General features: G+C 40.2%; 2 protein-coding genes and 1 long non-coding RNA gene across 8 annotated transcripts; 2 read left to right on the top strand and 1 right to left on the bottom strand.

Moving 5' to 3' along the window:
• The first annotated feature begins 16,427 nt into the window (after positions 1 to 16,427).
• Positions 16,428 to 25,743, top strand: MLANA (melan-A). Its single transcript, XM_044446743.1, has 5 exons — positions 16,428 to 16,463; positions 18,746 to 18,840; positions 22,053 to 22,149; positions 22,901 to 23,005; positions 25,443 to 25,743. Exons 2-5 carry the CDS (start codon positions 18,767 to 18,769, stop codon positions 25,509 to 25,511), a joined length of 345 nt encoding a protein of 114 aa, XP_044302678.1. The 5' UTR covers positions 16,428 to 16,463; positions 18,746 to 18,766; the 3' UTR covers positions 25,512 to 25,743.
• Positions 25,744 to 29,302: 3,559 nt separating this feature from the next.
• KIAA2026 (KIAA2026 ortholog) lies at positions 29,303 to 81,270 on the bottom strand. 6 transcript variants are annotated; one of them, XM_044446198.1, is made up of 9 exons: positions 79,965 to 81,269; positions 56,525 to 56,725; positions 46,656 to 48,055; positions 41,285 to 41,361; positions 39,335 to 39,424; positions 36,085 to 36,200; positions 35,763 to 35,941; positions 33,156 to 34,597; positions 29,303 to 31,544 (listed from the first exon to the last, which is right to left on the bottom strand). In XM_044446198.1, exons 1-9 carry the CDS (start codon positions 80,573 to 80,575, stop codon positions 30,939 to 30,941), a joined length of 4,722 nt encoding a protein of 1,573 aa, XP_044302133.1. In that variant the 5' UTR covers positions 80,576 to 81,269; the 3' UTR covers positions 29,303 to 30,938. The 6 variants fall into 6 exon arrangements, with proteins under 6 accessions (XP_044302133.1, XP_044302129.1, XP_044302130.1 ...); XM_044446199.1 differs by lacking the exon at positions 29,303 to 31,544 and adding an exon at positions 32,109 to 32,260 and having other exon boundaries at positions 79,965 to 81,270; XM_044446194.1 differs by having other exon boundaries at positions 29,303 to 34,597; positions 79,965 to 81,268.
• On the top strand, positions 80,740 to 88,185 carry LOC123031341. The gene is made up of 2 exons (XR_006416274.1): positions 80,740 to 80,831; positions 87,916 to 88,185. It is a non-coding gene; the product is annotated as an uncharacterized LOC123031341 (long non-coding RNA).
• Positions 88,186 to 111,296: the final 23,111 nt, after the last annotated feature.

Raw genomic sequence — 111,296 nt, forward strand, 5'->3', positions numbered from 1 at the left:
GTAGGTCGTCTACCAAGGCTACCACAGCTGTTTCCATCCCTTTACCAGGTCTAAAGCCAGACTGAACTGGATTGCCATGCTCCAACTCATTCTGGTATCCCTGGAGCTGGAGCCCACCACATTTAATACCTTGCCCAAAAACAGAATATTGGAGACTGACTGATAATTATCCAATATAGACAGGTTTCAGGGAGGGCCTTTCTAGCGTGGGTCTCACCACTGCCACACACCACAGTCTCCCTCTGGCTGCTTTTATGAACCAAGAAAGACAAGGATCCAAAACACATGTTGCAGCTCTCACCTGCTTAACAATCCTGCCCACATCCTAAAGCTGTACCAATTGAAAAGTATCCAATAACACTGGACAAGCCAGAGCCAAAGTTCTGCCCACTGGGACTGCAGCAACTAGAGCATCTCTTTTGAGTCAATGTATAGAAGGTTCCTGACCACCCAAAACATTATTAGAGAAGAAGGCCAAAAGACAATTCCTGTAGCAAAAAAATAAAAAATAGTCTAGATGGATGACAGAAGAAACATGATTGCTAAGAACGTGGCAAGCAAAAGAGTACAGAAATAGGGAAAGAATTTCCCTATTACCAACTTTTCAGTGACTATCATGTATAGACAAAAGATTTATTACAATGACCAGAGCAAAAAATAGAAGTGAAAAACAAGAGGGGGAAAAACAAGATCTTTTTCAGAAGATCCAAAACCTGTAATATTAGAAGGTGAAGTGAAAGCTGCTCTGAAACCACTTTAAAGGAACAAGTATAATTAAGTAAAGTTAAACTATAGAATTCACTGCCATAGGAAGTGGTGATAGCCACCAATCTGGGTGGCTTTAAAAACGGATTGGGCAGATTCATGAGGGAGGAAGCTTGCTCTGGGCAAACTTCTTGCAAGCATTATAGAATCAGGAAGCACACAGAGGGACAAGCCCTGCTGAAAAAGAATTAACATGGTTTCTTCAAGGGGAAGTCCTGTCTCACTAACTTATTAGAGGTTTTGTGGAGTGTCAATATGCGTATGGACAGGGGCAATCCAGTAGATATTATTTACTTGGACTTCCAAAAGATCTTTGACAAAGTCCCTCACCAAAGACTCTTGAGCAAACTTAACAGTCATGGGAGAAGGTGGGGGGGGGGTCCTCTTACAGATTACTAACTGGTTAATGAACAGAAAACAGTGGAAATAAATGGCAATTTCTCCTAATACAAGGATGCAACTCGCAAAGTCTCACAGGTTCTGTATTAGGACCAATGCCTTTCAACCCATTCATAAATGACCTAGAATTAGGAAAAACCAGTGAAGTGGCCAAGGTTGCGGATGACTCTCTAGGGAGTTTAAAACCAAAAGAAATTGGGAGAGCTCCAAAGGGATCTTCCAAGCTGGGAAAATTGGTGTCAAAATGGCAAATGCACTTCAGTGTAAGCAAGAGTCAAGTAATGCATATGGGGGTGAAAAGTCCCAACTTTAAAGGCAGATGGGATCTGAACTAGCAGTAACTGAGTAAGAAAGGGATCTTGGGACAGCTTGATGAAAATGTTGGCCCAGTGCACAGCTACTGTGAAAAAGGCAGACTCCATGCTGGACACAAGTAGAAATGGAATAGAAAATAGAACTGCCAAGATTGTACTCCCCTTATGGTACGATGGCACTTACAGTATTGTGTACAGTTCTGGTTACCCTACCTGAAAAAGGACATTATTGAGTTGAAAAAGGTAACAGAAGGGCAACAAAAATGATAAGGGCTGGAGCAGCTCCCGTATGAGGAATGGCTACAACAACTGGGACTGTTGAGTTAAGTAGAGGCAAGATAGAGGTGTTTAAAATAATACATGGAGTGGAGAATGTGGAGTGGAAGACATTTTTCTCCCTCTCTCATAACACTCAAACCCAGAATCATCCTGTAAAGCTGATTAGTGGGAGGTTTAGGGCTGATGAAAGGAAGTGCTTCTTCACACAATATATAATTAAACTATAGAATTCACTGTCATATTAAGTGGTGATGGCCACTAATCTGGGTGGCTTTAAAAGGGGATGGGACAGATTCATGAGGAAGGAAGGTATCGGTGGTTACGAGCCTTGCTAGCTATGTGCTGTCTCCTTTACCAGAGGTGGCCTGTCTGCATATACCAGTTGCTGAGTAGCTTGGGCAGGTCGAGTCTTGCGCCCATTCTCCTTGAGGGATCCTATGGGAAGCTGGTTTGGCACCATGTGAACAAAGTGCTGAGTTGGATGAAGCATTGGCAATGCACCTTGGGATTGAATGTCAGACATAGTAGCTGATGTGCAACAGGGAGGAGTAAAAGGGGAAGATGGGAACCACATTAATGTGGAAAACACATGATCATCTGTTGGGTAGATCATGGTAAAAAACCACAAATCATGGTAGCTGATGTGAGGTGTCAGCTCACAGTTGTAAATGACCCACACTTATGCAGGCAATAAAACTAAAGTCTTTTACTGCTACTTTTGTACAAGATTTACGATGCTACGAATAAGCTCTCCTGCAATCACCTTTACAAGTTAGTTGCTATCTTCTCAGTGACGTCCCTCAGGGAACTCATGTGGGATTAGCTTTCTTTGTCCCACCTTTCCCCCCTGAGGTGGGACAAAGCCTCCTTTTGTTCCAGTCGGGGTAAGGTACGTCTAAGAGTCGCGCAAGACAAATCTATCCCGCCTCCTGCATCTTCTGTATCTTGTTCAGGAGACTCAGCGTCAGGAGGAAGGGGGGTATCCTGCCCACGCTCTTCAGGGGCAGAGCTTGTAGTGTCTTTTCCCTCGGAGCCCTCGTGGTCAGACAGAGGCTTGGCTGTTTGCCCAAGGGGTAAAGGGTCAGGATGAGGGATGGCTATCTGTTCAGCTACTCCCAAGCCAGGTTGTGGAAGGGTCACTTGGCCACAGGGCCTCAAGTATAAGTGCTCCTGTTCTGCTGTCTGATTCTCTCTTTGGGCGTTTGACTGTTCCTCATGAGGTGCCGCCTCTGTTGAGGCGTCAGGCGCCACAGTAACCCTTTAGGATTGCTTGTTATGCTGTGGTGTATTGATAAAGAGTGCAGGATTGGGACTCGAGGGATCTTAGCCAACTGGATGACTTTGGGCAGTCACAGACTCTCAGTCCAACCTGCCTCACAGAGGAGAATGGTGTAAGCTGCTTTGAGTTCTTGGTAAGAAAAAAGTGGGATAGAAATATAATAATAAATGTTATGGATGGACTCTTGGTGTGATCAGCATGGCTCTTCTTGCATTCTTAGAGAACCAAGGGGCTGCAGAGGGTCTACGTCAACAACCTGCCATGTGTGAGTAAAGCTTGATGGGATTGCCAGCTCTGGCAACTGAAAATTCCCCCAGGAAATTCATCGTTCCATAAGGATTACATAGAGCATCAGATTCCATATTTTTCCGGAATTGCAATCCTGTACACTCCTGTGAATTCTATTGAACTCAATAGCAGTGAATTATTGTTCTGATATTTTGTATAACTTTTTTTAAGCAATAGTCAATTGATGGGAAATATGGACAGGTTGAATTGGAACTGGTAAAGCAAACCATGCCGTGTGGTTATGAAATCCTTTTTCCCACACAGGTGCCTTACTATAAAAACCGAAAGACTGCAGGCCATGTAATTATCCCATGAAATCTTTCACCTTCACGCCTTGATTTAAATATCTTTTGCGAAACAACTTATATTTCTTAATTTCAGTGTGTTCATGGATAAGTGTATTGAAACAGGTTTGAACAGATATTATGCCAGGTGCAAGCTTCTTATACTACAAGTTGAACAAGCTGAAATTCTCAGTCCAGTGTTGGGCAGGCTGCTGGTATGGGGGTCCTAAGAGACACTTTGCCCCCTGATGTTGTGTTCCATCATTTTAAGATGTCCAATCTATTAGTGGTATTAGTAATGCATTTATACACCTTTTTCATTTTGCAAGGAATCCAAGGCAGCCTACATGTCCTCCACCTCTCTTTTTTTCCCTTTGTAACAACCATTTCTTTCCATGATACTATAATAACCCTGGGATATCTCGGGTTCTAAATAGGTGAGTGTTTTCAAAGTTAAACTTGTGGGCTTTGGCTAATACTCTGATGAATATCATATTTCAGATTAGTTACATTTTAAATGAGATTTCTTCCTGGCAAATATTTTCAAAAAAGTTTGGTCCTTTCCATTTAGATTAGATTTTCCAGCATGGTCACTTTGGGAATGTTCTGCTCCAGACTGTATGATCAAGTGGACAGCAGTAAGCTCCCGGCATATTAATACTACAAGGGGTTCCTCCTATTGATAGCGTTGCTTGAGATGCAAGACAGACAATATCAGGTCAATTACAGTTTCATCCAATGTCACCTGCTAGAATCAACTTTAGACAGGAGACAACTACAAACTGCTAGAAATTGGTGTGAATGAGAAGGGAGTTTTCAGCTTCCCGTTTTCCATTCATCTGTGCTACATACTCAATTTCCCGTTCTTCCCTTAAATGGTTTGGTGTGGGTCACATCTACTTGCACTCTGAAACAGGTCCGGATGTGGTTGGTGGTAGGATGTGGCCTGAAAGCTGAACAAATACATTAATCTGAATCAAAATGAAAATCTTCTGAATGAGATGTAAGGAAAACTAGATCCAAGAAATAGAAAGGAATTATGATCATTATTATGAAGATAGCAATTGCTACATTAACATGTACTTTCAAACTCCAAGCAGATCAGTTCAGAATCATATTTCAACACGGGAAACACAGAGAAGTTCAGGAAGCAAAGCCTGAGAATGAACAAGGAAAGAACATGCAATGTATCAGCTACGTTTACATATGAATCTTTCACCTATGAGGGACCACCAGCAATACCTCTTCAGGTGACCTCAGTAAAGAGGCAGGAAATAAGGAAGATGTGATCAAGTATCATATGGGCTAGCTGTAGACCTCCAACCAATCCAGGGAAAACTACAGAGGACTTGACTATTCAGAGGCATCTCGTTAACTACTGTGCAAAAACAGGATGCTTAGACCAGAAAAATATTTATTCTGAACCAGCAGGGTTTCTCTTATGTTATTAATTTCTAATAAGAATAGTGTGAGTCTCTAAACTGCCAAGTTCAAATACTGCACTGGCATGTAGGATTTATACGCAGAGGTATGTGTGGGAACACCATGGTCTCATGCATTCTTCTGCTACAACTTCAGCATGAACTGCACTTATGTACATAAATGTTTAACAAAAGTAGGCTTTCATGCAATTCTTCCTACATGAAAAAGGTTGATGGACAGTAAGTATAGACCCCAATGATATTTAGGCTCCTTGACTGGGGCTACAACTGAAGTTTCTACCCAAGGATGTGAGATGAGCTTGATGGGTAACTTCAGGTCCTTACAACATATAGAAGCTGTGTCTTGGCAAACAATTTAATAAGGCTGCCAACTTTTCTTTCCCTAACAGAAGCTTCTGGCTTTTAGGCACTCCTTCACCACTGGAAACTGCAGACTGACATGAAATCCCTTGTGACCAACACATGAGAAAAATGTTGGAAGAACAGTTGTGCAGTGGTGGCAGCTTTCATGATGCTGTTGTTCACCTGTTATTCTGATGGTCAAAGGCAAAAGCAGAGCCAGTCTATTAACTTCAGGACATTTACTCAGAGGTTCAGTTTTTCAGGTTCAACCACCCACTCCTGCAGCACTGTAAACCTGGCATAAGCCTCTGTTCTAACCATGACAAATGAAAAGAGAACACTAATACGTGTTGAGAAGCCTTCAACATGTTGAAAGACTGGCCCACCCCTTAAACCTGTCAGGATGGATGATTTAAGTAGCATTTCCTAGTGACTCAGTGCAAGCTTTGAGAAATCGCAGTAATAGAAGATTAAATAGTTGATTTTTCTCAGTCCAAGATTTAATTTCAGGTGAGAAAGAATTTGAAGCAAGACATTGCATTCTGATTGTGGATTTAGTTAGGGATGCAAGGGTTGTAGCTTCCTTGCATTTCTGTTATCCATAGTTATGTTATGGCTGTCATCATATACTCACCTACTTGAGAGTAAGCCCAACTGAGCATTGTGAAACAAACTTCCAAGTGAATATATGCAAGATTGCATGTATATGTTGTGTAGGTGGATTTCTAGGTGTTTCGCCCTAGTTTTGACTTCTGCTGTGGGTATGTGTACAGATGACTCAATTCTCCCATGCACACACCTTTCTTTAAAAAAAGAAAAAGAAAAAAAGTAGGATTTGTGCAAGGCTGTGATGGTGGGAACTTGCAAACATCAGGAATGTATAGTATTGCGCCATCCAATTTTTAAAAAATAAGGAATAATTTAGGCAAGCTAAGGAAAATCATGGGACAGCTGCAGGACCATAAGGAGATCACACGGACAGCTGTTCATAAAAAGAGGCTGTTTTAAAAGGGCATATCAATGATTGTAAAACAGACTGTAAAAGCAGCTGTCAAGATGGCTTTCACAACCTCTGGGGCAAAAACAAGGGACGGGGGAAAGCCACAGCTAAGCCAAAATGGCTTGTAGTCAAGGTGAGGAGTGAAGGAAGCCAGTGCCAATTGTCCCAAAATGCCACTTGGACACTTTGCAAGCTGCTGGCCCTGATGATTGCCCAGGAGTTACTTAATTAGAGCAGCAAGGATGTTCTTCCACTCTTGCCAAGTGGCTCTGCAGTGGATTCCCTGGAGCCATGGTAAAGTCAGGACGATACAGTCTAGGTAGAAAGCTCGATAATGTTCCGCTCAGGCTGGGTCACCCAGGTTTGGACAACATGACAAACCTGGTCCTGCAAAGTGAGCAGAGCCAAGAGGAAGTCCACAAATGCTTGTGGACCACCAGCTGCGTAACCAGCAAGCTTCCCCACAAGGGGCGCTGTGAGCAGGCGTGCCAGGTGCTGTTCCCAGCGAGCCCTTCTTTCCTGCCCACTGCTGGCAGGGTGAGTGTGGAAGAGGGGCAGTACTTGCACAGCATATGGGGCTAAGTTCCTGGTGAATGCCCTGCAAGCACTGGATATGCTCACCAGGAACTTGGACTCAGGGCTGCTGACTGAAGTCCAAGGAGCCAAGCCCAGGGAGCCTGACTGATTCCCATTCCCAGATTCCTTGCATGTCCCGGGATGATCCTTGCATGTTTCCTCTTTCAGCAACACTAGTGGAGCTGCACCAGACAAGACAATTCCAGGGCCGTCAGCAGGAGTTTCTGTACTACCCACGCAAAGTTGTTAAGTCTCCTGCAGTTGTTCTGTGTTATCCCATGTTTCCCCACCCACACTTCTCACATATTTTCTCACACTATGAAAAATCCATTCATTATTTTCTAGTATGGCATGATTCCACCCCTCCCCCCCCACACAAATGAATAGGGCAAGGGCAGGGCAGGGCTGCCTGATTTGAGATTCTGCAGTGTTTTGTGTGTGCCTGTGGGGGGGGGGGGGGGGATGTTGTTGCTGCTGTTGTTGGGGGTAGCTTTTCATGGCTTGAGGCTGACCAAACAGCCCCATTGCTCCTTTGCCCCCAAAGCTGATCACATCTCCCTCCATGGCTGCTGCTTTTTCCTTCTTCCCTCCACAACACATGCAATGAACTCATGCTTTAGCAACAGGATGATGTGTCTGAGGCAACTCATAGTATTTATACAAGGGGGCAGGGTGTCATTTGCTTTTGTGTGGTTCTGTCAGGCCAAAATTTATTGCTGCAGTTCTGCCTCCACCTACTGGTCTCAGCAATCTTCCCTGACAGTACATGGATTTTTGCGGCCTTTGGCACTGTGCAGAAATTCTGCTTATACGCTGCAACAGTTGTCCCATGTTTGCTGGTGCTAGGAGGACCCCATCTAGAGGAGACCTAAACATGCAGATTGCCTGACTGCTTTTGCATCTGGTCACCTTAGTTGTCAAAAACAGTAAGAAGGAACTCTGTGCTACAGCGGAGGCCCCCATTGCCAAAAGCATTAGCAGAGGTTACGTTTTCAGAGCCAGTTTGGCATAATGGTTAGGGTATTGGACTCAACTCTGGCAATCTAGGTTCTAGCTCCGACTAACCATGAAATTCACTTGGGTGACTTTGGGCCAGTCACAGACTTTCAGCCAAATCTACCTCGCAGGGTTGTTGTGGGGAGGAGAAACTTGTAATCACTTGGGGTTCCTCACAAAAGGAAGAAAGCCAAGGTATCAGTGTACTAAAAAAGCAATAACATCTCAGGAGCCTGAGCTCAGCTGTTGGCACTAATTCACACTGTTGAACTTTTGTCTCTGGCCAGAACCACTCAGATGGTAGGTGGAGTCCCACATATCTGAATATGCCAGCATAGCTAAAATCATTCTTCCTGGCATCCAGCAATTTATTTGGAGGGATTTTTCCCCTGTACAAAGTAAAAAGTAGGTCCTCTGTCACTCCTAGCATATGGAACCAACGAAAGCTGTCCAGTCCCCCCCTTCTTAGAAAGCCAAATGGTTCTGTTAAGGGGGAAATGGCTTTTGAAAAGCCATCCCAGCCCTATGAATATTTCTTGGTAAATTGCTTTGTTTACTTGTCTAGGTTTGAGTGCGGATCTGGCAACCGCTTATAGCACAGGCATTTATATGGCAGGGTTTGCTCTGACGCTCGGTATTCCATTGCTCGTTGCTATAGATCGCTTTCAGTGGGGAAAGCAGTGAGCAGAATAAAGCAGGCTCGCAATGGTTGCCTGTGAGTTATTTGCCAGTTGCTTGTGCCAAGTAAGAAATGCTTCTAGATACATAAATGGAAAAATATGTACTTAAAGAGGCAGAGAAGCTTTTCAACACAGAAAGAGGTGGTTTCCGTCCTCTCCCCAGTCTTATATTCTGAATCCAGAATCCGCCTTTCCAAGTGGAAGGCCTCTGCTTGCGGACAATCTGTCCTCTTGATTTTTAGGGATTCCACACGCTGCCCCCTGCACTGCAGCTTACCGGGCTCCTGCTTCTGTGTGTAGCCGTTTGAGGAGCTTCCTTGGGCAGGATGGGGCCAAGAAGCCCAGTTCCCTCAGTGCAGTTAGACCCAGCATAAATTGGGATCCAACCTTGTATTGCACTAGATTAAGCCAGCTTTCTCACAAAGTGGTTGTTAGATACGAGGCTGGTGGCACTGCAAGTACTGTTCCGAAGTGGAAAATGAGACACAGGTATGGCCCTCAAGCTCCAGAGGCACACCGGGAGGGGATGATAGAGAAGGGAGTATGTTTGGCAAGGCCAAGAATGAAACTGTGAGTTATAATCAGGCATCTCTAGTTATTAAAAAAATAAAATTAATTCATTTGCAAAATTAATTTATTTGCAGATGATACATGGTTAACATTTCAAGATCCAATAAATACTATAGAGAGAATGTATTCACATTTAAAGGAATTTGGGAAGTATAATGGGTTACAAGTAAATTGGGAAAAATCAGAAATGATGTTGTATAATCACAATAGTGAAGAATTGGATTTATTAAAAGAAAAATATAAATTAAAAATAGACAGTATAAGATACTTAGGAATTGATATTCCAAAAAATAGTCAAGAATTAAAAATGAAAAATTATGAGAAGTTAAAGAAGGATATAAAAATAAAATTGGAAGATATGAAAAGTAAAATTATCATGGTTTGGAAGAATAGCAGTAATAAAAATGAAAATTTTGCCAAAGATTAATTTTTTGTTCTGGATGATTCCAATTAAGTTTTATGATCAAGAATTAAAGGAAATACAGAAGTTATTGGAGGTATATTGTACTGGAGGGAAGAAATCAAGAATAAGTAAAGTACTATGGAATGAATCACAAAAAAGGAAGGCTAGGTATTCCAGATGTTAAAAATATTGGGTTGCTAATCAATTAAAGATAGTTCCAGACATTATAGCCCAAAGCCAAAAACTAATATGGAGTGATATTGAATTAAAGGAATTAAGGGAAATAGATCATCACTTAGAGAGATACTGATTTAAAAGGGATATAAAAAGTTTATTAATTCAAAATCCCTTTCTAAATATATGATGGAAGTATGGGAAAAATGGAGACAGCAATTAATGCCAGGAACTTCTCCATTAACACCAGTGGTTGAAATGGAGAAAATCCCAAAAATACAATCTAAGGATTTGATTAATACACTAAAAAATAATCAAATATATAAATGGGAAGATTGGAAAAATAGGATAAAAATATAGCACAAGGAGTGGATTGTCAGAAGCTAAATTAAATTGGTTAAATTTAATACAATTAGAAAAAAGGATAAAGATGGAGGGAAAATTTAAAGAGGAAGAAAGACAGTTAACAAAATTTGAAGTGATTGTGAAAGAATGTTAGATTAAGGAAGAATATACAGGTAAAGGAAGAATTGCCAAAATTTATAAAATATTAATAGAATTAGGGGGACAGACAAAAAGTTTGAAATCAATTTGGGAAATGGATGTTGGTGAAATAAAATATGAGGACTGGAAGAATATTTGGCATAGAAGAGTATACAAGCATACGTCGGTTAGAATTAAAGAACATGGATATAAAGTGATATGGAGATGTATTTAACACCGGTTAAGTTAAACCAAATTGATGATAAATATTCTAGTATTTGTTGGAGATGTGGAAAAGAGATTGGAACTTATAAACATACGTGGTGGATTTGTTTATACAATATACAAAAGATATGGATTATAGAGTTTAATGAAATTAGAGAAATTTTAGATATAAATCTAAAAATGTCACCAGGAATTGTGTTATTGCTGCTGATTGAAAAACAAGATATAGATGAAGTTAAGAAAGAATTGATCCTAAATCTGATAATGGCAGCTAGGTTAGTAATGGGTAAATACTGGAAACAGAATTGAGTTATACAAAGGAATGAATGATATAATGAAATATGGAACATGATTGTTAATGATAAATTGACAACAGAAATAAAAATTTAAAAAGGGGCAATAAAAGTAAATAAATATAATGAAATATGGGAATATTTTGTAAAAGCAGTACTGATGGAAGGGAAAGGCTGTAAGCCTAATTAAGAATATATAAATTTTTGGAGGGATATGGGTATAAGGTATATTACATATTGTTATTTAATATTAAAGTATATTATATATTGTTAATTGCTACATTATATGAAGTAAAATGGAGATATAAACTGGTCTCCTGGGGAGCGGGCACACAATGTTTTTTTGTGTTGTGTTTTTTTTAGTTATCAGTTGGGTTGTAGATGTTATTATTGATATATTTTGATATGTATTGTATCTCAACTGTTTGTATTTATGTTCTGTTCTGTTAAAAAAGTGGGGAGGCACTCTATTTATTGATATGATTTTGGCCTGCTTGGTGATCTACAGACTAATAGGCAAAGGAAAACAAATCAAAACATTGGTACACATACCGTCATAGCACTAAAAAAAAAAAAAAAAAAAAGTGAAGGATTAAGACTAGAGCCCCCCCCCCCGCCCCCTCTTGGATGCACAGCTTCATATGGCGAGGGTTAAAAATAAAGACCATGCGTAACATGTCAGGCTGTAGCTGGGCGGGTTTTTCGGACGCGCAGAGGAAGCGCAGAAGAACAGCCCTGCTGGATCAGACCCAAGGCCTCTCCAGTCTCTGCACTGGCCAATCTTAGAGTGCACATGTCGACTGCTTTACAGAGGAAGGTCCTGTATCTGAAAGGCTGTCCGAGGGCAGTCCTGTTTTTGAAGGTATCCTTGGTTTGCAGGGCCGCTCAGTCCAAGTCTGGTTTAGCAATAAAGGCCCATAAAAACGGGGAGATCACGGGCTGTAAAGTTGCACATCAACAGTTAGCACTTGGACACAGACTGAGCAGGCTATGCTCTTCCCCACTAGAGTGAGGTGTATGGTACTTTTATTCACATTGTATTGATTATTTCTAAATGTGTTCCTATGGTAAGGAATTCATATATGCAAATGAGAGCCAGTGTGGTGTAGTGGCTAAGAGTGTGGGACTGGGACTCAGGCAACCTGGGTTCCAATCCCTGCTCAGCCGTGGGTCCAACTGGGTGAGTTAGGGCCAGTAACAGACTCTCAGCCCAACCTACCTCACAGGATTGTTGTTCTGGGGATAAGATTGAGAGCAGGAGGAGAATGAGGAAAGCTGCTTTGAGTTCTTTGTAAGAAAAAAGTGGGATAAAAATCTAATAAATAATAAATAAATGCAATGGAAATAGGTATCTTTTCAGTGATGATGCATTTCTTCTTTGTGGATGATGTACAATGGCCTCATTGAGCCAGATGCGCACAGACAAGCACATAGGAGCACCCAGCAAGTGGTAATTAAAGTCATGCTGCCTCAGCTGCTGGAGATCACAGCCTTGGATAGCTTTTCCCTCCATGAACATAAGACCCATAGATATCAGTATGTTTACTTCTGGGTGAGCAAACTATTAGTCTATCAGTCATTATGTCTCGTTATGGACTCATGCACACCCTCACACGTCACTGCATCTCGGAATAGTCTGAAAATTAGATTCACCCTGGAATGCTGGAAGAATCGGATGCCGACAACACAACATTTGGACGTATTTTTTTTAAGTCTGAAATACACCTATAGGCAGAGGAGAACTTCCAGTTGCCCAAGAATTCGAAATGGCTTAAATATTGGTAGAGAGCACTGGGACTCCTCAATCATGTATGCTAGCATAACTGAGGTAAGGACCAAGTTCGTGCTTCAACTTATGTACGGCTTAGTTCTTAATATTACTTTCCTGCAGTAATCTGCTCTGAAGGACATTCTTAATACTGACTCTGATTTCTTCACCATTCAGAATAACGGCGTTTTGACATGTGAACTCTTTATGAATGTGAAATCAGCCCGTGGCGAATTAGCCATGTGCTGGCATTATCATCACATGGGCTATTTGTGACAGAGGAACTGCTGACTCTAACAAAGAGCTCCTTGATGAGGCATCCCTTTGCCAGCGGCAATGATGAATTCTTTTTGGAGAAGGAAGAAAATATACCTGAATACAAAAAAGCTGCCTACTGAATGTGGATCCTTGCCCTCTTTTTTTTTTTTCTTTCAATGAATATAGTTCTTGATAATAGAAGGATCACTGTACCGCTCTTCCTTGCCTTGCAATCTATGCATTGTTTTCAATGTGTGCTTTTTTACATGAAGTAGCAGGCAATTATATGCTAAATGAACCTCCTACAAGAACCTGTGCAACTCTTGACATGAACTTCAGAGTTCTATCCAGTCAGAAGTAAGTCCCATTTAGTTTAATGAGTATTACTCCTAGATAATTGTATATAGTACGCTTCAGATGTTTCAGAGCACAACTCCTGGCATCACCAACCCTTGACCATGCTGGCGTAGGGTGGCCATGTGTCCTCTTTTACAAAAATCCCTGTTTGAAGGGTTGTCAAACAGGGGACTACCCTCTCTTCTGAAGGTACCCTCTGTTTGAAGAGCTGCCAAGTTTAAACTCAACCGAAAGAAGGAAGAGTTAGGCCTTGAAGTTGCCCATCACCAGCAACAGGAAAGCAGATTGAAGCTGATGGGTGACAGTCTTCCATAGTTTTGTATTACATACAGCCCCTTCTAACCATATAGGCAGTGATAAACCAACACAATTTTCATGTATTTGCTGGTTGCATATTTTACTGCTCTCCCTATCCCACACTCATGTACTTTCTACTAGTTGTTGTTATGTGTACAAAAGATTTGTAAGCCATCTTTTAGGGCAAGCCTTTCTGAGGTTACATACAACAGAATTTCAAAATAAAAAAGCATAAAGAAGAAGAAAACCATTGTAAAAAACAGAAAATCAAAGTTAACAGTTAAAAACGTGTATCTGTATATATAATATTTGTTACAGAAATCATTCATTTTAAAAACTCTTTCATCCCACTTTTAGTTAACAAGAATCTGTAGGCTGAGCCCTTTGTCAGCTTGCAATGGCAGGTGTGTGTGTGTGCGGGGGGGGGGGGGGCTAACCCAGGTGGACCACCTAAGGGTCCAGGTGGCACAGCTCACCCGTTCGTAGTTCTCTGCTACCCTCACACTCACCGAAGGAGCAGCAGGACTGGATCCTCCAGCAGCCTACTTACACCAGAAAAATGCTCACGTCTTGACAAGCAAAGATGGATGGGCAGCAGATGGTGTCATCTCCAGCATGGAAGTCAGCTAAGAGGGATGCCACACCTGCTCCTTTTTTCCTTTGTCATGAAGCTGCCAGGGGCGCAGAAGCCCTGTTGGAGCTTGGCGGCTGAAGACTTCCATCAAGACCGCAGATGTTATTCAGGAAACACCATCTCCATGGCACATGTGTGGTTGCTGTGCTTGGAAGGGGCCGCTACACAGGTAGGGATACTTTCCCCATACCTGCAGGCAAGGCAAGGCAAGCCAGAGGGGCAGGTGGGCAGGGAGGAGAACTCTTTCCTAGCAGCTTCCTGTCGTTCAACCTGGACATGAGTTAGAAGGCAGCCCCCCTTGCCAAGCAGACCGAGGCACCCATCCAAGGGGAAATGCCACCAGTGACCTACCCTGGTCTACCTCAAGGGGACAGAAGCGAAGACAAGCCACTGGTGTGGAGGGAGCCACAGATGCAGAAGGTGCTGGAAAATGCTGAAACTGTCCTTTGTCAAATCAGGATTAACCACCAGTGGGGATAGGCAAATGGAGGGAGGGATGATGGGAAGAAGAAGGGCAGAGGGGAAGGGACCTGCCGCAAGGCATGGGACCTCCCTGACTTGTGCAGCCGGGATGGCCAGCTGTGCTGCCTCCTGCCCTGTCTGCAGGCAGATGGCCATAGGCTGGAGCTCGTCAAAGCACAGCCGCGTTCCTTCTAGGTGTGTGCTCTGCAGTCGTGCGTGTCCCCGAGATGCTGGTGTCCCTGCACCTGTGGACCCAAAGTGTCCCACAGGAGCCCCCAAGGCAGCAAAACAACACCCAGCCTCCAAGGCAGCAGTCATGGTGTGTGCTGAGGGGGGGAGTGGAGGTGGGTTGGGACGCCCCCCTGTGGCTGCATAGTGAGTGGTGCTGCTCCCTGGAGAGGGAAGCCCAGTGGCTGCAGATGTTACAGAAGCTGTGGGGGAAATGGGAAGAAGTCCGTGAACGGGCGCTGGGGTGGAACGCAGCGGCAGGGCCCATCTCTTGCCCCACACACACCATGCTTGTCGCAGCCACCTGGTTGTAGGGCACAGTGTCTCCCATTGCGGGGCTGCATGTCCTGGGAGCCTGCTCAGCCTCAGAATGCAAATTGAATCGACCGGTTTGGAGCCCAATGCGCTGCTTTCCCAACACTGTCTGCGCAGCATAGGAGTTTTCAGAGCCTGAGCACCGGGGACTGGCAACCTTGGACTCCAGAGGCCGAGCCCCCACCCTGCCCCCTTGAGGGTGATGTGGAAAGAGGGTGACATGCCAACTGCTCCCCTCCTGAAGTCACAACTGGGCCTTGATGGAGGAAAAGGGGGGCATGTCGGGGTGCAAGGAGGCTGTGATCACGGAGTTGTGATGCTTCCAATCGACACCCTGACCTCCATCTTGGCCTGAAAACACACTGGAGAGCCACAGCAGTGACAGAGGTTGCCAAGGCCACACCTCACATTTTGCATTGGAAGCTCACAAGCCTCTGTGCCTGCAAGTTTATATGCTGCTGCCATGAGGCAGAATTACACCCTTTCAAAATGGTGCCCCAAATGGCATGAACATGGCAGGGAGGAGAGGTTCTGTGGTTCGTCAGTAGTGATTCGATAGCCAATAGGACTTAATGAGTCCTAATAATGATGGCAGCCAGCCACATCAAGCTCATGGTTCCCACACAGGCGCTAATTTGGGGGTGCAACTTTCATTTTCCCAGTAGCAGCAATTTATGACAAGGCATTTATATTTTATTGGAGCGTTGTATTAACCGCTTAACAGGTCTTCCAACTGTCTATGACAATTTGTAATTTATGTAAGTTATTGTAGCTTTTAAAAATTTGGGTTTACATTTGTATTCTGTATTGTATTTTTTTTAAAGTTTAAAAAAGTTTTTATTGTCATTGTATTTTGTATTGGATTTTATTCCGTTTTATATATTATTGTGAACTGCTGCCAGAGGGGCAGAACAGAAATAACAACAACAATATTCAAGAATGTTGCCCTTCAAAACAACTGAATAAGAACTCTGGTGCTTTAGATAGAAAGTGTTTGTATTGCACAAAATAGTGGAACGACTACTCTGACTCATTCGCATAACTATGTGGCAGAGCCCCCAAGTTGTTTAGTCCGTATGTGGGCCTAGATACTTGGCACTCTGTTGCTCAAGCTACTTGGGAGAGGTTAGGGGTGGAAATAATGGAATCTGAAACAGCAGAAGCCATTCTTTGGCTTGAATCCTTCACGCTAATTAGACTGATCAAAGGCTGCACTGCCAGGAACTCAAACTCGTGATCATCATGAGAGCTAACTAGTTCTAAGAAGGACATTTGTAAAAGTAAAAAAAGAGAGAGATAAAAAAGTCCAGTTATGTGTTTTGTACTCAGGCATAGTCTGGGTTGGCAGAAAGGTATGTGTCTCTTTCTTTCTTTCTTTCTTTCTTTCTTTCTTTCTTTCTTTCTTTCTTTCTTTCTTTCTTTCTTTCTTTCGATTTTCACAGTTTTAAGTTTCAGCTGAAAACTTTCCTTATTTCTGAAAAATGTAATTGATAAAGAAATACGTTCCTTGAATTGTGCTGAAAGTCTGTCTGTCCTTTTAGTTCACAGCAGAATTTACTGTTCTGCTGCTTTGCTGAATCCAAAGGGTGTAAGCCTGCATACTCTTTGGCGCTTTAAATACTATTGCATTGAATTAGACTTGAACTGAGTAACTGTGAATAAAACTGTAGCCAAAATATTTATCTGTGTGCTTTTCTAAGGGTGAAACCGTATAAATTAGATTAAACCATTCAGTTTCTTTGATATGGAAAATTAAGTTTCCTTGGCTATTCATACAAATGACCAGACGAATCAATCAGAGAGTTTTGCTAATGACATTAGGAAAAGCAAGAACACATACAGGGCAGCAGGAACTCAAATCATGCATATTATATTGCATGTTGATTTGGCTCGTTTACAAAGCTATATTCATAACGAAGCCTAAAAATCTCTTAAGCCAAAGAAAAAGGCAAAAGAAAATGCTCTCTGAAAACTGCACGATTGTGCTTGTCATGTATTAAGATTCTTGTTTTTATAATTACAGCCAGTCTTTCACAGGCATAGGAATGCACACTTAAGGGTGTCTGATGTGTGTAGTCTTACCTTGTCAATGGTTGTATGAGTTTTGGCCGTCAAAGGGAGGTGCAAAGCGGAGGAGGTAACATACAAGGAAACTGGCAAGACTACGTGTAGGTTAATTTGTTCACGGTTGCCACTTGTGAATTTGATAGCTGTCAACTGAAAATTAAAGGGCACCAAAAGGGGTAGCAACCAAGTGACAATGCCAGCAATGCAATCTGCCTTTGCTTTTTAAGTATTGCACTGGTTGTTCTCAGTGCCCTTCACCTTCAAATGCACCTGAGCGAGCGCCTCTCTCCATATCTTCCTACCTAACCACTTAGATCCTCTTCGGAAGTCCTCTGGTCACCCTCTCCTAGTAGGGTCAAAGAGGAAAGGGCCAAGAGGGGGGGATTCTCAGCAGTAGCGCCTAAACTCTGGAATTCAGTCCCCAGGGTATTATGACTGTCACCAACTCTTCTTTCTTTTAGGCACCAGGTGAAAATTTTTTTATGTAAACAGGTTTTTGCTTAATTTAATTTGATTTGATACTTTTATATTTTGCTATGGATTACTTATTTTAATTTAATTTTGGTTAATTTTTTGGCTGCATTTATTATGGTACAAATGGCTATATTTTATCATGAGATGTTATCTATTCTTGTTTTATCTATTTTATCTGATTATTAATTGTTTTATTGCATCATATCTATTTTATGCTGTTTTAGTATTTGTGAGATGTCCAGAGAACCTTTAGATTATGGGGCAGCATAGAAATGGAATGAAATAAACAATTAATAAATAATAATGCAAGGATTTTATAAATATCATTAAATAAATCCATAAATACTATATTGGAACCACTTAGTTTTGAGATAGTGGCTCTTAGCTGGAAAATGTGTTTGCATATGCATATTATTTTGCTGTATAAACATTGAGTGATCAGATTTCATCAAAAATAGTGCCATCTAATAAAAGCACCCTAAGCATATAACCTGCTTCCAAACAAAGGGGGTTTTTAGTGTACAATTACCTGGTCTCAGAGTTTTAAGAGGGTGCAGGTTCTAACACCTCCCGTGTTTTTTCCATGTCTTCTTCGATCTTGTATCTTACCACAAAAAATCAGTTAAGGAAGAGATGATGGAGCTGACATGATGCCTTTTGTTCAGAAGTGTTTTTCAGGGAGCCCTTAGAATGCATGCCAGTGGATGGCTTAGCCAACGCATTACCGTCTATTCAAAATCAAAAGATTAAAAATCTGGATTCTACTTATTATAACTTGGTGGGGGCATCTTCTTCTTCATAAATGGAAGTATGGGTTTCACCCTTCATAACCAATAGCTGTGCACATCATTAGCTGACTCTTTGACATACAACATGGCATTGTATTGGCAGGTTAGAATAGTTGTCCTGCTAGAACTAGCCTAGTAGCATTTCAGGCTCCCCAGGACTTTTTTTTTAAATGGCAATACCAGGAACTGAACCTGGCTTCTTTTGTATCCAAACCATGTGACCTACCAATAATAAATAAATAAATTCTGCAGCTCATCCTAAATAAGGGGCCAAAGTAAGGTGCATTACTTTGTTCATTTTGTAGGTGTGACCCGAATCAACCAAGATGCCCAGGGGACAGCATTACTTTGATGACAACTTTGGTCAAGGGAAAGGATACACCTCTCTTTCCGCAGAAGAGTAAGCAGAGAATCACATTCCAGTTCAAACATATTTTTACTTGTGAAAGAAACAGCAGAAGTGATTTTGCCTGCCTTCTCCATGGTTCATGCAGTAGCCCTGGGGAACAGCAGAGCTGATATCTGAATGACACATTCTCAATGGGGTGGTGTAGAGTGAGGGAAACTTACAACTATTATACAAAACATACAAATATTGCTGAAATAAGAAGGTGCCAGATCCCCTTTGGATATGTTTCAGATTGACTGTTCAGGGTTCAGGAAAGTCTATGGCTGTAATCTCATGTAGGGACTGCAGGTGGCACAGTGGTTTAAACCGCTTCGCTGCTGGGCTGGCTGATCGAAAGGTTGCTGGTCCGAATCTGCACAACGGGGTGACAGCGTTCCGTGCACTTCGGAGTTTAGTCATGCCAGCCACATGACCACGGAGACTGTCTGCAGACAAACGCTGGCTCCCTCGGCTAGGAAATGGAGATGAGCACCACCCCCTAGAGTCAGGCATGACTGGACTTAATGTCAAGGAGAAACCTTTACCTTTTTATTCTCATGTAACACTAACCCGTGGTTTGTGCCCAACTCAGGATTTGTCTGGCAGGTGATCAGACAAACTGCAGCTTACTTTCTCAATCTCTGGGCTGATTGTTTCCTTCTTCCTTCCCCTGTTCCTTCTCCACACCATAAATGCTTCTGTGGTGCTACACACTACTGGAAGATAAAGTGGCTTCTTTGTTTGTCTTTGCCGCTCTGACCCATGGCCTGGTGAAGCAGCTCATGCATAGTTCTAGTTCCATATGGAACAATAATCCATATTTCATGAAGCAAAAACAAACTATGGGTTCTCTTTTTGGATTGTTTGTAATCGAGAAACAAGTATTTATTTGTGCATCTGTGTTTGCACAACACTGCTCAGAATTCAGATGCCCTTACCATGGGCTAACATAATCATCATTATCACATTACATTATCATGTTACATTATTCACTGCGGTCAATCAGACATACAAATAAAATTGCATAAAATGACTCCTTCTTGGTGCAAATCCCATCACAGTTGGGATATTAAACAAACAAACGTATCTTCTCAAAGTATTTTTATAGGACAGGCTAGATAGATTCCATCACTGTTAGTATGATTGTCACAGGCATTATAAATAGCAGTCTGCCCTAATTTGGTATCCTCCAGCTGTTTGGGAGAAAAACTGAAAGATCCCTATCATTAGGCATCCTGGATAGCACTGATAGGAACTGAAGTCCCAAACATTTGGAGGGTACCAGGTTGAGGAAGCCTGGGCTGTGCCATTGTGGGCATCACTTAAAAGTCACTTTTCGGGCAACTTTTTCAGTATCAATTTCTGGAACGCAGACCCCAAAGGGGATGATTGGTGCTGCTCCTGTGATATTTTCAGACCCAAGTCAAAACATTTTTATTTTCCCTGATATTCTAGAGTCAGTCTGTTTGACATTTAATATGTTAAGGTCTATTAATTGTTTGATGTTCTTTTATTGTTTTCTCCTGTAATCTGTTTTGTGTGGCTAGTTTCGGTCATGTTCTTGTGCACTGACCTGGTGTCTACAAGGAAGAATGATGGGTTTGAAACATTTCAAGAAGCAAATAAAACTCATGGAAAGAGTTTGTTAAAAATATTTAATTTTCAGCTATCAGTTGTATTGCAGATGGAATGTGTATGCCTATCTGCAAATCACCCACAAAGTTCTGGATTTGGACTACCTTGTTGGGTTTACTAATCTTGTGGAGCGCAAAAGCAAGGGTGGTTCTCAAACAAACCAACCTGACAACCTGTGGGTTCCTCTAGGGGTTATGGTACCTGCAATGAGTTGTCATGTTATCCAGACCCATCCAGATCTATACCCCCATCTATACACCCATTTTCATGTCCCAAATCCCTTTAAAGGAGGTGGGATATGGTTGTACTCTTCTGAGTAGTTAGGATCCCAGAAAAAAAGTGCCAAATCTGTATTGCCCTGAGAAAGAGAAAAAAAAGGGGTATATAAATCTCACCATCCTCTTTTTGCAAGTGAAGATTGCTTATGCCTTTGCTTTCCTTTGACAGTTTTCCATTTGACAGCTGTCAAAAGCAAAAGAAAGGCAAGTCCTATTGGGATCCTGGGTTAGGACAATGTCCATGGTTGGTACTTCCATAGCAGGTACCTCTCATAATGTTGATCCAGATGAGGCTTCAATGTTTCACACACATCAACTGTGCAAGTATGGCTAAATTTAGGAAAAAATAGAATGAACGTATTTGTTCACATTGTGAGTTCTAAAAAAGAAAAAAAGTGGTTTGTCAGCTTCTTACAACCTTTCCAATCTGCTGTTTGGGCACATTAAGAGACTGCTAGTGGCTGTCAAAATCGGAATCACAAAATTTGACTGTCTGGCTGGTTTTCATGATTTAAAAGAAGGAGAGTTAAAGACCAAAAAAGCTGCTCTAAGCCAAAAATGGCTCACGAGTCAGTTTCCCTACAGAGAGATACCTGTAGGAATATCTGGGATACCTGCAGGTGGACTGAAGAGAAGGAGAGAGTGTGGGCAAACAAGTCACAGTGAGCCTGATCATCCGTCAGGCACAGTGTGAGTTGTTCACAGCTTATTGCCAGGTTGGGTTGGCAATGACATATGAACGCCAGTTTGCATGTCATATTAAGCCACGATGGGTTAATTAACCAAACCCCTGGGCAGTTTAAGGGTTGTGGGAGATTTGTGAACCACACCAACACATGCCCATTGCTGGGTGTGCATGTCACGTTAAGTGATAGTTGCTAGTTAAATATGCGAAAGTTGCCCAGCGCTGTCACGCACCAGAACCCACATGGCTTCAGGAAGCCGCAGAGGGCTGTACAATTATGCAGATCAAGTCAGTGTGTCAGTTTCATTATAAGGAGGATATTATCATACCCATCAACATTCCTGTTATAAATGGAAATTGCATGCAATGTGCCAGTGGTAATCAAAGTCCCATCTCTATACCCTTGTTTCCTGGATGTATGATAAATTTTGTCCTAAATATGCAGAATTCCCCTGAACTGATTGAACATGATTACTGCAGCCCCCTGCATCAGCAACCACTCTTGCTTACATCTTTTTTCTATTTCAAAACAGCTCTTTATATCGAACTTGGTCAAGTTGTCATTTCTTTCCTTATTGCTTTGTGTTCCTTGAACTTGTGAATAGACTAATTTTTCTTTTTCAAAGGGCTGCAGGAATTGGAATTCTTGTTGTGGTTCTTGCAGCTTTACTGATCATTGGCTGTTGGTATTACACAAGACGCAGTGGTTATACAAGCCTTCTGGTAAGGACAAATGGACTCCCTGCTACACTGTTTGGGATAACTTGTATTACTCCATTAGAGCCCAAGGATCTGGATGACGCTTAATTGCTTGAAAAAAATGTGGAGGCTCAGCTCTACCTGGAATCCCCCCTCTCTGATCCTGACCCTTGCCCTTAATCCCGGATGTGCAAGGACATTCTTCACTTGATCAGTGGTGAGGCAAATACACTCTGCAGATTCTCAGAGGCACCTTTGCATGTGCTTCCTTCACATGAACCAGGGTTAAACCTGGACATAGGAAGCAGGTGCTGGGGCTGAAGACTAGCACAAATTCAGCCCCTGGACTGAGTGAGGCTGGACAATGCATTTTGCTTGAAGTATTTTGCCTGAAGAAGTACACCACCAAAAACAGCTTATTTATTTGTACATTTGTAATCTGCCTTACTTCTGTTGTGGACCTCAAGGTGGTTTTCAGGTGCCTCCCCTATGCAGACACCTGTCAGTCCCAAGGGTGTTTCTCCCCAGCTGGTGGCTTTGCAGTGTCACATGACAGAGCAATGGAAAACCCGTCTGTGCTCACATGACAAGCATGAATGTTAATTCAGAAACAGACACTGAGGAAAAGGAACATCTAATGAACATCCTAGCTTATGTCATTTTTATATTGGTATTATAGATGGATCCGTGTAAAACCACTGCCTGGCTTATCTCTCATTTCCAGTTTTTTAAGACCTATCCCCATTTTTCTTGGGATCTTTTGCCCACTTTGCAGAGTAAGAATTTTAGAGTGGCTGGCATGAAGACCTTCGAAGACAAGAGTGCCTTACTGGGCTCCAAAGTGCCCCTGCAGGAGTACAGCACCAATGGTGGCTACATGGTAAAATGATTGCTTTTATTTATTTTGAGTAAAACTTTCCAATTAGGCAGAGAGTACAGTCTTGGTGGAGAATCCATACCGCATTTTTAGAGTTGTGGGAGTCACTTTACAGTTAAGGTGCATGGCCTGTTCCATGATCAAGCTGAAACTTAGATCCATTATTAAATCAAGTCAATTTGTTCTACTTGTAGGAAATTGGGAACACAAAATTCCAGAAAACTCTCATACTAGTTGAGTTATACTATTTCTAAAAGTTTGCACTGAAGGACAGGCATTTATTGAATGTATAGGATATTTAGTTCTTGGGTAGTTCAGAAAATGTCAAAAATTCAAAGGGATATTATAAGAATGTGCCTTTTGAATTGGTGAAAATCAGTTCAGTATTTCCAAAGTTGTGAGATTTCAAGGTTCCTGTCATGCCCTTAAGAGGTACAGAGTGAAAAGCATTATGGACCTTTGCAAATCTATAATTTCATATATTTAATGTAAGTTTACAGATTTCAGAACACAGCTCTGCTGCTAAAACAATTAGTGTAACAAAATCCAAGTTTCTGCATGTTCCATTTTTGACCTCTTTCATCTGGCTTTCATCTTCTTCACTCCACTGTGCTTACCCTACTAAATATTTCTGTAGTAATCAACTACTATATATATGATGGAAAGTAAGGACTCCACATTGAAATCATAAATGTTGATGATGCTGAGGGGCTTCTCCTTTAGATACAGGAAGAATTAGGTCTATTCTTGACATCTTCACTTAAAGAGGAGTTTTGTCTTCCTGTTATTTCTGCTTGGATAACCCAGCGGTGTCTTAAAGGAAACTTGGATAAGCCCAAATTTATGTTCCACTCCCCCAATTCTTTTCATATTCATTGTTTTCTCTGAGAAATTATCTATTTAATTACTCCCTGTGTTCTACATCTTTTTTCTATGAAAACCCCAACATAATGATGAAATAGTAAGAAGGACCCCTAAAAATGAACAGAACTTCAGATTTGATAAACACCATTTTAAATAATGAAAGTTATACTTTTCACACCCCATTGTAATGGTGACATATAAAGCAGAATATACAAAATTACTCCTGCTAGTTCTAATGTGACTTATGTCTAAGAGAAAGTATTCTTAGGGCCACAACATGTCTTTGATTTCTTACTAAACTTGCCTATGTAGCATTGTGCTATGAAGTGTTCCTTCACCACAATTACATGGATACAGCATGATCAAACAGGCCACTTTTAAGAATTAAAAGTGGCCCAAGTTTTGGATTAGTGAAGAAAAGAACATGACTGCCAGTTCCAAGGTCTTGAGGTGGAACAATGAACTGAGTAACACTGCTCATTTCATTATTGTTACTTTAAATTTATTGCCATTCACTGATGATAATTATTATTTATTTTATTTCTATACCACTCAGAGCCAAAACTCTCTGGGCAGTTTACAGCAATAATTCCTCCAATACGCTCCTTAGGCACTCTGAAAGGATCATCAGTGGCTTTCCAAACAGGAATTGTGAAAGCTGGCTCTCCAGCCAAATGGAGACATGTCTGCCAGGCACTATGGGTTGTTCACAGAACAACCAATTCACTGTGGCTTATTGCCAGAGCTGGTTGGCATGACATGCAAATATCCCCACCCACTTTGTCCTCTCAGATTTCTTGTAAGGCCAGACAGGGCTCCTCTCTTTTTAGCATCACGAACATTTACCTTTCTCTGTTGCCTAATATAATATTCTGTACACTGGCTGCCTTCTCCACCATATGCTTTTAATTTCTGGTTTGTGTTCTGTCTCTTTTATTATTTAGTTTGTTCTTCACTTTAATCATGTTTTCCCTCTTGCAACATCTCACTGTCTGTGAATTCTTTTTCAGAATCATTTAACTTACTTATTTGATGAGAATCTTAGCTTTCTTGGTAATTTCATGCCCGTGGAAGTCCTTGACTTGAAACGTTTTACAAACTAATATTAATAATCAGTAATGTTCCTTTTGAGGCATAGTTATCATTCATGCTACAGGTTATTAGCACCAAACACTAGCTTTGATACACAGAAAATGCTTATGGCTTGACTCCAACACTCTGCAAGTTGGCTTCTGCTCACACAAGGGGTCTTCTCCTTGCAGCCACCTGCAAGCTTCCTGTCTAGATTTTTGGGGCATGGGTGACTACAAGAAAGAAGAAAAGTCTGTGTGGAATGCATGTGTGCATGACCACGCTTACAGATCAGCTCTTTCTTAACGCACAGGCATCTAATATAAAACCAAAAATACTGTTTCAACTTAAATAAGTGATTGCTTATTCTTAATGCATATATTTTTGATTAGGAAAAAGATGGGAAATCCTTTCAGGCTCAATTATTTACTAGCATAGGAAATTATAATGTATCCTAAAATTTCTGTGTTTGTGATTAACTCTTCCCTGTGCTTCATCAACACAGGTGCCTGATGCTCCACCAGCCTATGACAAAGTCTCCGCAAGCTCATTGCCTCCACCGTATGTGCCATGAAGCAAGAAAAAAATTAAATGGAGTGCTTGCTTAATTACATGTACTAGCTTTAATTTCTAGCAGTACCTGAAGGAAAAAATGCATGCTATTATGAATAGTTCCAGAGGCCATAGCTGTTTAAAAATATTCAGCAGTTCCCTGTTGCTTGAGTTGCCCAAGATGCTACAGCCTTTTATTTCCTTGCCTGGAGTCACCATCATAATGTGCCATTGAGATTTTTACTTCTGGAGACCTACGAAGCCTAATAAACATTGAAGCGCAACCACCAGACTTATTGAAATACGTGAGATTTTGCGAACACCACCACATAGGGTGTAGTAAACTTTTTGACATTTTACTAAAAATACAATGGTATTGTCTGTTGAAGATCTGTCTGTCTGCAAGTAGCAAGCCTAGAAATGCAGCTCATTAAACTTTTGTGCTTTTGCTCAGCTCTGATGGAAATAGTCATCCTACCTGAAAATTTGCTCATATCTTGCTCAGTATCTGTCGAGTGTGTTGACTGTTATTTCAAGCCTACTAGTGGTTATTCAGTAAGGGGTGTGGGAAGCGTCTTTCCCCTACATTTTGACTTCAGTCCATTGCTTTCTAATTACTTTCCCCCCTCCCACGCTGGGCTTTTTGTGAAGAAAGTACAGCTGGGGAAGAGTAGCTTCAGGGAGAAAAGCCAGGGTGGGAAGAAATAAAATTATTTATTAATATCCTGCTCTTCTGCAATCACAGTGTGATTAAAACAATTGATCACATTAAAAACAAATAAACCACAGGATAGATTGTTATATTAATTCGTTTTATATTTTTAGTGTATTATATTTTAATTGAAGTTTTGTGAGCCGCCCCGAGGCTTCGGCGAATGGGGTGGCATAGAAATTTTCTAAATAAATAAAATAAATAAATAAATAAATAAATAAATAGAACAAGCAACTAAAAAACTGAGGTAGCAGAAAATTAATCAGATGTTAACCAGTAGTGTTTCAGTTTTTGTTAACTTTGAAAATGTGCCAAACACAACTTAGTTGGAAGCACGTGCTGCTCTTGAAATCGATTTCTGTAACTCAGTTGTTCTGACTTTCTCAGATTTGACAATGACTGGATTCTGTCTGGGATCTGAGATTGTCACCTCTAGTTTCACCCTGACCTAATAGCATTGCGCAAGTACATTTCAGTCACCTGTATGGTCCTGTTCTACATGTGATGAGTACAAAGAGGCAGGGAAGGGCAAACTGGGAACATCAAGCAGCCAGTCATCAGAATCCAGTCATCCCCATCCCATTGTTTTATCAGTATTGGCCCAGCAGACCATGAAATCTGTCAGGGGGAATAGATTATGCTAGCACACATGCCTGGCAAGTCCAACTTGAAGTATGACTCTCTACCTCTCTAACTAGGAGTAGCTCCACTGAATTCAACAGGACTTACCTCTGAATAGACTAGTAAATCGTTCCATCAGTTGATTTGACTGCTAGCCTTACTAGAATGTGGAAGATCCTTGCTAACTTATTTAATTGAAAGTTGCCATGGAGAAGTTGGATTGGAGCTATGACACACTGGGGAAGGTTTAAATTCTTCTGATTTAAATCACCCTAAAAATCCATTGGGGATTAAATCAGGGATACTGTTGAGGGAGGAAGGGTAAACTGACCTCCCCCAGTACTGCAGTTCCAACTCAATATAGCCCTGTCATGCCTGCTTTTAAGGAAAGGACATCATAAGATCTGGTTACAAATCTTCTATTTCATGCCTTATTTGGGATCAATTTGTAATACCACAGTATGTTCAGGTTGGGCACAGCTTTATCCCATACCATTGTTTCATAATCTTCAACGTAAGTACCACGCTCGATGCGATGCAAGCACTGGCATAATGTATGTACTTGTTGCAGGGCTGGACATCCCTCTCTCCAAATTGACAAGGAAACTCACTCTGCACACAAAAGAAACTCAATTTATTAATCCTTATTTTGATTTGATGTTTGCGGTTGTGAAACATACTGAAGATGGTTATGAGAAGAATCAGACACAAGAGGAGTTTTCAAAGAAGTCTTGACCAACTGAAGAATTGGATTAAAACATGAGCATGATTGCATTTTGAAGTGCACTATAAAGTTTTGCTGGTACAGCACTTTGTAGCTATCAGGCTGCCTCTGAACAACCTTCATCCATTTTTTGTTGCTGCTGTTTAAGAAAAGATAAGAAGTAAAATGTAGCTCAGCAGACATCATCAGATAGAAAACATTAATCAATCAAGTCACATATATGATATTAATATTGGTGTTACTGAGATGAATTACAGAGGTCAGAGTGGGAAACTTGTAGGGTGGTCACTTGTAGCCCAAAATTACCATTCTCCTTCAACATTGGCTACACTGAAAAGGGCTGATGCAAGTTGTAGATCACAACATATGGAGTATCATGAACTGTCCACTACATTGAATGATTGTATATGCATCCTATTACAGTGATAACAAATATTATCTAGGAAGAAATAATACATAGGCTGAAGTGGAACAAGAGATAATGACTTGATTTGAATAATACGGCACAGCTCATCATGGATTATTTAGCTCACAATGAGATGCTGTATCTGTGGGTACCAAGTAGTATATGCAACACCCACTTGGGGGTTATGTTGTGTAAATCCAGTGAGCATGAGTCACTCAAGAGTTAAACAATCCTCACATAACTCTAGAACAGGCTGAATTGCTTAGCTTGTGCTTGCTGGTTCATACAACACAACCACATACAACAGTGGGTGCATATGAAGCCTAAATATTAAATTATTCTCAGTGGGTTGTTTTGTCAGGCAAACAACCCCTATTTTAACCTCCAGCTTTTAAGCAGTGCCAATTGATTGCCTCAGGAGTTGCCACACTTCTTCAAGACTGGGTAATAGTGGACTTTATTCACCTGTATCATCGTGTGACCAAATCCAATAGCTTGCATGGCACAAGGAAGTCATCATGTACACTATAATGCCCAGGTTGGCATGAGGGGGGGGGCACCAGCAAAAGCATAAAAGCAGCACCAGATAGGGGACCATATAAATCAATGTGAAACACCCCCCTCCAATAGTGTAACACTAGCTAACATATCTTTGGTTAGGGACACCCATCTCTGTGGTAACTGCAGCGTACGTGTGGGAGTTTAATTTCCACATGTGCAGGAAGGCAAAGATGTCTCTGATATCTCTGTAGTGTCATTCTAACAACCTACTTTCCTACTATTGAGGATGTGCTAAAGTTCAAGGCAAAAGAGGAGACACTTCTTCTTCAAAGCCAGAGACTGAACACATTAAGGACAAGTAGAATCTGATGTAAATATAACAGACTCTCTTAGGCTTCAGTTCATGCCCACCTCTGAGTACAGGCTCTACATTTCAGTTCTCTATCTATAAGCAGAATGTTTAAGTGCCTATAATATACTGCTATTTAATTTATATCCCATCTTTCTACCAAAAAAGTGCTTATGGCAGCTGTTCAGAGCCCGACACTATATAATCCCAAACATTCTCTTTAATAATACTCAACAACAATCTGGTAGTCACTGATCACAACATGAGTAAGTCTCCCACCACTAACCAAAAAGGGAATTCTTGGCTATAACTCATTGCCTAGCATAGTGTCTCAGGTAAAAAGAAAACCAGCTAGAGAAAAATCTATTTAGGACAATTTTGTTGACATTTCTGCTTAACCTTTGCTAGAGACAGTCTACTCTTGCAAATATACTAAGTCCAAATTTTAAAATTAAATGAAATATATATGAGCATTAAGCACATTTCTACTTTTCCTAAATTGTTTAAGACTTGCATTTATTGACTCAGATACACAGCTTTAAAGAGCCACAAGTCACAAGCAACTCATGAAGAGAAAGGTTCTTAGTTACCTCACTTCCTTACATTCATTCTTGAATTCAGGCACATTTCCTTCATTCTAAAATGGCTGTCAGACAGTCCAAGTATTTTACTTATCTTCCCTCATGTTACCAAGTGAAGCCCTTCATCAAAGACTTTGACTATTGTGACTTAGAAATAGCATTTTGAACAGTCTCTCTAATTTTTCTACCCTGCAACTATTGTAGTCCATCCTTTCTTATTACTGTATTTGCTAGAAAGCCTCTAAGTCCCAGTGTTTGGGTTTCTCTACCTTTGTACCAAAGACGTAACAATGAAAAGGTCTTGTAATTTGTCCAAAATTACTAAAATACTTGTGCACTATTTTGCCTCCCAAAATGAACAGATTTCAGTAAACATTTTCAAAATATGAAAGTGATTCTTTTCATACCCTGTATAATGTACCAAGTCCTGATAATTACAATTTTATAAACTTGAAGACAGGGTTAGAAATTATTTAGAGAAAAGCTGTAAGAAAAAAATGGAATGGTGGAAAGTCAAAACCATAGCCATGAAAATCCCGCTAGGCTAAGTGTGCTAAGGCTAAGTGTGCTTAGGCCCACAGCATTTGTGTAAACCCCAATATCTTTAATTTCTTAATGCACATACATACATAACCTTGTGCTATCAAGTATCCCTTTTACACAATGACATTGATACAGTATTATCAAGCAGAAATACAGCAACTTTGTTTATTATTACATGCAGATTCTTCTGCATTATTGCTAAACAGTACACTTGTCCAAAATTACTAAAATACTTAAAAAACTATACATTATGTAAACAAAACATAAATAAGACAGAGTAGTTCTTTTTACACAGATTTTAGTACATACTGTTAGGGAATCAGGGATATGTACAATTTTACACCATAGACTGCATTTTAAATGCATAAATATGCTTTTTATTAAAAAAAATTAAGTAAATTTTCCCCAAAGTGTACTACACTATTTATAAACAAGATGGGAAAGTTTCTAAATTGTGAGGAAAAAAACATATCCCTGTAAATGTACTAGTCAAGAGTCAAACATTGCTTCCTACAACATATCTTAACAGATGGACATTTTCCACCTCTTCAATTAAAAAAACCCTTAGAAAGCACAGGTCTTTAAAGTATTTAAAGAGGTGTTTACTCCCCACTTAGGAAAAAAAATTGAAAGTAGCTACAATGCTATGAAGTTTTCTGTAGAAAATCAGCTACAGCCTTATGCACATAAACCCTTGGGCACATGGTAGGTATTTTAAAATTGAGCGCGTATCAGTCCCCAGTTAATGGAAAACTGGGTAGCTGATATGTGCAACATGTGCAGAATGCTGAAACCATTCAACCCATGAGTTTCCAGTGGCACGTAAAAGAGTCCAGTTCTCTACCTGGCAGTTTTTATCTGTTCAAGAGTGGTCATTACATGCCTTGGGTTCATGCACATCAGCCCCATGTATGGTATATTTCAAAAAACAGCATAAGAATTTCTAACAATTATAAATTAATGTCGTACTCAAAAGAATGCCCAACAGTTTAACGGCTCATTTACTTTAAGTTCAAGATGCAGCTGTGTCAGGTACACCTATGCTGGACTTCAGAAAATTTGGGAAGACAACAGCAGGATTTCTGGTTGTAGAAACTATGTCAGGAGTGAAGGAGGTTGACTGAGAGGAAGTTTTAGATGTTGGAGTCTTTATAGCATTCAAAATGGCTCCTTCTGGGCTGACCATAAGTTTTTTGATAGATGTATCCAGATGCAATACAGAGCTACTGCTTTGTAGCTGCGAATTACCAGTCTGAGTAGCATGAACTGTTGTTTTAGCTACAGTAGTAGATGGGGTGCTTGTTACCAGGGATGTAGGCAGTGTTGTTGCAAATGACGGAGTACCTGGTTTTGTAGCAGTGTTTACCATCTGTGGTGTTGCATGGACGATAGGCAGGGCGTTTGCAGTCCCCAGAGAGTTCACAATTTTGGTAGAGCTTTTCAAAGGCTGTTTTGATGGTTGCCAACTTGATGTATTACTTGACACTTGTGTAGTCTTCTGAGCAGTGGAAGCAGCATGGGGCCCACCTTGAAATCCATGGCCATTGCTAACAGCTAAAAGAGGCCCAAGTTTTGGATTTGTAGAGATAAGAAGAACATGACTGCCAGCTCCAAGGCCCTGAGGTGGAACAATGAACCGAGTACCACTGATCATTATCTGAGTTCCAGGTGCCAAAGGGGTACACGTGTTAATAATTATTTTCTGTTGGATACAGGATTCATTCAACTGTCCTCCCAAATTGTTAACAATGGATGGTGAAGCTGGAACAGTTTGAGTGGTAGAGGCACCAGGGGCACAACTGAAAGCAGGAATTGGCTTTACAAAATTAGGAGGCAATAGTTGAGAAGGTAGGGGAAATAAATTATTAAAACTGATTACTTTACTTGTATTTGGTGCATTAGGAGGCAATACAGTTTGTGGTTTCTGAGTACTTCCATTGGTTGGCACTGCCGATGAAATTCCTGGTGGTTGAAATTGGACTAATGGGGACTGTTGACCTTTTGAAAGGGGCATACACTGTGCAGCAGGTGAGGCTGCTGGCAGTTGAGGGACTGTGTGTATCATTTTGGGGGCACCATTCACTGCTCCAGGCAAGGCAACTGTAACTGGTAACTGAAAAGCAGATGATAAACTTGGTTGGGTAGCTGAAATCAGTACAGATGAAGCAAGGTGCCCTGTTTTCACAGTTGATATAGCCATCGTACTTCCAACATTAGAGGTACGCATTTGAGGAGTTAAAACTGGTGTAACTTTTGTCAAAGTATCTACTCCACCATCCAAAACAGTAGGCCGTGTTCCAGTAGTAGCTCCACTCAATGCCACAGAAGCAGAATCTAAACATGAATTAGTTGTTACTGTAGGTATATTCAATACACTTGCTGAATCAGTCAGAGACTCTCTGACAGGTGTAATACTCTGACATGGAGGATCAGGGCATACAGGAACCAAACCACTGCTTGTTGAAAATGGCAAGATAACACCCTGGCTATTTTTCTCTTCTGCACCTTTTGGAGCAGTAGACTGCATAACGTGAATTGGTGGAACACTCTGAGCATTACCTGTGCTATTTATAATGGCCTGACCAATGTTAAGTCCAATTTTCACATCTTTTATCTGTGAAACTGTTGGTGCTGCATTTACTTTTATTGATGTTCCCACAGTAGATGGAATCAAAACTAACTGAGGCTGCTCTGTGCTTTTAACATATGTTTTGCCCAGGGAAGGAGGGAAGGTCGGTTTAAATGATTCTGCAGTTAAACTGGCATTTGGATGAATATTGGCAAGTGGAGTATTAATAAAAACCAGTTTCTGTGCTGTAATGCCAGTGGATGTTGGCGCAGGGATTAGACTGACTCCTGCAGTTCCACAAGCGGGAAGAAGGGGGGGATTTGTGACCAACATAAGTTTCTGAATTTGAGCCCCACTCATCATATTTCCATTAGTTATGGGCGTAACCTCAGGCTGTGTAACAGGATATTTTGTATTATTCACACTGACTTGATTAATAAAAGGAGCCTGGGTAGTACATGTGGCATTCTGCCCAATATTTCCTGGAGAAATGCTAACTGCATTAACTGAGCTGTTTGGTGGTGCTGGAATGACAACATTAGACGACATGGGAGACAAAAAGGTCGGGGAAGACGCGTGTACAGTTTTTTGCATTCCATGACATACAGAGCCACTGTTATGAGGCTGCCCAAATGTAAGCATCATGTTTTTCCCCATTACCTGGTTTACAGAAGCAGGAACAGTTGGAATGGAAGCTGAAGTTGTTGGAGAAGATTGGACAGCTGTTGGAAAACTGGGTATGGCAGTTGTTACAGTCTGAAAGGTAGAGGTTGACAACTGTGTGGCTTTTGGCACAAAAAAGGCCTGAAGCTGAGGTGCATATGTGAAAACAGAACTTGGAGATAAGTTATTTGGGGAAATCTGCTCAGAATTTGTCTGCACCTTAACAATACCTGTGTTCCCACCTCGTGTTCTAACAAGGATGGATTGTGAATCTCTGATACATATTGTTTTCAGTTCTTGTTTAGCTTCACCATCGTCAGCGCTTTTTGGAGGGGATGCCAGTCTTGGGGAGGCACCGCTGGTGCAAGCAGAAACACTTGGTGGTAGAGTTGTTGTCAATGCCTGAACTGCTGAGGAAACAGTGGGTGAAGCAACAGGGGATGAGGCAGCTGAAATTATAGTCTTGGTTTTAGTAGTCTCACTTTGGCTCATTTTCACCACTGATGCTAATACATTACTGGTGGAGGTTATAGAGGGCAATGTTGAAAATCGGCTCACAGCATTAGCTCCTTGTGGCAAATGGGTAGTATTCTTTTTAAAATGTGTGGGCAGAAAGGCAGCAGCAGCAGCATTTACAGAAGATGTTGGAAGGACAGATGCTAAAGTAGTGTTGACAGCTGTTGGCTGTGGAAGAGTGAGACAGGACTGCTCAGTAGTCTTTTGCTGCAATGGCTGGATTTCTTTTGCCCCACTTTTAGTTTCTTTGTGATGGATAAGAAAATTTTTAGGCAAAATAAGGACTTGCTGCATGATTTTCTCTCCTGTGGTTTTTTCTCCTGGTTTACAGTCAACCACAGGCTGCATCTGAATCTTCATTGAATTGCTTTGCAAGTCTACTGGCATACAGTGGCCACCAGGCATCTTGTACAGCACCTGTAATGGACTCTTTGAACTGGTCTGGCAGGGCAACACTGGTTTAACCGGGGAAGAACTCATGGTAGACACAATCAGTTTTTCAGAAGTAGAAATGCTTCTACCTGCAGTGGGTGTCAGCTGACTTGTTAAGGTCACTTTGTTCCCAATATTCTTAGCAAGCAAGGCTTGTATAGGCTTGGTCCCTTTTATTAAGTTCGATATTGATGCTGTAGAGTCTGTCATATCCAATGATTCTAAAGATGAGGATTCGATTTGCTGATTTAAACAAGTATCGATTGACAGATCGTTGTCTATACCATGAACTGTGGTATCAGTTGTGCTTAATTTGAACCTTTTCCTTGGTAAAAACTCATTTGTGCTCTCATCTAGGTAACAGTTTTGCTTGGACTGGCGTTTAAAAGATTTAGGCACTGCCTTTTGTATTTCTCGGTAAGTCAGGTCTTTTTTTAGTGGCTTGGATTTTCCTGCAGCAAGATCCATCTCTGATGGTTTCAAGTTTTCTGCAGAGGAAAAAAAAGCAAAGAAATAGTGTTTTAAAAAGCAAAAATCAAACTTTTAATCAATTTACTAGTGCTTTGAAATAACAAAAAGCTTACACTGCCATACCACCCAATAAACAAGAGGTTTCAAAATACTAGCAATGATTTAATCCTAACAGATGCTAATTACATAGGTTCTATAAACAGTAACTTAATCTATATCCAGTTTAATTTAACTTCATTAAGAATCAAAATTATAGGTTTGCCAAGGCGTGAAGTCAATGCATATGGACATTTGTCAGAAAAAGTTTCTACAGTACAAATTACATCCATATATGCCCAGCCGCCCCTTGAGATCGGCGGGAGAGGCCCTTCTCCGGGAGCCCTCCGTGAAAGAAATTAGGAGGGTGGCTACTCGGAGGAGGGCTTTCTCAGCGGTGGCGCCTAAGTTATGGAATGTGCTCCCCAGAGAGGTCCGCCTGGCGCCGTCGTTATTTGTTTTTCGGCACCAGGCGAAGACCTTTTTATTTAAGCGGCATTTTAACTGTTAATATTATTGGATTTTATCTGGCCAGGGTGGCTTATTTTATATTGTATTTTTGTATTTTTAACCTAATGTTTATATTTTTTTAATTTAAGATTATAATTATTTTAATTTATTGTTGTAAGCCGCCCCGAGGCTTCGGCGAATGGGGTGGCATAAAAATGTTTTAATAAATAAATAAATTACTTTAGTCGGTGAATCTTTTAAGTAACTAGAGTAGTAATGTACAAACGAGAAGGCCAACCTTTTGCAAGTGTTCCAAACACATCCTTATAAAACACTGGAATGTTCTCACAACGCACCTACCTCCCAACTGCTGCTGGGACTACTTTCTCCTTACCTCTAAATCCAAGAGTTGGAGGAGGAGGCAGCAGGTGTTGGCTAAGCTTATTTTTTTTCTAAAGGGCCTGGAATTTCCCTTGCCCAGAGAGAAAGGAATAGCACCTTTAAGAGGACTGAGCAGGCTGTGTTCACCTTAAAATCCTGCTCAGTTCTTCACAATATCCCTGAACCAGAGTAACTATATACTTTTTTTTGCTTTTATAAAAAGGGAAATAAGTTTAATGTTGGTAAAAAGTCTAGTTTCCCAAATATGAACTGCTTTAATATATCTAGGCATTCACAATAACTAGTGAAAACACCTACCTGCATCTGTATAATCACTTCTCAGAGACTTGGTATGCTCTGAAGACTCACTGGTTAATGCAATGGAAATGTCTTTGCAAGCATTCACTTCACTATCCTCATTAGTCCACTGTTCTCTAGTAAATTTATCATGATCTGGCTGCCTTTTGAAGTCATCATAGTCCTTTTTTAATCGAGACCTTCAAAGAACATCAGAGGTAAGCATTAATATCCACAATTCTGAATAATTCTTACTAGGAAAATAAGAGATCTGGCTACACATTTACACATTTCCTGTGTAAAGTTGGAGACAAGGTTTTTGTCAAAAGATCCAGCTAATTACCTGTTTCTTTGAAAAGCCTTCATTAGTTTTGGTTCCCATGGTAACAATTCATTTAGCAGTCGTATCAGAGTACAATGTAATTCCTTTACAGCTTGTTTTCGCTGATACCACCTGCCCTGTAAATATGAAAATACTGTATTTATTATAGTACATTTATCCATTATAAAGTTGGGGATTTACAGCAGGACAAAAGGAACATGAAGATGAGGGTCATCCATGTTCATAGGATATGGGTAGCCATACTGGCACTGCCAATGAAGTGTCAGTTCTAAATATCTTTAAAAAAATAATGAGAACTCCTGGAGACTTAGAATTGGTGTTTGAAAATAGTGTTTTGTGAAAATAGAGATAAGAGATCTAAATTCAAAGCAATGAAGAAAAACATGGTCTGAAGCTTAGATAAAGATTTGGAATGACAAACAGTCATATATAGCTATTGTAGGTGAATATTTAACTAGATGGAGCCTGCTTGAAGTTTATAGCATCTTGCAAACAAAAAACAGGCAGCAGCTGTTTGTAGAGATTCCAAAGTGCTTAGAAAAGAAGGATATTATGCTTGTGGACTGAAATAGAATACTTACACTGAACTCAATGGGCCCTACTTCTGAATAAACCTGCATAAAACTAGTGTGCTAATCTGTATTTTAACAGAATTCAAAAATATGAAAAATATAGAAATCAATACCTGTGATTTGCCAATCTTACGTCATATGTTATTTCTACCACTAGTTCTTGAATGGAATGAGATCCATTTTCCATTTCAGCTTCTAGTTCTTTCCCATGAAAGTGCATAACATATATTCAAGACCATTATATACAGCACAGAATTAAGATAGCAAACTAATTTGGGCAGCAATTGCACTGCAAATATATTCTTTTATTCCATACAACAAATCTATTCAATTTAAACTCTAAAGCAGCAGTTTAGTTACAGCTTCAGATTCTTTCTGAAGCTGTAACTATTTTAAAAAGTTCAGGAGGCTGCAGCAGGACAGATAAAAGGTAGATCACCAGATGTTTTGGACTTCAATTCCCATTAGTTCCTGCCAGCATAACCAATGGTCAGAAATGCTGGGAACTTGAGTCCCAAACGCCTGGAGGTCTACTTTCTGTCCACCCCTTGGCTACATGAATAGCATGCTTTGCAGCAATAAAAGGTATTTACTGTGGTGAATAATTTTTCTTCCTCTGATCACTCTAACAATATTTCCAAATTCTTCTAGTTCAAGAGGATGCTATCCTGAGCAGTTATTCTAATATTAGTTGTGTAGGATCCTGTCTCCTATCTATCTATTGATTGATTAATTGCATTTATATACCATCCCAATAGCCCAGAGGGCTCTCTGGGTGGTTTATTTACTAGTTTATTCCCCCCTATGACAGGGATAGGGAATGTGTGGCCCTCCAGATATTGTTAGGTTGCAACCTCCATCAAGTCTCACCACTGCCTATGCTGATAGAACTGATAGGTTATGTATCCCAATAATATCTGGAGAGCCACACATTCCCCAGCTTTGTCCTAAGACATCAGCAGATCCATGATAAATGATGCAGTTAACTTTTATTTCATTATAATGCCAGATGAAATAATGATTACCAGAACTAACCTTTAGGGAATCTCTGATCCCCTTAGGTTCAGAGGGAGAAGCAAAACTGTAATGTCTGTAGAGTACCAGCAGTGTGCTAGGCAGCCTGCAAAAGTTATATGGTCCCTGTCCAGAAAACTTAAAATTTAAATTTCACGAAATAGATAAAACCAGAAAGAAAGGAGAACTCAAAAGACAGAAAGGAAGGTGAGGGAACAAACTGTGCTTGTTTACAGTGCAAGTCACAAGTTTTATTTAACAAAAAAGCCCTAGATAGTAATGTATGAGAAATATGGTTTGGAAGTGGGAATCTGTTGGATTTTCTCAGTTTAGCAACCCGGATGTGACTTATGGGCTTTGCAAACATGCTGCAAATGCTGCACAAGCTGGTTTCATTGCATGCATATCCCAAACCCATTCCCCATGCACTTGTCAAACTCCTGTGATGTCTGGGGCATTACCTAGTGACCAAAAAGAAGACACCTACAGTATAAGTAAGAACTCTGTACAGTATTACATCAGTGCATACATGTACAAGCCTATGCAGATGCCAAGTGGGAGACAGGAGAGACCGACTTTGACCAAATGTCAGGTGCACAGGGGGACTGCACAAGCGCTGTGTTGGTGGGCAGTGCACACACACTGCAAGTGGCAGCAGGGAGTGCCCACGTGCATCTAGCACTGGCTGTGGTTGGTGCACATCGTGCTTGGTGGGTGGAGATTGTATATTTAGCAGGAGAATCATTCAACACAAAGAAGGGGTCTGCTAGTGTTCCTGTTCATGGACTTGACCCATTTTCTAGGTCAAATGCAGGAAAGAAGCCCGGTGAGTCCAAGAGACCTAGATTCTGGGCCAATCTTTGCATCACTAGTCATCAGAAGTAATGCTCAAACACTAATATGAAATTGCTTTTCTTCCTAAGTTAATGACTAAAAACCAGTAAAGAAAAATCATGACATTTTTAACATGCGCCATTATTAATTTAATTACTAAGAAGGTACAAGTAAAATGCCTACAATAGAGGTTTCTTACAAAACATTCTAATATGAGGGGCAACCCCACCCCCAGATGTTATCTTCTGCAGGGTGGACCCCTTGTAGTACAGGCTGCCCCTGCTAGGTGAGTGTTCTAGGAACCCATCTGCATCAGTGTATCCAGCTGGGTTGCTGTGAGAGGCTGTGCTTGGTTTCAGTGAGGGTTTTTTATTTTATTTTATTTTATTTTATTTTTGTGTGGGGGGGCACTCTTTCAATGCATTTGCCTATTTTGTGATGGCTGATTTACACAAACATGTGGTAGGGAAATTTTGTTCAGCTGAATGTTCAGCAGTTTTTGACCAACAATGGCATGACCTTTGTGTCCCACCTTCCCTATTTTTGTTTCCCCAGATGAAAGAAGTCCTCAAAGGGAAAAGCTTTGCCAATGTGGAAAAGGTGAAACAAAAAACGGCAGAAGCACTAAAAGGCATCAAAAACAACAAGTTCAAAATCTGTTTTTGAGAAGTGGAAAAAATATCTTGATAAGTATATTGCATCAAATGGAGAGTACTTTGAAGGTTTGAACATGTAAAAATAAACACATGATTTTTAATAAATAAATTCTGGATTTTCTTGCCCCCCATATGTTATTTTAAACAAAGGCAAAATAAAATTTAAACACATACCGATTTCTTTTTAATATTTTCCACATCTTTGAGTTCACTCTCAATTTTTCTAATTAATTCCCTGAGTTCATCAAGATTAGTGCAAATAAGCTGAAATAAGAAAACAAAAGATAACATTAAAATCAAGCAAAGATTAAAAAAAGGTAACTGTAGCACAATCTTATGCATGTTTTCTCAGCATTAAATACCTTATGAGGTTTGGTTCTGTATTAATTTTGTAGGATTACAGCCTCGCATACCTTTTCACATGTCTTTAATACTTGCAATATATTTACTACAATATTTGTACATTTGGAAAACATTATGCTCCCATCTACAACCCACCCACATCACTAATTCCAGCATATCTCCAAGCATTCTAAACTCAGTACAAGTCAACTGAATACGTTATGTGCTATTGCACTGAGCCAGTAAATAGATTAAAGTGATTGAGAAAAGAAAATCTTCAATTTGCTTTCTTCATTTCAATGGTGAACTTGAAAGTGTTACTTCTTGTACTTTCTTCACTTGAAAATTTGGCTGGAAATTTGAACTGCATTCAATTACTCTTAAACTGTTTCTGATTGTTGCAGAGAAACAGCTTGACCACAAACAAACAAAATTAGCACTTGAAAAGCGAATACATGAAAGACCATCAAAATGTAATGCCTTTTGCAGATCTCATAATGTTTCAGCTCCTAAGGCCTTGTCATTATCATCAGTTCCAATCAAGTCAGTTGGTCAAAGATCATGAATCTTTTATATGCCAATCTTAAACTGTTTTAACCCAGAAATCTAACTAATTTCAAGGAGACTCACTTCCAGCAAAATAATTTTAGGACTGTAGCCTTAGTTTTCCAGACTGCTGATTTTATGCACATTCTAATTTATAAGGAATACTACACAAATTATGAATAGCTTCATTTCCATCCAATTAAATTAAGGGATAAGGCACAACATTTTAAGTAACTAAGATTCCAAGTAATTCTAATTTGAAAGGTGGATGGATGGAAAGATTTTAGGTATGTGATTAATTCAAATGACTTTTTTCCAGCCAAATAGACGGATGCTCACTGAATGGTTCTCTGTAATTTCAGCATGTGACTTACATGATTTGTAAATCACATACAATGATTGCCTGAGTTTCTATTCACAAGTACCTCTGGGAGAGAGCAGGGACCTGTAAAGATTGCACAAAAATGTTTCACTAGTGGCTTCCATTCTATTCTAAATAACATAATTTGATGCATGTGCATAGTATATGAGTTATCAATAATGAAATCAGAAAGATAAAGGCACTGTGTCTATAAGAAGGGCAGAATTTAGGAACAGTATCTTTTTTTCAAAGATTATAAATTTTATTAGCAGAGGCAAGTGGATCCTGCCTCAACATACTGCTATGTGGTATACTCCTGCTCAAGCTCCCAGCCATGCATTTTACGTTAAGATCTTGTTCCATCCCCTGCCATGAGTCAGTCAGCATTCCATTCTTGCTAAGCATGCTCAGTATCCACTGGGCTCTTCTGGGGGCTACTTCCTCTTTTAGGATTGTTTCCCCTAAAAAAATTGTGTACTTCTCTTCCTTCAAGCCTGCTAATATCTCCCTCTTCTGTTGCTACTTTATAATAATGCTTCACACTCTGGGAATGAGTTTGCTATTATTTTACTTGTATGAAGTATTTTAAACTCACTTAATGAGCAATGGCAGCAATTTATAATATAACTCCACATGCATAAAACTGTATGTGCATCTTCAAATTGTAGCTGTTTTTATTCTAGCATGAATCCTGTAATATAGTAAGTACTACCAGAATCAACAGATGACTATGAAGTCAGCTTAAATCTGATCATTCATCCCATGAGAAAACCAGAAAATGCTCTTTATTTTCAGACTACTACTGCATGAGGTAAAAGCTACTAAAATCATTCAAGCAAATTAATTTAAACTGATTAAAACCAACAGAAAATTACCTGAAATTCTGGAACAGGAGGCTTCGTGACAGATTTCCTTTTCTTTGTAATTGCTTTTTTAGATATGGATTTCTTTCCTTGAAGGAAAAAAGAGGGTTATCAAATTATATATGGATTGAAAATTAAACTGTGACAATAATTCATAGCAAGCAACACTGTTTCAGAGTTATAAGTATCTCTCCAGGTGGCTACTTGAATCCATGGAGTATTTGCAGCATTTAAAAAAAAACCACACACACCCTAGACATATCAGTTAATTTAACATTTAAATACATCCTTTCACTCAATTCCATGTTGTGAACCAACATATTATAAAAAGTACTCCATGTATAAACACTTAATATTTGTAAAGTTCCAAAGGTCACACAGGCCAAACTACTGGTGCTGTTAACGCTAAATATGCTTTTAAAAACATTTTAAAGTTTCTAAACATACTACATGCACACGCACGCACACTCACCCCATGCATAGTTGCATTTCACGGTCTCTTTTTGGTCTACCTGTGTTAGACTGAACAGTCTACTTCTCAGAAGTCAACACATAAAAGCTTTACACAAGACAAACATCCCCAGACCTTTGCATTGCACAACTGACAGGAGCTGAAAATCCCCTAACAGCGGTAACTTACTTTGAGTCATCAAAAAGAGCAAATAAGATGTATTCAACAAAAGCAACCAGCCACATAGTGATATACTGGCAACAGGCATCACAAACCGCCCCCACCCTCCTAAGTCCATTTGTATTCAGAAAGAGATCCATTGTAAATGTGCATACAACGGAGTAGCTGCTGGGTGTTTGTGCTTCAGTTCTCTCTGTGAAATGGCATGTACTCTTCCCACAATAAATTTAATAATCCTGTATTAAAGATAATTTTACTCCCTTTATTATTCTACCTCACAACAGCACAGAACAGAGTATTTCTCTCTTATCAACCCCACGGAGAATGAATACCAACCTTAACTACTTAGGGATCATAGAAAACAAACTATCATCAGAGAAGATGCAGCTATTTTTCCAGGGTGCACTACTGCTCAATTAAACAAACAGACAATATGAATGACTGATTAACAAAAGCATCAGGCATCAGACTGAAGATGCAGCATGGGAACAAGGAAGAGAGCAAAATGTGCATGTGTTATAGTAGCCAGTACAGCTGGGAGCCCACTGCAGGAAAGCCATCTGATTTTATGTTTGCATGGATTTCTATACGGAACTTTTGGAGGTTCTGCTGTCAGAACTGAGGAAGGAGCCATATCTGTTGATGCCCTATTAAGCAAGTCCCAAAACAGAAGGCCTTTCAAATTCTATTCCTCAGAACTATTTAGAAGTATTATTGAACATGATACCCACACAAAACACTCATGCACATGAACAGCAAACAGAATTATCTAAATGCTAATCCTTATGTGGCTAAAATGGCTTCATTTATACCCAAGAGTGAGGTATTAACAGGTCTGGGAGAATCACAGGAATTACAGAAGTACAGAGAGGGGGGGAGGGGAGAGGGAAAGGGGAAAAAAACCCTAAAGGGAAAGTGGATCCTGAAGAGCCCAACAAGGACTCAGTATGCTTTGCAGTGAGGAAATGTTTACTAAGTATTGGGAAGAGCGCAAAGCATAAAACTGTGTGAACTGAGAAGCTCTATTCCTGAATAGGATGACTATTCCATACTGCAACTTGTTGTTCTGAGAGCCCTTCTTTATTTTAGTGCCTTTGAATACTAACTTCAACTGCAGAGTTTGGTAGAAAGTCTCTATAATCCTTCATTTGGTGTCTGTCTAATGTCTGCAGAGTCCCGTAAACCTGTCTTTTCAAAGATGTGGAAGGTGAGATGTATAGAAACAAATATCTAAGAGATCAAAAGGGCATGTTTATACCTTTCTCTTAGTTGGTGCATGAAATTGAAACATGACATTAAATACAGAGTCAATACACATTAAAATATTCTAGTATATTAACTGCAATGACCAGTCAAAATATTTCTTTATATTACTACAGCAGGTGAGAATACTGTATTATCCTGTCCCATTTGAGAAATATTCTATGCTATGAGAGGAGAGAAGGTATGTTTGGATCTTCTGGAAGATCAGCAAGGTTTTTCAAATTTCAGTTGTTAAACAGAGAGTTTGGGTTAATCAGAAATCAGCTTTTGTAGGAAAAGAGCTGTGTGCTCCACTGATGTGTTAAAAATATTCCTGCACTCAGCAGCTGCTCAGGCGCTCCATTTACTTTATTACCAAAACAGAAGTAGTAGTAATTTTGAGATTTCTCCCAAGTAGTTTTTTCAGGTGAGGTACATATTATCTCTATTGCTGCCTTAAATTTATTCAGGCTGTCGAAAAATGATTTCTCTATAAATTATGCAAAACAGCCCTCCAGAAAAAAATCAAAACAAAGTACTATAGCAGTGATGGTGAACCTTTTAGAGACCGAGTGCCCAAACTGCAACTCAAAACCCACTTATTTATCGCAAAGTGCCAACACTGCAATAAAACCTGAATACTGAGATTTTAGTTTAGAAAAAAACAACTAAATGTGATGCTGCAGATTCAAATATGCCAGGGGGACAGCACAACATTAAAAGAATCTCAGTCTCTTAATTAGAACATATCTTTGCTAAATCTTATTAAATTTTCATTTTTCATAAGAAAATTCAAAGCTAAAATCTTGCGTTAATAAAAACAAATGTATTAAAACCAACAGCCAGTCCAAACAAATATATATATATATCCTTGGCAGCACACTGACCAGCCATGCAAAAGCTCGGACAAGTCATGGTTAATGAGTCACAGCTCGCGACATCATTGCCCGACGTGCTACTCATGGCCCCTGTGTGCGCTGTTATTCAATGCTCGGCTGCTGGGGTGATGCTGGAGCGACTTGGCTCGCATGCCGACAGTGGCACGCTTGTCATAGGTTCGCCACCACTGTACTATAGGAATCAGTCAAATTTCAGGAAAGCAAAAAGGGATACACTGTAGTTTTCATAGATTTAATTAGTGCAACTAAGATTTCTGAAGAAACTGATTATGAGGATACCTATTGTCTCATATCTCATCACTGTCCTTATTTTAACAAAGAAAATGAAGTAGTCATTGATCCGGAGGTAACTGACTTGCTAACCTATGTCCATTTGTTTGAAAAAAGTTGTATTTTGACAATATGCCTGGATGCTTAAGAATGGGATGTCACTCCTAAACTGACAACAGATATGAAAAATAAAGTACACTGAAAGTAATGAAACTGTTTTAAATAGTATGTTAACAATGTTCTGACTGTTCTAGTCTTGTATACTATACTAATCTTAAAGTAATCTTCTGCATAAATGAATTACAAGTGGACAAGATGAGAACAAATTAAACTTTGAGACAGAGTATGTGCCAAAAAAGTACAATAGAGATCTTCAGTCAAAAGTTAACAGCGTATATTAGGTAAGGAACAGTAGGGAGTAGAGATGAATCAGACAACTGAGTCAGAGACCCAATGAACTACTGACAGAAATCCAGGTAAAGTCTTTGGGGAAGTTAAAGGTTTCTTTAGACTTAAGTTTCAACAGCTCTAGTTTAAGATGGTAATACTAAGAGGTATTAAAGGAGAAACACTAATGATTTCTTGTAATTATTTATACTTTGAATTGTGTATCCTGTGCTGATTCAAATGGTCCCCAGTCTAAGTATGGAATTACTACATTTTGTTGAATAAGAATACTTAGATTGACACTTTGAAACATCTCTGCGTGGAAGCAAAGCTTCAGAACACAGCTGAATACCAGCATTTGTGTTTCCTGCTTGTTTTACCTGAGTGCAATCAGTATTTTAGACAACACTGTCTGCATCAAGTAGACAAGAGTCAGATAAAACTGAAAACTCAAGTAAACACACACTAATATAAAAAAACCCTTACGGTGGAAATTATGTGGATATAACACCCTGGACGGTGCTATAATGATTTGTTAGCATTTTGTGACAACAGTTTAACAATTTAGAAACACCTCCATCTTTCTTGTTGAAATCTGTTAGATTCAGCTATCCAAATTATAAGCCTCTGCCTTGATTGGGGAAAGCTCAGATTTTACAATTTAATTCTTTCACTTCTGTTGCTCTGCCTCTCTACCTCTCCATGGAAGAAATAACTACTGATATTCCACCATTGTGCAAGGAATATAAAATATTCCCTGTTGGGTCATACCAAAAGCCTATCTAGTCCAGCAGTGGCCAACCCCTTGGGAAACCCACAATTAGAACATAAATGCAGTAAGTCCTTTCCAGCACTTGATCCCCAGCAACTGGCATTCAAAGCATCAGAATCAGGAGCTTCCACAATATGAAAACCCACACCAGATTCTAGTTATGGAGCAATATTGTGAATAATTGATCATTGCCTAATTAGTGATTAAAGCTAATAACCCTTGCAAGGAGAGAATGGTAACTTGCACACCATTTGTGACTAGGTTCTTCTGACTCCCGAAACCCATTCTTCTCAATAAGAAGCTACTGTATGCTCTACCATAGCTTGCCTCAACCTGGTGCCTTGCTTTTTGGACTACAACTTTCAACATTTCTGGCCATCTTGGTTAGGGCTGATACAAATCTCAGTCCAACGTATTTAGAGGGCACCAGGTTGGCAAAGACTTCTAACCCTGTAACTTCCAAACAATGTTCAATGGTTGAACGCACACTAAAAGGATTTAGTTTGAATATGAATGTTTTAACCATCATGATGTTTATCTCTCACAGAAATTGCACCAATCTCCCTTTTTGTACTAACAAATCATTGAAGTGTATGCTAAACCACAATGCCATTGCTTAATGCTCACAGAATAGGAGATGCTAGAAGACTCTATTTTGAGCCCACCAAAATGCTTTCTTTTTTTAAAATTAAAACATTACCTAATGGTAAAATGTACCAAGCATTATAGGGGATGGTAACCAGACAAATGAAGAGCACTGGGGGAATGGATGGGATAAATGAATCCCTTCCTCCACAGCAGTTTGCAAGCTAAACTGCTCCTCCAATGTTGATATGTGCCCTGTAGGGAAAGCCATACAAATACTTATAAGTAACACTGTGACACTGTGCAACTTTAAGCTAAAAATTCTTCAATGACATCCAAAAGATGAAGCTATAGTACTTCTTATCAGGTTATCAGTTTTTATTTTTTACTCTAGTTTTTCACTGGCTATGCTACAATATACTATCAGGACTGGACAAACTCACATTCACTGGAATCATATTTCAGAGCCAATATCAAGTGAGGGGTTTTGTTTGTTTTTGTTTATTTTAAATGCAACAGCAACCAACTCTTGTAATTTTTCCAGCTGTGCACAGAAACCTGTATCATGCAAATCATCTTCATAGCATATCATCTTACCAGACTTGTGCTTCTTGTGCTTGGCTTTCTTTTTCATCATGAGTAACTTATTCTGAATTTCAGATTTACAAGATTTAAATGAGTGGAGGTGAATCTCACGTTTCCTCTGAAGGTTTTCATTCAAAATATCTTTCAGCTTCTTTTTCTTCTTCTTCTTCTTCTTTGCTCGCACTTTACTAAACTTCAGTGTTTTGTTTTCTACAGAATCCTCTGCAGTCACTTCTTTAGCAATTTTGTGGCAGTTACTCTCTGGATTGTCACTGTGATTCCCATTCACGTGCACCAGGCAAGTTTTAAGAGTGTTCTCCTTTAAAGGGGTGACCTCTGTTTTCACTACTGATGATTCACCACATCTTTCTCCATTTTCCACAATCCGGATTTCACCTGGGCTCAGAGGTACCCCAAAGCCAACAAACTCGCCTGGATCAATTACCTTATCCCTGTTTTCTTTACAGCAATCTGTTGTAAAGTCACAGTTCTTTTGAATTCTCTCTTCATAGTTGGATTTCATTTCTTTTTCTGGCATGACATTTGGGATGTCCAAATGGATTTTTGTTGAGCAAAGATTTTTTCCTGGTTCTGCTTTTGTCTGAGGCAAAAGTTCTTCTTTAGCACTACGTTTAACTTCACCATTGCTTTTGGTGACATATTCACATTTCACTTTCTCCAGTTTAATCCGTGGTATTCTTTTTACCTTAATGGGAGGAACTGGAAATTCAGGAGCATGAAAAGGCTTCTGTTTGTAAATCCGTACATCTGCTCCACAGAACTGTGGGAAGTGAACATAGGCATGTTCTAAGTAATCGTAACCTAGAATTACCTCCCTGCATTCATGGATAGGCTGACCAAGTACTGCATCTTGTACATCCTTTTGTGTTTCATATACATAGTCACAGAGACCTTTTAACAGCCACACTTTTTGACAAAACGGGAGCTCATGAAATGGTTTTTCCTCCAGAGGATTAACTTCTCCAAGGACTTTAAAAAACTGAGGACAAAGACCAAGTTTTTCTGCACAACTGTCAGGATTGTCAGTTTGCCCCACAGCTGTATACCACTGCTGTACTTTCTGCTTAAGTGCTGCTTCCCAAGTTCTATAAGGAAGAGTTGGCCTTCGATGTAAGGTAGACCTTCGATGAGGAGGACTTAATAAAGAAGTCATTATTTTAGATAAAAAAGCACTACACTGAGGCACCAAAAGGCAGCGTTCTAACTCATAAAAGACTATTTCAGGCAAGTTTAAAATGTGTTGTGCTAAACAAAGGAAGTGGCCAATCGCTGGGATTTCCCACATGTTTTCCATCCGAGAAGGCGCTGCTTGAGATAGAAGGGACTTCTCCCATTCTTCTATTTCCTTTTGACTAGCTTCTTCTGCCTCTTTTCTTTCTTGTTCGCGAAGCCTAATAAAGTAGAACAAAAACAATTTAGGGTTAATCTGTATGCAGAAAGTCCAGTAACCAAAGCACAAATAAAATATGTATCTAAAAGCAAAGTAATGCATATAACTCAGTCATAATGAAATCCATCATCCAATAATAAATGGTGGATTTTGGCTTTTACATTATTCAGTTGCCAAACTGCAGCTATCCATCAACTAGATCAGCAGACAACAACACAGTGCCCACAAATGCCTAAGCAGACAACAACACAGTGCCCACATCTTTGGCACTCACTGATTTCTAACTAAAAGGAAAGACAGTTCTTCACAGTGGCTGGGACTGCAGTCAAGCTAAATGAGAACTCTCAGCTGGCACCATCTTCATTTCAGTATGAAGATGAATTTCATTCGCTGTACAGCACATGAAACTATGCCATTCCAGAAAATACCCCAACTCAGGAGTAGCTTTTCATAAGGAAGAGGGGGCTGCAGAAGAGAAGGGCAGAATATTCTGCAGCATAAACATTTATGTCCCATTTTTTTAAAAAAATCCAAGCTATGATGTGCTGCACTGTAAATATTAGTATAGGTTAAGACTTTATCCATTTAGAAAAATCTCCAGATCAATAAGCTAATAAAAGCATATGAATAAGTATTTCCCACATAAATTAATGGGATTTTAAAATGCTTAATTCTAATTTAGTCTAAATTCCCAACATCTCAACAAATGTTTTCTCAAGTTAAAAATACTCAGCATTAAACCTTCTTCATCTTCTTAGTTAAAAACTTTTAAGATTTGTTTTAATTTCATGTATAACCATCTTTTTCACTATATATTTTCAATATATTTAGTACAATTTCCAATTATGTAGAGACTGTTATAAATGCACTCTGCCCACACCTCTAATTTATTTGCACTTCCCCACACACACATGAACACACATTGAAGCAGAAGAAAATAAATGTTTCCGCCATCAGATCCACCACTAAATAACAAATGTAACAAACTTTACAAACTTGATTTTACCAAAAAACAAAAAAACACAACCCTACAATTCAAGCATGTCACAAAAACTCAAGCTGCATTCGCAAGCAGTGAAACACACTCAAAGCAAACAACTCTCAGAATGCTACAAGACCTCATTCTTTATTTAATACCAGTTTCTGAAGCTACTCCTTCCTGTGAAACCAGGCATGCTTGTCATTGTTAACTGGAGAATACATTTATTTCTACCTAATGGCTAATCACAGTTTAATGAGTGGGAAAACAATCCAGTGGTAGCACTCCGCTAACTGTAGCACTCCAGAAACTGTTCTCTCACCCCATGGAGTCCCCTATGCAGTCTCAAAACCTGCTCCAGAGGTCTGGGAAACATTCCAGAGCAGATTTTCCAGTGAAATGGAGGGCTGCAGTGGTGGTGAGGATATAAAATGTTAATTTAAGATTGAGAGTTCCCTACATTTTTTTCTCAAATTGCTTTCAGAACAATGTCTTAACTTTCTGCTATTACAAGTACCAGGCACATTTTTTAAAACTTATGAATACAAAGGAAGGCAGAAGGCGGATCTTCAGATGATTGGGAATTCAACTTCCAGAAGTCCCTATTCACACTAGGGCAAATTATCAGGAATGCTGGGAGTCCAAAACATCTGGAGATCTATTATCATCACACCTGTATATGGATGGCCCAGTTCATATTTAGCTCCAAGCCATTATTTAGTATTATGAGAATGAACTCCCAGTGCCTCTTCATCACCTAGAATGAGCTAAAGCGGGAGACTGGAAGCATTTAAACTAACTGTATTTTGATGTTTACTCAGTCAGTGGGCTGGTTTACATGATTCACAGTGGTCATGTATTCTAGCATTATGTAAAGGTCATTTAAACCTAATATAACCCATATTCTCCAGGTTTCCACAACAGAGCAATCCACAATCTAGCACTGAATATTCAAGAAGACTACCTACAATGGGCTGTTTTGATCATGCAAATCAGGTCAGTATCTAATTGTGGTTGGTTTAACCGAAGTTTAGTGAAGCAGGCCAATATCAAGCCACTGAATCTGATCCTGAACAGTTTCAATGAATTACATATTAAACTAACTGCTATTGCCAATCCAGATGTAATGACAAAAATAGATGGGATTAGAATAAATGTATACAACTGCCTTTGCGTACCACAGAAATAATAGAAACATTGAATAGTAGAGTTGAAAGGGGCCATGAAGACCATTGGGTCCAACCCACTACTGTTGCAGGACACCAATTTATACAATCCCACTTGGATGGCTGACCAGTTTCTTCTGAATGTCTCTAGTGTGGGAGAGCCCACAACCTCTTTAGGAAACTGGTTCTACTGCCATATTGCTCTGACAGTGAGAAAACTTTTGCTGATATCTAGCCTCAATCTAGGTTGTTGCAACTTAGATCGATTATTCCATATCCTACTCTCTGGTATCAGCAAGAAAAGATCTTGACCTTCCTCTCTGTGACAGCCTTTGAGATACTTATAGAGGGATATCATGTCCCCCCTCAGTCTTCTCTTCTCAAGGCTGAACATGCCCATTTCTCTCAGTCTCTCCTCACAGGGTAGTGTTTCTATACCCTGGATCATTTCTGTTGCCCTCCTCTGGACCTTTCTATTTTTTTCTGAATTTTTCTTAAATCTTGGTGTCCAGAACTGGGTACAATTTCCAGTTGAGGTCTGACTAGTGAGGAGTATAAGGGAACTACTGCATCTCATGATTTGAAGTAATACTTCTATTAATGCATCCCAAAATAGCATTTGCATGCATCCCAAAACAGAAGAGAAAAGAAAGGATATGTGAAAACTTCAGGGAAAAACACGAAAAGTTGGGCAATAGGAGAGATAATGAATTCCCCCACACCAAAAAATTTCCCAAGTTTTTTGCAGGGATTTTTTAAAAATTGAGGAAAAATATAAATTTCTTGGTTTTCTCAAAACCTTCACACTTCGAAGAGGGTGAGTGGTCAGGTCTGACACTTCAGCAGATTCATTCACTTAACAATACATTGTGGCTCTTGATATATATGAACCAGATCACTTGCGCGCGCACACACACACACACACACACACACATAGTTACCATAGAGTATTCATTTAGTTATGTTTATTAAATATGAAAGCCACACTAAATCTGAACCTAATGGATTCAGAGCATAGGAAAGTTTTCCGTATTAGATGTTTTCTAGGAATCTCATTTCATGCCTCTAATCATTTCATTGACGACTGAAGAGCTACAAAACACAATGTGGGCCAAAGTATCTATACATTTCCTTTGGATCATAGCCATTGTTGAGCAAATTTAAGTAGAAAATTGAGTATTATGCTACTATGCACTTGAATAATTCAAATTATGCTGTTACATATGATCAAATAAAAGAACATTGGCTCACATATTCACATCCCATAGCATAATTTTTCTATTCAATTTTGCAGGTTTATCTGACAAAGTACAGTGGTACCTCAGCTCACGAACGCCTCAGTTCATGACCAAATCGGGTCGCGAACAGAAATTTCAGAGAAAAATTGCCTCAGATCATGAACTCCGCATCAGGTGACAATCGCGATCACGTCCCTGAACAAGTGAGAACCCAATTGCACTCCTGTAGGGAAGACAGGTGCGATAGCGGTCGTGCTTGGGGGGAGGAGATGGCTACAAGCTTTGTTGTTCTTTGTTACTTTGTTTTCTTCGTCACTGTTTCAAATTTTTGTGATAAAAAGGTAACAATGGATTAACCTTATTTACATGGCACCTTATGGGGAAATTTGACTTGGCTCACAACCAATTTGGGTCGCAACCAGAGTCGTGGAATGGATTAAGTTTGTGAGCCAAGGTACCACTGTATAATGAGATTTCCAAATAGGTAACCAAACTGTAATGCATTCTAAAACCCTGGGAGAATCTCTCTTTTGGTAACACACATCTCTTCTACTGTCTGATAATAAGTTCTCCTAAACTAAAAGATTCCTGTAAGATTCCAATTTAAACATGTAGTAGTTCTAAACACTTTAAAACCTTAAAAAAAGAAGACTGACATACTGCTGCTAAACAAATTCACTAGGAACAGTTCACCTATATGGAGTAAGAATTGCAGACAAGCATTTTCAGAACTAGAACAGAGTTGTCTCTTTCAGACAATTCCTTGTGTAATTTATAAGGAATATGTTTGCAGGCATAAAAATAAAAAAACCTATACATTAGTAACTTTGTAGATTTCTTATGATTATTGCATTACACTTATGCCCAGCCTTTCTTCTTGCAAGAAAACCAAAGCAACTTAAAAGGTTCCTCCTTTCAATTCTATCCTCATAAGAACTACTCTGTGAGGTGGATTTGGCTGTGAGTTCATGACTGGACTGAAGTCATCCAAATGAGATTCAAGGCTGAGTGGGAACTAGAACTCAGATTTCCCAAGCTCTAGTTCAATATTCTCACCACTATGCCATACTGGCTCTCCTTTGTCAGAATGACAGAATTATGTTCCTTAAAGTACACAAATGGCATCATAAAGGTTAGGATCCATCTGGCTCCATAAGCACAAACGAGCACTTTCACAAACTTGTCAGGACTGCCCTTTGTTACTGCCAGCTGACTGCTGACTGTCAAAGACTGCTTCCAAAAGTCCTTTTTTTTTTTTTTTTTTACGGGGGGGGTTGTTTTTGTTTCAGGAAGATGTAAGGATGAAGCCACAAGGTTGGAATGGGGAGGAGAAAACTTCAAGAAACTTCCTGAAAATTAGCTCCCAGCCTACTTTTCATCCTAATCTATCTTAACTTGAGCCATACAGTGGTCTGCATGATGATCTATAAAAAAAGCTAGCATGCCACTGCTGTGCACACAATCAATATGCATATACAAACTTGCATGCCTGCAAGCACAGAGCAATCATGTCAATGAACCCTTGCTTCAACGTAAGTGAGGAAAAGAAAGAATAATCCTAAGATTTTTTTAGACAGCAATTATGAAAGCACATTGACAATCCTTCAAATGATATTCAATGACAATACTTAGGTTAATCCAGCATCCCTACCCTGGTGCCCTTCAAATGTATTTGACTACAATTTCGACAATCTCAGGATAGTATGACCATGTTTGTAATAAACTAACATATTTGAATGACACCAGGGTGTGAAAAACTATTAGTCACCAAAGACCATATGGACTATTTCCAAGATAAAACATGATTGACATTGGGAGCCAAACACACATATCTCTAGAATGCCCTTTGCAGTAAATGTTCAAACCAACTATAACCCTTTCCAAGATATTACAAGAACATCATTGACAAACACATACCCATCAATCATCAAGGAGGAAAAGTTTAGGCCTCATGACATAGGACTGATACTTCTGAATTCTTTCCCATATAATATAGATAAGGTGACCTATTAATAACACAAAAATGAAAAGGCAAATAGAATAAAGCTGATAAATATTGAACATTAAAACGGCTTTTGCATTTGCTGAAGTTTGAATTTTAATTTCACTTGGTGATTTCAGGAATTACAAATTCTAGACCTGTATTAGAATTTAGTATTTTACATGGCTAACTGACCCATGACCACTTGTACAACCAAAGCTACTTTCTCCAGTACCCTCAGCAGTGCACTATCCAAAAATATGCAATTAAATGAAAATCTTTCAATTCATCATATAGACCTGGTTCACTCACATTAAACTATGATTCAGCAATATGTGGATGCATAGCTACAAGCTCCCACCTTCCCATCTCCTCTCTGTCTCCTGTGCAACGGAAACAAGACACAACTAAAATTCAGTTACTATGATTCCTGACTTATTCCATACAAACCAGGATCTCTGGTTAGGATTAGAATTAAATTCTAGACTGTAATACAAGCCAACTAAACAACCATTGATTTAAAGCTGGCATTTTAAAAATGGACTATATTATTTATAACCTTTTTCCTATGTAATAAGCCACAAATTGTAGAAGATGAAACTTGGTTAAGACTTCTTCCAGGCAGCAGGAGCAAGAATCAACTTGGTGATCTTCGCTGAGGCAAAACAAGAGGAAGGCATTTTTATGCAATAGCAGAAGTGTTTCTGAAAGGCTGCAATGAGAGCCATTGGAGAAAGGTAAGAAAAAAGACAAGATGAAGGTAAAGGTAATGGTAGAAGGGTTTTTAAAATTTTTTATTGAAGAAAAAGGGTAAAAGTTGTATGAAAAATGTGAAGGAAAGTAGGTTAAGTAGTTGGGTAGAGAATTAGGAATTGGAAGGTTTTAAAAATCTGAGGTAAAAATGTAGGTAAAAGAGAAAGAGCTAAGATCTCAAGACACTCAAAACAGCAGTCAGAAAAGAACTGGGGAAAATGACAGGAGTCCGTCCTATTTATACTAGAGGGAGATGGGGTGGGGCTCCCACCAAAACTTAGCTTAGCTAGGAAATCTTCCCAACAAAAGGTACTGCACAGGTGCAGAGCCCATGTGTGTGATGCACAGAGACCTCAAAGAACTGCATTAAAAAGCTCTGTTCCAATATGTGAAATGTTCTGCCCTTGTACAAACTGAATTCTCCCTACACAGCTAAACTTTCAGCCAAATACAGTAGAGAATAACCTGCCTCAAAGATGCTTCACTGTACAGAGTATGGCTACCATTATATTTATGATTCTGAAATAAACTACAAGCACAGGCAAATCCATGCAAGAAATAATTACTTGCATAACTTTTAAGCACACAAATGATGTATCATCCCAGAAGTCATAATCTAGACACCAATGTCGAGATCAGAGTTGGGCAATCTATGTGTCACATGAAGCCCCTGTTGCCAGATTTGGTGCAACAATTCAAAAAGGAAAGAAATGGCATCCATAACTATATAGACCACCAGGAAGGTCCAATTAGCTAGTTTGCAGACTAGCCTGTAACACTTCTTGTTGGCAAACTTACAATTTTTATTTTTTAAAATACATTGGGAGCACTATTCACAGGCAGGAGGTATCCAGGAATCAAAAATGAATCCTAGCTCTTCCACAGTTGCCCATCCCTGGTCTTGATCAACAACAGAAACCAATATAAAGGCTTTTTATTCACTCTCAATATTTGATCAGTTTGACCTCCATTACTCTTTCCAATTCCAACAACATTTAAATTATTTTATTATTATTTATTAGATGTATATCCTGCCTTTTTTCTTACAAAGAACTCAAAGCAGCTTACATCATTCTCCTCCTCCTGCTCTCCATCTTATCCGTACAATACCAACCCTGTGAGGTAGGTTGGGCTGAGAGTCTGTGACTGGCTCCATGGCTGAGTGGGGACCAGAACACTGATCGCCTGAGTCCCAGTTCTGTGCTCTTAACCACTATACCACATTGGATCTCTGTACACAGCCTTTGGAAGTGGGAAGAAAAAAGACAGGAAGAAAGTCTGGGCTGGCAGATTATTTAGCCAGCTATAGGACCTTGTCATTCTGTTAAGTTCCTCACAAGACGCAGGAATTGGTAAGTGGAACAGAAAACTGTTATGCGTAGAGTTCTAATACACTGGTTTTATAACCAAAATTTCTCTAGGTTTTCCCTCCACAGATACTAATCATAAGTGTCAATTTTTAGTGTTATTAAATATAAATGCAAAATAAAAGTTTCCCCAAAAAAGGAAAAAAACCAAAACATTTTCAACATAAATATTGTTGAAGTGGATTTATTCCACTTCTGACAAGTTAACATCTTTAATATTTTCCCATCAGGTCACCAGATCGAAACAACTATAAAGAACTGAATCATATGGGAACTTTTGCATGCTAGCGAAGTCAGATGATCAGATGCCAAAAATGTATATCAGCGTTAGTAGCAAACCCTTCATTAAGTTTAATTTTGTTTAATGGTAGCTTTCCAAAGCAGGTTAGTCAACCCATTCAGTAGCTTTCTCAGTACTTCAGGTTCTCCCATTTCTTCTTCCATTTTCCCCAAGTGGTGGAACTTCTTTTATATATCACCAATATCTTAAACATAATTGGCCAAAAAAATTTAACTGCAGGTTCATATCAAATAATAATGAGGAATAAAAACACTCTCCCAGTAATGTGGTGCTTTGCTATGCAACTGTAATTTTAACTAATTAAATGAAACTTTACAAACATTTACAGAAATGCATGAATGAAATGTGAAGTAAAATATGGATGAGCAGAGAGAGAACAGAAACACCAGATCCTTTTATTGTAGGTTATCAAAGCTAAAACTATTTCCCAAGGCATTACAATTAAAACATGTTTCAAACATTTAACCACTTTAAAAATACATTTTGAATAAAAAATAAATTTGACAACAGACGATACCATTGCATGTATATCAGAATACCTACAACTGTTGTTTAACTAGGTAGAGATCCCAAGCTTGAAAAGTCTATTTTGAGCCAGAGTGATGGGCAAGTGACATTCCAGAGGAGCAAAGTTCAGGGATGGGAAGGTGGAAATAGCTAAAAACAATCCACTTTTGCCTTTTACCTCTTTTCTTCTTTTGCTCTCAGTTGCTCTTCCTGTCTCAGAACCTGAACCATTATGGATTCAAACACGCCTGTGGTCAAGCCTGCTAAACTGCGTGGTGTAGAACGACGCCTTGTTGAAGTACAAGCTGTTCCCTTCTCATCTTCCAGCCCATAGAACCCTTTAGATGTTACTCCTATTGCTGTCTTCTCTCTCAAATGCCTTGAAAGAAAAATCAAATCAATGCACAAGAATATTTTTCCTGGCCAGCAGTAATCCAGTAGCTACACTTACAAAACTTAATAAAAGGGCTAAGTAAAATAAATAAGATTGCTATTCAAATGCTACTATTGCATTTGAAGAAGGTATTCTTCATAAGAGAACATGCTGTTCACCTTTAAAAAAACAGGATTGGGTTTATGCTTTCATTTGATATTTGAAAAACAATTCTTTTTAGAGAATGGACTGATTTTCTTCTGAAGAGACAATTTGGCTTTCTCAAGCAGGTTTCCATTTATGTCTTTTTAACAGTAATAACATAAACTTACTGTAAATGTATGCTTCAAGAAAAACTACCCCAAATAATCTTAAACATAAGAAATATTGCAAACCCAATGCAATACTGCTTAATCACATTTCCCATATTATAGTCTAATTATCAAATGCTAAACTAAAACAAAAAGTAAAACTGCAATCTTATGTTTACTTGAGTATAAATTCCACTGAATTCAATACTTCCAAAGGAACATGCATAGGATTGGGCCTGCCCTGGCTATATTGGGGAACCACCTAGAGCAGATTTGGCAGGGAACTGCAATGAGAAGAGGAAAAGGGAAATTCCCCCTGTGTTAACATGATATTGGAACCCTGTCATTCTTTCCCATCTGCATTTTATATATGACTACAACACTTTGTAGCTCCTGTAGCTTTAAACCTCCTCTCTAGGATTTAAGTTATTTTACAAAAGTAAGAGATTAACTGTTTTGGGATTACAGAGGTTATCAAGCAGTTAGTTAAATCATGTTTTGAAGATATTTATTTCTTCTTTAAAGTGTGCAATTAGACTACTGAATAATTGTGTTCTACAGATCCAGTTTTCTCCCCTTTCAAGTGTGACATAACTAAACCATCGTTTTCATATCACTGTAGTACCAGCTACACACTTTCTACCAAAACAAAGTACAAGTAAAAATCTCAACTAAGAATATTATCTTCCATATACCATCACTAGCTGTCATGCAACAATTTCAGGAAACTTTGGTGTACAAATTAATGACATCTTTGTAAAAGTGTCCCCACTAACATAGAAAAATCTTTTACTCTCCTTCTCCTTTTCTTATTAGTGGATCTAGAAAAGCTCATCCATCCTTTTTCTTGCTTTTGAGGTCCTTTTGTTTCATACCTTGCACTACTTGCTATTGTTATGCCCATTGGACATTCTTCTTTTAACAATATTTATTGCCCTATTTATATTCCAGTATGAATTTTATTAATGTCTGATTTGGACATTGTCTGAAATTATTAAGTATTTAGATCTGAGCTTGAAAGAAAAATACTAATACAGAATATAATAATTATATGAAAAAGAGGATATACAAACTGAGGATATTGTGGATTGCTTCATGTTTATATGTATCACAACCCCATAGCTCATGTAAGACAAGTAATTAGTTAGTGAACATGTTTATTTTTACTTCCCGCTTCTTTTTTGAAAAGGCTAGAATGAAAACATAAAATTTTAGGATACCCTCTAAAATTGTTTACTGGCAAGAATAAACTTAGACCCCAAGTCTGATCTTTACATGTACCATACAATTTATTATACATGGGTCAACATCCATTTAAAGGAAAGGATTTCATGTTCCTAGTCATCCTTCTTCACATCTCTAGACCTGTTCCAAAGGATCTCTCAACCTTACACCACAGATTTGAGGTGCACAGGGGAGGAGGGATTTGTTCTGCAAGCAATGCCTATTCTATGGCAAATGTACACTTATATTTTACAAAATCATTTTTTTGTTTAGTAACTTCCATCCTAAGCTTCAGCTTGTCAGATCAAGATTTACTGTAGTTCACAACCTTTCTTGCCACAGCATCATCAGATTGAATTACATTTACTGACTTACGGATGCTGTGGATTTCAGTACAAGATCCTCTGCTGGATAGATAGATAATATTCAATATATTGTATTATTTGTAAGTCACAGAGCAGCTCAGGATCAGCACTTATCTCAAAGTAACTTTATAATAATCATTTGTATTCCTACACTTTTTCAACATTTTGATAATCTTTCTGTGTAATTATAAGCTTTTCTGTGTTAATTCATTTTTGAGACTACTACATTGCTGTAGTCTTTGGGGGCTACAGCAGATTTCAAGTGACAAACAATCCCTTTTCCTGCTGTTTCAAAATGTACTACACTGTTCTTCCTCTTTTGTCTCCACTGAAATCTTTAAATAGTAAAATGAAAAGATCCCTTCAGTCTATATATTGCTTGTTTCAGAATGTGTGGAAGCAGAAACACCTTACTTATGAAGCCTAGTTACAGAAGAGAGGTCCAGTTTGCATATCACAATAAGTCACACTGAAAACACGCCATTGTGGGTTGGTTAATTGCTTTCTAAGCCACGCTACTGCCAACAAATGATAAGTACTTAGCAGTTTGCCATGGTTTGTTTCACCCTTCAACATCCTTCCCACTCTCAGCATATATCCCCAGGGTCTTGGCAGCACAATAAGTCTATACTCCTGGTGTGATGAGACTGTCACCACCACCACCAGCAGCTTTACAAAGCACTCGTACTAACAGGAATATGCCCTATCTTCAGAGCAGAAGCAAAGAAAATGCATACCCAGAAATAAGTCAGTCACACATAACTGCACTAACTCAGTTCACACGAAAAGTCAGTGGCTGTCAAGGAGTGCTGAGTTCCAGGAAAGAAGATTCGGAAAAGGGGTGGGGGCAAAGGGCACTACAAGCAGAGGTCAGACATTTTACCACTCTTGCAAGGTGGTATTGCAGTTCTTCACAATAATCCTAAGAAAACTACACTGGGTTCAGGCATCATAACAAGCCATCTTGAGTTGCTGTGTTGTGTGAATCAGGTCCAATACCTAAAGTGCTGAATTGCCCTCATTGGCACAGCTTCTCTTGTTGTCCAAATCCAGGAAGAAGGGCTTGATGGTCAGCAAACCACCCAGAACCCATGGGATGCTGTTGGGTTGTGGGGAGAACCTCACCAGATTCAGATGACATAAGAACCTATGATAGTGGGCACTTGCAGAGGAAATTTGCGCCCCACGTGCATGACAACCCATCATGGCTTATTTGACACAGGGGGTCCTGGTGTTCAAGCAAACCAGGCTAGTATGCCCCACCTCATTCAATGAGACTTGCTTAAAAATATATATGCAGATGATTGCAGCCTTTAAAATTTAACTTCAATTATTAACAAAGAAGAATGTGGAAAATATTTTTTGTATCAAATTTGATATATTCCAAGCAGTGATTTCAGAGTTTCAATTCTATACATAAATAATTTTTCTCCTGTCGGGGCCACATCTCATTAATTCCCCAGGATGTGTTTAACAGTGAGGGGATTACTGTCAGGTGGGAGAGTTCCCCTTTAACAAGTACAGGTCAGCAAAGACTTAACATTCAATTCTTAACTGAAATAAACTGAAAACCCAGAGCAACTTTCTGCCTACAGTTCTTGAGGGATGTATTTGATCATGATCACTGGTTTCATCTCATAAACTCATATTTCTAGCTTTCTTGTCCTCTATCACCAAACTGAGACCTAAAGATGGAGGCAAAAGTATTAAATAGGATCCCAGTGTACAAAGTTGAATTGTCAGCTTTAAATGAAGTGAAAGGCTTTAAATGCCAATAAATATGGGGAAAATAAAAACAAAATAAAGACTAAACAATAATAGCATAAATAAGGAAATCTGTACAAGCAAATGTAAGGTTAGCAATACTTCAGAATCAGCACACTTAACAATTTTTGTGGAATTGTTATAGTGTATATAGTGTATATAGTGTACACTATATATTGTACACTGTATATAGTGTACACCAGGAATATAGTGTAATCCAAGGCTAAGGAATAGCAAAAGATTCTTGAATTACCTCAGACTGGCAATACATTTCTGTTGCATTATCTCCTAGCCAATCATAGCTTTTTCAGTATACTACATTCTATTTCCCTCCCACTCCCATCAGTTATTTAGTTCTCCTCAGTACTATTAATTAGCATTCTATGCTCAAAGACTGTGGTTAGACCTCAAGTGATGGGCTTTGGGACACCCTCAAACCCTTAGGGTTTTCCTCCTCACTAAATATGGTGTCGCTTTATTGGGTTTGTTTGGCTGGTTGGTTGTGTTTTTTTGCTTTGTTTTTGTATTTCTGCAAGTGTACAGAATTATAATCAGTGAAAGAATTACCAAAAGGCAAAAAGATATGATGTTGGAAGATGAGTCCCTCAGGTCGGAAGGTGTCCAATATGCTACTGGGGAAGAGCAGAGGGCTAGTACTAGTAGCGCCAGAAAGAATGAAGCAACTGGGTCAAAGCTGAAAGGACACTCAGTTGCCTATGTATCTGGTGGTGAAAGGAAAGTCCGATACTGCAAAAATCTATACTCCATAGGAACCTGGAATGTAAGATCCATGAATCAAGGCAAGCTGGATGTGGTCAAACAAGAGATGACAAGACTGAACATCGACATCTTAGGAATCAGTGAACTAAAATGGACAGGAATGGGGGAATTTAATTCAGATGACCATCAGGTATACTACTGCGGGCAAGAATCCCTCAGAAGAAATGGAGTAACCTTCATAGTCAATAAAAGAGTAGGAAAAGCAGTACTGGGATACAATCTCCAAAATGACAGAATGATCTCAGTTCGAATCCAAGGCAAGCCATTCAACATCACAGTAGTCCAAGTCTATGCCCCAACCACTGTTGCTGAAGAGGCTGAAGTTGACCAGTTCTATGAAGGCCTACAACACCTTCTAGAATTAACACCCAAAAATGATGTCCTTATCATTATGGGGGTTTGGAACGCTAAAGTAGGAAGCCAAAAGATGACTGGAATAACAGGCAAGTTTGGCCTTGGAGTACAAAATGAAGCAGGGTACAGGCTGGTAGAATTTTGTCAAGAGAATACGATGGTCATAACAAACACTCTTTTCCAACAACCCAAGAGACAACTCTACACATGGACATCACCAGATGGTCAACACAGAAATCAGATTGACTATGTGCTCTGCAGCCAAAGATGGAGAAGCTCTATACAGTCAGTAAAAACTAGACCAGGAGATGACTGTGGCTCTGATGATGAGCTTCTCGTTGCAAAATTTAGGCTTAAATTGAAGAAAGTAGGGAAAAGCACTAGGCCATTCAGGTATGACCTAACTCATATCCCTGATGAATATACAGTAGGGGTGACAAATAGATTTAAGGAATTAGATCTGATAGACAGAGTGCCTGAAGAACTATGGACGAAGGTTCGCAACATTGTACAAGAGGCAGCAACTAAAACCATCCCAAAGAAAAAGAAATGCAAGAAAGCAAAATGGCTGTCTGAGGAAGCTTTACAAATAGCTGAGGAAAGAAGGGAAGTGAACGGCAAGGGAAAAAGAGAAAGATATACCCAAGTGAATGCAGAATTCCAGAGAATAGCTAGAAGAGATGCCTTCTTAAATGAACAGTGCAAAGAAATAGAAGAAAACAATAGAATAGGGAGGACCAGAGATCTCTTCAAGAAAATTGGAGATATGAGGGGAACATTTCATGCAAAGATGGGCATGATAAAGGACCAAAATGACAGGGACCTAACAGAGGCAGAAGAGATTAAGAAGAGGTGGCAAGATTACACAGAAGAACTATAGAAGAAAGAGCTTAACGTCCCTGATAACCACGATGGGGTGGTCACTGACCTCGAGCCAGACATCCTGGAATTTGAAGTCAAATGGGCCTTAGGAAGTCTGAGCAACAACAAAGCTAGTGGAGATAACAGTATTCCAGCTGAGCTATTCAATATCTTAAAAGACGATGCAGTAAAAGTGCTACACTCAATATGCCAGCAAATTTGGAAAACTCAACAGTGGCCACAAGAGTGGAAAAGGTCAGTTTACATTGCCAAAGAAGGGCAATGCCAAAGAATGTCCAAACTACCACACCATTGCACTCATTTCACATGCTACCAAAGTTATGCTCAAAATCCTACAAGCTAGGCTCCAGCAGTATGTGGACCGAGAACTACCAGAAGTACAGGCAGGATTTCAAAGAGGCAGAGGAACTAGAGATCAAATTGCTAACATACACTGGATCTTGGAGAAAGCTAGGGAGTTCCAGAAAAACATCTACTTCTGCTTCATTGACTATGCTAAAGCCTTTGATTGTGTGGATCACAACCAACTGTGGCGAGTTCTTAAAGAGAGGGGAGTACCAGACCATCTTATTTGTCTCTTGAGAAACCTATATGCGGGTCAAGAAGCAACAGTGAGAACTGGACACAGAACCACTGATTGGTTCAAAATTGAGAAAGGAGTTCAGCAAGGCTGTATACTGTCACCCTGCCTATTTAACTTATATGCAGAGCACATCATGAGAAAGGCGGGGCTAGATGAATCACGAGTTGGAATTAAGATTGCTGGGAGAAATATCAACCACCTCAGATATGCAGATGATACCACTCTCATGGCAGAAAGTGAAGAGGAACTAACGAGCCTCTTGATGCAGATGAAGGAGGACAGTGCAAAAGTTGGCTTGAAACTCAACATTAAGAAAACTAAGATCATGGCATCCGGTCCTCTCACTTCCTGGCAAATAGATGGGGAAGAAATGGAGGTAGTGACAAATTTTATTTTCCTGGGCTCCAAGATCACCACAGACAGGGACTGCAGCCAAGAAATTAAAAGACACTCGTGGGGAGGAAAGATATGGCAAATCTAGACAGCATACTAAAAAGCAGAGACATCCCCCTGCCAACAAAAGGGTGTATAGTCAAGGCTATGGTTTTCCCAGTTGCAATGTATGGCTGTGAAAGGTGGATCATAAGGAAGGCTGAGCGCAGAAGGATTGAGGCCTTTGAATTGTGGTGCTGGAGGAGACTCCTGTGAGTACCTTGGACCGCAAGGCAATCAAACTGGTCAGTCCTAGAGGAGATCAACCCTGACTGATCTTTAGAAGGCCAGATCCTGAAAATGAAACTCAACTACTTTGGCCACCTAATGAGAAGGAAGGACTCCCTGGAGAAAAGCCTAATGCTGGGAACAATAGATGGCAAAAGAAGGGGATGGCAGAGGATGAGGTAGCTAGATGGACTCACTGAAGCAGTTGGGGTGAGCTTAAGTGGACTCTGGGGGATGGTGGAGGACAGGAAGGCCTGGAGGAATGTGGCCATGGGGTCGCGATGGGTCAGACACGACTTCACGACTAACAGCAACAGAATCTGATTCAGGTGGAATTTTTTTCATTATAGATTAATGCCTATAGACAAAGTGTGTGTGTGTTTGTGTAACTTCCAGCCACCAATAAAAATTATGGCATAAGTGTTATAGAATGAACTATTCTCATTTACAACTGCTAGTGATTTGTTGTTGCTGGCAGAATTTGGTCCAAAGGCAAACTTCCATAATTCTTCCTGTTCTAGGGTGGAGAGTGCATAACTAAACAAATGTTATTCAGCAGTATAATTAAGCTTCTCTTGCAACAACTGGAACAAAGTACAAATGTTAGAAATTAAGAACTCTAAGCAATATACTAGTTTTCTCACAATTGGGTGAGACAGTTAGAACTTGCAGTTTAGCAGTATTATTCTGAGTTGCAGATGACATACGCTAGGTGGTTGCTCAAATACTTAAGCACAACAATGGCTAAATTTCACTCCACACAGTTTAGGACTGCATTGATATTTACAGCTTGTCTTAAGAGAATATTTAGGAGAAAAGTTCTTTTCGACTCAAAATGTTAGCAATCTTGTTTGATCAGTTTTAAACTTCAACACTGAATGCAAACTAGCTTTTCTTACTATCACAGCTATGATAAAAACAAAGAAACATATTTTAAATGCTGTGGATTATTTTCCTCTCCAAACTTCCCATGAAATAACAGATACCTTGAGCTTTTTTTTTTTAAAAAACCCCACAGTTTGGGAGTCTATGTTCAGCTGCTTGAGTGATGACAGGCACTGAGGACCCAGGCAAAAATGACAATACCTAAACACACATCTTGCATACGTACAGAATCTCATTTTACACTGAGCACAGTAAGAAGCACTCAGGGAAATTATATTCTATTCATACTATGCCGAACTATTGCAGGCTACACAAGTTTACATACTGAAGTAAGTAATTAAGAATAGTAGCAATATCATTTCATTTACTGAGGCAAGGTGCAAGATACATCAATTCACAGTCTGGGATTTAGATCATGTATAGTGCCCAATTTCAAGGCACATGCATTGAAGAACTGTAAACTGTGGGGTCATTCAGTTAATGAAAAATCAGCTTCCTGTATACTTGCAGTATGGCTGTGCTATCTACACTCAGGAGTCTGAGAAAAGCACTCTCTAAATATTTTATAACTTTGCACATTTCTCCTTTAAGAGTAATGTATATGTAGTAGCTTCTCATTTACCATCACCTTCAATAACAGGTTTACAAACTATTGATATAACCCAAAGCAATTTCAATTGCAAACCATGATGTAGATATATCTTTAGGGGAAAAGACTGTAATTGTGATTTAAGAATAGCACAGCCCATGAATGCATGTTAGCAGACTGTTCCACAGCAGAGCAGACTCTACGTTCATGATACTGGCAGTGAAAAACATTCAAGAAAGTTTGGTGGGATCCAAGGAAGAAGACTTTACAAGGTTAACAAAGAAGATTACCCTGGTACTTTAGGGCATATAAACAAGGATAGACCCACTGCCAAATTGATCAAAGGTGCATATATGCAAAAAGGCTCAAGGCAGGCTGAAAATAAAAGGTTCCATTTTGTGATTAAACACATTCATAGTTTAAAGAAGAGACACTGGGTAGATTCAAATGACATTTGAATATCAGGTGTCTATATAACCTTTTGGACTTAAAGTTCCCTGGGGACCCCTCTGAGTTTGACTAACAATCAGGCACAGAGGGAATCCTGAAGCAGTGTCTATCCTCTCATCCAGCCCAGTGGTATCTCAGTGATAGTGCAGCAGTGCTGAGGGAAGCAGGGGTGACAGTTGCTGAAAGTGTCCAATTAGTCCTCTGCTTCCTCACCTTGCACTTCTGTCACTACCAGGAAAACAGGATTGTTCATGAGCAATCCTTCACTCCCAGCAATGGCAGGAACATGGACAGGGGCACCACAGTGAAAGAGAGTGCTCAGCTGGACCTCCTCCCAGATAGAGCCAGCTGAACACACACGTCTGCCATCATGGCTACAGACTGAAGTGGACACATCTGCCTGCATAACCTTTGGAGGAGGCCAAGCCAAATGTGCTGGCCCCAGCTGCAGTGTCATCCTCAGCTGGCACAGTTCCCATGGGCACCACAGCATGTGGTAGAGACAAGCCAATGCCTGCTGCATGCACCCCCCCCAAGTTGTGGGTGGGGCTTTGGAAGACAGCTTTGACTAGGCCTTGGAGCTGCTGCCTACCCATGTGTCTCCTCCTCCTCAAGCCCCACTTAGGAATTGGGAAGGAGACGACACATGGGGCAAGCTGGGGAGTCATTTTCCCACCCAGCCTCCTACTAGGAAAACTGGTGCATAAGCACCTCCTCTCGCTAGTGCCAGCCAGCATAACTGTAGGATGATCCTGCTTGCAAGTAAAGCGGAGTGTTCTCCTGCAACTCTCACTCCATTATCCCCTCTCCCCAATATCACTGTCAAGCAGCAGCAGCGAGGAGGAAAACAAGGGAGGGGTTGCAGAGCTGTTCATCCACTGTTGCTGCAGTTGCAGCCACAACTAACCATTTGGACACGATTTCTCTAGAAGGGAAGCCAAGTGCTTCCTCCCCTGACACAGCCCCACCCCCAGTCCCCAAACAGGCAAGCAATCCCACACTTCCAGCATCTGTAGAAGTGCAGGGGGAAGCTAGTGACAAATATGCACTTTTTCAATCTACTAGAACCCTTGGCCAAAGAAGCTATCCTGTTTTGCCACAGCATTTGGCTTGACCGTGCATGTGCATGTGTGCACACACACGCACACACACAAGTAAGACACCCCAGAGTCCTGCCACATTCAGATGAACTCAGAAAGAATAGCTGGTGAGCCTGTTTCCTACCTTTACTGCTTATTATTTTGTCCAGATTAAGCACAGTTTGGCCACTTCTCATCACACCAAAGGTGAAGGTCCACAAAAACCCCTTTATAAACAGACATTCTTTTCTCTGCTGCTGGCTCAGAAGCTTAATGTGCTTCACTTGTCCAAATATTTTGGAAGATTTAAGGGCACAGGAAAGGGATATTTCAGCAAAAGGAATAAAGCACACAAAGCACTATAAATAGATGGGGGTATTTCTGAGTTTTAGACAACCTCCTTTCCACATCTCCTCTTGTTATTGTGAGCCCATCTCAGGCCTAACTTGAGCACATCATCACTTGTTAGTGCTAACTTTCCTAAAGACCTTTCTCTTCTTCATGCTTGGCAACACCCATTCAACAACTTTCTTTCCCTTTTTCAAGAGTGTTACAAACTCAGATATAATTAATCTTCACACCTTTGGCCATGTACACTCATAACCCATCCAGTAACAGGCTTTACATGAGTGCATTTCCATAGCCATTGTTTCAAGAAGATTGCTTGTGTGTGTGCTTGCACAGAGCTACACCAAAAATGCACTATAGTCAAAAATTTAAAAAAGATATCTTGGATGGAATCCTGTGCTACAGCAATGGAAAATTCTCACTGCCCTTCCTGTATTTGAATGAGTCCCTTACTGTGGAAAACAATTACAAGACTCACATTTAACACATAGTAATATTATTGTTGCTGCATTATATTTGTGACACAACTTTTCTTCTCTCCCAAGAAACCCAAGATGCTTTACACAGTTCTCTTCCTCTCCATTTCATGCTTTTATGTATGATAAAAGCCTCATCTGGAAGCACCCTAAGATGGTAACATTTCTGGAAGTTTTCAAACTAAAGCAGTTATTAGTGTACGTAAACTTGCTCAGTAGATTTCTACACTCAAGGAATGATGCCAAGAGAGGAAAGGCAATATTTTCCAGAAGTCTGTGGATATAGCACTTAAAGCAATTGGCTGGTATACTGGATTTCTGAAGATCAGTTTAGGTTTCAAAATAGTTATAGTAATGGAAGTTCTGCAAAATATGTTCTTGCCAGACTAAGCACAGCATGCTACATCTCTTCATTACAGATACTTTATGCCTCTGTTACCAGATGAGTATAACTGTAACTGTAATAGTGAAAAAGGCAGGAAGTATCTGTCCTGTTAATGATCAAAGCAAACTGGAAAAGCTTCTGTCCTAGTTTTGACAGCAACAATTCAGGAAAGTGAATAGAAAAGTCTGAGATTCTTGAGAAGTTCTAATGGCAGTTGACAAGGCTGACAAGACCAGAACCTTCACCTTTCTTGTTAGAAGACAGGCATCAGAAGATATTACAGTACTGAGAAACTGTGTTCATTTTAATCCCTTCAACTATCAATCTAATGAAAGTGATAGTACCATTAAGGAAGGATACTCAGAAACTTCAGCACTCACTGATCAGAATTATTGTACTAACTCTCTAAGGGCAGGTTGCTGGAGGAGAAGAGATGATATAACTTCTTTTATTGTCCCCCATACTATGCATTATCACAAATTATTATGCATATTTTCTGGCAACACTTTCACCATGAAGCAGCTCTTAGTTTAGCAAATAATCATTTTTTGTATGCACTGCCATTTTTCTCTGTATGATGCTAGGAGGTGAAAATGTAGCTAGGCTGGGATGAGAGAACCACAGAGGACATACCTTTTATGAATACTATCATACTGTACTAGAATACTATCAGAACTGTACTGGGTGCACCTAACAGCACAGTATAACATATAGGAAAGACTCCAGCTTTTGACAACTCATGTGCTGTCAGAAAATGCATAGCTTTGTCTGGCTGCTGAATTAGTCAAGAAGGGGAAAGCAATCATCATTAACAGAGCTTAAACCGTTCCATTAACTACTGCCCACATACCCGAATGTGTGGTGATAGGCTGTCACTGCAAAGTGAAACATCCCTGAGACCCCATAAGGCATCTCTTTCTTTGTGTTTGGGAAAAGCTCTCTTTTATTCATCTCTCAGCTAAGAATCCTACCTAATGAAGCAGCGTCAAGTGTAAATAACAGCAACACCTGTGATATAACATATGTGGGTGCAGTTCATAACCTTCGAGATGCTTGTATCTACTACTCCTATGATCCTTCATGATTAGCTAAGCTGGATAGGGCAGGTGGGAGTTGTAGTTCATCTAAAGTGTCAGATTTCCCAATCTTGTCATAGAGGTTACTACAGAGAATAACCAGGAGATGGCCATGAGGGAGACACAGTGCCCATGATCAGTGAAGTCAACTGTAATTTAATTATTTTGTAATCAGAAGTAGGTACGTTTTATTTTTTAAGAATGCAGTTGAAATTAACTAGTGGTTAACATGGGGCTATAGAGATCTGCAGCTTGGTTTAAAGCATATTCTCAAATACATCATAAGAATATACAGTACAAGAAGATAGTAGGTGAATGATCAGGTCAGAAACACTATGGCTTTGTGGAGGGTCTGTGCATTCAAAGAGAGTGGCCCAGAAGAGAGAGATTCATCAATCTGTCTACTCTGCTCATCTAATCCAATTGGTTAAGGGATGAAAGAATCCAGCTGGACTGAGGCAAGGCAAAGCCAGCTCTCTCAAGCACTCTAGCCTCTCAGCCTCCATCCCAGAACACAGCATACAATGTTCCTCCCAAAGCAAACAGTGATCCATTTTTGTTAAAATGCAGAAATTGCTTCTCTTCCAAATGCCAGCAACAATGATCAAACTTAAGACGACTTCATTCTTCTGGGCTAAAACAACAGCAACATGCTAATATCTGCCTCTTTGCATATGCTCAGTTACTTTGTATCCTATTTGTTGTGGAAGCTCACACAGCAGACAGATATGACATTTGCCAGATAAGGACTGACAAATAGTCTAGTCTAAACTGTGACAGAATGAAGACTATGGATCAGAAAGCACAAGTTATTCCTCATGGTGATGATCAGAGGTACATTCAAGCAACACTGGAGAGATGCAAACAAGAAAATAGGAGCAGCGGGGATTAAGTAGTCAGGCAGATGGGTACCACAGGAAGCTGATTCTCATTGGACAGAGAAGCTGTTCAAATTAAAGAATAAGAGCAATTTCAGAGAATTTACAGTGACAAAGCACAAATGGCTTCCTGGACCAATGACACACTGATGCATCGGCAAAGCTGAAGATGAATATGACAAATTGCAGAAATTTACCTGTTAGTTACTCATTTCAGCAGTGACCAAGTTCATTCTTTGGGTAAGCTGTTTTGATGGTACAGAGAAGAAGATTGCAATCAGAGTACTGACTTTACAACTTCTGGTTATTTATAATTCTTTGAAAAAGGGTGATTTAATCTTTGGGGTTGCTAAAATTAACTACTAAAACTACCTTTTTCTTCAGCAATATCAACAGTATTGTCTTTACATTTTTACAAATATCCAATAAAATTCTACATAATTTAACATTGAAATTACATTTTGTGTGTATTATTTTTTCTTTAAATATTTCAGGTAAAATACTCATGGTAAATTAAGACCCGAAAAAATTAATAGAATACTTTTTTTTAAAGTGTTGTTTACCAATGCCAATAAAATAAACATGCTATATTGCCCATTTCTATAAGGCAGAAATGGACAATTTGTGGTCATCCACATTTTTTGATCTACAGCTTCCATCAGCTCTAGCCAGCATATCCAATGGTGAAGGATGATGCAACTTATGGCTCTCCAAAAGTTTTGGCCTACAAGTTGTAGGTCAATGTGGTCCATCCTGCTACAGAATATTAGAACATTTTTCTGATACAAACTGAAAATCTTCCTATGCAAACAACACTAACCTAAAATTAACAAATTAACCTAAGTTATATTGGATTTTTTTCCCAGAAAATCTGCATCACTAGTCTTTTTGTGAACTCCACTGATTTGCCCCAAGTTAGAGTCTATTATTCAGGATAACTTGCTTTGCATTTATTTACCTTGGCAATTGCACCACTTTAGTAATATTTAACAGATGATTTGATAGAGACTATGTTTCCAGCAGACAGTAAATTAAGTTAAATCCATAAGAAGGCCATGCTGGATCAGCCAGAGTCTAGCTATCCAAAGTGCTGTTCACATACATAGAATCCCAAAAGCAAATGCCCACAGGACCACAAAAACAGCACATGAGTGCAACAGTACCCTCTGCCCAAGTTCTCCAGAAACTGGCATTCATAAGCACATTCACTCTTATAGTACAGTTAACATAAAGCCATCAGGACTAGCAATGCTGATAGTCTTCTCTTCCATGAATGTATCTAATCCCCTTTTAAAGCCATCTAAACTGATAGCCATCTCTACATTTCATGGAAGTGAATCCCTTGTGTGAAGGTCTTGAATCTCCCACCAATCAGCTTCACAGGATGACCCCGGGCTCTAGTATTATGGGAGAGGGAGGAAAATGTCTCCCTATCCATTTCCTCTACTCACTGCATAATTCTGTACACCTCTATCATGTATTCCTTACTCATCCTTTTTCTAAAGTAAACTATCTCATATGTTAGAACTTTTCCTCATAAGAGAACTGTTCCAGTCCCTTCAGCATTTTAGTTGCTCTTTTCTGCACTTCTTCCAACTCTACAATATTCATTTTAGGCAGAGTGATCAGAACTGCACACAGTGTGCGAAGTGTGGTATCACCACAAATTGGTAGAAAAGCTGGATGATATTAGCAGTTCTATTTTCAATTCTTTTCCAAATTCTGTCTAACATGGAGTTTGCCTTTTTCACAGCAGCCACACATGATCTTTCTTCAAGATTCATTTTCTTCAAGTTGCCCACCACAGCCTCAAAATCTCTCGTCAGTCACTGCTAGCACAGATCACATCAATTTATACCTGAAGTTGGGATTCTTTTTTTTTTTGCTCCAACGTGCATTACTTTACACTTGCCTACACTGACCTGCCTTTACTATTCTGCTGGCCATTCTCAAGTATAGATTTGATTTAAATCAAATTGATTTAAATCACTGGTCAGTAAGACTAGATTTAAATCATGGATTTCTACATAATTTGCATGTGTGCCTCCCTTACCCCTAGGTAGAGGAATTTTTAAAAAAATATTTCCAAACTGGGTCTTTTTCATGGCTGACTGCCATTATAGGTTTTCTCCTCCAGAGAAAGAACAATACGATAAACCTCAGGCTATACACAAAAGAATCCAAACACTTGTGCAGTATTCTGTTCAAAACGGTTCACTTTCATTTTTACTGGTTGCACCCTCACACTTGGCTCGCTGTGCAAATCTATTCCACTCCCAACAATCTTTTTCTGTTCATTTTTTTTGAAACTTATCACTTAAGAAGTAAGGAGTTGATTCTGTGTACATTGATTTGCAAAGAAGCAATGGTATTAATGTCTTTTTCAACTCTTTATTTTTATTTTATAACATTTTTGCTGTGAAGAAGAGGCATATGATCTCTGCAGACACAAATTCAGTTTTGCAAATTTGAAAGTTAACTTAATGAAAATTTTGATACTCCTTTAGATGAGTTTTACAATTACTTCATCCTGCTCCCCAGTAAATGACTACTGCTCTCTAGGAAAAACAGCATAAAAATAAGACACTATTTATGGAAAAGGTTCATTAAAAGACTCACAGCATAATTTGTTATGTTCATATAAAGGCCTTAAGAACAAAATACCTGGACCAATTAGGGTCCAGTAGGGGTCAGACTCCTGGTCACCCTACCAAAACACTTCATTTTTGTTAATGGTAAAAAAGAAGAAGTTGCTTTTTTGCTTATATCTCCAAACTGTAATGGAGCTAGCTAAACATAAAATCCACTGTTTTGATTTTAAAAAGTTTAAGTTAAATTCATACATGTTTAAAATAATTGAATTATTACACAATGCTTCCTCTATCATTAATTCTGCCTGAATTTTTGACAAATAAACTTTAAGACCTCAACACTCTAGCTACAGTAATTACAAATGGTGTTACAGCAGGAGTCCATAATTAGAGAACAAGTTGCCAGAAGACAGTGACGAAACAAAGCAGTCAAATGTGATCATCAGTTTATTTGTTATAGCAATAGATTGTAGCCCAGCTGCAGATTTTATTCACTGACACACTAGGTGGCCTAAGGCAAACACTGACCTCTCAGGCTTCAATCTGAGACATGAGGAAAATATAAACCTAGCTGTCAGGGCGACTGTAAGTATTGCTGAAATAATGGATTGGATCCTGATAGGAATTTGTAGGAAAGGGTGGATAGATTAGCTATTCCTCTGCTAGCCAGTAGAACTGGCCGAAAATGTTCACTTAAGGGTTGGGATGAAGAAAGTTGGGTAGGGAGCATTCAACTGGGAGAATTTTCAAGGTTTTAAGGGCTGGTGGAAAGAGGAGGGGGGAGGGAACCCAGCTTTCATTTGCCTTCTTCTTATGAGTATGGTTTGAAGACACATAAGGCATCCACCATGTTAAAGCTAAGCAGGGCTGGCCTGAGCTTGGAGGGGAGCCCACCAGGAAACCACAGGTAGCTGCCTTCAAGTTCCACAAAGGGAAAAAGGTGGAACATTAAATAGACAGATAGATAGATAGATAGATAGATAGATAGATAGATACTTGTCTTGAATCCAATGCATATCATTTTAAAATGTTTTTAACTAATCAAAGGGCTAAATATCCCTTTGATTTTGCAATTTAAAGGTCTTATCAAATAACTAATACGAACACCAGAACTTTCATTTCCTCAAACAGCTTTTCTCCCCTATAATGACACAATTTTAGAATAAGGAGCTCATTGATTTTAATTTATTTATGCTATACATTTCAGTACAAACAGCTTCTATTTAACCCATACTTGCAATTACACTGGCAACATTTTTATCCATATGGTTAGTGGGAGACAGATAACTGGTTTTCTTGTCACATGAATAGGATCACTAAATAAGGTACAAAAATCTATTTTCATCTGTTTGTGACTTCTATGTCAAATATCCATCCTGGGAGGAAATGGTCAAAATTGAATTAAACTGAAAAGGTTCCCCTAAATATTCTTAAGTCCACAGAATCACTGAAAATTTTGAGAACTGCTTTTCCTTTTGAAATAAATGTTTAATCCCAAAAAGCTGGAGAAAAGTTATAAAATAGAAATGGTTTGCTGTTACTTGATGAAGAGATAACACACGCTTCCCTGAACTTATTAAGAAAAGCCTCACATATACTTGCTTTGTCCTATGGCAAATAAACATTCATAATACTCTTTAACTCAACTGAAAATATAAAGACTTAATTAAGTGGGGGTAGCAATCTTAATACACAGATGTTTGCATGCATTCTACTGTATAACTCAGTTTGCATGTTGTATCTACTTGGGAATTCTTTGAACCATAAGTAGTTGGGATCAGGCAGGAGTGAGGTGTCCTCACTAGCCAAGGTTCAGCCTTAGCCAATTCATTTAGCAGCTCCATGCAAACCAGGTTGACATATAAATGGAAGAGTTCAGCAACAGCTTTCATAAGACTGTTTATCCACTGGGTTCAGGACATAGATCAAGTCCTCCAGACCTCCTAAACAGTAGTGATGTAGATTTTCTGTGTATTGTGTATATGTATTTGACATTCTTTCTAAGTTTTGCAATCCTATGTACCTAAGCCTGAGAACACATTCCAATGAACTGAATGGAATGTACATGTGAGTAGATACATTTTCAGTGCAATCATAAAAGCATGTTAATGTTAAATGCTACATAATTATCTGAGCAGTCTAAATGAGTTTAACAGAAATATTGAATGATGAATATCATTGTGAATATTTCACATCATTGGGGATAGTGAATCAATAAATTACACAAGCCAGTCTAAATCTTATAGTTAGACATATTAAAAGTTTGATAATGATTTTTAGAGAAATATTGGTAATTTATTTAAACAAATGACCATTTAATAGAATGCATTTATTTAGGTTTTGCAGCAGAAGTGAAAACATTTAAGATTTATTAATTTTTCCCATGCCTCAGAAGCTGTGCACACAATGACCCTTTCCATGGATAGTTGCCTGAAAAAGTTAATGCTTATTTTTATTTAATGAGTATGATATCCATTCCATTTGGCCAATTTGCTTTGTACTGTGTTCACTGATTAGAACTGCAATCATACAGCCTCTAGTCTGAAAGCAAGCTGCACTGAACTCAACGGGACTTAATTCTGACTAGGCATATGCTTATACCTTAGGTTGCTAATTTATAAGAAACAATGCACAGAGAATTTCTACAGAAATATCTAGCAATGGAAAATTTTCTACCCCACATCACTAGTCATGAGTTTTGACCAAATCAGTCCTGTGCTACAGCAATGATTCTTACTTCAAAGGCCAGGAATCACCAATGTTGGCCTTATGTTAAAACTGTTCTGAAAGATCACAACAGAAATTTAAAAATATTAACATATTGATGAATTCAAGATTCCTTTGGATATCAATGCCATGAGGTGCTGGCAATCTATGTGGTTAGCAGTTACCACATTACAACCAGCATGCAGAACACTTTCATTGGCATAAGCCAAGAATTAGTGCGAAACAAAACCACTAAACCAGAACTTCTCAATGACACAGATAACATGGCAAGCCCAATACTATTCTGTTTCCTGTTATATTGTTGTTGTTTTATCTGGCATGTCTAACATAGCTAGATCAGAGTACAGAAATGTAATTCAGAAGTCTTTCAGAAATCCTTTCATGGGAAAACCATCATTTAAGAAAACTGGATGATCTAGAAAGAACAAGCAAGTAAAAAAATATGACCACAGAGAATCTCTGTGCTTAGTATAGGTAAGAATGCATCCAACAAGAGTCACAACACGTGCAGCTTCTGCAGTTGACCAAAGAGCAAGGAAGAGAACATTTACCACCCACATAATACTAGTTTATTTACTCTGCAGATTAAAGTTATATGAACTACTGTTCAACACTATTCCTTGCAGAGTCCACTTTTTCTACTACTTTTAAAGATACTGCCAATATAATGTCAGTTATCAATGAAGACTCAGCTAAAAACAACTGACATGGAGATATGATTATAGTTAAAGTAATTAGGTTGGATATAGAGGTTGCTCACACTGCTGGGATCATTCCTTAAGAAGAATGCCACTCAGGATATGCCAGAAGACAGTAAGGGGAAAAGAATGGCTATTTTCCTCTATTTCCCTCCTCCTGAACCCTCCAGTACCAACCCTTGGTGTAGATTTTTGAAGGACAGAGAAAGCAGTAGAGGGAGGAGAGAAATGACAAAAGTTGTCCTCCCTTCTGCCAGTGGAAATATTCTGCTAGCTCGTGAGCTTTACATGGACAAGATGAGCTCTTCTATTTGCAGAAGGCACAATCTGGATCCATGCAAATATTTATAATAAAACCCTCAAAAATAACATGCTTCACTTTTTATATTTAAAAAACATTAGTTGCCCATCTTTCAGTTCCAACTCTCTGTATGATCAGGTTTTGATCACACAATAACTTCACTGCCTCTTGATACAAAGATACAAGAGTTAATCTCACGACACTTAATCTGCAGTATTAAGCAAGCTGATACCTGCCAAGGTACTAGGTACCCTATTTTTAATTAATTGTTATTGTGCATTTCAAAATCAAAATCAAAACCTAACAACGAAATAAAATAAAACATTAGTTTTCTTACACAAAATTTGAATACAGCTATTATCATTATTACATTTTTATACCACCTGTAGCCAAAGCTCTCTGGGCAGTTTACAGCAACAATAATAGAAGCATAGAATAATAGAGGCACTCAAGTCACCCATCCAGATTCTACAGTAATACATATACACTATGTACCCCTATGTATTTTATTCATAATAAAATATACTATTTTTGGAGATAATTATGCACAAACATTAACAAAGACAGCCCAGAAATACACAAATTTGTCCATTTTCTGAAAATCTGTGTCATTTGTAAATTACTAGGTAAATTGGAAATATACCTTCTTATCAATAAAGCAAGTTACTGGGGACCATCTTTATCTATTGAATTCATCAAACCTTTACAACCATATATTTAGACTACAGTTACTTCCATTTCAGAAATCAGCATAATTACTGCTAATAATGGGCATTTCTATTGAAATAGCAGTATAACATGGTATAGGGAACTTTTTAGCTTTATTAAGATGTCGACTGGAGTCTAGAATGTTTGGATGCCCTGCAGGAAAGGAGACTGGGGGCTTTGGCAAATGTTCAGTGGAAGGAGTGGACAAGGCTAGCATGCTACAACCCTAACTTCTGCTGCAGGAAAGGCAGGAGGACAGTGTGTCAACTTGGCACTACTAAGTAGCAGCCAGAGATGCCCCTGCTGGAACAGGAAATGGAGGGACATAGAGCTGTGGAGGACAATCTTCACCCACCTCTGCAGCTTCAAAATTGAGGGGGATACTTGTCACCAAAGATCAACTATTTTGCCATGGCAAATATAGCAAATATAAATGTGAAGGCTTGGATGTGAGTATGGTTATTTAATAGCACAGAATGAGTGTACTGGATACTTATACAATTTAATTCATTGGCAAATACTAAAACCGTGATTTTTTAAGCTTTCCCAAAAGCTGTTTTTTGACCTATGACCCACTTCCAAATATGGAAAAAGGAATTTGTATCCATCCTGTATCAAAAAATTCTAGTAACAGAGAAAACCTATGATATTACACTCTAAGGGCAGATGTGCCTTAAGGGAGCACATTATCTCTTAGGAATTGCTACATATATGAGCCGTATATCAGCAGTAAGCTAATCACATTGGTGCAGTCAGGTACAATGGGGTGGAAAACATGTGACCTGTCAGGTATTTTTTGACTGGAATGCCCGTCACTTCTAGCCAACATAGCCAATGGCGAAGAATGATGGGAGCTGCAATTGAACACCTGGAGGGCCGCTGTTCTGCATGCATAATATAGAGGACAAATTTAACAAACTGTGGAAATCTACTCTAAATGTGTGCTAGCGGTGGCATACTAAAAAGCTTGATTTTGTGAGTTGTCATATCTGCACCCAACCAACTCAAGCAACTGATAAGCAAGGCAGTTTGCAGTCATCAAAATTACAGATAGCATATGTGAACCAGCCCTAAGCATTTTAAATATATGCCATCAGTGTGACTATCAGGATCCCCAAATGTATCGATGTATTTATTATAACATTATATCCTGGGTTTTTTCCCCTCTGGTAAGGAACCCAAGGCAACCTTCATAGTCTTCCTCCTATTTTATCCATACAGGAGGACACACACTACACCTGTCAGTTCTAAGGAAAATTGTACAATGGATTCTCTTATATACAAACAATTGTCTGAGATTCGAAACTACCATAACTCATTTATTCACATCTGAAGAAGCCCAGTTCTTTAACTGTAATTACTGCTGCTCCTACATAATTTTCTAGTTATTACATCACCAAGTATTTTATTGCAAGCAGTGGGTAATACCTGTTCCTAACTACAGCAACAAATTAATTACAAAAGGAAGGGTTAATAAAGAAAATATTTGTTAGTTTTGTAGTTCTTAATATTGGGATTGCAGTCCCTGAAAAAACACCTCTCCTGACCTAAATCTACCCAGGCACTGCAATCAACATTTAACTCTTTTCTTCCAGGTCATCTTGAAAGGTGGCCAATAAAAGAGAAGGCCTTCTTAGTTGTGTGTTTGGAATCATTTTCCCACTGAGGTCTGCAGGCACCAATTGTGCCAACCTTTTAATGCTCAGGTTCTATTTCCAGGCATTTAAAGGCATTCATGTCAGGTGTACATCTAGTTTTATTAAAATTGTTTTAGCTGTTAACATTTTAATATACCCAAGTTAAAACAATTTTAATGTAGAATTTGTGATTTGTAATTTTATGAATTGTTGTGAACTGTCCTGACAACTTCAACTACTGAGAGGCATAGAAATGTAGTAATAATTAAGAGCAAAACAGGTAGAAATGAATCAATTTGTACTGTTCAGTACTGTAATCAACTTTAAATGTGTCGTAGGATATTCTACTACACCCAGACATAGACTCACACCATTTTACTCTGGGGTATAATTTCTAAGCTCCTGTTCTATATTTCCAATTAATGCAGATTAGTTAGCAACCCTTCCATATTATTTTGCTATATTTAAAAAGCTCCAGACAATCAATTTTAGGTTGTGCCTAGGTTTGCAGTCCTGACCTCAGATTTGATATGGTTTTACACTATAACCCTTTTTCCAGTGAAAATTAAAAATATTTAGTTTCTTGAATGCCACAAGTATAGCTACCTCAAAGAAGTACAGGTCTTAACCCGAGCAAGAGTTCAGCCCTGCAATCCAGTTTTGAAACTGCAGCTCACTATGGCTATTGCTATAGCACCCATTCAAATTGCTGATCCACACCCTTGTCACAGCTTCTTGTGTTATGTGAATCCAGTGATGGTGGTTTGTTGGGTAGTTAACAAATCAGTTCTGGTTCTGGGTGGTTTGTTAACCAAAGCAACAAGCCATCCTCAACTCAGTTCACATAAGAAGCCGTATCCGGAAGAGTAATTAGGTAAATCAGCTGGCATGCAAACACAAATTATGTCAACTACCTTGTGATCACATGAACAATAAGGACAACCAGCTTCCCCACATAAAGAATTAGGGAATGGAGCTTTCTGAGTAGAAAAGTACATACTCCAGGAGCCTTACACTCCAACACTTCTCTTTTAAGAAGTTAAGAAATGACTGTCTCTTCAGAAATATTGTTTTCTGTCACCATGAAGTGTGTACTAGGAAAAAACACTATCATGCAATTAAAAATGGGAATTAATACTTCAAATCCTCAAATGTATAGATAGAATTACAACCTAGGATATAAGTCCAAATAAAACTAATAGAACTTACTTCTCAGTATACATACACAAGATTGTGCTATAAACAAGGCACTACTTTAGACCTTTTAGTAACAGATCGTAAGATCTGCAGCACAATCAAACATGTTTCCTCACAAGTAAGCTCCACTCAAATCAGCAGTAGTTTACTCCCAATACGCGTTCTTAGGACTAACTTTAGAAACATGGGTTTCCACAACATTCACACCCTGTATTGTTTTACAAATTAGCACCAGCTCCACTTATGGAACTTTCCTCTTGGTGTCCCAATACAGCAGAAGGCTTCCACTATACCTACCGAGACAGCAAAGCCAGCTTTTGCTCGAGCATCATCTCCAACTTCTGAGCCTGCTTTGAAAGCCAATGATCTACCCCGTGCAAGCGATAGCAAGTCTCGAGCATCAACCGGAAATCAGCCACGAAATCCGCGATCCCCCTATACTTCCCAGTCGAAAATTTATTTTCCATTTTCAGCAGCCACATCCCAGACGGCTGCGGTTCTTGGGAAGACTGATGCCCGCTACCTTCGCGGGAGGAGGAAGATGAAGCGGTGATAGCTGCTGTGCCACTTTGCCCATCCTCAGTCTTCTGGCTTCCAAAAGGTCTTAGAAAAGGGGCAGTCAGGGGCCGGTGCTTTTCCGACAGAAACTCCTTCAGGATCCGGTAGCCTTGTTGCAGTTCCGGGCTCAGGTTCTGCTCCAGGCTGTGGTGCCCGCCGCTGCTCGGTGCCTCGCCGTCTTCTTTCAGCAGGCACCCAACGAGCGCGGGGTCCGCCGGAGCCTCTCCGCGCGCCCCGGCCCCGGCCGTCGTGGCGGCGGCTGCGTTGTCGGGCGGCAGCTCCATGTCGTCTTCCTCTTCTTCGCCACCGTCGTCGTCCTCTTCCTCCCCTTCGGGTTGCTCCAGGTTCATGCCCCGCTGCGGCTGTAGGGGACGAAGCGTGCGGGAGGTGCCCTCGGCATCCAAGAACTTGAACCCACGTCCTCTTCAGCCGGCCTACAGCGCGTTGCCCGCCACTCCTCGCTAGGCCAGCCGCGGCCAAAATAGCCACCGCTACTGTCAGAGCCGCCTCTTTCTTCCCCTGCTTCTTCTTGCCCACTTCGTACCCGGGAGGCGGCGGCGGCGGCGGCCTCTCCACGCCGGGAAGAGCTGTAACCTGTAGCGGCAGGTGAGAGCCCCTTTGATTCACCGGGCTGGAGAAAGCGGCTTTGAATCCCCGGCAACCAATTCAAGGGGAGCCTCAGAAAAGGCTGCCTGGCGTCTCTAGGTCCCTACCTCGGTGAGGAGAAGGGAGGCGTGAGACACAGCTGACGCCGCCCCCTATACCTGCCTGCCTGCGGGACCTGCTGCTGCTGCTGCTTGGGTCCCTGTCTCGTTTCCTCCCTTCCCACTTAGGCAAGAAGTGGGCAGCCGGCGGCGAGGCCTGCGCTCCTGCCTCGCCTCACAGCGCCGGACTCCAACGAAGCGTCTCTAGACTAGCCCGCCACATTTGTCGAGGGCCGCTGCCGAAGCCGGTCGCACTGTCAGTTAAAGGGAAAGGGGGGGGGGGGGGGGGGGAGTGCTGCTGCCGCTGCTACTGCGAGACCTTAGCTGTCCCCTCCCCCCAGACAAGAGACAGGGAGAAGGGGTGGGAGAAGGGGGAAAAAAAAAGAGCCTTCTGCACCAACTGCGCGTGCGTAGAAGTGGCGGCCTAAGTCCGTTGCGTTGGCTGCGCATTCTGTTTTGGACGCCAGCTGGCGAACTCGTCATCACGAAGCGACGGGAGAGAGCGGGGAAGCCGCGGTGTCTTATCGCACATATTGGTTTTGGGCGATCGCTGTGATGCTGTACAATCAATAAAGTCTTGCAGAGACGTTGATTAAAAAGAACAGCGTTGTAGCCGCGTTGTTCTATTTAAAAACCACAAAGGCCTTTGTACAGACGTTACGCTGCTGATATATTGGGGTTTTCTATCTGGGGACAGGCATGATTCACTTGAAGTTTGGGGAACATGCTTCTTCACCCAGGGCACTGCGGCATTGGTTTTAGCTATGGCGAAGAGGGAAAGGTATTTGTTGCATAAACCTTCATTAGCATGGTGATTTAGAGGTTTTTCCCCTTGCAGATGAGGAAAAACGCGGCAAAGTTAAATTTGTGGAATTTCTGAGGACTAAAGTTGTGTGATTCTTGGAAGAATGATTTGCTCTTTGTCCGATAACGGGTAGTCGTAGCTGCTGCCTCGCCATCATAATAGCAGGAGCGGATTATTCGCTGGTTGTAATCCAAGTATATCCTCTCTGGGAGTAATCCCCATAAAATCAGATCTAAGGAACTTAAATTTGTGCAGGCTTAAATAGAATCATATTGTCAGTGGAAATATCATCGAGGCCAAATGTTGAAAGATGTGTGGGCATAGCCATTGTGGCTTCCATAAAATGCTTAGTTGAATAACTAGTGAGATATTTGTGTTGCATCTTTGTCTTGACAACTCTGCACAAAATGGAATAAGACTTAGTTTCTTAGTTTCTTTCCCCATTCCAGTCTCCCTACACATGCAGGGATACTGGAATGAGGAATTTGATTTTAATTTTTCTAAGTCTGTATGTTTTGTTTTAAATTTACATTAGAACCTACCCTGAGATACATATTGTGAAATATGGCATATGGTATGGTATAAAGGGCAGGGAAGAATCTTTTCCCTTTCAGTCAGTCACAGATAAGGAAAAACCAATGTAAATGCTTCTCACAGCTTCTACCCTTTCTAGTATCTGTAGATATGCTGGAGAATGGTAGGCAGTGAGAAGATTTCAAGGACCTCCTTCTCCAAAGTTCAGCACAAACTGAGAAATGGCTTTTCCCTCTCCTCTCAACCTCAGGTTGTCTGCAATTCACATAGAACTTAAAAAAGGAACATGTGCAAGATAGCAGGAGACTATTACCACAGGTGATCTAGCAAATGAATATTATACAATTTATGTTTGTGGGATGCAATTAATCTCAGTCTGCCAAACTCATTTGACATCAATAAGACTGTAAGTTAACAGTTTCCAGATTATGGGTGAGGTTGCAGGAACTTGATGTAAGGGGTATTCAAGTGTGTGGTGAAAAATGCCTCCACCTTGTTTATGAGTTGTTGGAGAACATGGTTGAGTGGGTGCTGTTGCATTCATGTCCTATTTGAGGTGGGGGTTTTTTGGTGGGCACCTGGTTGGCCACAGAGCAAAATGCTGGACTAGATGGACTCTTGGGCTGATCCACCACAGCTCTCCTGTTCTTATAAGTGGGAGACACTATACAGTGTTGAGTTCTTTCAGTGGCATCATCCTGTGGAAAAGAATAAACATGAACCAGTAATCTTTAAAACAGTCTATGCTATAGCCAACAGGTGCTGAAGAATCCCTGAGGTATTCTCATTGCCTAGAGAGCACAATCCCAGCTGTTATTAAATGGGCAAAAAAAGAGGGCAAAATGCTGGGGGGTATCCCTGCAACTGGACTTAAAGTGTGCTCCAATTTAGTCAGTAGCAAGGGGGAAATCTGTGCCCCAGAAACAGACAGTATGATAATATGCATTTTAGAAAGAACTGTGATTGTGATTGTTCAGGAATTTTCATATTTCAAATACGGTCAGAGCATTTCCTTTATTTTAAAAGTCTGTTCTTGTTCTATCAATACCTATTTTTTGGGAAACACGCACACTCAAACATAATACACTGCGTATTGAATGTAACATCTTGCCACATGAGAGCAGTATTGCATATAAATAAGATCCGAATTTCACAGAACTGAACTAACAAAATTTCCTGTACCTACATTGAGAGGAGAATGGTTCAAAACATGCTCTGTAGTGAATTTAGTAGCATTAATTTTATTGTTATTACCAGAATGAGGTGATTGTGAGACTTTCTGCTTTGGATGTCAAAATAATTTGTACGGCCATGAGTACCATACATCTCATCTTACGTAAGGGGTGGCAATTTGCTGCTCTGTCCAAGGAAGCAAAATACCATGGGCCAGTCCTCTTGGCTCTTTGGTTCTGTCATTCCAAACAGTACAGCCTTTTTTCTGGACTGCTTCACTAAGGACTTCATTCTATAAAGTGCCACCAGTTACTTCTTCAAGCCTTTGTCTTTTTTGACCATTTTCCCTTTATTTAGCTATTTTTCTTTTACCAAGAGATTTGCAAGTTTTTTTCCTAAGGGTTGTACAAGTGTTAATGGTTGTACAAGGGTTTTCTAAGTGTTAATGTATCTTATTTGTATGGCTGCTTCCAGATAGGGGTTTATTGTGCAGTTCACTCACATTGTACAAATAATATTGCCGTCCATCTGTATTCTCATGTTTCCTGGTGCTCCTTCCATCTTGTTTCGTATCAGAGAAAGCCTAACTTTGCTTTTGAAAAGTACAGAAGAGTAGCACTGTGTTCACAGGTGTAAATGATGTTCACACTGCTTGTCCAGAATTTTCAAATTGTGGTTTTGATGTGGGCAGTGACCTATCAGATAAATAAATCAGTACATTCAGTATAATGTTTGTGAAAGCCAGTACTTTTATCATCTGTTGTTTTGTTTTTAACTGAACAACACTAAAGCACTTTCCAAGCTATATTTAAAAAAAAAAAAAAAGTAGCAATCCCACTTAAATGAAAGAGTGCTGTGGCACTGTACTCCTGTAATGCAATCTCTAGATTTTTTTTTTATGATGGTGGGCATAATAAGGGCATAGTGCTAAGCACCTATAATGGAACTTTTAAGGAAAGGCAAAGCCATTTTTTGTGCTAAGTCTTACTAGATGAGTCTAACACTTTCCATAACTCTAATAATGAAAAAGGCAAGAAGTATCTGTCCTGTTAATGATCAAAGCAAACTGAGAAATCTTCTATCCTAGATTTGACAGACAAAAATTCAGCAGGTGTCTAGAAAAGTCTGAGACTCTTGAGAAGTTCTCTCTTACTAACTAGAGTGCCACTGACAGTTGCGATTTTGCACCACTCTCGGAGGTATCCATGCTGCTTCTGCCATCTCTTATGTGTGAGCAACAGGGAGAAAAGGAGCTGAGCAACAGTGGAAGCTGCCCAGACTGCTTACACACTGCTGTGGGTTTCCCCATGCTACCCTTCTGGTTTATCAAAGGGAAAGTGTTACAAGCTAATTTGAATAAATCTAGCACAGAGCCATAGATAAATTTATTTTTGGACTTTCTGATGGAAAAAAGAGAGGAAACAATCACTGCAGGATTGTTTGCTCCCATAGATACCACACCATCACTCATCATGAGCAAAGATAAGCCAGAGTTTTACTTCAGAGCAGGGAACCTACTTCCCTGTAGACACAGTTTGAACAATCTGCTAATATGATACTAGCAAATGGATGGGAATTGTTTTGCTTTTTGATAAATCACAGGAAGACAGGGAATGTAGCTGAAAACCCACCATTTTTCTTTTTTTACTTCTTCCTCTCATTTCCTTTGGTCATAATTCTTCAAGCTGATCTTTCCCAAACCACTTTGGAAGAAAGAAGAAGGTACTCTGACCTGAAGGAAACTGGGATAGTTTTTCTCCTTTGCCTTCTGTGCATCAAGCCTTTTGTTGTTCTCTTACCATGTATGAATTTTTAGGAATTATATATGGACAGAGATAGATGTGTATCTGACTCTAGCAATAAACATGTTATCCTGTTGATGCTGGTTATAAATCTGCCCCCAAGAAGCCACATGTATAGCCTGCCGTGTTAGTGTTGTCTTTGATTAAAAATACTGTGAAGGATAAGTCAAGGATCATTCCTAAGTATAAAGGGTCCATAAACTGAAAGCCGCTCCTTTCCTCATGCACTAGAGTCAAGTCCCTCCCACACCACCAGAGGAATAAGGATCTTCTGACTGATGGTGGGCAGTTGGAGGATAGATTCCGCTGCAGATTCTTGCACTTCTTTCTCACTCTGGCATGCCACAGAGGTGTCCTGAAACCAGTGCCTGTTTTGCGGGTACCAGCTTGGAAACATCTCTTTGCCATACCTGAGCAAAAAAAGGGGGAACCAGGCCTGCATCCTCCTCATCACTGCTACCTAGAGGATGCTTGCTCCTCTTGCAGCTTTCAGTTTATGGACAACCCAGCTGTTTCTCACCCTTCCTGCTCATGTGCTCATTGTGGGGGGCACAGCTCCTTTCTGTAGTGATCCCCGGTTGATCCCCCCACTGGCTCAGCATGGATTGAGCACCCCTGGTCCTGCTTGAGTGGTCCTCTCTGGGGCAGGAGCGGACAGCTCCTTGTCCTATTTGCTGCACTTGATGACTTGGGCCCTCTTTGCACAGCAGAGGCTTCTTAGAGCTGCAGCAAACCAAACTCAGCTCGTGTTTGCAGCTATCAAATTGAGGAGCCTCCTTCTTCTGCATGGTGCCTTCTGGGACTGCAAGGGAAGAAAATGGTGGACAAGAACAGAATCACCACAAGCCTGATTGTCCTCCAGGCACATCCGCACAAAAAACTCCATGGTGGAAACTACGCAGGGTTGCTTGGTGTGATGTGTGAACCCACCTACTCGCTCAACAATTTTTTAAAAAGCGATACTTATTTTTCAACGCTACATTCACAGTCTAGGTCTAAGGACTCATCGGTCACATCAGGGCTCACCAAACCACGAGGTGGAGGCTGATGCTGCCAAAGAGCAGCTGTGAGTGGAAGAGGAAGTGGCACAGCAGAGACGGTCCTTGGCACAAGTGGCTGAGGCTGATGGGGAGAAATGCACTCCCAGGATATTCCATGTAGGAACTGCCCTCGGTCGCAAGTGAACGGGAGGTGCCTACGGGGTTCACAACTAGAAACCCATTTTCCTTGGTTTGTGGCAGGGTGCATTTGATTTAAATCAAATCAATTTATCTCACTAGTCAGTAAGACTATATTTAAATCATGGTTTCTACACAATTTGCATGCGTGGATGCCTATCATATGTAGATGAACTTCTTTAATATTCCCAAATTGGGTCTTACGGTCTGCTGCCATTACAGGTTTTCTCCTCCAGGGAAAGAATCATATGATAAACCTCGGGCTATACACAAAAGGATCCAAACACTTGTGGAGTAGTCTGCTCACAAGGGTCCACTTTCATTTTTCCTGCTGGCCCCTCCCTCCTTACACTTTGCGTATTGTGCAGATCTATTCCATCCTCAGCAATCATTTTCTAGTCATTGAATTTTTTGAAACTTAGCACTTAAGAAAGGGTTGATTCTATGTACATAGATTTGCAAAGGAACAATGGGATTAAGGTCTTTTTTTCAACACTGATAATTTTATAACATTTTTGCTGTGAAGAAGAGGCATATGCTCTCTGCAGACACAAATTCAATTTTGAGAACTGTAAAACCAAGCATCTGTGATAATATATTCTACATAGAAAAGTTGCCCAGTAATTTTACAGAAACCTCTGGAAGAGCATGGCATTGTGAATGGATTAATGGTACTCATTAACCAAAAAATTTAAACATTGCACAAATATACACCCTTATGCTACATAATTAAAAACTAATCCTTATTTCATGATGAATAAACGTTTGGACTATAATGTATCTTAAATGAAAAACTATGTTTAGATAAAGTTTTCCCCAAAAATATTTTATTTTAAAAAATCTTTTTTAAATATCCAATTTAAATTTTAAGAATTCCATTAAAAATTGAAAACCATGCTTTAAAAAATCATTCATTTTTATTCACCTTATTCTGTGGATTCTCTAATTTATTTTGTTTAATTTTCAAGATTGCATTCGTAGGATAGAGGGTTGTCAGTGGTGGCTTGATCCACCATCCATACTGTAACAATACAACACCGGGTGATTTTTCCAAGTGGGTAGTAAGTCATGCCTTTCATTTTACAATGAAATGAAAGGCATGATCTTTCTTCATCATAATCATGCCTTTGATTTTCATTATGGCATGCATAAATGAATTGGTTGTGTCCCTTAGCTCATGGGACTAACCGTGAACAATCTGTCATAGCACAGGGTAAGGTACAATATAGCCACTGCTCCTTGCAGAACCATCCTGAAGCCCCATTCACCCCTGCAGTGACTCAGACAGCAAGACATTGGTGGAGGAAGTACAGCTCCCCAGGAACAAACCACATCTGAGACAAGGGTTTCAGATAAACTGCTAGCCCAGTTTATGTCTCCGCAGACAGCTGCAGTGGAGACCAGCTTATCTGTTTCCTTTCTAGTCGATTCAATTGTTTCCTAGCTGCATCTATTTTGAGAATCAAGACCTTGATTTCTTTCCTCTCTCCACAGGGAAATCTCATGAGAAGAAGGTTGCAAAGTGGAGAGGGGTATGCAAACAATAGAATGGCAAAACATGCCCAAAGGTAGAACAGAAGCACAAGAGAAGATCGTGGGTGGAAGACTCCTGCACCTTTGTTTAGTTTTCCTTTTTAATCATTGCGCTTATGATACAGGGCAGGTGCTTCTGCCAAGTAACTGCTGTTATTGTAGTGCTCCTATTGTACTTGATTTCTTGTCTTACATCTTGCTTTGCAATGCAAATAAAAGTATCCATTTTTATATATGTGCAGTACAAAAAAATTATTGGGGCAATCTCCCATTTCTTTTCACCACATGTGCTGAACTGGAGCACTCTTTGGAACAGTATAACATATACATATCAATATATTTGAAAACCCTGAGAACAATCTTAATAAAGACTACTCTCATTCTGGGGTGGTCTGCTTTTGTTTCGAGGAACATCCATACTGGGAAGTATGTGCATTTGAAACTGTTCAAAGCCGTACTCTGAAAATGGTTTTGTGTCAGTGCTTGCCTGCTACTTAGAAGAGTTCTTTGGATGCCTGTGTTGCCTTGAGGGTCTCAGTCTGGATAGTGCCATCCCCTTTGCGTGGTGGCGAATAGCACAGACTCTCAGGGTGACCCCTGCTTGTTCAGACACTGATCCATCCAGGATTTTGCTCATTAGCTGCTGTAGGATGGCAGCATGGTTTTCAATCAACCTTCAGTTTTTGTTAGTGGATTCCACCTCCTGATCTGCAAAATCATATTGAGAGAAAACTTTTGTGATCCTTGGCTGTGCAGTGCTTCACGATGTGCTAAGCCATATAATTCCCTGCCTCCCAGTTTTTCCTGTTTCTGGTTGAGGCCATTTTTGTTGCTGAGACCAGCATTGTCTTCCACTTTGGAATACTTGGGTCTGTAGAAGGAAGGATAAGATTGCAATTCCACAGGGTATTCATTGACTGTTTAATAGCCCTGACATGCCAGATGTGATTCAACTCACATCCCATTAGGCAGACATTTTTCTTGGGAACAGGAGAAATATCTAAGTAGATTGGATTTCTGAGACAGTGTCTTCATGCTGCATCAAATCCATGCTCAAGAATCACAAATGAATGCTGCAGTGACTCTTGACTCTTCTGTTTTCATAGCAATTCTAAAAAGTCAGCAACTGTTATTGTGCTCCAAGGAGAAGAATAAACTATTAGTGGGGTATTCTTTCACTACCCATTAAAAGTCATTCCATTCCAGAGAATGGCAAATGATGTCCCCATCCCCACGTGCTACCCAGAAATTGACTACTTGAGGTTTTTTCCATGCCAATTTTGACACAGTGTTCAAATGCCTGCTGTCACATCTGAATTCTTTTCCAGTCTGTGTAACAATCCTTTAGCTTTTCCCAGACTCTGAAACATGTAAATATGGTCTGATGGTCAAGCCTTATTTCCTGGGTGATTGCCCTGCCTTTTGTTAGACACCTTTATGAAACAGAAAAGAAAAAGCTATACTCAAAAACCTAAAAGAAAGAATGCACAGGCATTGCTCATATAAAAAGGCTATTTCCTGGAAATGCATAGCAAAACCATCCTCTGAGTATGCACAAAAGAATCATGGGTTTCTGAAACCATGTATTCTGAAAGCCAGGAATAATTTTTCACCATAGTTCTGGAGAAACACTGTAGTATGTTTTCAGAACATTATCAACAAGCAAAAAGCAAGGAAGACTTTTTGTTTGTTTACTCATGATTAAATGTCAGGCTTGCAGAATATATAAAATGCTGTTGAGAAGTTCAGCATTCCAAAGAATATAGCTTTGCAATAGCCCTGCTTGTTATTTCCCCACTCACCATTCCAGGTTGCTCTCAGCTACTTCTTCCTAAATATTTCCTCTGCTATTATTTGGGTCAACATCTCCTGCATAATGGGAAAAGAAAACACAATGTAAGAACCAGCAGAACACACATTTAAGGATAAATTTAGCAGTTGCCTATTGCTGCCAAATCTAATTTAGAAGAAAAGATTATTATAATCACCCAAACAAGTTTCAGCATTTTTTTCCAGAAGAATGATGCTTTAATAGATACATTGTTAGCAACCTTGCAAAGGTTTCATTTGCAACATAATGCATGGTAAAGATCTTGGAGATAAACACAAATCGATTGAAAAAGAAAGGATTTAGCTATGGAGCATCCTTTCAATCCTGAAAAGTGGGAGCACAGGCTAATTTTCATGGCTTTCCCAATTCAATAGGCATACCAGAACAATAGAAAGGAAAGTTACCTGCTACTCTGCACAATGCATTCTTCCACATTGATTGTATCTAGGTCTTCCGATACAGGGGCTGTTGGAACAGGGAGAGGTCCACACTCTGTTTATGCCTCAGTTCATATCATCGTTCTAATGCTTGAGATTCTTTTTGGGCAAATTGTGGCATCCCTACTCAGGATACTGTGCAACTATGTACACTAGTGACAAGTGGCTGTGGCATTCCCAGATTCTGTACTGTGTTTTAACACTCTGCAGTACTGCAGCCTCAGAAATTTGGTTTTCAATCAACATTCAACAGCAGAACTGTTGTGTTCCTGGCTGACTATTTCAAAAGTCACAATCTTAACAGAGTCAGTGTTTCAGTGTGTGGAACACTGTCCCAGTACCTTCTGTTCTTGCTAAATATCTACAGCCATTTGTTCCTACAGCCATTTTTACACCTGTAGGAAAAAACAACAACTGTAAATCATGCTAGGAATGAGTCCTAAAGAGATAGTCCATGTTGGATGCAGTGTAGGCCTTCTACGTCGTGCAGCTATGCCATAACTACACACACGTGCATTAGCAATACAGTACCCTTACAACAGTAGCCACAACAATGTAATTTCTTTTGACTGGGTAACCTCCCAAATGGACTGTGGGAATGCTGTGGATGTAATCTATCTAGACTTTAGCAAAGCCTTTGACAAAGTGCCACATGACATCCCGATTAGCAAAAAGCAAGCTAGATAGTACAACCATTAGGTGGATCCACAATTGACTGCAAAATCAGCCTCAAAGAGTGCTCACCAATGGCACCTTCTCAAACTGGGAGGGGGTCACAGGTGGGGCGCCAAAAGGTTCTGTCCTGGGACCAGTGCTCTTATGATTTAGATGAGGAAGTACAAGGAAAGATAATTAAATGTACACAAAGCTGGGTGGAATAGCAAATATCCTAGAAGACAGAAAGAAGATCCAGGGTGATCTTAATAAACCTACATGCTGGGCTGAAAGCAACAGAATTAAATTTGGTAGGGACAAATGCCAAGTCCTCCACCTAGGAAAAAGAAATCAAATTAATTGATAGAAGATGGGGAATATATAGCTCAACGGAACTGCAAACAAGAATCTTAGAGTTTTTGAAGGTCACAAACTAAATATGTGCCAACAATGTGAAGCAGCTGCAAAAATGGCAAATGGTATTTTAGGCTACATGAACAGAAGCATCACTTCCAAAACATATGAAGTACTAGTTCCACTATATGCTGCACTAGTCAGACCTCACCTGGAGTACTGTGTCCAGTTCTGAGCATCTAGGTTTTGAAATGATACACAGAAGCTAGAAAGCATACAGAGGAGAGCAACACAGATGATTCAGGAACTGGAGGCAAAGCCTTATGAGGAAAGAGTGAGAGAACTAGGCATATTCAGCCTCAAGAAGAGACAGTGATATGATAACATTCTACAAGTACCCAAAAGGCTGTCACAGAGAGGAAGGACAAGATCTCATTAATTCCAGAGTGCCTTTCAAAAAGCACCTGGGCAGTCATCTGAAAAGAATGGTATAAGTGGGGATGCAATAGCAGGGGATTGGACCTGACGGCATTCTGGTCCCTTCCAACACTGCTATTTTATGATTCTAAGGTACAGGATCTTGGGCTGGGTAATCCTGGGAGCTCAATGCTAAATAGTCATCCCCATAGAAACACTCTGCCTTTAGTGAGGTGATATGATGGGGGCCAGATGTGCGGGTAGATAAACTGAAACAATCACATCCTGAAATAGTTGCATGTATGAGAATAAATATGTTGGGAATTTATTTATTTATTTATTTAAAACTTTTATAGACTGTCCCATTACTAGCATCTCCGGACAGTTTACAACAAGCAAAATTTTCAGCTCCTGCCCTCAACATCTACAGTAAAACATATATTCAGTAAGAGTCTAGACACATCAATCTCTACTATGATATAAAACCTACTGAGTTCAAGGTAGCTTATTTTTTTACACTATTTATACAAAGGACATGTGCAGTTCTTTTCTTGTTATCCATTTGCAATTCTGTGAGTGAGATGGCAGCTTGCACTAGAAAAGCCTACCCTTAAAGCACTTTTACTAGAAAATGTACTAACTCATCACTTGAATTTACTGTTTCCTTGGCATAAAAAACAAGTATCCTGAAAATTATATATATATATTTACAATAAGTACTAAATTTTTATTCTTCACCATTGTGGTATATGGTTCAGCACATATGCACAGGAACAGGGGGATTTCCAAAGAAGGAAAGAAAAAGATGGCTCAGATTATTAAAGAAGCCACCCAGGAGTAATTGCACTATATAACAACTTAAAACAGTGCCTGACTAACATGAGATGTGGTAAAATTAAAATACATACATGCTATGAAATTGCAATAAGAATTTCTTCTCAAATGTTCTTTGAGAAGAATGTTCTCAAATGTTCTTAAAAATGTTAATTGTAGGGACTGGGCCTACTAGTCCCAAAATACAGCTTTCCAAGGTGGGTATTTCAGACTCTGAATCTGAACTGGAAGAAGAGGTAGGCTTGGAATGAGGTGTGAAATGAATGAGTGCTGGTTTGGGGGTAGGAGTATAGTAGGAAGGAATAGAAAGGGAAGAGCATGACTTGATCAATCTAGTGGTTCAATGTCAGGTCAAACTAGCAAACCAATTGGTAACATCCAGTGTTCTTGCCATCTGTCCCATAAGTAGCACAAACCTCCCTGAGGGTGGAGCCAACTCCATTTGGTGGGAAAGGGAGGAGGGGAATTCAGTGTGGAATCAGCTTCTGATATGGGCAGAAGGAAACATATGATTAGTGGGCTCATTAACTTGATGGATGCCTCTTGCTAACAACCTTTATATTAAACACTTCATATCACAAAGGCATTCTCATCTACCTAGCAGCTAAAAAAGTAAATGCAAAATGACCAGTCGTTGTAGGTACAGAGGGAGACTAATTCTATAAAATAAATAAAAAAGAACCCTGAGAGAGAACAAGATTAATTGCAAAGGTATAAGATATTGCAGTGCTTCTTAGTTAACACTCAACAAGCCCAATGGTGTGGTGCAAGGTGATGTTAACAGTCACATACTTGCCTTCTTCTGATAGAAAGCTGATAAGATTGTGGAGATACGCACTGATCTGTATATACAAAATACAGCTGCAACAAGAAAGAACTCTTTGTTAGAGCTCCTGCAACCTCCTATGAAAAGCTCAGGTAAAAATGGTGGAACACTCTTTTCTACAGCACACTTTGATGCCAGGAAGGATTTCCAGTGCCCCTTAAGCACAGTTTATTATCTCTCTTTGAAAATGTTTAACCATACTCTTGCCGGTGGCAATGGCAACAACAGGTGAGCACCTACCTACCTAAGTGCTCACACCACAACTGAAGCACATGAATGCGAAAAGGTGGGATAAAACTGGTCATGAAAATTCTGGAATAAAAGGACAGGAAAACCATGATAAAAGCAGAATGCAAGCAGTCATGTACCTCAGGAGTTATTCAAGGATTACATTATTGCAGTAAAAGCTTCATGTAGATCTTCCTAAGGTACTATGCTGCTGAGAAAGGGCTTAGTCTGGAAAGGCAGCCTAAAAAGGCTTAAAATAAACAATACAAGGTTGTTTACAGCTGCTGAGCCTTTTTAAAGTGTTTGTTTTGACTTTTAAAGCCCTGACTTTTAGAGGTGTCGGGAGCGAGAAGGAAGGCCTCTGGTTTCATTTTATTAGACTGTGTAACAGTAGTAATTGTGTTAGAAGTTCTGATGCTGATGTCTGTTGCTTTCAGGAACTTTGGCTGCTTAGATTATACCACTGATTTGTAGAACTGTATTTAGACTTCCACACCCCCAAGTTTGATTCAAAAAGCTTACGATATTAGGTATTTGTTTGAAGTATGTTTTCCATGGTTTTCAACCAAAGAAGCTCTCAACATCTCTTACAGAGATTTAAAAAATGATCAGGATTAGAAATAAAATGCAAAGTATTACCAAAAATGACTCACGTCTAATACACCAACCAATTACATTGGTAAAAATTAAAAACATCTGGATTTCTCTTTCACAAAACCACAAGATTTTGCTCCAAAGCAATCTACTCCATTGTTTCAGCCGACTGGAATTGAATCTCTTTGTGCAACTGTGAGTTTGCAAGTTAGTTAAAAATAAAATGGCCCTTTTACTGGAATGACATTGGGATCAATAATTGGAACACATTGTGATGAGGAGTTATGTGTGAACTCTTCCCAGTATCCAGCTCAGAGTTTATTGTCAATTTTTATTGTGCAATGCAAAAACAACCAAACTGTACCCTAAGAAAAGAAGCAAATAAGAAATAGAATATTTTAATAATATTTAAGTGATGAAAGAGATACATAGCACTGGTTGCATGTATTAGATATCTCTATATGCATACATAAGAAAACATACCTTCTTTATTAAAATAGTTCCATGTACACTTGGTCAAAGGCATCCCAAACAGCCTCTATTTCTCCATTTGTAGATGATGCCTAAAAGTCACCGATTCCAAAATCATGTCACAAGCCACATTTCCTCCCTTCAACAATCACCAGCCTCCCTGTTTCCTAACAAAACTCTTTTCATTGTTTCTGCATCTAAATCATCCGATCAAGTCTCTGGGCATGCACAAAGCAGTTTGTTGCCTCCATTCCAGCAATCACTTCCCCAAACCCTCCTGATGGGCACGCTTGTGTCCCAACCCTTGGGAAGGGGCGCTGTGGAAGCGAATGCACCTTTTTCCCACATGCTTCTCATCCAGTTGGGTGGATGCTGCCTGACGAGGGGGACTAGCTCTGAGGCTCTCAACAGCCCCTTCTGCTTCCTAGATCTCCATACTGTTCCCAGGTCTGCCAGGCCCACATCCGCTTCCCCCAGTTGTGTCCCAGGACTTTGAACATTGTGTGCTCCTCAGTCTCACTGTAATATTCATCTTTGGAATCTGAATCAGCAAAAGTTTCTGTGGGAGTGCTTGCCAATCCTGCCATCCCGCTTGCTTCCAACAAATCAAATGTTTCACTAAAGTCCTCCACCCATTATGTTACTACAGGTAGCTGTTTATCCTTTCAGTGATGTAATATATTAGTAAACTTTTGTATTAGCTTCCAAAAATCGGAGAGAATTTTTTTAAAGTGCATGTTTAGATATTAAAGAACATTCCATTAAAAGATTTATTAGAATTATTACATCATCCCCAAAAGAAACTGCTGTTGGGCACAGCCAAAATATATGGGAAGGAAAAACATTAGCAGTATTCTCCTTCCAAGAATTGGCTGGTTTAATTAAACCTTTATGGAAGAGACACTGTGGCATTCAATATACTCAAAACATCATTTTTGATGAATTGTTACCTGTGATCCATAATCCCTTGTGAAACAAATAATAGTGAAGCACTCCATTGGTGGCATAATATATATGCATATGTCTGTTTTAAACAAATGTTGTTAGTGCCTGGATTATGAACATCCAGGTTGTGAACAACCCATACTTATGAATGAGCGAACCTGGAAGTCTTGCCTCATCCTCAAGTGGCAAGCAGATGCCTGCAGGCACTGGCTGGCAAGGATCAGAAGGAAGCGTACAATAGGAAGGGAGGAAGTGAAGGAAGGAGAGGGAGGAAGGAGGACAAAGCAGCACTAGCAAGCAGCAAGGTCAGAACTAGAAAACCACTCCTGCGGTAATGCCTCTACTGCAGCAGCCCAATCAAACCCTGATTCTCCAGCACCAGTCCTATCTCCATCACCCTCCAGTTAATGTTAGGCTTAATGTTGGTTCAAGAAGTGTTAACCTTTTAATATTCTTTCTACTACTTTTTATATCTTTCTATCTAAACTGTTTTAGCAATGGTTTTGTGTATGTACAATACAATACAGCAATACATGCATACAGATTTGCCCCCCTTCAGTACCTGTAGTAACTTTATTGTTACTGTATTATTATCATTATTCAAATGCTGTATTGTGTTTAATATGTATTAGTATATATGGAAGTGTTTCTTAAGTGTTTTATATGCTTTTTAGATACATGATCTGATTTACATACAAATTCAACTTGAGGATGTTCTCAGGAATGGAATTCGTCTACAAGCTGGGGACTACCTGTCTCCACTGACTTTTTGTACAGAACCCAGTCTACCTTGTCCTACAGTGGAATGACTTTTGTCCTCTTCCTATTGACACTTTCCAGAGTTCTTTGATCTCTATGCTCAACTGTTTCCCCCAAATTAGATTATTAGCTGCTCACAGACAGTTGAGCAACAGATTTACTTTCTTTGTAATGCATTTAGAGACTCCTTGGGACTAATTAACAGCAGACTATAAGTTGAATAAATAAATAAAAGCCAGCTAACGGGAGTTAATGATTAGGAACTCCCTGCCTTAAAAATGCCTACTTGCTTTCTTCCAACATTCTCACTCAACAAAAACGCAGCAGCTCTAAAACAAGGCAACAACCAAAAAAAGCCGGATGAGGCTTTTAAGGTAATCCTGCCTCATTCTGTGATTTAAGTGATGCTGCCATAAAGGCCTTATCTGGAAGCACTCTTTCAAGGGGCTAGCAGGCAATAGTGGGTGCTCCTCCTAAATTTTTATTCCTCCTAATCCTCCTAAAATTTTATTCCTTCTAATCCTCCTAATAATTTTATTATTACTGGAACTATTCCAATTCTCCCCCCCCCCCATATCCATATTTCAACTCTTGGTTGCTTTTGTCCATAAAGTGCCTTCAGCTTATGTGTCACCCCATATCACTGAGCAGACAGACATGTTAGGGCCTGGCTTCCATTGGAAACAGAATTTTCTGGAGACCAAACATCATTTTGCAATTATGCAAACTCCATGCAAAATTATGCAAATTGTGCAAAGATGTGGAGATACACAGTTTCAGCCAGATTTCCCAACCTGGTGTCCTTCAGATTCATTCGCTTCTAGCTCCTGTAGTGGACTGCATCTTCCAATGACCATACTTGGTGGGATTCATGGGATTTAGGGTCTAATTCTTCTAGAGGACCTCATTCCTGCAAGCTCCAATCCACTGCTCCATACCTGACACCCAAAGAAGCAGCCGAATCCCTTGAACTGCCTTTAGCTTGGCAGAACTCTAGCCTCATTCTCTCTAGCTCTTTCAGAGTCTTGTCCAAATCTGATATTCCTTCCAAAGAAAGTCTCCCCCTTATCCTTCCTTCATAGCGAGCACATAATAAGTTCACAGGATTAGTTTATGTGCTTTCTTTGGCTTCTTCCATCCTACCAAAAGGACAGCATTTTCTTTTCTATTTCCTCCATGGCCTCCCTGATTAATCCTCAGATTAATCTTGCAGATGTTGTGTTAAACTTTGGACTGTATTTAACTTGTCTAATTTTTCATTGAAAAGTATCAGCCATGGGGTGAAAGCAAACAGTTTAAATCTCTCCCCACAAGTGCAATCCTACTGAATTAAAAAGACAAAAAATAATATTAAATGATTTTAATAATTTTTTATCCTACCTATTTTTTCATTCTGTGATGAAGATGTGTGCTTTTATCTCACCACTCCTCCAAGCCCATTCCCAATTTACTTTCAATGTTTTCTTTCTTGTTTCCTTGAAGCTTTCAGACTCATCCATTACCCCCTATCTGTTTTTTCTGGCTTGGTTTTTCCTCCAGACTTCAGTAAAGCTGCGATGCTATGTATGTTTAGGCAGAAGAAAAGTCCTGTGACTCCCAGCATACCCTTGCAAGCCAAGCTAGTAGTTGCTGTTTTTCTGTCTTGACCCTTGTTTTACATCTCTCTGTCTCTCTTGGTTTAGTTTCTCTCCAGTCTGTACCAAGAGAGACAGTGTGGTATAGTGGTTAAGAGCATGGGACTGGGACTCAGGTGATCTGGGTTCTAGTCCCTGCTTGGCCATGGAACCAACTGGGTGACTTTAGGCCAGTCACAGACTCTCAGCCCAACCTACCTCACAGGGTTGTTGTTGTGGGGATAAGATGGAGGAGGAGAATGATGTAAGCTGCCTTGAGCCCTTTGTAGGAAAAAGGCAGGATATAAATCGGAAAAAAAAAAGATTTGCCACCTGACCCGCTTCTCATCTACTTCCAGACATTTATTGTTCATCCGCAGAAAGATGGTTATTCTGCTTACCCCCCAGTCTACATCCTGATTCACATTTCCGTTTGATGCAGGGCAAGATTTTCTCCTTCACATTTTTGGTCTCTATGCAGCCATTGCCCAAACCCCTCTCCCTTCCTAGATTCTATCCTTATTTTATTCTCTTTTCTCCAGAATGTGATTTTGAAGTTATGCTACTGGGCCACAAGAGGAAAGTAGATGTTGGAGAACAGGATTGGCCCAATAGATAAGCATAACCTCAGCGTTACAAACAAAACAGGAACTGAGATTATTTAGCATGAATGCGCTCATAATCTGGATATTCTGCATGTATGTGTGTCCCAGTCATTCGCCAAGTCCCTCTCCAGAATACTCTCCCCTTTTGTTCCCCTTTAACATGCTTTATAGTGGACATTGCCCATGGTATGGATTAGGGTTGCATAGCTGTGATATACCTGCCCTTCCTGCATATACCTGCCCTTTAAATGCATATTTAGTGAGGGGAAAATTCAGTTGGTTCTAAGACACAGATCATTCATATTATCCCACTGTATTTTCATGCTGCCTTTTTTCCCTCTCGTGAGGATCCCAAGGCAGTTTATATCGCGATTCCATTACTGATCTGGCATTTGTTTGAGGCCACACACTTGCATAGTTGTGTCTACAGGAGTCAGAGCAGCACCAGTAGCAGTTAAGAATATAAAAGCGAGAACCTAAGAAGAACTGAGGTCTCTCCAGTCCAGCATCCTAGTCCCCGATCAGCCAACCAGATACCAATGAGACATCCATGCAAGGACAGAAGCACAGTAGTTCCCTCCTGCATATCTTTCCAGCAGCTGATGTAGAAAGGCAGTTTTGCATATTGTGCTTCCTACTGAGAGCTTTGTATTGCACTTCCTTTATATGAGTCTTGATTGATAGATGTTGGTACTGGGCCCACTTATTCCAAAATGCAGCATGTAGGTTATCAGTACAATGGCTCCCCGTTTTTAAATTAAAAAATAATAAGCTTGCTGTTATTTGAGCATGAAAGCCTTGTGAACTGTTATGTGCTGCAATTTTAGGATGGTGCAACTACATTTCCCCATGTCATCAGTACCAGCATGCACCACAAGCACTGACTTCCCCACAACATTTACAAGACTGTCTAGGTAATGCGTGATATCCACAACCTTCCCACAATTTAGGTAGGCAATTTACCAGGCAGACTACCTCCCCATTGCAAAGCTGGCTATGCATGTGTCTAATGATCAAATCCCCCCACTACCAGAAGCTCCCAGAGACACACCCTTGCTGTGAGAGTTCAAATGCTCACCTTCCGAGGAAACCTTGGTTGGGACCCTGCCCTTTGCTCTCTGAAGGTCTCTGAAGGTCTCATCAGCCAACCTGGTTCTCTTTGCCTCACCTGGTCAGCCACCTTGGCTTCAAGGGAACACTTTGTTTCTTGAGAACCAGGAGCTCATTAGTCGGCAGATTGTCATTGTTTTAAATGTGGCACTCATGTTTAGTAAAAGCGTTCACCCCAGTTCCTGATCAGAAATCAATACACCTCAAAGATCTCACAATAAAAATGACCAAAACATAGATGTTGGATCACATTTGTAGTGATCTCTTCCAGTCCTGGACCATTTTTAGTTGATGCTAATGAAATACCTCAGAGGCTTGAGAAAGCTAAAACTAAACTGGTGAAATTAATGACCATGTTATGATCTTTGCACTTGTATCCCATGCTATACAATTTGAAGCGGTATTAATTTATTGTGATCACTTACAAATTTTACACATCTTAACTGATTCTGTAAGTCTCAAGACTGTTGAGTACTGTCAAGATGACAATATTTTGGCAAGGAAAAAAAGATTCCCAGTTTGCTTCAGCCCAGTAAATTTGGAGTCATCATTCATTAGTGCTCAAGGAGGAAAACCATCTGCTTGGCCTCTAAGGGAGCTTAATACTAATTATGAGTTCTTAACACCTTGACTAAGGTAAATTGAATTGAGACACGTGCATGGCTGAGGAGCATGGGGATGGGGAATGAATTTTTGTATCTCTGATATCTGCCTTTTTATTGCAGGTCTGTGACCTTCACGCAGCAATTCATCAGCTGTCCATTGCTATTGATGGACTGTTGCTTCAGGACTAAAGCTATCAGCAGAGGAATAAGTGATGTGTTTGGTGTCCTGGTGAACTAAAAGAATGTTGGAATGGCTGCTTCAAGGTTTAGACAGTAGGACTTAGATGTTTCTTTCTGAATTAAGAGGAATTGTTGTTTGTAGTGTTCTTGTATTAATCGACTGTTTATGTATTTAGTATCTGTGTGGCTTTAGGTACAACTGTGACTTAATAAAAGAAAGTGTGTTTAATTTAAATTCTTAAAAGTTTTGTTCCAGCTTGAACCTGTAAGATCCTCACACGCCAAAGTTACAAAACTAGGAAAATCACTCAGCAGCTTCAACACCAAGTTTGGACCCTCCTCCTCGCAATGGAAAAGCTCTTTTTTCCAATCAGCTGCAGAGCCATCCAGAGACAACAGTGATGGATGGCCTACAAATGCCATAAATAAATAAATAACATGGGAGATATATTAATTTTCCCTTCTGGGGCGCTGAGGGGCAAGGTCTGGGAAGAAGCAGACAGTCCGTAGGTTTCCTACATCTAATCTATAGCATGTAAAAGAAGCCACCTGCCTATTTTAGCAATCAGGGCAAGTTGACAGCGTTGATGAAACCTTTCTGTTTCACTATAATACCATATTCCATGCCCTGTTTTAGAATTCTTTCAGCATTCACCACATCACTTAGCTATTACATGAAGCCTTGCCCTTGGGTGTTGCAGCCAGGTTTTCTTTCAAAGAACTTTCTTTTGCAGGCCATTTGGCAATACCAGGCTCTGTCTTGCATAATTTCCTTTGATTTGGACTGTGGCCACATCCCTAGCCAATAAATAGGTTGTGGTGCTTTGGTAAGCTCCAGAAAGGAATTAGTTAGCCAGCACAATGGGGAAGTGGGAAAAACAAGCTCCATCTTCTATGGGATATGTAAGGGGCGGCATAGAAATGTTATAATAATAATAATAATAATAATAATAATAATAATAACAACAACAACAACAACAACAACAACAACAACTAGGACTGGAAAATGAAGTAATGTTCACTTTAAGGCAAGACACTTGAAGCTTTATTTTTGTTTAGGAATGTATTTTCTGTTGAGCAAAAAGAATTTGGAGCAGAAATGTTTTGCTTTCTGTCACTAACTTTTTTAAACGATACAAGACTGGTTTTATTGTGATTGAAAAGGATGAATAATACAACAGAACTTTCTGTGATAGTAGATTTAAGCTAAATAACTTTTTTGAAGGGGACGCTGAGCTGAGCTTCAGGTTCCTTGAGTCCACTGTCTTCAGAAATGTACTGACTGGGAGACTTCAGAAATGGAAGTGGAGAACAGGTGGACAGGAGCACAGGAGAGCACACCTGGAAAGAACCAAAAGGTAGCTCTAAGCATTTCTTGTGGGCTTTGCAGGGGAAGCCTGGGGTGAATAGGGTGGCTGTCCTACTAAGTTTTGCATTTCTGGGCAAGGAACATGATCTGGCAACACAGGGTGCCTGAGGCTTGCCACTCCCGGGGTGCTAATTATTCTAGGGATAGCCCTGCTCGGGAGTAATAGGGTACCATGAACTTTGCATAAGAACTTTGAATATGGAAGTAATACAAGGCTTGGGATCTCCTGAAAAGCAGGTAAGACACTGAGAAATTAATTTGTCCCACCAAGATGGATAAGATGCAAATGTTCAGAGAAGACTCTTCTGATATGTGTTACATCCATGGGAGAAAAGGAACATGCACCTGCTGACTCACAGAATGAATAAAAGAGCTCCTGTGTGTATGCACATGCATGTGTAGCTTCTGAATTTACAAGGCTGTGTAAAGAAAACATTCTCATCAGTTGCATGAATACATCATAAATACAAGTATTTCTTGACAGAAATTTGTTGAGGATCTTAAAAGTGCAGGAGGCTCAGAGTCAAAATTTATCAATTTCCACCCAAGAAATGTTTTATTACATGCTGTGAACATCAAGATGGTGCAGTTTCATTTACACAAATGAATGAGGGAAAGACTGTCAGACAACAACCAATTTGTGGTTGGCAGAAAGGGAGCAGGGCCAAGGGAAGTGGTGTGACCACAGCGGGACCTCCAGGCAGCCAGATTTGGCCCCCAGGCCTGACATTCTGCTTCCCTTAATTGGATTTCATACTTAATTTCAATTCATTCCCACATTGCTGTGTCTATTACTGGGGGAGTCTACTATGAAAATGAGAGAGAGCGAGAGCGAGAGAGCGAGCGAGAGAGAACAGCAACCAGGCACCTGTATGTGTCTGAAGCAACTGTGCTATTTTACAAAAGCATTCCCCAACCTGCTTGTCCACTCCTTGTCCTTCAAAGGCTTCTCTTGTGGTCCTATTGAAGTGTTTCCCAATTGCTTTAGGCCTGCTTTCCCCCTGCACAAGTGTAGGCATGCTCATTTTTTACCCTTATGAAGAAATATAGGCAATAGACAGGCATCCGGCACACAACTATAAGGTAGCCCAAATAATATTTATATTAATTAATATAATGATATTCAGTGCGTCTGGACTCTGTGATGGGCCATGATCCTGGGATGCTAGTGTGGAGATCTGGGATCCTTCTACCCCTTTCCAGTGGAGATATTGCAGCCCCCATATAATCCTATGCCTTCTGTCAAGACTATGCTATAACTGAGCGATAAAAAGAGGCTATTTTATTGTTACCTGGTCTGGATGAGTTGGCAGCAAAAAGCTTGTTCACAAAGACCATCACTGAGTTCTGTGCTTTCCCCTTCATTTGTGTAAAGAAGAAAAAGCACATAGATTCAGCTGAGTTTGTTTCCAAATAGTCTTTCAGCTGACAGAGCTGTGGTGTCCAGCATGGTATCAAATAGCAACCCAGAAGTCCATGCAGACTCCAGGCCAACTTTTACTAGCACATGCTTGCAAAACTGTTCAACAAAACCAAGTCAATCAGCCACAAGATCTGTCAGCAGTCCACGTGAAAGCATCAGCAAATCCACAGTTCTTCACCACTGAAAACATAAGAGCCTGCTCTCCCCCTGAGTCCTTGGATTTTGGAGGGCTTTCATTCATGGGATTGCCCGAAGTCAGAGACAACTTGATGGCACATAACAGCAGCTCACACTTGTGGGCTGAGCCCTCTTGTCTGACATTTGCCCCCACAGTCTTATAGTCATTCTGCCTAGCAGTCTGGATGCATTGCTAGGCTGGGAAAGAAGGGAAAGAAGGTTTTTAGGGGTTTTCTGGGGGGAGGTGGTTCAAATGGAGCAGGTCTAAATCATACAGTCTGAAATGACCAAGCTCAGGCAGTGACCTAACCTATAAAATATTGGGGAGGGGTAGTGGATGAAATGGCACTGCTGATTGCAATCACATGGTGGAAGTACAAATAAATGCTAGACTACCGCTAATGCTGTGGCAAACATTATATTTAGATGAGCTTCTGATGACTCAGCTTGATTACTTTCATGTTCAAGGTAAGAGTTTGGTGACAGTCTTCTAATTTTTTTGTTCAGTTCTATTTTTCCTATAAAGGTCATTCAAAAAAAATATCATGACTTTGAAAGTCCTGCAACCTCCTACTTGTGTCCTTTGTAAGAATCTTTTGCTCAGAAAAAAATTATACAAATAAGACAAACCATACAGTACAGGGGACGTCATGTCACTTCCAGTTTGACTCTGAATAAAATTTCTTCTTCATCCCAGATAGGATGCTAAATTAGATGCTGGTCCCAAGTTGCATTCTGTTGTATTTATTTTACAGATCTGAATATTTATTATACATATATATGTATTCAATGTCATTGCATCAGCTTTTGTGTCCCCCAATTCTCTTAAAGCTGATTTTTAAATATTAATTCATATTGCAATGAATAAATTACTTTACACAAAATAAAGATTTTAAATCAGGGATGCAACTTGTGGCCCTCCAGGTGATTTGGCCCACAGGTTCCCTCATCAATCACGCTTGGCCATAGTGGCTATAGCTGATAGATGGTGTAGGTCAGATTTGATTTAGACTCTGCTTTCCCAGAACGTGACTTGCAATGTCTGTTCAATTGCTCACCTGAGGCTTCTTGCATCTCTTTCCATGTAGCTGTGAAGGCAGCCATCTAGTACCTGGATTCAAATGGTCAACAAATAAATATTTGTTGCTCGGCAAGTCCAAAGAGGTTAAGGTAACAGACACAAAACATATCTATACTTGGGACAGGCCTGGAAACTCAGCAACACAGAAATGTAAACTGTGTTGCAGGAAATTTGCACATTCTAGTATAAAACAGCATATAATTCAGCATGCATTTGCCCAAATTATGCCTTAACTCAAGGGTCTCCAACCTATTTGGACCTGTGGGCACATTTAGTAATTTGACAAACTGCTGTAGGGTACCAACCTAAAATACTTAATCAGTGGTTCACCGTTTTGGCATCAAAGATCTTAAGCTGCATCCTATTGAGCAAAAAGCTTTGTTTTATGGCTGTTGGACTCCTAAACATCCTGTTAATAAGGAATTGTCTAATTTAGCTATTTGCAGGTGGGACCATTGTTTTTTTTAACCATATGTTTTGGCAATGTCCTGTAGTTGCAAATCCACGTGTGTATATTTAAAAATGGAAACAAAATGAAAAAGCAAAAGGTTTGCAGGTGGCCATTGGCATCATGTTGAGGACCCCTTCATGAGTGCCATTGGAGGTGACAGCTGGTGCCAAGGCACGCATGGCCTTCAGGCTAGAGTCCCCTGCCTTCACTGGTAACTGTGTGCCAATGGGTGGTCATGTGCTGATTTGGAGAAATCCTGCCTGCTTCCAGACAGGTGGCTCCAAATGCTACCATTCAAACAATATTTTCCAGCTATTGCATCTTTTACTCCTCTATGGGCTTCTTTTTGGGAAGGAAAAACGATGGCATTGGTATTGGGAATCGGACTATAAATGAAAAAAGACTTGTGCGGCCCTGCTCATAAAATTCCTGAGCAAGGCGGTGCAATTGCATGATAAAAACCTCATCCATAAGCATACCCTCTGTCTGGTCTCTAGCAGTGGCCAGTTTTGAATCCTGAAGGATTGTGCCACAGCCTAAGTAACTCAGTTAATCACAACACCTTGAAATTCTAAATTCAGATGTGTACCTCAAGCCTCATTGTCCATATCTATAGAACTGAAACATCCAGAACAGTTCGATTCAGTTTCAGATGACGTATGATACCATTTATTATTTTTTACCAGTAAAACATGTGGGGAACATTGACTTGGACTGGGATCCAGAGGCATGGAGAAATTTAACCCTTTAGTCCCTACTGTAGCTCCAATAGACCCCCTCCCTTGTTAGAAAAGCCTGCTGCTCATACTGATCTTTGCTTGCTGTAACTGCAAAAAGCAACCGTTCACAGACTGTTTTCTGTGGCGCAGATGCTCTGGCAATGGCCAGACTCTGAACTCAAAGGACTCTGGGCAGCTTGCCCTAGCAACAAGTAAACGTAGAATAGGAACGCCTGAGCTATAGCTGATAGGGACCTGCAGAAACCGCAGGCCTCTCCGCAAACACTAAGATAAAATCACCTAAGTGATGCTACCTGGCTGAAGCTGCCTAGCCTCACCACAAACAGACATCAAGATACAGGCCACTTAGCTCAACCACAGATATCAGCAGGGTAAGCTCGCAGTTTGTTCTTGGAACTATAGACTTGTTACCTAGAAAATATCAGCCACAAACTTTCCTTGATATGACCCAGAATAGGCACAATTAGAATTAATGTTGGAATCAGCTGTTAGCCTGGAAATACTCTGACATGCACAGTGGTTAACCTGTAGATTACAGGATGGAAGGATCCTGACATGCGCAGAACGCTGATTGATAACCTGTAAACTATAAGAGACCATGCCCAACCCTTTGCTTTTTGTCAGCTCTGCTTTTGCCTTGATGCTGACCTCTCTTGCATGCAAAATAAACAATTCAGATCGCATCTGGGTGTTGCTTCCCTTTTTCCCTGGCGATTGAGACCCTCCAGATTAGATTTCTAATCTGTGTTTCCTTTTAAGGTGGGATGGGGTATACATGGGCCTCACATGGTCCCATCTTTTCATGTGACTCTCCCTCCACTGTTGAACATGCCCCAAGAGCAGCAAAACCCCAGTGATTCTGCTTTAACCAAGTCTGTGCTTCTTTCAGAGACATCATGTGTAGAGTTCAGGGGTTATGCTATATAACGTGGTGCCTTTGGCAATGGGAAGGGATGGGGGGGGGGAATCTGATCTCACCCCCCAGTTGCTGCCCATCCCTGTTCTAAGTGGATGCCAGAAACATGATTCAATATATCTGGGTCAGTATATCCAAGGAGAAATGAATTCCCAGGCATAACTAATATCTGGCCAACTTATTTTGCAATGTGATCATGACATAGCATAAATATGATGTTTTCCAAATTGTGAAGAAGGTTTAGAGAATCACTCACAATGGTCCTTTTCTTTTCCAAAGGTTTGGATTTTCATATCTTCAGTAGATGTTGGTTATCACCTTTGAGAAAAGACAGACATGCCTTCACCAAATACAGATCTAATAGGGCGAAAGCTTGAGGAGGTTGACTCAAGCAGTGTTGGAACTAGTGCTTAGGGTAGACTGGAAAATGACATGTATGATAATATTGTTGGCTCCACTGGCATCTTCTTCAACAGTCAGGAAGATTTTTCCGCCATGGCTGTTTGCCACAATTCCATATGCCAAACCTTCAGTGCTACAAATTTAGCAGTTCTCCAGCCTTTAGCTATTATTCTGCAAGGTGCCACCAGCACAAACATCATGGATTCCCTAGATGTCACCGTTTTATCTTGCTCACCCTGTGGAGTTAATAGAACCTCCTCATACCTGTGTGCAGAGACATGCATGGCTGGGGAAGGAGTGTGCATGTTTGGATGTACGTCGACAGCACTAGCTTACCTTTCGGCATGCTAACCCGAGCTTCGGGGTCAGCAAGGTTGCCTGTGCCTGGGAGAGATCCACACTGAAGTCTGGCCCAGTTATGAGGGAGCAGTTTCAGTACTGATGCAAAACACATTGATCATCCTTGGGCCACGTGAACATGAATATCACTTAGTTTCCCTTGAGTCAAAAAGGTTTGCTTGCTGGAGCACAGGAGAGTCTAGACGGGGGATTTGCATAGGAATTTTAAACAACCCATTAACAGAAAATCTGAGAGAAAGAGAAGGGGAGTGGGGGTAGGGTACTCCAGCCTGCCGTGATCTCACATGCAGAACCAGCAGGAGTGGCTTCCCCATTTCCTCTGCTCCCTAAAAGCAAGTCAATGCAATCCCTTCCCTGTGCTGCTTTTCACCCATTGATTTACTTGTGAGAAAGGCCATTGAAGATAATGTTATTCTCTTCTGAGTAAACATGTCTTTCAGCCAGCAATGTTCCTTGAAGCAAGAAGGAGACAAAGGAGAAGGCTGGAAAAGACATTGAAACTTTATTTTTGCAGATTACAAGGGAGGGGAGCGGAGGGGAGGAGCAAAGCAGCATTGCTCACCAGTTCACCGGGCCAGTCAAAGGGAGGGCAATTGCTCTTTAAAGCTGGTTTTGTATTTTAGTTTTATTAGTTGTGGGAAGGAGCTGAGATACGTAGAACAAGAGAGGAAATACTTGACAGGTTTGTCTGTTCCCTCACAGAGTCATGGAGGAGGGGAAGGGGTCCTGGGGCTTGCTGCCGTCCTCTTACTCCTTCCTCCATGGGGTGAAGGTGGCAGAATCCGCACCCTCTTCCCCCAAAAGCAGTTCCTGGCAAGGCGCAGGCCACCCCTGCTGTTTGACCGGAGAGTCAGCTTCATTGCAGCCAGTGTGATTAACTTCTGAATAAGGCCATTGAAGATCTTCTGATCAGTAGCAGGAACCAAGTGGTTTGGCTAGTTGTTCTTTGAGGCAAGAGGACAAAGGCGAGGGCTTGGAAGGCTTGGAAATGCATTGCATTTTTTTTTGTTGGTGGAGAGTGAAAGCAGCTTTGTATTTGCAGGTGGGGGGGGGCATGGGAGGAGCAGAGAGGGAGGCTGGAAAGGAACCAAAGGATCTTTCCAGGGTTGCTGCTAGTTTCTGGAAGCCCAAGCAGGACATTTTCTCCTTCCTCCCAGACCACTGAAGTCGCTCCTCTTGGGCCCAGAACAGTGCAATGAGGTTTGCTCACAGATCTCTCTCTCTCTCTTTCTCTCTGTAGATAGATGTTGGCAGGAGGAAACTACAACATACACAAAACTTATGATGTTTTGTGAAGAAATAGAACAGAATATAATGGCAGAAATGTTGCAAAGAGGATGGGCTGGGGTGAGGGTCCTCTGGCGTGCCAGTGAGTCAAGCCTTTATGATGCTTGTGAACATAGCTTGCCTCTTGGCCCAGCAGCTGCTTGTGAGCTGCCCCCAGATTGTGCAGGCTTGGTATGGGTAAATCCCAACCCCTGTTTTGTGCTCCCTATACTCACAACACTTTGAATGATATTGTGAACTCCTTGATAGCTTGGTGTTTAGATCCCTCAGACTGAATTATCTTGGCAAGACATGGCTATAAAAAGGATATTGATGATTAATACTTTCATTTCTAAACTAAAAGTCACTGGCATGGTGACCTCGAACCTAGAAATCTGTTTCCTACAACTAGTTGCATGGTGATGGGGATGACTGTGTAGTGAAAACAAGCACTCTGTATATGCCCAGGAGTACATTATGTAATATGTTCCTAGGCTGAGCCTTGGTTTGGTTCAAATTTGGTTCAAATTTACTTAGCCTCCAAAAGGACTAGCAGTGTAATCCTGTGCAGATTTCCTGAGAAGCAACCTCATTGATCTTATTTATATGCTGTCAAGTACCCATGGTTTAGGAATGGTGGGTTGTTGAAAGGGCATCAGGATTGAGTTGGTGTGCTGCTTCCCACCACATGCCTATTCTTGCTGCAATTTCTTACCACGTGCCTCAACTCTGGATTGTTAGAGACAAACAGCTGAGAGTTTAACTATGGGCTGTTGTAATTCTGGGTTGTTCAACCCCAACAGCCTAGAGTTCTGGGTTTGAACTTCACAACAAAAAACCAAAAGACGAGCTTCCCTGGACTGTTTATTGCAGTGAGAGCTGTTGAACTGCAGGTACCAACTTGCATGCTCATCACCACTGCATTTTCAAACATCTGTGGCTGACAAGCTGTCAGTTGCTGATGATGTACAAACCAAGTCATTGGGTTCATTTCAGTGTGCATAGGATTGTGATTGAAGTGCCCTTTCCTTTCCGTTCCGTTCCGTTCCTTGTAGTTACTCAGATGCTCTGCCTTTCCCTTTTTCCTTGCTTTGTATAATGCAGGGCTGGACTTCAGTTCATCAGCCCCAGCAAGCATGGACAATGGTTGGGGTTGATTGGCATTTAAGTTGGAAGGCCAGAGGTTTCCTTTCCCTGGCAAAAAGTAGGCTGCCGTAATAATACATGCTTATTTTTTTTCAGCTAGTGTATCCAAAATGTCATCTTTTCTTCATGCATATTGAAGAAAATGGATTGGTTCAGTTCCAGGGCTGTGAAGACAGGGCTTATTATCTATGTACTGGCAAGAACGAGCTGCTTCTAAAGAAAACAGAGATGATCCTCCTAATGGAGTTTATTTCTGCTTCATGGTGAGTGATTGAGAAGAGAGTTCACTTTCGAGATCTTGCAATTTTTAAGATGCGGGAATAGCAAGAAGGCTATAAGTCCCTGGCAGGATATCCTTTGCATGCAAAAGGTCCCCAGTTCAGTATCCAACATCTCCAGGCAGGGCTGGGAAGACTCTTGTCTGAAACCCTGGAAAGCTGTGCTGGGGACTTGAGTCTAGTGACTCACTCCCAAGTTGGACTCAAGTCCCAAGTTGCATCAGCGACTCATCGCGGACTTGACTTGGGAGCACCTAGCAAGTGACTTGACTTAAGTTTTCTGCATTTTTTATGACCAAGTTGCAGTCTACTTTGTTTACGACAAACAGCTTATTGTGTGGCAGGCTATCCAGGCACAAAAAGCAGCAGGGGTGGTGGTAGGGAGGGAGTGTCAAGGGGGTGGAGGTGGGATTGGGAGGAGGGGGTTGTGATGGGGGAAGGCAGAGCTTTGGCTCTTCTTTTGGACATGAGGCGGGTGGTGGGTGGGGGAGGGCAAGGAGAGGGGGATGCGATACAGGGGGAAGGCTTCCGTTCTTTTTGGTGCACTTCGCTCTCGGGTGGGAAGCGCAAGAGCACTTCTCCAGCCTGCCACCTCTGCTTTGTTCCCATGCATTTCCAGGAACAAACAAGAACAACTTAAATAAAGCACTGGTGCTAGTGGGGTGCCTACAAAAGAGGGGGTGTATATACTGCACCCCTGCTAAGCCTTTGCAAGTGCAGATGGGAACACTGGGGAGGGTATATCTCTCCCACCCACCCCAACACCACTTCCTTTTTATCTGTTAAAGTTGGCTCTTCAGACTCAAGAAGAGACTTGTTAATTTCCTATGTTAAAATTAGTGAGAATAGATAGCCATCCTTATTTAGTCCGAACACTTCAATTGGTGCAAAATAGAGCTGCCAGGTTGCTGACGGGGACGGGGTGTTATGTTCACATGTCTCCAGTCCTCCGTCAGCTTCACTGGCTTCCCATTGAAGCCCGGGCCCAATTCAAGGTGTTGATTATGACCTATAAAGCCCTAAACGGCTTGGGTCCTGACTACCTGAACGAGCGCTTACGTCCATATATGCCCGACCGCCCTTTGAGATCTGCGGGGGAGTCCCTTCTCCGGGAACCCTCCATGAAAGAAATTAGGAGAGTAAGTACTCAGAGGAGGGCTTTCTCTGCGGTGGCGCCCAACCTATGGAATTCACTCCCCAAAGAGGTCCGCCTGTCACCGTCGTTACTGGTTTTTCGGCGCCAGGTAAAGACCTTTTTATTTAAACATCA

Source organism: Varanus komodoensis, unplaced genomic scaffold, assembly GCF_004798865.1.
Source record: "Varanus komodoensis strain SLA01 unplaced genomic scaffold, ASM479886v1 scaffold5, whole genome shotgun sequence".
NCBI lineage: Eukaryota > Metazoa > Chordata > Lepidosauria > Squamata > Varanidae > Varanus > Varanus komodoensis.

Excerpts from the sequence above, each read along its gene's own strand:
- KIAA2026 (XM_044446194.1), bottom strand. The coding sequence starts at position 80,575 with ATGAACCTGGAGCAACCCGAAGGGGAGGAAGAGGACGACGACGGTGGC. Across the intron at positions 48,056-56,524 it reads AGAGCAAAAGAAGAAAAGAG|GCTTCGCGAACAAGAAAGAA; the intron begins GTAAAAGGCAAA and ends CTACTTTATTAG. Across the intron at positions 39,425-41,284 it reads CTCCTGTTCCAGAATTTCAG|CTTATTTGCACTAATCTTGA; the intron begins GTAATTTTCTGT and ends TTCTTATTTCAG.
- MLANA (XM_044446743.1), top strand. The coding sequence starts at position 18,767 with ATGCCCAGGGGACAGCATTACTTTGATGACAACTTTGGTCAAGGGAAA. Across the intron at positions 18,841-22,052 it reads ACCTCTCTTTCCGCAGAAGA|GGCTGCAGGAATTGGAATTC; the intron begins GTAAGCAGAGAA and ends TCTTTTTCAAAG. Across the intron at positions 22,150-22,900 it reads GTGGTTATACAAGCCTTCTG|AGTAAGAATTTTAGAGTGGC; the intron begins GTAAGGACAAAT and ends CCCACTTTGCAG.